The sequence below is a fragment of the Chlorocebus sabaeus genome, chromosome 22 (assembly GCF_047675955.1).
Source record: "Chlorocebus sabaeus isolate Y175 chromosome 22, mChlSab1.0.hap1, whole genome shotgun sequence".
In the NCBI taxonomy this organism is placed as follows: domain Eukaryota; kingdom Metazoa; phylum Chordata; class Mammalia; order Primates; family Cercopithecidae; genus Chlorocebus; species Chlorocebus sabaeus.
Genome location: NC_132925.1, coordinates 93,251,826 through 93,358,426, shown reverse-complemented (window position 1 = coordinate 93,358,426; position 106,601 = coordinate 93,251,826). Strand labels below are relative to the sequence as shown.

The 106,601-nt window shown below is 43.7% G+C and overlaps 3 protein-coding genes across 3 annotated transcripts; 2 read left to right on the top strand and 1 right to left on the bottom strand.

The window, feature by feature from the left end:
* Nucleotides 1–12,220: 12,220 nt before the first annotated feature.
* RTP3 (receptor transporter protein 3) lies at nucleotides 12,221–15,797 on the top strand. Its single transcript, XM_007983960.3, has 2 exons — nucleotides 12,221–12,728; nucleotides 15,204–15,797. The coding sequence occupies exons 1-2, from the start codon at nucleotides 12,574–12,576 to the stop codon at nucleotides 15,745–15,747; spliced, it is 699 nt and encodes a 232-aa protein (XP_007982151.1). The 5' UTR covers nucleotides 12,221–12,573; the 3' UTR covers nucleotides 15,748–15,797.
* Nucleotides 15,798–22,938: 7,141 nt separating this feature from the next.
* On the bottom strand, nucleotides 22,939–72,162 carry LRRC2 (leucine rich repeat containing 2). The gene is made up of 9 exons (XM_007983961.3): nucleotides 72,084–72,162; nucleotides 58,712–58,855; nucleotides 48,368–48,575; nucleotides 41,774–41,930; nucleotides 35,573–35,709; nucleotides 32,226–32,371; nucleotides 29,700–29,855; nucleotides 24,505–24,641; nucleotides 22,939–23,544 (listed from the first exon to the last, which is right to left on the bottom strand). The coding sequence occupies exons 2-9, from the start codon at nucleotides 58,834–58,836 to the stop codon at nucleotides 23,495–23,497; spliced, it is 1,116 nt and encodes a 371-aa protein (XP_007982152.1). The 5' UTR covers nucleotides 58,837–58,855; nucleotides 72,084–72,162; the 3' UTR covers nucleotides 22,939–23,494.
* A 10,904-nt stretch (nucleotides 72,163–83,066) lies between these two features.
* Nucleotides 83,067–87,721, top strand: CRIPTO (cripto, EGF-CFC family member). The gene is made up of 6 exons (XM_007983963.3): nucleotides 83,067–83,092; nucleotides 84,186–84,238; nucleotides 84,323–84,457; nucleotides 84,831–84,945; nucleotides 85,043–85,152; nucleotides 86,190–87,721. The coding sequence occupies exons 1-6, from the start codon at nucleotides 83,073–83,075 to the stop codon at nucleotides 86,303–86,305; spliced, it is 549 nt and encodes a 182-aa protein (XP_007982154.1). The 5' UTR covers nucleotides 83,067–83,072; the 3' UTR covers nucleotides 86,306–87,721.
* The last annotated feature ends 18,880 nt before the right edge of the window (nucleotides 87,722–106,601 follow it).

Sequence of the window (106,601 nt, the reverse complement as noted above, 5' to 3'; positions counted from 1 at the left end):
ACCAGTGCCCGTGAGGCCACAAGATAGGGGAGTGTTAACCTCGAGGAAGAGGGGTAGGAAAGTGATTAATGGGAGCAAGAGTGGGGCCTGGGGGTGGAAATGTTTATATTTCTTGATCTGGGTGGTAATTACACAAAAGTGTTCATTTTGTGATAACTCATCTAGCTACACAAATATTAACTGTACACGTTTCTATATGCATGTTGGGTGTCAATATAAAGTTTATTTTATTTTATTTAGTTAAAAAAAAAAACAGAGACAGGGGTCTTGCTATATTGGCCTGGGTAGCCTCAAACTCCTGGCCTCAAGCAATCTTCCTGCCTCTACCTCCCAAAGTGCTGGGATTATAGACGTAAGCCACTACACCCTGGCCAAAAGTTTATTTTTAAAAGCCCCCAGCAGTGGCTGGGCGCGGTGGCTCAAGCCTGTAATCCCAGCACTTTGGGAGGCCGAGACGGACGGATCACAAGGTCAGGAGATCGAGACCATCCTGGCGAACACAGTGAAACCCCATCTCTACTAAAAAATACAAAAAAAAAAAAAAAACTAGCTGGGCGAGGTGGCGGGCGCCTGTAGTCCCAGCTACTCGGGAGGCTGAGGCAGGAGAATGGCATAAACCCGGGAGGCGGAGCTTGCAGTGAGCTGAGATCTGGCCACTGCACTCCAGCCTGGGTGACAGAGCCAGACTCCATCTCAAAAAAAAAAAAAAAAAAAAGCCCCCAGCAGGAAGGCATACAAAGGACTTTGGCCTCATGAATAACCTTGGCACTCCCCAAAGGTGCTGTCCTTGTTTGGGATGTACCAGAGATGCCCTTGGGAGGCCCCCTGGAGGCTGCAGAGCAAAGGTTTCTTGAAATATGGCCTCCTGCCTCAAATGTCAACCCTGCTTGTCTGCCTCCCCGTTCCACCCCCTTCCCCCACTTTTGGTTGCCCTCACCCGAACCAAAGAAGTTCAGTCTAAGGTAAAAGTTTACTAGTCTGCAAAATAGCTTGCTTTGTCTGTTCTTATCAGCCTGCCCAGCTACCTAGGTCATAAGTCAAATACTTAAAGAGCCCCTAAGCTAACTAGCATTGCAATGCATTGTGGGTTGCAACAAAATGCAGCAAGACAACCCTAAAAACAAACAAACAAACAAATGGTTGAAGAGAGAAGGGAGGGGTCGGAGAAGGGAAGTGGATGGAAATTTGTAAATGGACAATAGTCATGATTACCCAAGTCATAGTGGCATTGGTGTTTGAGCTGGGGCCTGGGCTCTGGACAGTAAAGGGTAAAAACTAGGGAGAAAAGAAAGAACAAAGTTGCTTGACAGACTTTGGGGAACATCTTCTGAACACTTGCCCCCATAGGGTGCTGCTCTGAACACTGCTTGATCCTCAGCCACCTCCGTGAGGTAGGTCCCGTGACCATCATCCCCATCTCAGAGATCAGGAGACTGAGGCTCAGGGCAAGATGAAAATGGGGTTCCCTCCAGGCAGCCTCAGGCCTTAGGGGCTGTGCTCTCCTCACCACACCCCTACCCTCACTCCGCTAAAAAACTGCATGTCCCTGCTGGGAAGGCAGTGCCAAGAAGGGCCTGGAATGTTCTGCCAGTATCCACCTTCCTCCCACACTGGAACTGAGCCCTTATGATCTGGGGGCCACAGCGTATTGTTGTCGATCAAAATTAGCTAAACTTGATGAAGCAAGAACATTAAAAGTGCCCAGAGGAGGAATAAGGAAACAGATGAAAAATGAAGTCAAACATTCCCAGCAGGTGTGATACCTGAAGGTGTACAGTCTGTCTCACCCCATGCCCCTACCCGCCGCCTCGGGGCAGAGAGGTCAATTCTTTCACATCCTTGGGGGCTGCTGGGAAAGAAAGAAGGATGTACAGGCCTGGCCCTGGGGTGATGCCTCCTCCCTGGCCAGCCCCACTGCCTCCAGACCCTCTCTGGGACCCTGCTGCTCTCAGGACACAGCCAGATCCTCTGGCTCTGGGAGCACCTGCCAGGACTAGGGGGAATGAGCCTTCTTCCATTCCTTCTGCTCATTAAATTCTGGATCAAGTCAGACCACAGCCCAGGGGCCCAGCTGGAGTTCCAGGGATCCGGGAAGCCAGTAGCAGAAAGCCCAGGGTGCAGCCGGCCCAGCCTGAGGCAGGTGGCTGGCAGGTAATAAGGGCTGCTGATGGGCCCCCACACTTTGTTCCCCTCAGTGCCCGCTGTGCTCACTCAGGCCAGCTGTGAAGGCCATGACACTGTCCACTGGGAAGTGAGGCAGAGCTCCCTGCCGGAGAGCCAGAATAGGCGGGAATGCAGGTACTGCTGGCACTCCCAGGGGGAGGGAAGTTGGGGAGCTCTGCTGAGGGGAAGTTTTCCAGAACTTCCTGGCCCCTGAGAAGAGCTCCCCACCTTCCCTCCCTCTGGGAGTGCCAACAGCTCCTGCATGGGAAAGAGGAAGCCCTGTAGGTGAGTAGGGGCGTGGGGTGAGACAGACTGTACTCAAAGCTTTGGGGTCAGGGTTCACCGCCAAAGTGCAGCAGTTTGTGGTGCATTCATTGTTGCTGCCATTTTCTGGTTTTGGAGACCAAGGCCCAGACAAGTCTGAAGGAAATAATGCATACAGTGGTCCATTTCCAAGATAAAGTGCCTTGAATCGGCTTAGGTCAGCAAACTACAGAAGGAACAGGATGTACTAGGCTCCTGCTTGGATAGCCAACGCCTGCTTGTTGGCCTCCCCCTTCCTCTCCCTTCCCCCACCCTTAGTTGTCCTCACCCGAACCAAAGAAGTTTAGTTTAAGGTAAAAGTTTACTAGTCTGCAAAATAGCTTGCTTTTTCTGTTCTTATCAGCCTGCCCAGCTACTTAGGTCATAAGGCAAATACTTAAAGAGCCCCTAAGCTAACTAGGATTGCAATGCATTGTGGGTTGCAACAAAATGCAGCAAGACGACCATAAAAACAAACCAACCAACAAACAAAACACCTAAAGCCCCTAACTAACAATCAATAGGCAACATCCAGGAAGATTGTAGCCCCATAGTACTCAGTCTATTGGGAACCGGGGGACGGACCTGTGCACTAGGGGATAAGTTGCTTGTTGAAACTTTGCTGGGTGTGCCTGCATGCGACACACCCGATCTTGGAAGACCGTCATTAAAAGTCGCACTTTCACTATTCTCGGTGTCTCTGAGTCCATTCTTCGGGTTTGAATGGGCGAGTTTGTTTCTCAGAAGTCTCTTGTCCATCCATGAAGATGAGGTGGGCTCCAGGCTGCATTAGAGAACTCATATCTTCCCAGAGGAGGGAACAAAAGCGGTAGAATGAATTGCAGCTGGGAAGACTTTGGTAAGATAGACACCAGAACTACCACTCTCCACAGAGAGGGGTAAAGAAAGCTGTGGGGCCAAGAGAAGTCCAGCTCAGCCACGTAAGTAGACCAAGGTACCTTGTAAAGGTGCAAGCTTGGGCTCTGCACTATCCAGCCCCTGTACCTCAACACGCACCGTGCATCTGTTGACCACAAAGACATTTCTTCATCCTGGCCTGGCAGGACCTGGAGAAGACTATTTACCTCATTTTACAAGTAAGAAAACTGGGTCTCACAAAGGAGAACTTACCTGCCCAATACACCCATGTTTTAAAATAAACTTTTTATTTTGGTATAGTTTTATCGTAAAGTTGCAAAGATTGTTCAGAGATTTCCCATCCACCTCTCATCCAGTTTCCCCCATTGTTACCATCTTACATTACTATGGTACATTTGTCAAAACTAAGAAGCTGACATTGGTATGTTACTATTAACTAAATGCCAGACCTTATTTGGATTCCATCAACTTTTCTATTAATGTCCTCTTTTCTGTCCCAGGATCCCATCCAGGACACCTCATTGCATTTACTTGTCGTTTGTCCCAGCCGCCTCTGATCTGCTGTGACAGTTTTTGAGTTTCCCCTTAATTTTAAGGACCTCAACAGTTTTGAGTATTACTGGTCAGGAATCCTGTAGAATGTCCCCCAGTCTAAGTCTGTCTGATGTTTTTCTCATTATCAGACTGGGATTATAGGTTTGGGGGAAGCATACTAAGGAGGAGGAGCACCCTTCTTATCACATCCTATTAGAGGGTGCCTTACACCCACACTGGTGATGCTCACCTTCATCACTGGGTTAAAGGTGGTATCTACCAGGTTTCTCTACTAGTTACTCTTTTCCCCTTTCCATACTCAGTTCTTTGGAAGTGATTCTAGCCTGCCCAGAAAGAGGGTGGCAGAGGCTGAACTAAGCCTCATTCCCTGGAGGGAGGACTGTCTACCATGCTATTTGAAATTCTGTTTAAAAAAGATTTGTCTTTGTACTCATTTGTATATCATTTGATATAAATGATTTATCAAATCATTTATATTTATATTAAATCATTTATATTATATATTATATTATATATTAAATCATTTATATCAGAATAGCCTCACTTATATTTAATACTTTGAGTTATAGTACAATATAATACTATGTTAGTTATTTTGTTGTTCACATCGTTCCAGCATTGGCCATTGGGAGCTCCTTCAGGTTGGTTCCTGTGTCCCTCTGATGTGTTCCCATCCTTTTTGTTTTTGAGTACTTCCTTTCTTTCTGGTACTACAAGATGCTCCAGGCTCTTGTATTTTATCAGTCATTTCTCCAAGGATCCTTTGTTCCTTTTATTGCAGAATGATATTTAGAAACCAAGATGTGAGCACTGGGGTATCATTGCCTCTAGGCCCTCTCAGCAGACTGAGCCAGGTAATATATGCATACATACTAAATTATTATATATACACATATCCACATTGTTTCTGTACCTATCCATCTGTGTATATACTGAGCTTCGTACTGATGTCTCCAACTCTAATCCAGTCTCCAGGATTCATTCCAGCCTTCCTTTATTGTTAATCCGTAACTTTCCTCTCCCACAGTGTGAACAACCTGGCCCACCTTCTGTCATGCATTTACTTATTTGCTCATCCCCAGTACACCTGTGAAGCTGTTTCAGAATCCTTTACCTGGGTACCCTTATATAAAATAAATTTATCGGCCAGGCACAGTGTCTCACGCCTGTAATCCCAGCACTTTGGGAGGCCAAGGCGGGCAGATCATGAGGTCAGGAGATCGAGACCATCCTGGCCAACATGGTGAAACTCCATCTCCACTAAAAATATAAAAATTAGCTCGTCATGGTGGCATGTGCCTGTAATCCCAGCTACTTGAGAGACTGAGGCAGGAGAATCGCTTGAACCAGGAAGTCAGAGGTTGCAGTGAGCCGAGATCGCGCCATTGCACTCCAGCCTGGGAGACAGAGCAAGACTCTGTCTCAAAAATAAATAAATAAATAAATAAATCAAATCAATTAGAGTACATTGCTCATAGTGCCTTTCATCTTTAGCCTAATAATTTCCAGGCAAAACATTATCTTCCAAAGTTATTTAGGCCAGTCCTTCTCTTCCCAAGTCCCCATTGGTGCGGTTATATTATGAATTTGTAATAAAGTTTGTGTGCTTTGTATGCATTGTCTCCCAGCTCCGAATCATCCTTCAATATAGTACATGCGCTGACGTGGACTTCTCCAAGCATCTCTCTCCTTCAGTGAGCTCAACAAGCTTGCTCGTTAGAGGGCGCCGGAAGGACGTTGCAGGAGGAAGGGGCGCTCCTGCCGTTTCCAGTGAGGGCCGCGGGAGGGCGGTCCGGATGTGAGGACTGCGGTCCGCTGCCCCTGCAGCCTGAGTGTGGTGATGACCTTTTCTGCAACCCTCTCAACACAGACCTCGGAGTCTCCGAGCAGCCTGTGTATGCTGCAGGCCTGCTGTCCGTGCTGGCGCCCAGACTTCCTCTCCAAGCTCCCGCCTGCCCTGTGGCCCCGAGGGTCCCGTGCTGAGCTGCAGCACTTTCGGCACGCCTCCAGTGGCTCAGGCGCTCAGAAGGCCTCCTGTCCCCACCGTATGCCCATGCCATTGGTTCCCGATCCCCTGCTCCTTTGTCGGCTTACAGACAGTGGCCTGTTGCCTGCCCAGCAAATTCCTGGCCAGCGCCAGCCTTACCAAACCCGTGAGAGCCCTCTGCTAACAGGTGTGCTGACGGCAGCTCCAAACAGTCTGAACCCTTCCAAGCTTGTCCTTCCCGGGTTGCACTCCCTCAGCACGAGGATACAATGCAGAGTTTCTTCATTAACTCCTCTCCTGTCCTAGGAGCACTCCCTCTGGGAAAGAAGAACAGCCTTGGCCCCAGAGGAATGTGTCCTAATTTAAAGAGCAGCTCAATTGCTGCAGCACCTTGGGGACTAAGGCCAGTGGGATGAGAAATGGAGGTTCTGGTTGGTGCCCTGTGTCCCTGGGCTGGTGGCAGGAGCAGCGAGGCTGGTTAGCATCCCACTCTCAAACCCCAGCCTTGAACGTTCACCTGGAGCTTGGCCTGGGAGCCACTGACCATGGGTCACCTGGTCCAGGGACATGAGACATACTCTCTTCTGCCCCACAGGAAGGCCAGGCAGAGTTACTCAGGCAGGCTGGTCTCAGGAACAGGCTGGCCACAGCTTCAACAGTAAGAGAGCGGGGATCACAAGAAAACCAGGTTTAAAGGAACCCAAAGTTACAAATTCACTTTCTCTCCTTTGAGTCCAGTGTGTTCTCTGTTCCCTGTGCTGATCATGGCATCCTTTGCTCAGTGATACTCTTTGGAGCATTTAGAAGGGTAGGTAGCACTCGCTCTCTCAAGCCTGAACTGGAAATACTGCCATAGCCAGGGTGGCTCACAACCCCAGCACAGCCATAGGACCTCTCATCCACCCTCCTTTATGTTTATAAATTTCCTTATGTTCTTAACTACAAGTGCATGACTTCCTAAGCGATGGCGTTGTGGTTTTGTTCCTCATATAAAGGTATTTTGCTGTGTAGAAACTCCAGCAGCTTGAATTCTTTACTCAATGCCATGACTGTGAGATAAGCCCATGTTGATATATGTAGCTCTAGTTTAAGGAATGGCAAACCTCTTTCTGTAAAGAGCCAGATAATAAATATTTTAGGTTTTGTGGACCAAGAGGCAAATCAAAGATATTATGTAGGTACTCATCTAGGTATAAGAAGGAAGACAAATTTCTACAAAACTTTGTTGATGAAATTCAAAATGTAATGTTATAATATTATTACATATAATCATAATCAAATCAATTTTTTGTAATACAGACCTAGAATAATGAAGTTCTTTTGGGGAAAATAACATCAAAGTGACGATTTCTTATCTACTGCAAATATCCATCTTTATAAGTTATTCTTAGTTCTCGAGCCACACAGAAACTGGTGATGGGCCAGATTTGTTTGTGGGCCAAAATTCACCAAACCCTACTCTAGTTCATTCATTTTCACTGCTGCATAGAATTCCACTGGATGACTCTAACAAAAGTTTTTATCTGTTCACTGGGAGGAGAGAGGGGTGTTCCAGTTGTTTCAATTTTAAAATTGTATTTCTATAAGTATTCTAATACATATCAGTATATTATATGTGCAAGTGTTTATCTGGATAGTATACATACAAGTAGAATTGCTGAACAGGGCATGTGTATCTTTAATCCTAAACTCTTTCCCAAAGTGGCTGTACTAATTTCTAAGAGCGGCAGCTATATTTGTCCCTGTTGCCCCACATGCTTATAAACATTTGGTATTTCGTCAGCAGGCTCTTCTAATACCCCTTTGAAGGCGCTTCATGTTTCCTGCCACAGGGCTGGGAAGAGGCTGTGTAGACCAAAACTGTTTAATAAAAATAATAATCATTTATATGTATGCCTTTTTATGGCATTGACAATAGAATTATGAAAAAAAAAAACAAATTTAAAGCACACGAGTGACAAAAAAGTTCCAGAAGACAGAAGGACCAGGAGCAGCGAGGGCCACTGCCCACTTTGGAGGTTTTCCATTTATGTGGCAAGAGCAGGCCCCAGGAGCTCTGCGAGTCAGGAACCTCTGCAGCCTGGGAGCACACCTGGATATCTGGTCTAGGTTCAGTAGGTGCCACTGCCTGAGCTGCCCTGACTGCTGAGCAAGGAGGGATTTCCTATGGCCATCCACAGACTTCCAAAGTCACATGGTCTCATATTGATTCTGGATTGTTCATTTACGTAAGCCCTGGCGCAGGCTGTGAATTTTATCTCAGGGGAGTGGTGTATTTCAGCCAATGAACAGATCATCAGAAATGAGAACTTTTAGAATATGGAGGGTAAATCATCTCATTGGGTTGCAGTTAAAAATTCTCAGTTGAATCACAAAACCAGTCATTCAAAGGAAACATTTGAAAGTCCCAGCCCTGGAAAAATCTGTTCTTAGGAATCGCATCTCAGCTTCAAGGAAGAACTAAACTGGCTTATAAAACTTTTGATCTTGCATTCAGCACAGGGACAGTGTAAAAGGAAAGAAAAATGCGGAAAGCATTTTCATTAAACTTCACTGAGAGAGCAATTTCCTTGGAGAATAAGATCACAGAGGGTAGGCTGGCCACATTTGAAAGGGAAAAGAGGCTTACCTTGATCCAAAGGCTCCTACAGTTGGGAAACTAAAAGGGGATTATTTAAGTGTCATTAGGTCTGAGATGATGACACAGCAGAAAGCTCCAACAGAAAAAGAAGTAAGTTATCAGAGAGGAAATGGATGATTCCCCAGAGAATGCATAGATCCAGAAAACTGTAGTTGCCCTCATAAAAACTGTAATAAGAGCAATTGCAAGACCATCCCCATCCTCCCTCCTCCCACCCCTGGAACCCCAGACTGGGATAGTTCTATAGAGTTAACAGAATTTGGGACAGAATTCATTCAACATTCATTCAAATAATTACTGAATATCCAGGCACTGCTCAGATGAACAAAAATTCCCTGCTTTTCTATCTCAGGACTGGCAGTTTCCTAGAAAGCAAGGCTATGTCAGGAGATGGTTAAAAAATAAGCAAATGTGGAAAAATAGAATAGTGAGAAGGAAAGAGAGTGTGGGAGGAGAGGGAGAGGTTTGCCGCTTTATTGAGGGAATTTAAGGAAGGCCTCCCTAATAATTCAAGAGGAGGCCCAGAGGAACTGACAGAATGAGCCATGCGCCAGCTTATTCTGTGCAAGGAAGAGCAAGGAGGCCAGCTTGGCCAGGGGGTGGCATTTGAATTTTTAAAAGCTCTTTGGCAGCTCTGTAAAGGATGATTTTTGAAAGACAATACTCGGGGATATAAATACAAATTGTCCAGTCAGATAGTGAGGACCTGAACCCAAGGAAGTGGTGGCAGGTAGGAAAAGGAAGGCCCACACTAGTGCAAGTATGTGCTGAAGTTGCTTTCTATTCTTCTACCTGTTGTAGAGAGCAGGCAGGTGGCTCCAACCCTCAGGACAGCTGGGAAGTCAAGGGGGGTTAAACACCAGTGTATCATTTCTTAAGGCTTCCATGCATAATATCACAAATTGGACACCTTAAAAACAATACAAATGAATTTTCTCATAATTCTGGAGGCTAGAAGACCAAAATCAAAGCATGAGCAGGGCCATGCCTCCTATAAAGGCTGGTCTAGAGAGAATCCTTTCTTGCCTCTTCCAGCTTCTGTGGGCTTCAGGTGTTCTTGGCTTGTGCCAGCTTAACTCTGTTCTCTGCTCTGTCTCCATATGGTCTTCTCCTAGGTCTTTGTGTCTCAAATGCCACCCTGCCTTTCCCTTATAGAGATACCTGTCACTGGGTTTAGGGCCTACCCCAAATCCAGGACAGTCTTGTAATATAGCTTAGTTTTATTTCTTAATGATGTTTGAGGCCCTGGCTAAAGAGGAATCAGTCCACACTCCAACCACTTTTTTTATCTGGCCACTCCTGATCACTGTGCACCTGCCCTAATAATCCCAAGGCCAGGAACTGTTACCTAGTGTAATGCCTCTGTGACACAGCTGAATTTCTACCCCATTTTACCTCTGCTTATCTTTGAAAAAGAGGACACCTGTGATACAAATGTCCCTTTGTAACCAGTCCAGCTAAGACTGGTTAGAACGAAGATAGACAATCAAATGACTTCAGAAAGATCTCAGGCTTTATTATAATCTCATTTCCATGCTAAATTACCCTCCTACAAGCACCATGACGGTTGACAATCACCATGACCATGATCAAAAGAGGCCATAAAAGGACAAAAAGGAAAGCAGCACTCCAGTTCCAAGAAGTTCGCCACCCATCTCCAGAAAAGACATGACTATTCCTCCCCTCGTTTCTAATGGTCAACCCCTTCATTAGAGAAATCCTTCTTCCCTCACTAGTTGACAAGTTGATTTGTGAGCCAAGCTCCCACTTCTCAATTCCATGGCCATTGAATAAAACTTGTGCTGCTTAAGATTCACTTTTGATTTTGCATATTGGCTTTGCAGCACTAAACAGGAAAAGACCCCATTTAGGGGGAACCAATTTTGTCCGTAATAGTACTAGACAACTAGGGGCAATCCCTATGCCCTGGAGCGCTCAGAATTATTTAAATGAGCCAATCCACAGGGAGCCCATGAAACCTAGCTAGCCCCACGCAACTACCCAACTTCCCACCCACAAACTGCCCCTCACAGCTCCAGCTGGCTGTTACCCTGTCCCCAGGCACCCTGTGTGGGCCTGGCTGGCAGCCTTCCCTTGTCTGGAGTTATAACTAACAAAAAGTTCTGCCTTGTATCTATCTTCCTGTCATTGTGTTATGTCCTGCCATGAAAAGAAACTTTAAATTTCATGAAACTGACCTCATCTCTAGATCCTTCACTTAATTACATCTGCAGAAACCCTTTTTCCAAATATAGTCACATTCAAAGTTGAACATCTCTTTCGGGGTGTAGCAATGACTTAAGCGTTGTGTGCAGATGAAGTCAGCAAAAGGAATGCTGAAGTCAAGGGAGTCTGCTCTCTGTCATGTGATGTATACCACAGTCAGGTTGGAAAGTAGCCCCATTATGCCAGGTTAATAAAACTCCCTTTAATGAGATATTATGGTTTGTAGGGCATAACTTTTACCGTGCACGGCCTTAGGTCTTGTTTATAAAGTGGTTATCTTATTGCGACAAGCAGTCTATTTTGTCAGTCTTATGATCTCTGTTTTAACCTCAATGCTGGTCAGTTGTCCCTAAGCTCAAAGGGAGGGAGTATGATAAGGTGTTTCCAACCCCCCCTCCTATCTAGCTGGGAATTTAGTTTTTCAGGTTTCTCAGGGGTCCCCTTGGCCAAAAGCGAGTCCATTCAGTTGGTTTGGGGGCTTAGGATCTTATTTTTAGTTCGCAGTTTAAAATCAATACAGTATAACAGCTATTTACATAGCATTTACATTATATTAGGTATTATAAGCAATCTAGAGATCAATTAAAGGATACGGAAGGATGTACATAGATTATATGCAAATACTATGTAATTTTATATACGGGACCTGAGCATCCAAGGATTTTGGTATCTGTGGGGGGCCATGGAACCAATCCCCCTGGAACCGAGGGATGGCTTTAATGCTGAGAAACAAAACTGTCTTGGAAAGAGGGGAGGCCCAGGACTTGGACCTGCCAAGGAGCTGAATCCAAGGGCAAGAGCTGCGGGCAGCTGGGCTGGAGAGGAGGAAGGAGGTGGCTTTGTTTCCAAGTGCCCCAGAAGATCCCCTTGTCCCCCTGCATCCCCAGCCTCCTTTCCTTTTTCCTCCCTGGTCTGCTCCCTTCCTTCCTCTCCTCCTCTTGGGAGATGGCCAGGGACATAGGCCAGTGCCTGGCTCCGAGGAAGACACATGCAGTTTGTGGACAGGTCTTGGGATGCAGACACCAGAATCTTGTGCACCTTCCTGGGGTGTTGCCCACTCTGGTACCCACTCCCTAATCTCCCCTCTTCCTCCTCCTCATCCTCTCTTGCAGGAAGTGGAGGATGGGGAACCCCCTCAGGAAGGAGGGCAGTGACTCTGGGTTTGCCTAGGGCTAGTGGCCTCTCACCGACCTGCGCCCTTGTACCTGTCACCTGGGCAAACAGTGATTGCGTCAGCTTTGGTTTCTCATGGGTGGGCAGCCTTGGGTGTCTGCCGGAATGTAAAGAGCCTGGAGCAAGGACATGGGAATCCGAATCCCGTTGAGGTCCCAGGACCACTGCATCCTTCTTCCCTGTGCCTCTCCTCCCCAGCGTGAGCACAGCAGTCTGATGGAGAAGGATTTTCCAGTGTTAGAGCTGGAGAGAACACCTGCAGCCTCTCTCCACCGTGTACAGGGGTGCTGGAAGTGAAAAGATGTGTTCCTGGTCACAGGCAGGTAGACAGCAGAGCCAGACTGAAGTGAAGTGCACTCCTCCTGATTTGGAGTTTAGAGCTCTCCCTTGGCAACATTTTGATGAATAAAATCACAAGTTCTGTGCCTTTTGAAATTCCTTGTGGAGCCTAGTGCCATCCTCTGAACTTGGAGCCAACTGACCTTTGTCCCTGGGGCAGAGACATGGTCCATGGGCCCAATCCAGGTCCTCAAAGGGAGGGCAGGTCTGAGCCCTTGCCCTGTGAAGTGAGAAACCTCATCTCCCACTACAGACCTGCCAGGGCCCAGGAGAGCTCAACCCACCCCGGCACACCATAACAGCAGAGATGACTCGGGACACAGAAGTGTGGAAGCAAATGTTTCAGGAGTTAATGCAGGAGGTGAAGCCATGGCACAGATGGACCCTGAGACCAGACAAGGGCCTTCTTCCCAATGTCCTGGAGCCAGGCTGGATGCAATACCAGCAGTGGACCTTCGCCAGGTGAGGGGGAATGTGATGGTACGAATTCCAGAAAATCCTTGAGCATTTCTTACTAGGTATACCTGTTACTTTTCTTGTTCTATTCCATGCTTGCAAATTGAAGACTATGGGAAATAAGATGCCCATCATCCAAGAAGTTTTAACTTCATTAAAGATTGTTTTTTCGGCCAGGCATGGTGGCTCACGCCTGTAATCCCAGCACTTTGGGAGGCCGAGGTGGACAGATCACAAGGTCAGGAGATAGAGACCATCCTGGCTAACATGGTGAAACCCCGTCTCTACTAAAAATACAAAAAATTAGCCGGGCACGGTGGCGGGCGCCTGTAGTCCCAGCTACTTGGGAGGCTGAGGCAGGAGAATGGCGTGAACCCGGGAGGCGGAGCTTGCAGTGAGCAGAGATCGCGCCACTGCACTCCAGCCTGGGTGACAGAGTGAGACTCCGTCTCAAAAAAAAAAAAAAAAAAGATTGTTTTTTCACAATTACAATGAACCCCAAAACAAGAGCAGGCCTGAGCACTTTTGTGAGCTAATGCCTGAATACAGAGAAATCAGTCTGCGGGCGGGGGTGGGGACAGGGAGCAGCCAGGAAAGGGGAGGGGAGGAAGGACAGCTGTTGCACCCATGGGCGGTGCATGTACCCCCTGCCTAGGGAGACTGTTGGACCCACCATGGAGCCCCTAGGAGGAGAGACTCACGGCACTGAGGAGACCCCTCTGGGGGAGGCCGGAGGAGCAGGGGGCCTGGGCACCAGGCAGCAATCCTGCCCCTCTCTACTCTGAGCTGATAGAATCTTTTTAAAATAGGAGTCTTAGAAATCGTCCTAAGTCTCATCCTCTCTTTTCCAGGTGGAAATGGGGAGCCCCAAGGCTTGGGAGGGTGACGGGGATGACTGCCCACAGTGCACAGAGGGTGGAGGCTGGGGACTCTGTCCCACCTGCTGCCCCCTCCAGGGGAGAGTCTACATAGAGGGAGCAGAGCCCTCCCACTGGCCTATGGCTTTCCCAGGCCAGGAGCTGCCATAGGGATCATTGCACCAAAGTCTCAGTCCATTTATCTGTGGGAAGTTTGAACTCTGAACCAGCACAGGAACACAGCACTGAGACCCAGGGGATGGCAGTGGACGTCTGCTCAGAGCAGGGCCCAGGTCCCTCTGCACTGCTGACTCTGGGTGACTCCCAGCAAGGTCCTCTCACAGTGATCACAGCTTCTTGACCTCTCCCTCTCATTTCAACCTTGCATTCACTCTGTGGGTTGCAGCTAGAGTCAAGATATAGGAGCATGCCCTGGACTAACTCAGTCTTCCCAGCCCTCTCCAATTCACCACCCGCGGCCTAATTTCTCTGTATCTAGGCATCAAGCCAAGGCTAGGCTCAGTGACAGTGACAAATAAACCTGGAAATATCACTGATTTAACCTTATATGTGGCTTCCAAGGTCACCGAAGCAGAGGAAGAGAAAGCTGGAATGTCTTACCAGGGCTTCTGTGACCATATCTGGAAGGAACATATATCACTGCTGGCCTCATCTCATCGCCCAATGATCCCATGGCCCCAACCTCACGGCAAAGGGGCTGGGAAGTGGGAGGGAGTGCATGGATAATTTGGTGAGCATTAAATGTCTCCGCCACACTGCAGCTCTCTGCCTCTCCCATATCCTTTCCTGGGTACAGCCATATGCTTCCTGCCTTATTCTCTCTCTACCTCCTAACATGTATTTGTCCAGATACCTTAGCTCAGAAAATTGCCCTCCTCCCTGCTGAGACAAGGTGTCATTCTCTTGTACCCTGTCTGCAGCCAGTGGCGTTCAGAATATGAAGTTTTCCAGGCTACTTTGAGCAAAGGAACTGGGTTGGAGGGGGAACAAATGAAGAGAGAGCTGGACGCTGTGATCTCCCTGCAATACTGCCGACCGGGGACCCTCGGCAGCCAAGTGAAAGGCAAAGGCTTTCCTCTAGGAGAACCCTGGACTCTTCAGGCTCCTGCCGCCAACCCATGAGTCTATAACTTAATCAACACTCACCTGTATGCATTTGTGGATTTCAGGGTCCTGAACTGAACTGGCTGCTGCTGCAGTTGTAGCCTCTGACCCATTTGAATCTACATTTGAAGAAGCTTTGCTTTGGAATAGGGAGACCAGAGTCCCAGTCATGCCTTTTTATACCCACTGGGTCTCTGGACATGAGGAGTTTCCAGAGTGTCATCTCTAAAATGAACGTGTTGGACTTAGAAGATGCCCAAGGTCCCTCCCAGATCTAACAGCTTGCAATTCACTGTTTTCATAGCAGACAGTGTGTGGCATGCAGCGTGTCAGTGGCACAGTGGAGATGGGAACGAGGTCTTAGTAATTTCTTCCACCACTGAGCCACAGCCCCAGTCAAGTCGTGTCTCTCTGCGGTTGGTAGCTCCTTTCTCTCTCTGGCAGTGCCCTGTGATTTGGCCACATGGAGCCAGGCTGAGGCTCTCTTGTGTCTCCACAGGTTCCAGTGCTCCTCCTGCTCTCGTAATTGGGCCTCTGCCCAGGTTCTGGTCCTTTTCCACATGCACTGGAGTGAGGAGAAGTCCAGGGGCCAGGTGAAGATGAGGGTGTTTACCCAGAGATGTAAGAAGTGCCCCCAACCTCTGTTTGAGGACCCTGAGTTCACGCAAGAGAACATCTCAAGAATCCTGAAAAACCTGGTGTTCCGAATTATGGAGAAATGCTGTGGAGGAAGATTTCAGTTGACAGAGGAGGTTCCTATGATCCAGGACATCTCTCTTGAAGGACCACACAATAGTGACAACTGTGAGGCCTGTCTGGAGGGCTTCTGTGCTGGGTCCAAACAGGTTACAAGCCTCCCCCAATCTCAGACCCCAAGAGTATACTCCATTTACAAGGTGGAGGAGGGAGTTGAGCCCTGGGCCTCAAGAAAGAATGTCTGTTCCTACATATTGCAGAACCACATCTGTAGGAACGTAAGCATTTTCTGCTGTTGTGTCATCCTCATTGTTATTGTGGTGATTGTTACAAGAACTGCTGTATGAGCCTTGGAAACATGATGCTAAATCAGAAAAAAAATCAGATACAAAAAGTCGTATGTTATATGATTTCATTTATGTGAAAGGTCCAGAATACGTAAATCTATTAGATGAATTGCTAGCAGGGCCTGGGGGTAGTGGGAGATGGGAAGCAGCTGCTTAATCCTGATGGGGTTTCTTTTGCAGGGGAGAGAGGTGTGATGCAAATGTTTTGGACTGAGATAGAGGTGTGCTTGCACAACACTGTCAATGCACTAAATGTCATTGAACTGTTCACTTTCAATGGTTACATTTGTTCTGTGACTTTCACTTCAGTATTTTAAAAAAAGACCTTCACAATTGTGTTCACTCTCTAGAGAACTGAGTCTGAAGTGTCTATGATTCACAAACCATTTGGAAATCTTGTGAAGCCTGTGGGCCCCCTCACCAGGGAATTTTGCACAGACCCTCTGAGGTCAGACTGTGAAGGCATTTGCAGTCAAAAGCATCGGGATGAAAACCTGCATTCTCAAAGAGTTGTCTCCATGGAGGGAGGTGTGCATGCTGCTCAGGGGTGAGGGCGGGCAGGACGTGCCACAAGATCTTTCTTTTTAAAGATAATGTAATTAGTGTAAATTGTTGATTAACAGGGAACTCACAGCCCATAGCATCATAACCCAGGCCTCTCTAACACACATATACTCTCTCCATAAGGCACATCATAGCCTTCTCACTCTTAGGAACACCAGACAGTGCTCTGCACTATGCTTGAGAACCATTTAAAACAGGCAAAATCACCAACAGAAGCACAAAAATGTGGAACGCATGGCAAAATAGATCAGGAGAAGGACGCTTGTTTATTGTACAAAAGCTGGAACAAACAGGCAGGGAACACACAGGCCCTGCTCCGGCTCAGTTGGGAACACGGGTGCTGGTGACTCCAATTTCTCCTGCTCTGCACATGTCTGTGAATGACCACAAATGCACCGTGAGAGGATTTTTAAGGTAAAATTGACAAAGGTGAAGATGAGAAATTAGCCCTAAAGTATTCTCACTTGGCTCACTGGAGAGTTGAAACTTAACACAAGGTTTCAGAGAGCTTTGGTGCACACAGAATGTGCTTCTAACCCAGGCTTGACATCTGATTTCACAAAAGTAAGAAAACGCAATTTTTTTAAATTGTGCTAAAAAAAAAAAAAAAACACCTCAAAATCGTGAACCATATTTAAGTTCACAGTTCAGTCATGTAAGTAGACTCACATAGTTGTGAAACAGCTCCCCAGAACTTTTTAATCTTGCAGAACTAAAACTCCATACCCATTAACAAACAACTCCCTCTTTCCTCTCCTCCAAGCCCCTGGCAATCACCATTCTACTTCTCCGTTTCTACGAATTTCACTGCATTAGATACTGCAAATAAGTGAAATCACACAGCAGTTGTCTTTTTGTGACTGGCTTATTTCATTTAACTTAACATCCCCCAGGTTCATCCATGTTGTAGTATGTGTCAGAATTTCCCTCCTTCTTAAGGCTGAATAATACTCCACATGTTGTTTATCCATTCATCATTTGATCCATTGATAAACATTTGTGTTGCTTCCACTTCTTGGCTATTGTGAACTGTGCTGCTATGAACATGAGTGTGCAAATATCCCTCATTGGCGTCCTTCTTATTTTTTATTTTACTTTAAGTGAGACCCTTCTTTCAATCCTTTTGGGTATATACCCAGAAGTGAGATTTCTGGATCATATGGTAGTTCTATTTTTAATTTTTTTGAGGAACTATCATGGTTTTCCACAGTGATAACACCATTTTGCAATCCCACCAACAGTGTGCAAGGGTTTCAATTTCTCTACATCCTCACAAACACTTGTTATTTTCTGCTTTTGTTTTCTTTTACCATAGCCACACATATAGGTTTGAAGTGATATCTTATAGTCATTTTGATTTGCATTTCTAGAAAATGCTATTTTATGATGCATATTCACACTTTCAAGGCAATATCACAAACAATATTTATATATCATAGCACCGATTAAATAAGGAAAACAAACTAGGCAATAATTTTTTAAACTTGGATAATTAGGACAATAAAAGAAATGGAAGTTAGATTATTTGTGAGCTCACTGAAGACTAGAGCCAAGAACTTTAATCTCAAGAAAGAATTGGAAAGTCCTTCAGAATCCTAAGAAATGCTATTATGTGGTCTAAACTGACTTTGATATCAGGTATTGCCACTGACAAGTGGTGTGGGAGAAGCTGCAAGATGAGATACTAGAAAAAAATGTCCTCCTTATTAATCAGGAAAAATTAGAATCAAGTAAATATTTTAAAGAAAAGAGAAATGAGTAAGATCCGTGGGGATTTTTTTAAATATGTAATTTTTGAAAAAGAAAATTATATAGAATTACACATTTGTAAGATCAATAAAATATTGTTCCTGTAACTTTGGAAAATGGAGGAAGAAAATAAACACACCTGTAATACACTTGTTTTAGATGTCAATGGGATTCCCAAGTGAAGCTGCCCCAAAGAGGAGAAACCAGAAACAGGTGCCAATATTAAAGGTCAAAGCTGGAGTAAGAAATGGAAGTCATCTATGTATCAAAACCAAATCCTAGTTTTAAAAAGGATTAGTACCCTCAGTATAATGATAAAGCACTAAACCTTGGCTCAAATACAGAACGGTCTTTGGGTGAAAACATAATCCATTCTGAGCCAATTAGAATATACACCTCAGTAAGTAGTAGGATTGGATATCCACTTCCTCAACCTTTTTCTTTTAAAGTTTAAAAACTGACCATTTTGTGAATATCTGCTCTAATGACCCAGATAAACACCAGCCAAGCCTTCGGAAGGAGGCATCTCTAAGCCAGAAGGAGAGTTGAGAAGCTTGCTGGGTCTTTCTACAGAAAAGTGAGAAAGTGAGAAGGAACCATCTCCTACCACATCCAGTTACTAAAATTAAAATGAACTTCTGTCTCTTTCTGTACAAAAAAGACTATTGGATTCTTCCATAACTCAAATTGGGAGGAACATGGTAGTAAGGATTTAATTCACTACTTTATAGCTTACTAGCTCTGTGATCCATTACACCCCAAACAAGAAAACATGCGGGTGGGGAGGGTGGCTAGAACCATCAAGAAATTTAAAAGAGATTCTGGTGGAAATAAAATTAAAGCTACAGTCAAGAAACCAGATGTGAGTCCTGCTATTAATTACAATACACTACTCAAGGATTTCACCTAAGTGCCTTTGCCCCTTCATTTCTGATGGGCGTCATTACATTCTATCCCAGAATATGGTGCCTTGGCATCTGAGAAAACTGCAGAAGCAGGAAGGTATCTCTGAATTTCATCTCAGCCTTCACCCCTGAAGTAGGCCATAACAGAATTATCTGACCCTCCTCCCTGCAGTTGGTCATAAGACCCCCCTTCCAGAGGTACCCTGCCTGTATCTGAAGTATAGGAACATCCTTATCCTCAAAGACATGGGGACGCCAAGAAGAATCTGAACTGACAGGCCTTGGTAAATTTCCCCCAGCGTATTTCTATTAGATCACACCTTGTTGTCCTCCAATCATATTTTTCCACAACTATGCACTTCATCATCAAACTTAGTATCAAAAAATGCACTAGTTGTCCAGGCACAGTGGCTCACGCCTGTAATTCCAGCAATTTGGGAGGCCAAAGAGGGAGGATCACTTGAGGTCAGGAGTTCAAGACCAGCCTGGCCAATATGGCGAAACCCCATCTCTACCAAAAATACAAAACTTAGCCAGGCGTGGCGGCACACACCTGTAATCCCAGCTACTCGGGGAGGCAGAGGTGGAAGAATCTCTTCAGCCGAGAGGTGGAGGTTACAGTGAGCTGAGATTATACCACTGCACTCCAGTCTGGGTAACAGAGCGAGACTCTGTCCCAAAAAAAAAACACACACAAATTTACCTGTTTCTTTGAGTCTTCATTTCTGAAGGCTCCCATATCACATAAAACTTATGTTAAATATATTCATATGTTATTTTCACTTCTTAATCCATCTTTTGTTATAGGAGTCTCAGCCATGAACCTAGCAACAGATGAGGAAAAAAAATCTTTTCCCCCCTACACTTCCAACATATAAAAAATAGGTTTAATAAAAAGCTTTTAGAACCAGGACGTTTTTCTTTTAAGAATATTTTATTCTTTCACTCATATTACTTTAATATTCATACATGTATTCTGCCATGTAAATAATCTTTCCAAATTATGTATCAGTCTATTTGCATCATGTCAAATTTTCAAATCTCTATATTTCCACTAAGATACATATTCTCCTTTGGAATCTTTCTGCACGTTTATGTGAATAAATTAAATAGTATCTCTACAAACATATTCAAGTAATATATTTGTTTTGGGTTATTATGTAACATTAAATAATTATATCTCAATGCAGTATTTTTTTCATATGTGACAGTGAAACAAGGTTTTTACACAAAAACTGGTTTTATTAAAATAAAATTTACATAAATTATGAACAGTCTATTTGTGTGAAAGCCCTCTTCAGATATATTTTCCACTTGCCTATATGTAACACATACCTTAGCATGAAATAAAAATCATTCAAGTAGTACAGCTAATAAATTTGAATTGTATTTTTATTGTTAAAAAGAAAAAATGTAACTGTTTAAGATTCAATAAAGGTGATTTCTCATTTTCCTACTGTTTTCATCTCTCTTTTTTTTTTTTTTTTTTTGAAATGGAGTCTCACTCTGTTGCCCAGGCTAGAGTGCAATGGTAGGATCTTGGCTCACTGCAACCTCTACCTCCTGGGTTCAAGCGATTCTCCTGCCTCAGCCTCCCGAGTAGCTGGGATTACAGGCGCCTGTCAGCACACCCGGCTAATTTTTTGTATTTTTAATAGAGACAGTGTTTCACCATGTTGTTCAGACTGGTCTCGAACTCCTGACCTCGTGATTCGCCCATCTCGGCCTCCCAAAGTGCTAGGATTACAGGCGTGAGTCACCGTGCCTGACCCTGTTTTCATCTCTTAACCTACTTCTCAGAGTTTGTTTCTAAGTCGAAGCAGTCCTCCACCAAAGCACTACCATGCGGTTTTAGAACGCTCTGCCTGTTTTACACCTGTTGAGAATAAAATGTTTGGACTTATGAGTAAGCCCATCAAGACAAAATATGGGGATGTCAATAATAACCCTTTTAAAAACGGCTGGTTCTTCAGACAGAGAAAATAAAAATCACCCTACATTTCTACCCCAGATTAACTTCCAAAAAACAAAAAACTGGCTAGACCTGTTCTGGAGTATGGTAGCCACATGTGTGTGGGGTCCCCTCGTTTTCCCCATTTTTGTCTCTGTCCTGACCAAGAAACACACAGTGCCTTGACCCAGCCAGCTGATGTTTTCCTCTGCAGGTCTGAACCCCAGCCTGGGCCTTGAACATTCCTAGGCACTAATAAAGGTGTTTAGGTTGTTGCTGGAAACACTGAAAGATCAACCATGTTGCTAAACATGTGGAAGCCAGCCCAGCCCTCACCCAAATTCCTTACATCCTCATGTGAACTCCATCACCTGACCCCCTCACCGGGGACATGCCCAGGTAGAACATCCCTTGTCTCACTGCCCATCCCAAGGACGCTGCAACCCACGCTGTGTGTAAGCTCCCCTCATAAATGCTTTGGACTGATCACCCTGCGATTCTGTGCTTCTTCCTTTAGAATCGCAACTGGCCCCGCCTTGGAACGGTTTGGAGCATTCTATCATGGGAATTCCCCATCAGGTCAAACCCAAGGCTGGTGTGACTCCAGCCTTGGGTTTGACCTGATGGAACAATGTGGCTATTTAAATTGAATTGAATTGAAAGATGAGTTCTTCAATCACATCAGTCATTGTTCAAATGCTCAAGAATCACATGTGTCTGGTTTACCACCTTGGACAACGCAAATACAGAGCATTTCCGTCACTGCAGAAAGCTCCACTGGATGGTACTGGGCAGGACCACAGAGGAGACGATTCATATAAAAATATGCCACTATATACATATTTTCCTTCTTAGTCACAAAAGCTGCTTGGTTTTTTTAGTTATAACAATAATAACACTGTTATTGCTGTTTGATTTGCTTTTCAGACAGGGTCTCACTCTGTCACCCAGGCTGGAGGGCACTGACACAATCACAGCTCACTGCAGCCTCGACCTCCCAGGCTCAGGCGACTTTCCCACCTCAGCCTCCTGAGTAGCTGGGACCACAGGCACATGCCACCACACCTGGCTAATTTTTTTGTGGAAATGGGGTTTTGCCATGATGCCCAAGCTGTTCTCAAACTCCTGGGCTCAAACAACCTGCTTGCCTTGGCCTCCCATAGTGCTGGGATTACAGGTGTGAGCCACTGTGCCCGGTCAAAGTTACATGTTTAAGCTTATTTATCTTCAACACCGTCAGCCACAACCTGTTTATTTTAGCCCAAGACAGTGGTATAAAAATAAGAGATTGTGTAAATTTCTCCAAATCATGTGATGTGACATAAGAGCCCAAAGTCCTGTAATGAATCCCACCTCTCCGAAATTCAAAAAGCCCATGGGCTCCCTCTGGACTGAAGCATCTTTGCTATGGGCAGAGTTGTCCTGTGGTACCCACAAGGAAGCCTTGCTAGGAACTCCTTATCAGTGTGGACTGGTCATCACCGTTACTCTACATGGCCATCTTGGAGGAAGGGACCCCGAGGGCATTGCCTTTGCTCTTTACCAAGGTGTGTCCCAGGACCCCCAAGGTGGCCACTCAGGGCAGGATGGCCATCCATGAAGGCCACTGAAGACTTCCCATGAACAGCCAGGCCCACACTTCCTCAGCTAGAGCTACCCACGCACCACCTGAGCATCTCGTGCCCAATGCATGGGCAGATATTCCAGCCTTTCTTTCCTCCTTCAAGACCTTGATTGTACCTACAAGTCTCTCCTGGGAGCCTACACTTGCCAAAATATAACTTAAAACATATGGAAATAGCAGTTTATATAAACTTAAGGAAGATTATTCTCAGTAAAAGAAATAATGAAACTTTCAAAATAACAAAATACTCTCATTTGATTAGTCCAATATAAATGTTCTTTTCACAATCCCTTATCTTTTTTTTTTTTTTTTTTTTTTTGAGATGGAGTCTGGCTCTGTCACCCAGGCTGGAGTGCAGTGGCACAATCTCAGCTCACTGCAACCTCTGCCTCCCGGGTTCAAGTGATTCTCCTGCCTCAGCCTCCTGAGTAGCTAGGATTACAGGCACCTGCCACCACGCCCAGTTAATTTTTTGTATTTTTAGTAGAAATGGGGTTTTGCCATGTTGGCCAAACTAGTCTCAAACTCCTGACCTCAGGTGATCCACCCACTTCAGCCTCCCAAAGTGCTGGGATTACAGGTGTGAGCCACCATGCTCGGCCCCTTTATCTTTTGATTCCTGAAAACAATGCACTTAATTTCCGTATTTGGTCTTTTAGTTATAATCCTTAAAAATAAGACATTTTAAAACATATTAAATGTGCATTATTTGGAAACAAGTGTATGCAAATGAACCCGGAAATATCAATATATAAACCAATTTTTCAATTCACCAATCCATGGAGGGAGATATTCATATATTTGATATTTGAAAACCATTTTTCTTAGCAACTATGACAGTGGTTTCTAGGCTTTGTCCTTAAGCACAAGCCACTCTTCCTATATGACATGATCATAACAAAGATTTATATATAGCTCCAGAGAATAGTGAGATTTGCAGTCTTCTGATAGATATCAAAGTTGAAGGCTAAAAGACACTTTGGTGGTATAGCTGGGAACAGATTCTGTAACAGAAAGAAAAAAATATGCTCAGTCATTCATCATTTTATTATGAAATTTAACTACATGCTATGGCCTATGTTAATACACCCATTATTGTCACTTCATGTTTTAAGTATAAAGATACTCTATAGGTGATAAATAATGCATCTGTCACCATTAAGTCAGCCATCACAAATGTGCAGTCAAACTTTAGAAATGTTTAGATCTAAGAATCGTTAACTCTCATTCTTTTGCAATCTTTCCAGCCAACTTACAGCTACATCAAGATCTTGGAAGCTGTATGACCCTATAGTATTAATAGTTGACAAAATAGAAATAGATGGTCACGGACTTGGGACTGTGGCTAGTAGGTGGCAGAGGGTACCATTTATAAGAGAAGTTTGGGCTGTTCCTAAACCATACATGATCTTTCAAAGTAAGCCTTCTCTCAGCCTTGCTCTTCTCACTAGTTGCTGATCCCTCTTCTGTCTCCCTTCACAGCCAAATTTTGTCAAAGGATGGTCTATACCAATGGCTCTCAAAGTGTGCTTCTCAGACACAAGGCATCAACATCACCAAGGAGCTGGTCAGAAGTGTACTTTGTCAGGCCCTGCCCCAGGCCTGATGAGTAAAAATTCTCATTCCTATGTTCACTAAAGCTTGAGGACCAGTGAGGGCTTCACATCCTCATCCTTCTGGAATCGCACAAGGTTGTAGGCCCTTATGGGCAGATTAAATCTACTATTTTTTCACTCAGACATTGGTCTGATGGGGAAAGAAGGAAAACAGGGAAGACACCATGATAAAGAAAAGAAAACGAGCAAATTTTTTAAAATTCAGAGCATATGCCTGACCATATCTAGGTTGAACCATGAAAAATTGACAAATTGACTTTTTGTCAATTTGACTTCTATTAACAAATGTGTTACACAAGTGGAAGTCTGTACACTCATTTTAAGTAATTTTAAATATGAGTAACCCACCTCTTTCTTTAAGGTCTTCAATATAGGCTTTCATAACTTCTTTATCAAAATGTTGGCGATCCCGTTCACTTTCCATTATTTCATCGCCATCTTCACACTGGGCATTATCAATAGGATTGTCCATAAGGCTTACAAATCTATTCGAGAAAGCATGGAAAGTATCACATTGTCACCTGTGCATTTTAAACTGCAAAATTCCTCACACAAAATAACCTGTTATCCCAAGGTCCGGCTTATCTTTAAAAGTCACCACTGACCCCATGATATTAGCATCACCAGTGGAATTCCAGTGTGGAATAATCCAACAGTAATATAGAGCCAGTTTTAAAGTACAGACTGTTCAGAGGCCTGATGGGGAAATGAGAGCTCCCTAGTCACAGGCAGAGAGGACAGGAGGCCATGGAGTGGACACTAACACCTCCTCTCTCGGGCAGATCCTCACAGCTGCATGTCGTCCTGCAATGTTTGATGTTACTCCCAGTAAGGGACATCCATCTTTAAAATGATGTGTCCAAATTACAAAGGACTCAAGGAAAATCCCCACAAAATGGGTATTTAAAAGATAGGACATGACTCGGCACAGTGGCTCACTCCTATAATCCCAGCACTTTGGAAGGCTGAGGCGGGTGGATCACCTGAGGTCAAGAGTTCGAGACCAGCCTAAACAACATTGTGAAACCCCGTCTCTACTAAAAATACAAAGATTAGCTGGATGTGGTGGCATGTGCCTATAATCCCAGCTACTCAGGAGGCTGAGGCAGGAGAATCGCTTGAACCTGGGAGGCAGAGGTTGAAGTGAGCTGAAATCATGCCATGGCACTCTAGCCTGGGCAACAGAGAGAGACTCAATCTCAAAAATAAATAAATACATACATACATACATACATACATACATACATACATACATAAAAGACAGGACAGGAACAGAGACTCATGCCTATAATCCCGGCATTTTAGGAGGCCAAGGCAGGAGGACATGCTTGAGGTCAGGAGTTGGAGACCAGCCTGGGCAACACAGAGAGACTCCAACTCTACAAGAAATACAAAAGATTAGCTGAGTGTGGTGGCACATGCCTGTAATCCCAGCTACTCGGCAGGCTGAGGCAAGAGGATCGCTTGGTCCCAGGAAGTCAAGGCTCCAGTGAGCTATGACGACACTACTGCACTCTAGCCTGGGCAATGGAATAAGACCCCATCTCTGAAAAAATAAGAGTAAAAATAAATAAAACATGAAATGCTGCTAAAAAAATAAAAGGCACACACACACGCACAAGCTAAAGGGGTGAAACGCAAATGGCATTTGATCTTCTGTCTTCACAATTTTCAAAGATGTATTGATGTGAAAAATGTTATAATTATTTCAATTCAAAACAGTAAATCTCTTAAACAGTTTTTAGATGCAATTGCAGGCCCTGCTGTCTTGAGGTGTTAGTGTGTTCTCATTGGATTATAGACGAGGGCTGTATATATGGAAGATATGAGCCACGAGTGTTGTATTTTAGTATATATATACACACACTAAATATATATATGTATATATATATTTCCCACTTCATTTTCCTGTTAATTTTGTTTAATGTCTGAACATAGAGAGAGTTTAAAAGTTGTAATGTTTAATGTAGATAGAACCATTCAACTTTTCCTTTACAATTTTTTCATTGAGTTAATGTTAATCTTCCTTCCCTATTCAAAAATAAGAAATATAACTACATTTTATCATTCTTAAAATTTTTAATCAAAGTAATCACTGTACATATTTTTAAACCTGCAGAGTGTAATTGTGCTTCTTTGTGAAGCAACAGTCTCTCACCCTCCCCTTAATTACTCTTCAGATCCCAGAAGCAATATTTTTTCATTGGTCTATCACTGTTTTTCCTTAATCTATTTAAAATGCCTTTTACCTTAGGACAAATACTTTCATGTCATTCAATCAAGTGGTGGTATTTCTCCCCTTCTTTCCAGTTTCCCAACCTTCACACTTCTAAATTTTTACCATTTTACTTTTTAAACATTTTATTATGAAAATTCTTAAATGTTCACAAAAGTAGAAAAAAGTTTATAGTGAACACCCACGTACAATCCTCTAGATTCCATGTTTAACGTTTTACTATACTTGCTTTAACACATATCCGCCCATCTGTCCACACACTTATCCGTCCAACTATCCACCCATCTATCCACCCATCCATCCACCCATCTATCCACCCATCCGTCTACCCATCCATCCACCCATCCATCCACCCATCCATCTACCCATCCATCTACCCTTCTATCCACCCATCCATCCACCCATCCATCTGCCCATCCATCTACCCTTCTATTCACCCATCTATCCACCCATCCATCCAACCATTTATCCAACCATCCATCCAACCATCTGTCCACCCATCTATCCACCTATCCATCCACCCATCTATTCACACATCTATCCACACATCAGACATCTCATTTTTTTTATGCATCTCAAAGCACCATCACAGACACTGTGTACTTTTACTTTGTTAAGGTCAACACTATACACATTCTGATGTGTAATCACATCTCACTTTTCTTTTGGCTGCAGTTTGACTCTAAAATTGAAAATCAATAAATAATATTTACATTTTTGTGACAACTATCTGGTAAGGCTTGGTAATGCCTTCCTATCTGAGAATGAGACAGCAGAATTTGGCTTGGCCCCTGAGTATGTAGGCAGTGCTGGCCAAGGTACTGGCCCCACTGTGGGTGATCACTCGCTCAGGCATGGAGCTAGCAGGTTCCCAGGGCAATCGCCAAACACAAAACTCTGGGGTCTTTTCTCCAGGGGTACCTTAGAGAACGTCTCAGGCTTTTGGTCTGGGGCCTGGACTGCTGGTACAGAGTGGTCTGCCCATTGTAATTAAGGAGGCGGTTGGGGGGTGCCTGTTGATATAAAACTTTTTCCATTTTTCCTCTTGTTTTAAGCACCATACTTCTGTCTACACTTCCCCGTACCGATATTTCTGGCCACCAAGCATCTTCAGGACAGATTGGCTTGCTCCTCGGCTTGTTCTCCGGGATTTGGTTTGTTTCACCTTACTTTCATCAATGACTGCTATTCTGTCTACTCGATGTATCTCATAAAAATTTGAGATTTCTCATATTTTACATTTTTTCCTTTCATTTTAGTAGACTCTTTTAAGCGATAAGTGTATAAGTGTTCAAAGGGATCAAGCCATCATCATTAACATGGCATTTCTTATTCTTTTTATAACTTTCTTTTCTTATTTGACTTGTTTCTTGGTCTAGTTTTCTTTCCATATGCTATTTATACCATATATTTGTGATATTAACTATATATGGCATATATAGCTATGTACTCCAAGAATTCTTATGCTATAAAGTGAAGAACAGGCTTTATCACTAGCCAGTTTCTTCATACCATATGAAATCATTCATACTTTCCCCAGTTGCTTATGAAAATTCCTATATCATGTATTAGCAGTGATTTCAGGACTACCTATTCTCTTCCAATAACTCACCTACAAATCATTGCCCAGCATTGCATCATTTTGAGATCACCCCTTCTAAATATGCTGTAATTCTTTTTTTTTTTTTCAGATAGGGTCTTGCTCTGTCGTCCAGGCTGCAGTGCAGTGGTGCACAATCATGGCTTACTGCAGCCTCGATCTCCCAAGCTCAAGCGACCCTTGCACGTCAGCCTCTCGGGTAGCTGGGACTACAAGCACATGCCACCACGCCAGGCTGTTTTTTTGTTTGTTTGTTTGTTTGTTTGTTTGTTTGTTTTGGTGGAGTCTCACTCTGTCGCCAGGCTGAGTGCAGGAGCACAATCTCAGCTCATTGCAACGTCCACCTCCCGGTTTCAAGCGATTCTCCTGCTTCAGCCTCCTGAGTAGCTGGGATTACAGGTGTCCATCACTGTTGCCAGCTAATTTTTTGTATTTTTAGTAGAGACGGGGTTTCACCATGTTGGTCAGGCTGGTCTTGAACTTCTACAGGTTATTTCTAAGAAATCAGTAAGCGATTAAATTTTTCTGCAAACTTGTATCTATTCTTTTTATTGAAATTTCAATGATTCAAAGAGCTTCCATCTGATTCTCTTAGATTTCTGAGTCCTACAATTATATCATTTGAAATTACTTTAGTTAGGTGACAGGTTTACCCTGACTGCTATGAGACATGAAGCTGCCAAGCCTGCTTCCAGGGGCTGGATGTGGAAGGGGCTCTAGGGAGGAATCCTGCTACCCCTCTCACCGGTGGTCCTCTTCTTATTCAAACAGTATTCCACACACAGCCAAGCACAGTGGAAGACCTATTTTGGTGGAAGGGGCAGAGTAGGGCATGCATGAGATGTCTTACACCCTGTTTATCTTGTGCTTATACACATATGAAGTTGGTCTCTTTCTTTGCAGCAGTCAAACCTCTTTGTTTGCCATGCATTTATTGCAAGGACAGGAAGATAAGATTGAACTCTGCTGATAGTAAGCACTTGCCACTGAAGAACTAGGAGTCCTGGGGAAATATTCTGGCTAGTGGTTGTGTTAACAGCCACCTGGTGTTCAAGGCTAATGGGTCTCTGGACAGAGAGAAGGTGGCTCTTACTAAAGCAGCCTCATGTGAAGAATGTGGGGAGGGCCCAAACCGCTGGGAATGGACAAAAATGGTCTCAGGTAGAATTAGTGGGGCAACCCCAAAGCTCCAGATTCTGGGAGGATGTGCTGCCAGGGAGCCATCAGCTACCTTGGAGTCATTTCTGGGAAAGGTGGAGCTAGGACTTTTCAATTCCATTTCCATCTCACCCCAGTTGCATGGATGGTTTTTCTTAGTCATGGGTGGTTTATAGGTTCACTTAAGGAAACCTAAAGAAGGGTGAAGCAACCAGGGAGGGTCCTTTCAACATCTGCTGACCCCTCCAGGCCAGCAGCGATGTGAGCACTGAGCAAGAGACCATGGACCCTGGACATATGTCCTGCAACACCATCAACCAGCATGCAGATTTGTGCAGAAATCCTCTGAACCCTATGCCTCTTCCTCGTGTCATAGGCCACAAACTCCAGAATCCTGTAAAAAGTTACCAGAACTTCTGTGAGTTGGGAACAGGTTCTCAGAGTATGAGAGGCATCTAATCCGGGTCCTGAGACAGCTGCCCAGGCTCCAGTGCTGCTCACTCCTTACCTGTGTCTGAGTGTGTCTGCTGAGATTTCTGGGCTACTCACTTTAAAGGTGTGGACGAGTCACAAAGGGCAGTTGGGAGCTCCACCAAATGGTCCCCACTGACGACTAACAGAGTGAGCTTCTTCAGGTTCAGCATGGAGTAGGGAAGGTAGGTCAACTTGTTTTTATACAAGAGAAAGCTCTGCAGCTCTTCTAGCCTAAGAAGAGGTAAAAACAATCGTAACACTGAACTTGGCATCATAGCTAAGAAAACCAATGTGAATTACAAATAAATTCTAATAGGAAGTCCCTACTTTATTTTATCCATGTGACCTTTATGAGAACCAACTTATTCTAAGTTTTGTTCTTGTTGTGTTTTTTGTTTGTGTTTGTTTGTTTGTTTGTTTGAGACAGGGGCTTACTATGTTGCCCAGGTTGGAGTGCAGTGGCATAATCTCGGCTCACTGCAGCCTCAACCTCCTGGGCTCAAAAGATCCTCCCACCTCAGCCTCCTGACTACAAGCACATGCCACCATGCCCAGCTAATTATTTTTTGTATTTTTTGTAGAGACAGAGGGTCTTGCCATAGTGCCCAGGCTGGTCTTGAACTCCTGGGCTCAAGCAGTCTGCCTGCCTCGGCCTCGCAAAGTGTTAAGATTACAGGCATGAGCCACTATGCACTGCCTAAGTTTTAAATAACTAAAGTCATGCCAGGTGACATGATTTTTTGTAAGTTTTTACTGACTTAGTCACCAGTTGAAGACACAGCTATAGCAGTGGGATAAGCATACCGCACAATACACACTAAGCCATGATGGAGCCTCAAATATCTGTATGTCCCTTCTGAGAGTCGACTGCATTTACAAGGGTTAACAGGGCATGGGAAGGCAATCATACTGGAATGAAAATGAGAATAAACAGATTTTAGCAATGTACTTCCTTTTGTACATCTTTTATTTTTTTTTTTTTAATGAGAGAGACAGGGTCTCACTATATTGCCTAGGCTTGTCTTGAACTCCTGGCTTTAAGTAATCCTCTTTCCTTGGTCTCCCAAAGTGCAAGGATTCCAGGCAAGAGCCACTGTGCCCAGCCTCCTCTTGTATATCTTTAAAGCCCAGTTATTAGCCTTCTGTCATCACATTTTCCAACTTTAAAACAGGAAGGCAACTGCAGAGTGAAAAGTAAATGAGCAAAATATGTTTCAAACATGTCTCATTCTGTTTTCCATTTTATTCTAACTCAGTGGCCTCCCCCGGGAATTTTTCTTTCATTTATTTCCAAAACTTTGGCTTATCACACAAATATTTCATAAAGTTCCCATGTTGCAAACCAAAAGACCCCCTCTTAGTCTCAAAAGCCTGGAAAGCATCAATACATATCACATGTACCAGGAATAAAGAAAAGTCTTACAAGATGGCATTCAGGCCGAAGCCACTGCTGGCCTCTGTGTCACCATAGCTTGCTTGTGTTTCTTTAATAAAAAGATTGTAGGCCAGGCATGGTGGCTCATGCCTGTAATCCCAGCACTTTGGGAGGCTGAGGCAGGAGGATCACTCGAGTCCAGGAATTCAAGACCAGCCTGGGTAATATAGCAAGACCTTGTCTCCACAAAAAATTATTTTAAAAAATTAGCCAGGCGTGATTTAAAAAATTAGCCAGGCCACACATCTGTGGCTCCAGCTACTTGGGAGGCTGAGGTGACGGAACTGCATGAGCCCAAGCAGTCGAGGCTGCAGTGAGCCATGACTGCACTACTGCACTCCCGCCTGGGCAACTAGCAGGACTCTGTCTCAAAAAACAAAAAAAAATTGTAGATTCCAGGATGCCAGAGATTGTGTTTCATTTACCAATTTAAACCCATCCCATTCTCTAGGCTTACCATACAGGAGTCTGATAATATTATAAGTGAATGACTGCATCTTACATGATAACTCTTATTTTTAAAAACATGAAATAGCTGCAAGAATCTAATTTGGGCCAGGCACGGTGGCTCATGCCTGCAATCCCAGAACTTTGAGAGGCCAAGGCAGAAGGATTGCTTGCACCCAGGAGTTTGAGACCAGCCTGAGAAACAAAGCAAGACCCTGTCTCAACAAAAAATAAAATTTTTAAAATATGTATATTTTTAATTTGAAAGAATATAATTTGAAAACCTGGCTAAGCATATCAATTTTGTTTGAAAGTTTATGTATAAGGAATCAATAAATGAAACTAATAAAATTTGTCCTCATTGATATTCTAAACATAGAGTGATATGTTTCTATTCTATACTTAATAAATTAACTTTTCCACTTCTATAGAGTGAAGGAAAGTTAATGGTGCCATTCTATGGAAGACTAAAGCAAATTAAAGTTCATCAAGACAATGAAGAGGTGTTCAAATGCACGTAAACACATATATGTATGATGCAGACTGGAAATTGTCTGATTCTATAATTTCCTTGGAAACTGATTTCCTGGAAACAATAAACTCTGGAAAATTAGTTGATTCCAAAGAACATTCATGTACTATACATGTTTTAAATGTTAACAGTGTTTGAAGCATTAGTAACTAATACATACACCTCACCTTAGAATGCAAGTAGCTACCTGTCTATATCTTGAGGCAGGTCGATCAGGTTATTGTTGCTGATATCCAACCACTGCAAATTCGACATCCGCAGGACACAGATCGGGACACTGGAAAACTTGTTTGCTGAGATATCTACAAATGTAACTTGCTTCAAATTACTTAACTAGAAATGAATAACAAAATGTTCTAATTACTTTTATAAGAGTGGGAATAAAGTTCAACCAATAATTTTAAGATTGATATTTCTTTCCCAAAGGCATTTCTATGAATATACGCAAAGCAGACCAATACAGGATGTATTTTGGAGTACCTCGGATGTGTCATTCACTGTGTATGGGTAGGGAAGTTAAGATAAATAATACACTGCAACTGCCTTCCAGGATTTTATATTGCTAAAAATTATCAGTGCAAGCTGGGCTCGGTTTCTCATGCCTGTAATTCTAGCATTTTGGGAGGCTGAGGTGGACAGATTGCTTGAGCCCAGAAGTTCAAGACCAGCCTGGACACCATGGCAAAACCCCATCTCTACTGAAAATACAAAAATTAGCCAGATGTGGTGGTGCAAACTGTAATCCCAACTACTTGGGAGGCTGAGTCAGGAGAATCACTTGAACCCGGATAGTGGAGGTTCCAGTGAGCTGAGATTATGCCACTGCACACAAAAAAAGGAAAAAGAAAATATATATATATATAATATAAAATATTAAGCAATAGTTACAACACTGAATTTTTTATTTTTGATATATAGACGTAAATATGTGATAATAAAAATACAAAGGATGAATGTAATGGAGCTATATTGGGGCAAAAGTTTTTATATTTTACCAGAATTAAGTTATTACTATGCTGAAGTAGATTGTGTTAAATTAAGAAGAATATTGTAATCTCTAGAATAAGCACGCACAAAAATAAAAACAAAAAAATAGTTTTTAAAAATAAACAGAAGAAAAAAAATGGTATACTAATGAGTCAAAAGACACAGATTGTTAGTCGGGTTTTACCAAAAAATCCAACTATATGCTGGCTATAGGAAACACAACTTAGAATCAAAGATACAAATAAGTTAAAAGTAAAAAAGATGGAAATAGATATATATATATCATGTGTATTAGTTTATTCTCACACTGCTAATAAAGACATAAACAATACCAGGTAATTTATAAATAAAAGAGGTTTAATGGATTCATAGTTCCACATGGCTGGGGAGGCCTCACAATCGTGGTGGAAGACAAAGGAGAAGCGAAGGCATGTCTTACGTGGCAGCAGGCAAAAAGAGAGGTTATGCAGAGGAACTCCCATTTATAAAGCCACCAGATCTCATGAGACTTATTCTCATGAGAACAGCACAAGAAAGACCTGCTCCCGTGATTCAATTACCTCCCACCAGGTCCTTCCCATGACATGCGGGAATTATGGGAGCTGCAATTCAAGATGAGATTTGGGTGGGGACACAGCCAAACCATATCACCATATCATCATGTAAAACATAACTATAAGAGAGATAGAGTGACTATATTAATATCAGACAAATTATATTTAAGAAACAATATTGTTAGGAATAAAGAAGGACATTTCATAATAATAAAAGGGTCAATAGCAGGAGTTCCCCTGACATATGTCAGGAAGATGCAAGAATCATAAATGTATACGCAACTAACAAAATATATGAAGTAAAAACTGATGGAATTAAAAGGACAAAGAGACAATTCAACAATTATAGTTAGTTTTTTTTTTTTTTTTTTTTTTTTTTTTTTGAGATGGAGTTTCACTCTGTCATCCAGTCTGGAGTGCAGTGGAGAGCTCTCAGCTCACTGCAGCCTCTACCTCCCATGTTGCCTAGTCCTGGGAGTGGGAATGGGGATTCATATCAAAGGTGCAAGAGATAATTGGGGGTAGTGGGGAGGAGTGATGGAAATGGCCTAAATTTGAATCTGTACACTTGTAATGGGTGAGTTGTATGGTATGTAGATTACACTTCAATAAAGAAGGAAAAGGTAGAAGAAGGGACAGAGAAGCAAACAGGCAGGCTGTTGCCCCAGTCCAGATGACAGACAACACTGTCTTGACCAGGGTGGCAGTGGCAAGGTGATGAGAATGGTTACACAGAATATATTCTGGAGGGCATGCTCAACAGGATTTATTTATGGATTGGATAGGGCACATGGAAGAAGAGAGGTTAAGGACGACTTAATTTACTTCCAGCCTTAACATCTGTGTGGAGATTGAGCCATTGCCTGAACTGGAAAAGACTGGGGTATGAGTGGATCTGTGCAGGGAGCCATGACCCCTGGCTGTGCACCCTCACCAGGACACCTGCTGGGTATCTCCTAGGGTAGAATGGGTGCTAACAGCTTAGAAGCAGCCACTTCCTCCTATACCCTGAAGCATTCAGGAAAGGCAAATAATGCCCCTTCTAGGATGGCAATCGGTGTCCAGTGTCTTGTCACCAGCAATCACCATTTATAGCCCATTCATTACCAGTAGCATTGTGAGATCCTTCTCTCGCTCCAGCACGAGATGCTTATTGAGTTTAATTTAGCATTAAAAATTGTTCACTTTTATATGCTTCACTTTATCAGAAATGATTTAAAATTATTTTTCCATGAATACAGACCAAAAGAAACTAATGAATATTTTTAAATTAGTGGATTTCTTAAATCCTATCTGTAGGACTACTTTAGTCATCTACAAGTTTTGCTATGAGTATATAAAAAAATTTTACCCCTTTTCAATTTTACCATTTTGGATAAATAAATTAGGGTCTGCATTAGAGACAACAGGCATCATATATTACAAGCATCAACAAGCATTAAATAAAAATTTCTTATGTGAAATTTTCCCTGGTTTTCCTTTGATAGCATTTCTGAACTTAAATTCGGGTTCTGACCTAGTATAAAATGTTTTTAAAGAAGGACAGGTGCGGTGGCTCACGCCTATAATCCCAGCACTCTGGGAGGCCGAGGCAGGTGGATCACTTGAGGTCAGAAGTTAGAGACCAGCGTGGGCAACATAGCGAAACCCCATCTCTATTAAAAATACAAAAAGTAGCCAGATGTGGTGGTGTGCACCCGTAGTCCCAGATACTCAGGAGGCTGAGGCAGAAGAATTGCTTGAACCCAGGAGGCGAAACCTGCAGTGAGCCGAGATCGCACCACTGCACTCCAGCCTGGGTGACAGAGCAAGACTCCATCTCAAAAACAAAAAAAAAGTTTTTAAAGACCAGTATATGGTGATTGAAATGTCAGGAAAAGGTGATATAATAAAGATAGATTTCATATGTTAAAACTTCTTGCCATATTATAGACCATTCTATGTCATAAACCAAATAAAAGTAAATCGTAGTGCAGAAATGTTTATCTCTTACTTCAAAGGGCAGCTCCATTAATTCTAGATTTCCAGAACAATCCAGTCTGTCTAGATTTTCACAATCTCCCAATTCTGGAGGAATGCTCTTCAGATGGTTGAAACTCACATTGAGTTCTTTCAGGTTCTTCAAACAACCTGTCATCAGAAAAAGTTAACATTCATTGAATAGGTCCTTTAAGGTCTTTTAAGAACAAAAAACAAAACTAAGAAGTAAACAGCTCTGTAAATAATGATGGGGAAGGAACTAAACATAATTTAGCATTTGGGTTTGGGGGGGTGTATCTGATGAACATTATCTTGTAGCATCATGAACCTGAGGTTCTGAAATCACAGTTTTTCAGTGTGATAAGGGTCCAATATTACAGAATCTAAAACTAAACTTTTAAGGCTCATGCCTTCAGTGTGTCATATTTTTAAATAACTGATTTGTCTATTCTTTCTTAAAATGCCCAGCGATCTTTCCAACTGAAATGAAAGCTGCCTACCTACTCTCTGCTCTCCCAAGCCCTGAGACCTAATTTCCAGTAAGGGGAAGATATTGCAACTGGAGCACAGTGAATTGTATAGAGAGGCTCCTTGTTTCTAGAGCCCAAGGAGCAGCTTAAGGAATTACCATATCCTACAATATTTGAGTAAAAATGTTTAAATACAGATGCTCCCTAACTTACGATGGAGTTACACCTCAATAAGCCCATCATAAGTTGAAAATATCATAAGTCAAAAATGCATTTAATACACCTAACCTATCAAACATTGTAGCTTCACCTAGACTACCTTAAATGTGCTCAGAACACTTACATTAGCCTACAGTTGGGCAAAATCATCCAACATAAAGCCTGTTTTATAATAAAGTGTTGGATATCTCCTGTAATAAATTGAATGCTGCACTGAAAATGAAAAGCAGAATGTTTGTAGTTTGTATGGGTACTCACAGTTCCTTCCTTCCTTCCTTCCTTCCTTCCTTCCTTCCTTCCTGCTTCCCTCCTTCCCTCTCTCTTTTCTTTCTTTTCTCTTTCTTTTTCTTTCTTTCTTTCCTTCCTTCTTTTTTTCTCTTTCTTGCCCTTCCTTTCTTCCTTCCTTCTTTTCTTTTTTTTAAATTTTTTTTCTTTGTTTGTTTTACTTTAAGTTCTGGGATACATGTGCAGAATGTGCAGGTTTCTTACATAAGTATACATGTGCCATGGTGGTTGGCTGCACCTATCAACCCATCATCTAGGTTTTAAGCCCCACATGCATTAGGTATTTGTTCTAATGTTCTCCCTCCCCTTTCCCCCGCAGCCCCCAACAGGCCCGGTGTGTGACGTTCCCTCCCTGTGTCCATGTGTTCTCATTGTTCAACTCCCACTATGAGTGAGAATATGCAGTGTTTGGTTTTCTGTTCCGGTGTCAGTTTGCTGAGAATGATGGCTTCCAGCTTCATCCATGTCCCTGCAAAGGACACGAACTCCTTTTTTGTGGCTGCAGAGTATTCCATGGTGTATGTGTGCCACATTTGCTTTATGCAGTCTGTCATTGATGGGCATTTGGGTTGGTTCCAAGTCTTTACTATTGTAAATAGTGCTGCTCATTTTTTTTTGTTTTCTTTCTTTTCTTTTCTTTTCTCTTTCTTTCTTTCTTTCTTTCTTTCTTTCTTTCTTTCTTTCTAGCAGCCGCACCCTTCTAGGAACAAAGTGCAGTTTCTACTGAGTGCACAATGCTTTCACACCGTCAAATAGCTGAAAAACCTTACATCTAACCATTGTAAATTGCGGATCATCTGTAATTCCAATAATTAGTTATTTTAAATCCATATAATGATAATTTCTTGGGAGTTTCACAAAGAAGTTAAGAGTACCACTCATTGTCATTCTTAATTCCTTGATGTCAAATGTCAAAAATAATTGCTCTAATAATGAGAAAAAGAATACCCTGTCTCGTAATCACACCTCCCTAACTCCTCCCCTCCGTCAGCCCTCAATAGATCTATAAGACAACACGATAAGAGATCAAACCCCACCTCCTTTACAAAATTCAGCTGCTCAACATAAAAGAGCTAAAAATCCTTTGTTCATTCCCAAGTTCCTCACTATGCTTGAGCATCAGATCCTGCAGCTGAGTGTTTCTTCATTTATCCCTAGTTTGTTAGGAGCTATATCTGCTCCTCTAGGAGAGAAACATGCCCTGAATTAATATATTTTCATTTCTTTTCGTTTTGCCCCACATGTGAAAATTGATTTATTCTAGATGCCTTCAATACTTACCTTTGGTTTTAAAAAAAAAAAAAAAGGATTTTCTCAAAATACTCCATGTTAATGACATAAAGAGTATCAAGAAGCAAGTACTAGAAGAAAATTAGGGTGACAACCTTACCTAAATCATTCTAAGAACACCTTCCTCTTTATTATTGTGTTCTTTTCTTAAGAATTTCCTATATAATGATGAAAATTTGTGATATTCACATGTCATAAGAATTTCCAAACTGGAGATATGATATATGTCTCAACCATGTGAGAAGGGAGTGGTCTGTTTTTGCCTAAGTTATGGATGTATTTAGATAAATTATATTCCATTGACTTGAAATAGACTGAAAATTATACTTTGGATAAAATACATTTATGACTTAAATCTGGTATAGAAAGAGCGTTAAAGCCTCCGAGATTTATTGTCCCCCTCCCTCCCATAGGTTAACTCACAAAAAAATTCAACTAGAGAATTTTAGAGGTGGCAGATGTTTTAAAGATCATTCTGACCCTTATCCTACAAAAGAGGATACTAAGATTTAAAAAATTAAAATATGTGCTCAAGTTACTCAAAGTTAGATAACATCTGTGTCTTCAGAATCTTAGGTCAGTCTTCAATTCACTAAGTTTAATTTTAAAATATTTTGGGAACAAGTGAAATAAATCGTGTCATAATCATCACTCAGCTACTGGGGAGAATGGGAAAGGTTTAGATGTTCTGATACTGAAAGATAACATTAACATAAAGATGATGCTAATAATAGTAATAATAATAATAATGGTTAGTGAATGCCAGGGATTCACCTACTCTAAATGCTTTCTATGTATTATCCGTTTAATCCTCATAACAACCCTGTGAAGTAGGTACTATTGTTATCCCCATTTTACAGATGAGGAAACTGAAAACCAGTAAATGACTTGCTCAGGGTGACCTTCCAGTAAGTCAAACACCCAGGCAGCCTGATCCTGGATTCCACCTCCGCCTTCATGGTGTGGTCGGGGGAAACATGTGAGGCACAGACTGAAGAACACAGTGTAAGCCCATGTGTGTAAGTATATTTAACATGCATGGTTACGTGTCTGTTTATAAATAGACAGCTACAACACAGGTCTGTAGAACAGCATGAGTGCATGTACAATGTGAATACCCAGGAAACTTAGTGCTTACTGAGAGGCTTGATTTTACATTTTACACATTTCTAGAATGTTTGAATAGTTTTCCCTGCACATGAATGAGGTCTGTGGGGATGACATCATGTCTCCAATAGGACTCGAGTGTTTGGAATAATCACTTGAATAATCACTTGGAATAACAAGTATGTACCCAATATGTTGGTGTTTATTGCCTTATCTAATCTTCACAACAACTAAATGACAGCAACAACTATTATCCCCACTTTATAGATGAAGAAACTGAAGAGCAAAGAGATTAAGTATAGTGCCCCAATCCCACATTGGTCTCCCACGGATACCCCTCATCCACCAATCTCTTCTCCTCCCCCAAGTTTGCAAGGATCACATCCTCACTCCCTCACCAGTGGTCTCAACCATGGCTGCACATGGGAATCATGTAGGGAGTTTGTTAAACGCTGATTCCTGGCCCTGTATCCAGAGATTCCTATGGAATTGTTCTGTAGTGGGTCTTGGGCATTTAGATTTTTAAGGCTCTTTGGGGGATTCTAAAGTGTAGCCAAGGTGAAAACCACTGCTGAAATCAAACTGGCTCACAAGGAAAGAATGAATATTACATTGGTGTAGTGTGGGAAGTTAAAAAAGAACAGGTATTCATCTGGCTGGCAACAATTTCAAGGAAGACATTTCAAGAGATGAACAAAGATACATATTAAGTGGAGCACCTCTGATGACATGTCAGAAAACTGTGAGCATGACTCATCCCATGGTGATGCTCTGACGTCCCCCCTCTTTTGACGGCTCCATGCTTAATACCCCATCTATCTTGCTGCCAACCACTGGATTCCCAAGCCCAGCTGGCAGGATAACAAGGATCCTTGAGTCTAGGTCAACCACTGTGGCTTCTCAAATGTATAAGGACAGAACCTTTCTACTTGAAAAGGGTAGGGTTTTTTTTGTTTGTTTGTTTGTTTTGAGACAGGGTCTCACCCTGTCACCCAGGCTAGAGTGCAGCGGTGCCATCACCAGTCACTGAAGCCTAAACCTCTTGGGCTCAAGCGATCCTCCCACAGGCACGTGCCATCATGCCTGGCTAATTTTTTACTTTTTGTAGAGATGGGATTTCACCATGTTGCCCGGGCTGGTCTCAAACTCCTAGGCTCAATGATCTGCCCGCCTTTGCCTCCTGAAGTGCTGGGATTCCAGGCATGAGCCACTGCCTCCAGCCTAAAAAGAGTTTTTAAAAGTAACTCAGTCCTCAGAAACTCTATCCAGTTATTTGAGTATACTATGAGCTTGCCCAAAAATGACCTGCAAGTAGTGAAATCTGGCTTCTAGCCCAGGCTCTGAAGAAGTTCCTTAGTGTAATATGTAAATGATAATGATTCAGTCAGCTAACATCAGAGGGTCTCTCCAATTTGCAAAATAAAGGGGAAGGAGGTAAATGACCCCTTACATGTCAAAAATGGTACTTTTCATTCATAAAAATTCTAAGGTCCTTTCTACCTTTCCAGAAACTAGGCAAGGAAACAGAAGTACTTGTCCTTGTTGGGTCTAGAACTTGATTTTACCCTGCTTAGATGCTAATAAGTTTTGCCTATTCCTGCTTCATGGATACTGGCAGAAGACATGAGGCTCCTGTTCCAAGACAGCATACTGATGTCAGTTGCCCTTACAGCTAAGTCTACCAAGTGTGACGCAGATGGCCCAGTTAGATACATCACAGCTGAGAACCCCAAGCTTGGGGAACTCACTGCTTTTACAGCAAGTGGTTAGCAAGGCTGCTCTTTGCCTGGGAGCAGGTGTCACCTCATCCCTCAAGGTTATTATGTGCATAAACATCCCCAGGATTGGCCTGGGTAAGAGGGTGATCAGAGCCTTGTAGTCTTGACACAGCCAGCAAGATGTGTACGAACACCAGAGACCCCACAAGTCACCTGTCCCACAGGGTCTTGGCTTTTGGTACATTTTCACACAACTATGATTAACCACTGGTCCCAGGGCACATGTGTAAGAATGGAGCTCTGTGCAGCCCCAGACCTTCACTCCTTCCACCCCAGGAGAAAGAGAAGCAATAATGATCACTGTCATTTTCATTTTAAGATAACAGAATAATGACTGAGAATTGTAAAATTTTGATCCATCAAAAAGACATCAGGCTGGTTACGGTGGCTCACACCTGTAATCCCAACACTTTAGGAGGCCGAGGCAGGCAGATCACCTGAGGTCAGGATTTTAAGACCAGCCTGGCTAACATGGTGAAAGCCCTTCTCTACTAAAAAAAAATACAAAATCAGCTGGGCATGGTGGCACATGACTCTAATCGCAGCTGCTTGGGAGGCTGAGGCAGAAGAATTGCTTGAACCAGGGAGGCAGAGGTTGCAGTGAGCCAAGATTGTGCCATTGCACTGCAGCCTGGGCAACAAGAGCGAAACTCTGTCTCAAGAAAAAAAAAAAAAAGACACATCATAAGCTAAACTAGATTTATCAATGGAGTAATATACAGGAATAATACATTTATAATAAGCATATTGCATGTTTATAGGTTTAAAACTAAAAGAAAATAAACACAGAGTTCCTACACAAAGTATTGCTCACTCATGAAACTTCTGGTTTCTGAGCAATTGGCAAGTGTCCTATGTGCTGAGTTATACAGGCGAGATGCCGACCTCACCGCCCAAAGGGATGCTGCAAACAAGCAGCTCTGGGGAGCCTCGAAACAGCCCTGCCCAGCCACTTTCTGGGGCAGCTAGAGAGGAAACACGGTGTCTGCACAGTGTCTGTTACCTGCCCGACAGCTGCCTACTTAACACACCAGAGGCCGGAAGACTCCTGCTAAGTTGACATACCGATTTCTGCTGGAAGATGTGAGATTTGGTTTTTTGGCAGATCCAGAATTCTCATCGCTTGAAATAACTCAATATATGTAGGAATGATTTGAATCAGGGTATTGCTTATGTGCCATTCTTTCAGGTGTGTCTGCTCCTTCAATGAATCTGGGAGCTCCTAAAATAGAAAGAATGATATCAATAAGAACTAGCTCCTCCATGTGCACAAAGCCGTGTAAAACCAAGCATTTATTTTAAAACAGGGAAAGAGAAAGCAGACATGAGAGCATGAAGCGTAACCACCAGCACTCCGGCCATTTCAGAAAGAAACCAAAGATACCGCAGTTGCCGTCAACTTCACAACAGTATATTAGCCCTATTTCAAAACTGCCATGAATTCATGATGCTATTAAAATTAAATCCTAGTGAACACAAACAACCAGACTCACATTTGGAGCCACAATATGTATTATTTATTTGCAACATACCAATTTAACATCCCCTAAGTTCTGTCTATACATTCGATTTCAAAATTTGTGCTTCGTTTCCCTTTCTCTGTAGTTGCTTTTAGAAATACTTGATAAACCTCTAATATTTGCTGCACCACATTTCCAAATATTCTTAAGAGTCTATGAAAGGGAAAGAGCATGAGAAACAGTCAGCTGGGACACCTGAGTTTCGGCCCAGGCCCTGCCATTTTCCAGTCGCGACACCTCCCTGGGCCTCCACTGCTGAAATGACATTGATGAACTCAGTGTCCAAGGCCTCCCCTAGCTCAAGTGTTCTGGGATAAAACTGTAACGGTGTCAAGCAAGAAGTGTTTAAAGACGTTAGGGAGGCTATTTGTCCAGCTGAAGAAATCTAATTCACAGAGAGTTACCGAGCCCTCATTGCAGGCGAGGGGTGCTCAGCACTGAGGGGTGGGGCAAAGACGAGACACACAGGTCCCCTGACCTCAGAAGCTGGCCACAATGCACCATCAGCAAAGTGGCTGGAGCACAGGGTGGAGGTGGGATGAGGTGTAGAAAACTCCATGGCAGCTAAAGGGGAGGTGGAGGGAGTAATGGAGTCCATAGCCATCCTTCCTTTTTGTACTTGGTACTTGTAATGTGCTTTACAACCACTGCCATCCTGTGTGTGGGTTAAGCTGTTAACTTGCAAAAGTGCTTTCACTCTAGCACTGTCTCATGCAACAGTACCATAAGATAGGCAAAGTGGGCTGGGCATGGTGGCTCACGCCTGTAATCCCAGCACTTTGGGAGGCCGAGGCGGGTGAATCACCTGCAGTCAAGAGTTCGAGACCAGCCTGGCCAACATGGTGAAACCCTATCTCTACTAAAAATACAAAAATTAGCTGGGTGTGGTGGCATGCACTTGTAATCCCAGCTACTTGGGAGGTTGAGGCAGAAGAATCGCTTGAACCCAGGAGGAGAAGGTTGCAGTGAGCCAAAATAGCACCACTGCACTCCAGCCTGGGCAACACAGTGAGACTCCATCTTAAAAAAAAAAAAATTTGATAGGCAAAGTGAGCCCCTTTGGAAAAGGAAAGCTGAAACCCCAAAGACATTTAAGTGAATCACTTACAGTAAGGATCCACTACTGAATTTGCAGAGCCTAGTGCGGGCACCTTGTTAAAAATTAAGAAGTTCAAGATGGTGAGCACACAGCATTAAACCAAGCATAGGGCCCTGTGCCACTGCTTCTGCAGCCAACTACCTAGGTACCACCTGCCCCCTTCATGTGGCCCTGGCAAACTGTCCCGACACCACTTGATCTGAATGGAACCCACACTATGTCAGAGGGTTGCCTCCTGGAACTGAGACCAAATGAGCTGGGTCATCAGGGAGCTGACCACAGGCTCATAATCACAGTCTCTTCATTGAAACTTCAACGTGCTGACTCCCTCATAAATAACCTATCTCATTCCACTCTTTCAATTATGGCACACATGAAAGATTATTACATTTCTAAAATTATGTTCATGACTATTTTTAACAAGAAAGATATTAAGATAGGCCGGGCGCGGTGGCTCACGCCTGTAATCCCAGCACTTTGGGAGGCTGAGGCTAGTGGATCACGAGGTCAGGAGATCGAGACCATCCTGGCTAACACAGTGAAACTCCGTCTCTACTAAAAATACAAAAAATTAGCCGGGCATGCTGGCAGGCGCCTGTAGTCCCAGCTACTGCGGAGGCTGAGGCAGGAGAATGGCGTGAACCCAGGAGGCGGAGCTTGAAGTGAGCCGAGAAGACACCACTGCACTCCAGCCTGGGCGACAGAGTGAGACTCCATCTCAAATGAAAAAAAGAAAGAAAGAAAGAAAGAAAAATATTAGGATATCATGTTAAATAGAAATGAAAAGAATCGAGTAAAAATGACAGATTGAATGTATGCATATACTTTTGCTCTCCTCCAAAATTCCATTAAAGACAACAGTACAGGAACTTTTTAGGTACCATAAACCTTGTAGAAGGGCAAAGAGAAAAGGAAAGGAGACATCAGCTGTGAAATGTGGATAACCAGACAGCTAGAAGATGGTAACCTGGCTTCCCAGAGCTGCTCAATCTTAGACCAGCAGTAGAAACAACTGAGATACAACCGGGGCTTCTCACCAGAAGCCACCAGAGACTTGGTAGTAGAAGAGCCTGGTATCCCTGGAAGTGAGAGCTGAAGTCAGGGCCCAAAGAAAGAGATCAGGTTCAAAGTCTGAGGACCAGAACCCTGACTCCCATCCATGCCACCTGGCAATTACAGTGAGGCTTATTCACTGGAGGAGGTTCAACAAAGTCCCTGAACTGGGGTACCTCAGGCACAGCTGAGGCAGGGAAGGTGGCAATCAGATGATGAGTGACGAATGCTGAGATTCTGTCTGTCCCAGGAACTGAGAAGATCCTTCTCTGTATACTCTCATAGCTCCAGACAAATCACAAATGTGCATTCATGAACATTCATGAATAATCATGAATAGGAGAGCGGAGGCACCAGTGAGATGGGGACTTTACAGCAACGTCTTCAAAAGCGAAGCGTGCCCGACACACACTCAGAGTTTCTGGTCAGCTTGTTAGTGCTCTGGACAACCCAGTGTCTCCAGACCTCCAAGAACAGTCCCAACATGCAAGATAAAGACACACACCCTGGCCGGGCACAGTGGCTCAGGCTCGTAATCCCAGCACTTTGGGAAGCTGAAGTGGGCGGATCACGAGGTCAGGAGATTGAGACCGTCCTGGCTAACACGGTGAAACCCCATCTCTACTAAAAATACAAAAAATTAGCCAGGCGAGGTGGCGGGCGCCTGTAGTCCCAGGTACTTGGGAGGCTGAGGCAGGAGAATGGCGTGAACCCAGGAGGCAGAGCTTGCAGTGAGCCGAGATCGCGCCACTGCACTCCAGCCTGGGCGACAGAGTGAGACTCCATCTCAAAAAAAAAAAAGACACACACCCTAAAAGAAAAAGGAAACTCTGAAACAAGAAAACATCCCCACCCCCACAAAAAAACTATCCAGCACTTTGGGAGGCTAAGGCAAGACAATCACTTGAGCCCCGGAGTTTAAGACCAGCCTGGACAACAAAGTGAGACTCCATCTTTAAAATAAAAAATTTAAATTAGCTGAGTGTGGTGGCATGCACCTGTTGGTTCCAGCTACAGAGAAGGCTAAGGTGGAAGGATCGTTTGAGTTCAGGAGACAGAGGCTACAGTGAGCCATGCTCATGCCACTGCACTCCAGATGGAGTGACTAAGCAAGGCTCTGTCTCAAAAAACAAACAAAAAAAAAAAAAAAAAAGGAAAAGGAAAAAAAAAAAAAAAAAAGATTGATCCCAAGATAGCTAAGAAAAGCAGAAAAGCCATTACCCTGCAAAATAAAAACAGAACAACATTGTAAAAGCTAAGATTAAGAGATATCTGTAAAAGTGGAAAAATAAAGCCACTTCACAGAATTCATCCATTTGAAAAAACAAACAGCAAACAGCTCTGGGAAATTAAACATGTGGTAGTAAAAATGAAAAATTCTACTGAAGGGTTGGAAAATAAAATGGAGGATCTCCCCTAAAAGAGCAGGGTCCGGGGTCTGAGAGCTGCTGGCTCAAAACAGGAGCCCCAGCCCCCAGCCCAACCTGGCCACACAGCCTCAGCCAGCCCTAAGGGCCCTAGCAGATCTCTCTCTACCTAGTCCCTAAGGCCCCAGAAGCTCCACGGCCCATTCCTTCCCTCCTGACCTCTTGCAGGGGCCAGGCAGGCTGCCAGGTGTGACTTTAGAGGCCACGACTCCCTCACTGCCACAGAGCACTCTAAGAGGTTGCAAAATCCCTTAACACACACAGCCTTTCACTCCTTAGTCAGAGGTGAGGCCAAAGCACAAGCTCTCTGGGGGAGGAAACCGGTAACTGAAATTCACTCTAATGAATATGTGGGGCCCAGAGTCTTCCTGGACTCTCCTGTACTCAGTCACAACAGAGTACAGCTGCCGGGCGCGGTGGCTCAAGCCTGTAATCCCAGCACTTTGGGAGGCCAAGACGGGCGGATCACGAGGTCAGCAGATCGAGACCATCCTGGCTAACACAGTGAAACCCCGTCTCTACTAAAAATACAAAACATTAGCCGGGCGAGGTGGCGGGCGCCTGTAGTCCCAGCTACTCCGGAGGCTGAGGCAGGAGAATGGCGTAAACCCGGGAGGCGGAGCTTGCAGTGAGCTGAGATCCGGCCACTGCACTCCAGCCCGGGCTACAGAGCAAGACTCCGTCTCAAAAAAAACAAAAAAACAAAAAAAACAAACAAAAAAAAACAGAGTACAGCTTAGGGGATGGAGTATGGGGAGGATGCCATCCACCTGGTTCACAATGGGGGTCTCTCCAAGCCTGCTGAATCCTAACTATCTTCCCATTCCCCTTACCATACCGGGCACATTAAACACACTTTACAGGCCGGACGCAGTGGCTCATGCCTGTAATCCCAGCACTTTGGGAGGCCGAGGCGGGCGGATCACGAGGTCAGGAGAGTGAGACCATCCTGGTTCACACAGTGAAACTCCGTCCCTACTAAAAATACAAAAATTTAGCCAGATGTGGTGGCGGGTGCCTATGGTCCCAGCTACTTGGGAGGCTGAGGCAAGTGAATGGTGTGAACCCCGGGAGGCGGAGCTTGCCGTGAGCCAAGATCACGCCACTGCACTCCAGCCTGGGCGACAGAGAGAGACTCCATCTCGAAATAATAATAATAATTAATAAATAAATAAATAAATACACTTTACAATGATTTTCAAAAGATAGATTGTGAAACATGAGGGCTCATGGCAGGTTCTCCAGTGAACTGGACACCCTTACAGGGTAAGTGGCTTACTCAGGATCATGTTTACCGGCCAACAATATTTAATTAACAACCCAGACATGCCTCCCTTCGTGCCTCGGAGTAGGCAGCCCATTACCTACTGATCTCAATGACGGGGATGCAAGGGAAAGAACAGCAAAGAGGTTTACAGCAATAACCTCTTGCATTTTTGGAGAACTGTATACTTCACAGAATATTCATGCACTTCATCCTCTCAATAGCCCTCAGATAGGGTCAGGTCAAGCATTAGCAGCATTTTACTGAGAAGAATGATAAAAACCCATAAAAGTGATACGCATTTTTATCAAATGATAAAAACCACCTCGGATCACATGGCTAATAAAAGACAGCCCCAGGTCATGCCAAATATTTAGTCTCTCTACCGAGTCCTTTTAGTCCCAAAATGGCAGGGTAATAGGCTCAAGCTCAGGAATTCAAGACCAGCCTGGGCAACCTGGCAAAACCCCTCCTCTAGAAAAAAAATAACAAAGCCCAGGCAAAGTGACTCTTGCCTGTAATCCCAGCACTTTGGGAGGCCGAGGCAGGCAGATCACCTGAGGTCAGGAGTTCGAGACCAGCCTGGCCAACATGGTGAAATCCCGTCTCTACTAAAAATACAAAAATTAGCCAGGCGTGGTGGTGTGTACCTGTAGTCCCAGCTACTCGGGAAACTGAGATCTCGCCACTGTACTCCAGCCTGGGTGACAGAGCAAGACTCTTGAACAACAACAACAAAAAAAGACACAAAATGGCAGGATAGAAAGAGATGGAGGGAGGGTCCCAGGGAACCCTGTCCCAATGAAATGGGCAATAGCCCTAGTTATTATGGGGCCTGAGGAAAGAAAGATGGAATTGTCTTTGCCCTGGCCTCAGAATCTCAGGACAGGAAAACCAGAAAAAGGATCTGCAGAATTCTTTTGCTGCCCTACGGCACTTTGGCAAGTAAGTAATTGCCCACTGCCAGGGTGTTAGATGAATGAAAGGCGCCGTCACTTAAATTAATGTTTTTTAAAGGCAAAGAATTATGTTAAGAGACTGGGGCAGGGGACAGGAGACGAATGCATCCTGAAAGATTGTGCTGTCCAGGAGCGGGCACAGGCATCCCAGCTGCTCAGCCACAGAGGTATCCAAGTGGGTCCCATCACTGCTTCCAGGACTGCGCTGCGTTTCCCTGAGGAAGGGACAGAAGAACCGCCTCTAAAGGCAAAAGCATTCATTCATTCATCCTTGGGGTCAGGCAAGCAGCAGTCATCAACCACAGCACTGCATTGGGCGAGAACTGCCTCGACTCACCGTCCAGTGCTCCCCAGAAAGTTCGAACACAAACGCACTGCTCCGTTTGCCTCTGTCCTTAGGAAGTGAACTCTGCCTTGTGAGAGCATTCCTTTCAATCTTGTCCAGAAGCCGCACGCTGGTGTCTATGAAGCCATTCTTGCAGTACACAGCCTGGGGGATGCCCTTCCTCCTGCATTCGGCCACAAAGTTCCACTCCTCCTTTATCCTAAAACAGGTAGCAGGGGTCACGGTTACTCTCCTGGGGACTGGCCATCTCTGCCTAGAGAAGTGAGCCAGCCACCTGGGCATGGGTGCTCTCCTTGTCATTCACAGGCCTATGTAAGCACTCCCTTCCTCTTTCCTCCCTGCTGTGGGGGTGCAGGGGAAACCCTAAACCCTTTTGTGAATTATTAGTAACTTTAACTTAAAAAGTAGAGAAGATGGGTTAGATGGAATTTCTGGCTATGCGTTTAGTTATCATTTCCTTTGAAATTATATCACGCCAACCTAAGTTTTAAAAAAGTGCAGGGCCACAGGGATTCACCTATCTTTCAAGGGTATTTGAATAGAAATGCAGAGGAACTCCAGTGTATAAAACACTTGACTTTGGAATGTCACTATCAGTCACCTTGGGGAATTTCCTCCAGTAGATGGACCTGAGGTCCACTCAGACACTGGAGCTGGCTGAGGACTCAGCATCCACACCAAACCTCACCACCCATGTGTTGCTAATTTTCTGACCTATCTTTTAGAGCTTTCCACATCCATAACTTATCCCCCAGTTGGATGCTAAGCTCCATGATGACAGCTGGCATGTCTCACAGCCCTTCAGATGCCCACACAGCTGTCAGAACAGGGCTCTGCACCTGGTGGGCCTTTCTTCATTTAGGAATTTGTTTTCTGTTTGAGACCTTTAACATATTCTATGTGATGCAAAACAGTTTTGTGGTTTTCCTTCAAAACCATCAAACACAGATGTTGTCTGACTCAAAATAAGGTAGCCCACATTTGATAGGGGCTTAGATGCATTCCACACTCAGAAAAGCATTCCAGACCCTACTCAGCCCAACTGGGAACCTGGTGGCAGTCAGGATTCAGGTCTTCTGGGCGCTACTTTAGAAACAAGCTGCAGATGCAGACTTGGTCTCCACATGGCCCAAGGCAGTGTATACACTAAATAAGTGTGAGATAAGCCCCATGGTCAAGGAATAGTCCTAGTGTGAAAACTCTCTGCTGTTATCTGAAGGAAGGGTGGTTCAGAGTCTCAGTCAGGCTGTAGGGTGGCACTGTGGGGCACAGGCAAGCCTGCCATTGGAGTGGTTAGGAGGGGTCTGAAGGTTTACTGCCCCTGGGACAAGACCATCTTCCAGGACTGGGCATGCGGGAAGTCCCGGTCTGGACCACCAGGCACTGTCAAGTGTAAGGAGAAATTTCAGACTTTGAAAGAAGCAAAACACAGCTGGATAGCCTTTTCCTAGAATACTGGAGCCTCCAGGGGATTCTCCAATTCTATAGGAATGTACTTTTGACTTTGACTAAGCTATTTTATAACTCTGTAGAAAGTAAAGTTAACTTGTAGAAAATGAAAAGCCATACAAATAATTCTTATCCATAAACACACATAAATTTTACCCAGTGGAGGGACAACCCTCTCCCACCCCCAAAAACACCAATTTGTTCCCTTTTTTTTTTTTTTTTTTGAGACAGAGTTTTGCTCTGTCACCCAGGCTGGAGTGCAGTGGTACAGTCTCAGCTCACTGCAACCTCCGCCTCCCGGGTTCAAGCGATTTTCCTGCCTCAGCCTCCCAAGCAGCTGGGATTACAGGCGCTTGCCACCACACCCAGCTAATTTTTGCGTTTTTAGTAGAGACAGGGTTTCTCTACTTGGCCAGGCTTGTCTCGAACTCCTGACCTCAGGTGATCCGCCCACCTCGGCCTCCCGAAGTGCTGGGATTACAGGCGTGAGCCACTGTGCCCAGCTGCTTCATTTTCAAATGTATTCAATATTCCTAGTCTCTCAATGTCTGTCCTTTGGATTCTCCTTTGAGCTGGTTGTAACATTTTACAGTTTCCCTCTTATAAATAATGAGAAAAATAAAGTGTTTAATGGATGTTCCTTTTATATCTGCTACAGAATCATGATTTCACCTTTTTTGCAAATTATCCTTTAATACCAGTTAGGGTCAGAAGGCCAGCAGGGGCACTGAGACGTGGGGAGAGACAGCCCAACCTCTTTCCCTGGGCCCTTCTTGTCTTGGGATTTTCAGGGCTCAGTAAGTTGTGTCCACCTGTCATCTACGTAGTTCCATTTGATTTCAATACTGTCTGATTTTAGTTTCACCCACTGGGCACTCAGCATTAGTTCTTTGCTTCATATGATCACAATTTCCCACTCTTGACTAAATGTGATGTGCAAATACCAGGAGTAGAATGCATGAGGAGGGAAAGAGAGGATCAAAGCCACCAAGAAGGCAAGCAGAAGGCACAGAGCTAGAAGCTCCCAAAGACAGCCCTGAATCAGAGCTGGGAGGACCCTTAGAAAGGAAGTCAGCTGCCTGTAAAGATTCTCATTAGTGCTTCATCCACTGAGTCTTTCACCCAATCAAGTTAGGAGGGTCACAAAAGATTAGCGGCAGGGCTAGGGGGTGGTTAAATGTCAGTAATTAGGGGAGAGGAGCAGACTCATTCCTCGGGTGTGCTGTATGTGGTGGAAAGGGTAGCCATGAGGGGAGGGCGGTTTGGACACAGCTGGACCCTCCCAGTCATCAACCCTCTGTGTTCCAATGGCTTTTATAAAGGTACTGTTACTGGATGATCCACACATTCCACTCCTAGGTACTCACACAAGAGGAAAGAAAGCACATGTCCATACAAAGACCAATGTATGTGTTCACATCAGTTTTATAGCCCCAACTGAAAACAACCCAAATGCACATTCACAGGTGAATGAATGAAAAAAATGTAGTTTCTTACTACTCAGCAATAAAGAGAAATGAACCACAGATACATGCTACATGAGTGAATCTAAACATGAAAGAAACCAGAAAAAGAAGAATATATGGCTAGGCATTGTGGCTTATGCCTATAATCCCAGCAACTTTGGGAGGCCAAGGAAGGAGGACAGCTTGAGCCCAGGAATTCAAGACCAGCCTGAGCAACATAGAGAGACTCCGTCTCTAGGGAAAAAAAAAAAAAAAATGTTTAGTTAGCCAAGCATAGTGGCATGGATCTTCCATAACCAGCAGTCCCAGTTACTCGGGAGGCTGTGGTGGGAGGATAACTTGAGCCAGGGAGATTGAGGCTACAGTAAGCCAAGATCACATCACTGCACTCCAGTCAGGGTGACAGAGTGAAATCCCTTCTCAAAAACAAATATATATATGAAACTCCAATAAATGCAGAATATAGTGATAGAAAGTAGTGATTGCCTGGAGATGGAGTTGGGGAATGGGGCTGGGGGATGACAGGAAAGAATTACAAAGAGTGAAGAAACTTTGGAAAACAAGGGCTCACCTGATTTAAGCCCTCCAGACTTAACCTGCCTTGTTTGCATCTAATCACTTACTTCTGGTAGATCCTAAACTATATAGCTAAAAGTCACGTAGCCAAACAATATACTAAACTCTCACTAGCTTCCTTACAGATAACATCTCTGAGGCATGGATCACCATGGCAATGGTTACTCGAGTTGTTTTTCAGGGGCAGCCCCTGTCCAGTCCAAACCACTGACCCCTCGACTCAGCTTGCAAGGCTTGCAGGGGTGCCAAAAGATTGACCTTTGACATCAGAGGGCCAAAAACCCCAACCTCAGATCATGCTAACACTGCCATTCTCTGAACATATATCCTGTGAATAGTCATGTGGCCTGATTTTGCTTCTGTAAACCCTGATTACCTCACCCTTTCTACCCACCAATCACATTTCACCACACTTTAGACTACCCTACTTTCTATCCCATGAATATCCCCAAGTCCTACTTCTAGGGAGATGGATTTGAGATTTGTTCTCCTGTCTCCTCGCTTAGCAGACTTGTGAGGAAAATCTTTTCTCTTTTGCAAAACCTGTTGTCCCAGTTATTGGCTTACTGTGCACAGGCAGAACAAACCTGGTTTGGAATCACTTTTAAAGTGATGAATATGATCATTGACAGTTTTATGGGAGAATACATATGTCAAAATTTTTCAGATTGTACACTTTAAATGTGAATTGTTCATTGGATGTCAATTACCCTTCAATAAGCCTTTTATAAAAACATATTTCATGGCTCCCATTGTAATCACCTCCTGGCATCCATCCTTAACTCCCTTGCCCCTCTCTTGCCATCACTTGAACAAACCACAGTTTAGTCTGTATCCCATTATCTCCCTGCTCTACACTTGCCCCCACACAGTAAATGAGATGAAGGATAACTCACAACCTTGCACACTGGTCTGGCTTTGAATGGATAACCACTAACTCAGGGGCCCCTCACTGTTGCCCAGGAGTCATACCATACCTCCCAAGACTATTCCTCTTCCCAAGCCCCAGATGACTGTTTCACACTTTCTCCCTTTCAGTCAAAACTCCATTACCACCCACCCCATCCTCATTCTCAACTCATGATGTGAACTTCCTGGTTCCCAGAGAAAAGAGATGAAAGACAACAGAATTTCCACAAACTCCCTGGGCATCTACACCACCTATTTGCCTCTGCTCCCATAGCCTCTGCCTTCCTTTCTGTTCCCCTGGAAGAACACTCCAAGATCCTACCGACAGCCAAACCCTGCCCATGATCACAAAGGCCAGCCTCCCATTGATTCAAGGGCATTACCACAGAAGTTCTCCCTCATCAGTATTCCTGCTTGTGCATCCTTCTCTTCAGTGCACAAATATGCAGTTATTTCTCCCATCCTTAACCCCACCTCAACTCCATGTCTCCCATGGGCCTGTTTCTCTGCTCCACTTTATAGCAAAACTCCATGAAAGAGTTGTCCTTGCTCATAGCTACAATTCTCTTCTCCATCATTCTCTGTTGAATCCACTTCAGTCACCCTCACTTGTCTTTTGAAACAAGCCTCTCATCAAGGTCATCAATGACCACCACTTTGCTAACCCAGTGGGCAAATCGCAGTCCTCATCTTATCTGATCCATCTGTAGCATTTGACGCAGCCAATCACTTCCTCCTCCTCGAAGGCTTTTTGGCACTTGGCTTCCAGGATGCCTCACTCTGCTGGTTACCCTCCTACCTCTCTAGACACTGTGCTGCTTCCTCCTCATCTTCTCAGCCTCTGGATTTCCAAGTGCCCAACACCCAACCCTTGGGCCTCTTCCCTGTCTGCACTCATTCTTTAGATACCTTCCAGCTTGTGGCTTTAAATACATCTATATGCTGACCATGCTCACATGTATATCTCCAGCCAAGACTTTCTCATTGAATCCAGCCTCCTGTATCAAACTGCCTCTCCAACATCTCCACCTGGATGCCTAAAAGGCATCTCAAAGTTAACATGTGATCCCAGTGACAAACTTTTGATCAGCACAAACTCCTGATCTTCAACCCCAAAACTCAGTAAAAGGCTTCCAGCAGCTCTGGCCAAAAATCTCAGGGTCATCTTTGACTCCATGCTTTCCTTCATACCACATATCAAATCCATCAACAAATATGGCCAGTTTTATCAGAATCCATCCACTCCTCATCATCTTCACTGCTTCCACGCTGGTCCAAGCCACCATCTTCTGCTTACTGTCACCACCCCTGCCTCCCTGTGGTCCAAACTCACCCGGCAGCTTGAGTGAGCCTCTTACAAAGTCAATCACATCATGCCCCTGCCCACACACACCTCTTACTGGCTTCTCTTCTCACACAGCATTATCTACAAGGCCCTACAGACCTGTGTCCCTGTGTCCCTCCCCTTGTGGCTCTGACCTCATCCCCTCTGCCCTCACTTGATCTTCTGGCCCAGTCGCTGGCCCAGTCGCTGGTCTCCTTGCTCTTATTGAATATCCGGGAAAACGCTTGCCTCAGGGCATTGGCATTTGCTGTTCTGCCTGCCTGGAACCCTTGTTCTTAGATTTCTGCAGGGTTGGCTCCCCAGGTCTACATGCAAATGTCACCTTCTTAATCAGATGTTTTGCTTTTAAGAAACCATTTCAGATATTGCTGGAGTTTCATGCTTGCCATTCAGCTGAGGGAAGCTGGAACATTTGAAAAAAAGTATTTTGCTGACAGCACTGGCTGGCACAGCTCTATAGGTCTCAGTCCCAGTGAGCTGCGCCAGAGAAAAGTACCCAGCAATCAATGAGTCGGGGCTTCAGGATCTACATGTGAAGTCTATAAGTAATGTAACGAAAGTGATAGGTTTAAAAATATTGCCGGGTAAGGTGGCTCAGGTGGGAGGAACACTTGAGGCCAAAGTTTGAGACCAGCCTGGGAAACAAAGTGAGACCCCTGTCTCTACAAAAAATCACAAGAAAAAAAAAAAAGCGGGGCTGGTGGCACATGCCTCTAGTCCCAGCTACTCAGGAGGCTGAGCTAGGAGGACTGCTTAGGCCCTGGAGGTCAAGACTGCAGTGAGCTATGATCACACCATTGCACTCCAGCCTGGGCAACAGAAAGAGACTTGTCTCAAAAAAATTAAAGTGTGTGTGTGTGTGTGTGTGTGTGTGTGTGTGTGTGTGTGTCAGCACATGAAGGGATACGAATTTAAAAGCAGAAGAAAGTGCTGAAAGAGAAGTGGGCTCCTCTGGGAGATGTTGTAGGGGCTTGGAATTGTTGCTTTTCCTTATTAGCTTTTCCGTGGGATTTAGTTTTATAACTATATGATAAAAATGAATTTTAAATATCTACCTGTAGATTTAGATCTTACTGTAGCAGTCAGGACAAGGGGCAGACTCTAGGTCAAGGACATGCTGCTGGAACTTCTGTTAGAAGCAATCGCTCCAAAATTTTTAAAACCAACAGCACAGTCACTGCAAGTTCTTGTATTCAGTGGGCACTTTTCAGATTAATGTCTCTAACTTTTCTTTCCTCATTTCTTAGACTGAACCTAAGGGCAGATCCTAGCAATATAATGAGATGATACCAGTTCATCCCTATGTAATATAATATTCCTATAGCACATATTACAAATTGTTATAAATATTTCACATATTTTGGTACAGCCAATATAAAATGGAGAAAAAAGAAAATTAGATGTACCCCATTAAAAATAATTATATACCAAATCTATTTTTTATTTCTTTCTTAAGGATTTTTGTCTTATTTTATGTCTTATTTTCTTTCTTAAATATTTTATGTCTTATTCCCTTTGAAACCTAATGGTAGGAAAGTGAAGGAAATATAAACTATTTTTTTAATTCCATTCTCTTCCTTGAGAGTAATTAAAATGAATAAAATTCATTGTCTTTTCACTCTATCACCCGTATAATTGAATGTGAAATCTTCCTCTCAACTCAGTTTTAGTAGAATGCCAAATATTCCATAAACGTACCAAAAAAAATGCCATTAGAGTTCTACTAATTAAATCAATAAATGTGAAAATAAAATACCTTTTCCTTAAGCCCAGATGGCAAACAGCCTCAATGGAGAAGAAAATCTTCACTTAGAGCCTAACAATAACTCTTTAATTTCTCCCTCTAAATCAGCGGTCCTCAACTTTTTGGCACCAGGGACCAGTTTCATGGAAGACAATTTTTCCACGGATGAGGGGTTGGGGGGATGGTTTCGGGATAAAACTGTTCCACCTCAGATCATCAGGCATTAGATTCTCATAAGCAGTGGGCAACCTAGATCCCTCGTATGCACAATTCACAAAAGGGTTTGTGCTCCTATGAGAATCTAAGGCTGCCGCTGACCTGACAGGAAGCGGAGCTCCGGCGGTAATGCTCGATCGCGGCTGCACACCTCCTGCTGTGCGGCCCAGTTCCTAACAGGCCAGCCCAGGGCTCGGGAACCTCTGCTCTAAATGATCCAGTTTCATTCGGAGAGAGTGATATTTCATATTTTATCTCTACTTATAATTTTTAAGTGTCGGTATATACTTCATGGAACAACTACAGCATTACAGGATGAGATACTCTAAAGTGAGGTAACAGAACAAGCTGGAAGGTTTTATTTGTTTCAGTAAATTTAAATTAACCAAATAGTTGCCTTTTATAATCAGGCAGGCATTAATTTTTCAACATATTATTTCCTCCTTTGCACAGTAAACAGATCCTGAGAAACGAAAAGTTAACCCTCAAATAGTACTAATGATCACAGTATGAATTATATTATGGAAGCTCAAAAACACCTGTAAAGGTGGCAGATTTACTTACCCCCATTTCTGAGGAGCCTGAGAAACTAAGTTCCTCTCTTAAACATGCACATTCCTCCCCAGCCCTACCTCACATTCCTCCTTATCTGCCCAGCCAACTTGGTGACTGTTTTTCTTATCTTGGGCTAGAAAAGCCAAACAAATACCCAAGAAGTTTTCCGTCTTAGATTAAGATGAGATACTGCACAAGCTCAATGACACTGAGTCCAAGTCAAGCTCAATCCTATGTACATGAGATGCATGAAGCTGTTAACACCACAACAAAAGACAGGGATGAAGGGGCAGATCCCACTCCAAAGCGGACGAGAGAACACAGTTTGCAGACCCCAGATGTCTGCAGGTGGCTCCTCTTCCAAGAACCTCAGTAAGTTGCATCAGCTACAGGTGTTCCCTAACTCCCCTCCCCACTGCCAAGGGCGTGGGCCTCCATGCAGCGAGCTTGTTCTGTCTAGAGTAACCCCAGATGCTAGGTGTGTGGAGGAAATCGAAGCAGGGCTCAGGGCTATTTTGGGCTCTGGGACCTTGTATGATTTATGTGACTGTAGGTCTCTTGGATGCATTGCCATGTGGGCTTTCTGGTTTAAGGGTTCTAATTCTTTTTTGTTGTTTGTTTGTAAAGACAGAGTCTCACTAGGTTGCCCAGTCTAGTCTCAAACTCCTCAAGCAATCCTTTACTTCATATTGGACAATCTCAGATTAGTGGCAAGAGAAAAGATGTTCTAACTACCTGTGATTACAGCATTACATAGAGGCAAGGGCTTGGCCACATCTTCCGCTTACCATGTGTGTGAACTTGAGCAACTTACCTAAGTCCCAGTTTCCTCATCTGCAAATTAGGGATGGTGGTAACCACCTGAAACCACTGTGATGAATACAGTAGCAGCTTAATTATCAAGCATGATCAGAATAGGTATTTGTTTAATCCAAAAAGCTAATAAAAGTGGAGAACCAAGAATGTAGATAGATTCGCACCTTACAAATATTTTTTTTTTTTTTTGAGACAGAGTCCCGCTCTGTCACCCAGGCTGGAGTGCAGTGGCTTGATCTCAGCTCACTGCAAGCTCTGCCTCCCAGGTTCATGCTATTCTTCTGCCTTCCTGCCTCAGCCTCCCAAGTAGCTGGGACTACAGGCACCCGCCACCATGCCTGGCTAATTTTTTGTATTTTTAGTAGAGACGGGGTATCACCATGTTAGCCAGGATGGTCTCGATCTCCTGACCTCGTGATCCACCCGCCTCGGCCTCCCAAAGTGCTGGGATTACAGGCATGAGCCACCGCACCCGGCCCCTACACATCTTGTTTTTAACTTAAAGTGTGCAAATATACCATCATTGGCCAACTTGACGTAGGGTTGGGACTTTCTTTGAGAATGGGTCTGCCAATCAGAATCCCATTGTGTCTATTTTATATAAACAGCACCCCTAATGCATCATCCATGAGTTCCAGTTCTGGTTTCTCCACAGGGAATAAAAATTGCAGACATATGCAAAGCCACCTGCAATCTTTCTACTTTGTAAATTTTCCAAAGCACTCGACTTGGTGTTCATATACATAACTCTCTTTTACTCACATTTCATGACCGTATATGATAGGCAAATGACACCATTTCATCCAAGTAAAAATGACACCAACACAATGAATCTTACCTAGAATTCGGCTCAATGGGGGAGGGCTGAAGTGCACAATAGAGTAGCCCCAAGCTGCCCCAGACGGCAGTCAGATGGTCTCCAGAGCGCCAGACAGCCTGGTGAGTTAGCTCAGTGAACTCTAGCTAGGCAGCCTGCTACAGCATTTACTGTAGGGGGATTTATCACGTCATCTCTGTCTTCCTTGTGCCTAGCACGGTGCCTGGGTGGTAGGTAGGTCCTTATAACCATGGGTGTTGCTATCATAGGAACTGCATATTTGTACTGAGCAACAGTGTAAGGCTCTAAAGTTTAATGAGGAAAATGTTAGCAACAGTGAGAAATCCCAGAAGAAAAGCATCCTCCTTCATAATGCAACTGTTGCCTGTCCAAATCCTTATTCACCAAACAAGCTACAAGACTAGGTTAAGAAAACACATACTTCTCCAAGGCACTCTTCTCAAGCCTTTCCGCCTCCTTCTTCTGCCAAGCTCTGTGCTTCTTCACACGAGTTTCCCACAAGGCTCTGACAACAGAAATGTCGAAGACAACCACTTTATGTCCCATTTTGGGAGCATGAAATTACCTATTTAAAAAAAAAAAAAAGATATGTCAGCTTGATACACAAACAGAAAACAGTTTTAACATAAACTTTAAAATGAAATATGAATGAATCACCTGGCTTAAGAAATGATGATATGCCTTACTACTTCAAGGATGACAGTTTGCTTTGTTCTTTTGTTTGTTTGTTTGGTTGGTTGGTTGGTTGGTTTTGGCTTGTTTGGCTGGTTGGGTTTTGTTTTGTTTTGTTTTGTTTTTATTGAGACAGAGTCTCACTCTGTTGCCCAGGCTGGAATGCAGTGGCACGATCATAGCTCCAACTGCAGCCTCAACCTCCTGGGCTCAAGCAATCTTCCTGCCTCAGCCTCCCAAGCAGCTAGGACTACAGGCTCACACCATCACACCCAACTAATTTTTAAATTTTTTGTAGAGACAGGGTCTTGCTCTGTTCCCCAGGTTGGGAGGATGACAGTTTGCTAATGTTCTTAAGGTTTAACAGTACCTTGTGTAAGCAAGTCATAGTTCAACACTCACCCTAGGGTCACCTCTAGATGGTCACACTTGTCTCCCTAACCCTCAGATAGACTCTGGGCTCCCAAAGACCCCTGGGGATTCCTGAAACTTCATGGTTCCACATCCTACTGAATTCACTAGTATATGTACCTAATATTCTCAGTAGGTTGTTACATAATCAAGGATAAGTTAGATGAATTAATCACAAGGCACAGGCGCGTGCACACACACACGCACGCAGGCATGCACACACATCCTCTCTCCTCTCTCAAGTAGAATGGAATATAACTTCTTAGTTGTATTTAAATTAAAAACAAAAAACAAATCTCACATAGGCAGTGTTACAATTGCTTTTCTAAAAGTCCCCTTTTGTTGGCAGAAATTTATTCTAAATATATTTGAGTGTTCTTTCCTTCCTATAAGTGTAGGACATGAGGCATGTAACAGCGACTTCCTTCTGTAACCCATCACCTCAGTTCTTCCCTTCTGGGACTGCCTTTTCCATCCTCCTCCTGCCTTCTTTCCTCAGTCCAGCTGACCTAACTCATGTCTCTTCTCCAGGGTAGTCTCAGTGACCACCAGTCTCTGCCTCTCCTCCCCAATATCCCCAGCCCTCATCATCTGAGGCCACAGGCCAGCCACCATTAAGTTAAAAAAAAAATGGCACTGAGCCCCACTGAGCACTCTGCCACCTAAGACTGACCACACAGCCTGGAGACATGTCCTCTGAGATTTCCCTGCAGATTGAACCTTCACAAACTGTTGATCTCTGTTTACCTGGTTTTCCAAGAGCAAGGGAAGTCAGACTTGGGTACATTTTGGCCATCACATCTCAGTGGGAATTTAGAGATGATTTAGTCTCTACTTTCAGTTTCACCAAATGAAACATGAAAGGCCCTGCAAAATTTATATCTATATCCCTGGCACCTAGTGTAGAGCCTTGCACATGGTAGACCCTCCATAAATAATTGTGGAATGCATGAGTAAGTGAATGAATGAATGAGTAAATAAAAGATACTGCTTCGCTCCCAGGACACTAAATGAGCTCTCTTCTTTTTTATTTTCCTACTTTATATTTACTTTTTGTTTTAAGTAATTTGATCATTGCAAAAAAAATTATCAGCTCAGAAAAGTACCTTTCAGTGTCCATTCCACTAAGTTATACTTATGTCCCTTATCTAAGTAAAGTAACTTTCTAGATATTGTTTTGAAATTCCCTAACTGCAGCAGCAAAATCTTGCTAAATCCATGTCCTGATTTGCACAAACACAGATTGTCAGTTGCTAAATAGTAGGGTTGGTGACTACATTCTCCTCTAATTTCAGATACTTCTAAATAGCAGTCACGGATATGAAGTCAAATGTTTAATCTTCTTTTCCTTTTTCTTTTTCTTTTTTTCTTTTTTCGGACAGGGTATTACCTGTTCCCTAGGCTGGAGGGCAGTGATCCAGGTGCAATCACTGCTCATTGCAGCCTCAACCTTGTGGGCTCAGGTGAGCCTCCCATCTTAGCCTCCCAAGTAGCTGGAACCACAGTCGTGTGTCACCACACTTGGCTAATTTTTTAATTTTTTATAGAAGCGGGGCCTCACTACGTTACCCAGGCTGGTCTTGAACTCCTGGGCTCAAGTGATCCTCCTGCCTCAGCCTCCCAAAGTGTTGGGATCACAGGCACGAGCCACCATGCCTGGCCAAAATATTTAATCTTCTGACTCAAGAGTGTGCTCTCTATAAATGGCTTGCCAATAGGAGTGGGAGAACTGGCTTATGTTCTTATGCCAATAGGAGTGGGAGAACTGGCTTATATGTGCAGCTGAACATATGAACGTGTATAATTTTACTCTAAAGAGCTGACAATGCAGACCTAATTTATTCCCTTCTTTCCTTTGATTTCTGATGTCTGAGACTGCCTTTGTTGTTGTTTGGTTGTTTGTTTGTTTGTTTGTTTCGTTTTTTCTGAGACAGGGTTTCACTCTGTTACCCAGGCTAGAATGCAGTGACACCATCACGGTTCCCTGCAGCCTCAACCCCCCAGGCTCAAGCATTCCTCTTACCTCCACCTCCCAAGTAGCTGGGACTACAGACATGTGCCACTATGCCCAGATAATTTCTGCATTTTTATAGAGATGGTGGTCCCACTATGTTGCCCAGACTGGTCTTAAACTCCTGGGCTTAAGCAATCCACCCACCCAGGCCTCCCAAACTGCTGGGATTACAGGCATGAGACACTCTGCCCAGCCTGAGACTGCCTTTGTCTCCTTTAGAATTGTTTTACCTAAAGGAGGTCAGGCACGGTGGTTCACACCTGTAATCCCAGTACTTTGGGAGACAGAGGTGGGTGGATCATGAGGTCAGGAGTTCAAGACCACCCTGGCCAATATGGTGAAACCCCATCTCTACTAAAAATTACAAAAATTAGCTGGGTGTGGTGGTGCGCACCTATAGTCCCAGCTACTCGGAAGGCTGAGGCAGAAGAATCGCTTGAACCTGGGAGGCGGAGGTTGCAGTGAGCCGACATCGTGCCAGTGTACTCCAGCCTGGGAGACAGAGTGAGACTCCATCTATTTAAAAAAAAAAAAAAAATTGTTTTACCTAAAGGAGATTTTTGACAAAAGTTAAAATGATGCACAAGTTTTTGTGTGTATATTTGTTGTCTTATCTTGGGTAAATATAAAGGAGAATTGTTAGGTTACATGATAACTCTATAGTTAACCTTTCTGTGAGCTGTCAGACTGTTTTCCAAAGCAGCTACATCATTTTACATTCCCACCAGCAGAGTATGAAGATTCCTCTCTCTCCACATCCTCACCAACACTTATTATTATCTGTCTTTTTTAATTATAGCCATCCTAGTAGTTGTGAAGAGGTATCTTGTTGCTTTGATTTGCATTTTCCTGATGACTAATGATGTTGAGCATATTTTCATATGCTTATTAGGCATTTACGTATCTTCTTTGGAAAAATGTCTATTCAGATCCTTTCCCCTTTTTTAATTGGGTTAATTGGTCTTTTTATTTATTGTTAAGTTGCAGTAGTACTTTATATATTCCAGATACAGGTCCCTTACCAGGTATATAATTTGCAAAAAATTTCTTCCATTTTGTGAGTTGCTTTTCACTTTCTTAATTCCATCATTTTGTATTAACCTAACTATATGCTTATAGTTGATGTGAGATTTTATAGACAGACTATTGCTGGATCATTTATTTAACCAATTCTTACTATCTCTGTCTTTTAATTGATGTATGTATGCCATTTATATTTAATATAATTACTTGTATGTCTGGATTTAAGTCTGTCATTTTATTACTTTTTTTCTATTTGATCCCTCTTTTGTTTTCCTCTTTTACACTTTCCTGCCTTCTTTTCTCTGAACATTTTTTAGTATTCCATTTTATTTTCTCTATTATATATTTTACTATGTCTCCTTGGGTAGTTTTTTCTCTTGTTTTATGGTTGCCCTAAGAATTATTATACATACCTACTTTTTCATAGTCCACTTAGAAACAGTATTTTACCACTTCAAGTGAGATGTAAAAATCTTACCACCATATAGGTCCTCCAACATTCTCACCTTTATGTTGCAGTTGTCTTACGTATTATGTCAATCAGTGTTATATTTTTGGCTGCCAATCATCAAATTTAAAGAACTCGTGAGGAAAAAACTAGTCCATTATATTTATCTTGGTATTTATATGTTGATGTTCCTTCCTTCCTGCTGTTCAAGTTTACCTCTGTTATCATTTCCCTTCTATCTAAAAACTTGCCTTAACAATTATTTTAGAGAAAATATGCTGACATATTTTGTTTTCCTTCAACTGAGGATGTCTTTTTCTTACCTCCATTCATAAATATTATTTTTGCTGGATATAGAATTTGAAAGCAATCTTTTCTTTTCTATTAATCAGCACCTTTAGAATGTTGTGCCACTTTCTTCTGGCATCCATAGTTTCTGATTAGAAATCTGAAATAATTTGAATCACACTTTCCTATAGGGGATGCATCATTTTTCTCTTGCTACTTTCTTTTTTTTTTTTTCTCTTTCCCCCTCCAGAGACAAGATCTCACCCTGTCACCCAGGCTGGAGTGCAGTGATGCCATCACAACTCACTGCAGCCTCAACCTCCTAGGCTCAAACAATCCTCCCTTCTCAGCCTCTCAGGTAGCTAGAAACACAGGGATGCACCACCATGTGCGGCTAACTTAGAAAAAAAATTTTTTTGCAGCAATGAGGTCTCACTATGTCGCCCAGGCTGGTCTCAAACTCCTGGGCACAAGTTATTCTCCCACCTCAACCTCCCAAAATGCTGGGATGACAGGCATGAGCCACTGTGCCTGGCAAAATTTTTTCATCTTTGAGTTTCTTCAGGTTAATTATTATATCTGGGCATGGATTTTTGGGGGGATTATCCTGATTTGGATTTGTTTGGCTTTTTTAATCACTTGATTTATATCTTTTGCCAAATTTGGGGATTTTCAGCCATTATTTCTTGGAATTTTTTTTCTGCATTACACTCTTTCTCCTCTCCTTCTGGAATTCTGATGACACAAATATTAGACTTTTCAGTATTGTTCCATAGATTCTTGAGGGCTTGTTCATTTTAGATAAATATTTTCTTCTCTTTTATTTTCAGATTGGTAATACTCAGTAATCTACCTTCAAGTTTCCTGGCTCTTCCCTATGCCATCTCCATTATGTTTGTGAGCCTATCCAGTATTTTATTTCAATTATTGTCTATTTTATTTCTAAAATTTCCAATGAGTTATTTATATCTTCTGTTTCTGTGTTGACATTTTTCTGTCTTTCCATTCATACCCCAGGGCTGAGGGAGTGTATCCAAGGAAGGGCCAACTTGGAAGGGGTTCAGCCCATCAGATAGCAGGTAAGTGCTCCGGTTTGGGCAGGCTAGTCTGGAATTGCTGGGCAACTAATAGACGACCCCCTCAAGTGCAGGTAGAAACAGCTAATCAGCAACTGGTGGCATGGGCATGCGATGGAAGTCCAGGTGTTAGAAGGGACAGATGGCCTTCAGAGTGTGTGGACCACACAGCCACTTGCAGAAGGCGTGGCAGGTTGGCATGTGACCCTCAGGGCCACAGGCAGCTGCGTGCAGGTAATATGGAGGCTTACGAAGAAAGTCGAAATACAAGCGCAGGCAGGGGGTCTTCGGAGCAGGTGGGCTGCACAAGGGCTCTGTTTTCTGGCTCAAGAGAGCTGTAGAAAGGTGACTGCAAGGCCAAGGATACAAAGTCGCAAAGGGACTGTTCTGCGCCCAGGCTTGGGGCAGGTTCCGATGGATATTCTCACATGCACACTGCTGATCCCCAGCCCACGCTAAAAAAGGGCAGGAAGTCTTGTCCCTCCAGTGCCTTCTACTGAGAAAGCATAGCACTGCGCTCACTTTAAAGGACCAATATTTAAAGGAATGCCATTGTAAAACACAGGGTATATTTATTGAGTGGCGCATTCAAAGCTGAGAGGCCGTAAGTTGATAACTGACACCGTAGGTAACCAATTTGGTTGAGTTCAGACCTCAAACTCCAACCTGCCTTCTGTGGGTTGTGATCCCCATGTCAGGTCCGTTTTCAGTCTTCGTGGTGCTGTTCAGCTATGTTCCGTGTGCGCCACCCAGTGGCCAGTCTCGGCGTGGCTGAAGGTCTATCCCCGTGTTCAGGTCTAACATCTCTGGCGTGCTTGGGGTCAGATCCACGCATGCGCAACTCGGGGAGGCGCCCAGGAACAAACTTACGGAGCTGTTTTCTCCAAATTCCTCCCTGTCTGTGAGCTCCCTAGTCCTTTCCAGATCGCTGGGTTCCTTTTGCGGTCCTCTGGCCAAAAACTTGGTGTTGTAGTTACCCTGCTCTGCCGTGCACTTCCTACAACTGCACCCACAGTCGCGGCCAAGCAGCGCAGATTTAAGAGAGTAAGAAAGCATGACGGTTTGTTCCACTCTTGGGCTACAGCTCCTCTAGTCAGAAAAGGAAGGTTCCCTGTATGTCTCACTTTATATGAAACCTAAAAAAGTTGAACTCGTAGAAGTAGAGTGTAGAAAGAGGTTGGGGCCGGGGAGGAAGGGAATGGGGAGTTACTAGTCAAAAGGTACAGTTTCAGATAGGTAGGAGAAATGTTTTGAAATCTATTGCATAGCTGAGCGACTATAGTCAATAATAATGTATTGCATATTTCAAAATCACTAAAAGGCTAAATTTCAAATGTCTACCATAAAAACGATAGGTAAAAGAAGTGCATTTAATTTTTCTTTTACCACTTTTCTTACTCTGTTATCTTCAGCTCAGGAGTATCTAACCTGCAAAGATCTTAATTAAGGCTTCAACTTTCGACTTAAAAGTTTCCATAAAGGAACACTACACATCAGCCTGAAAATAAAAAGATCAAAGTCCACAGCCAGTAGTGAAGAAACACTAAAAAGAATCAATCAGCCTAGCTTTTTGGAGGAAATCTCTGTGCAGAACCCAAGTCTCCACGTAAACCAAAAAAGCCAAAGTAAAGTTAACTGCATTTGAGCAGCATGGGCAGCCCTGCCAGCCAGAGTAACTGAAGCTGGAAGAATTACTCCCTATACACAGGGCTCGTGTTCTCCAGATCAACCAGACACATCACAGACTCTGTTGTTGAGGTTCTTTCATTTCCTTAGGCCAGTTAGCTCTTGGCAAGTAGCCAGAGCTGTACATTAACTGCTCCTACATCTTAAAAATCATTGCTTATTAATTTCTATGCATTAACTTAGATAAATGTAATTCTAGTTCCCATCTTAGAGGAATGGTCTCTTCTTGATGCCTTTGTGTTCTAAATATTTTATCATGTCAACAAAAAATGGCTTAATCATCTTTGATAAATTCCTGGAATTCTGAAATTTAATTACCAAAGGCCCTGACATATTTTTAAGTAGTTATAAGTCATTACTACACTGAGTATTTTGGTGAGAAAGAGTATATCCTGTCTGTCATCTAACCATGTTCACCGTTTTCCCTGTGTTTTAAAAAGCAGGAAAAGAGGTTCTCTTATACAATTAAGGGGGCTTTTAATGTGCCAGGTTTTAAATCTGCATCTTACCTATAAGATGAAGTTTTGTTTGCAAACATGTATAATGCAAACTGGAGACTCTAAGAACAGTAGGTGATGACCACATTTGCTAGAGATTTACATGTGATGTCCAGAGGTGCTGGGAAGCTATGAAATACAAGGTTCTAAGTGCCAGGTCCAGCCCAGCCCCTGGCATCCCATATAAGATAGGGCTGAGTCCAGACCTCTCTAGACAACTGGACAAATTTTACCTTAACCTAGAAGGTAGTAGCTCATGGGTGGGTGCGGAGACTGGGAAAGTAGTTTCAAGTGAGAGTCTGTGTGTCAGTCCAGGGTAAGTAGGAGATGCTCCATCCAGGGGAGAAGCCACATTGGGGAGCCCACAGGATGCAGTTGTCAGGGACAGACACAGGTGCCAGTCCCTCAGCAGCTCAGGGGCGAGATCTCCTAGCAAATTTACAAAGTTAATGTCTTCTTTGTAGAATAAACCCTAGTCAACACAGTCTTTTAAGCATTAATTTTCTCTAGGACTATAGAAATGTCATTATCATATACTACACCAACACAGAAAAGGGAAAAATTAACCTCTATGGGATCCAGTCAGCAGACCCGCAATACAAACAAAGCAAATAGGAAACTTTACAACCAAGTGGATTCTACAAAGCCGCTTAAGTGTCAAGCTTCAGCCTGGACCCTCATTGAATTTGGCGACAAAGTGTCATCGTTCCAAGACAGCATCTGATTCCGGTTGGCTAGAGGGCTAGCCCAAGAGGGAAAGGCCTAGCAGACATGGTGAAAGAGGGGCAGGGGGGCTGGGGGTGGCGGCTCACACCTGTAATCACAGCACTTTGGGAGGCTGAGGCAGGTGGATTGCTTAAGCTTAGGAGTTTGAGCAGCCTGGGCAACATGGCAAAACCCTGTCTCTACCAAAAATAGAAAATAAAATAAATAAATAAAATAGCTGGGCGGTGGCATGCATCTGTGGTCCCAGCTACTAAGGAGGCTGACATGAGAGGATCACTTGAGCCTATGAGGCAGGGGTTGCAGTGAGCTGAGATTGCACCAGTGCACTCCAGCCTGGGTCTCAAAAAAACAAAAAGAGAAAGGAGAGGTTGGCAGGGGAAGGGGCCGGAGAGTGAGCCTGCTACAGTCCATTTCTCTCTCTGCCCCAGTATCACCCAGACAGGTGCCTGTGTGTCCTTCTCTCCTCCAGTCATCACAAGTTGGACAGCTGGCTGGAGGCAAGGTGACCTACTAAGTCACCAGCTCCTGAACTGAGATTCCATTGCTTGGAGCCTGGCAGTTGCTAACAATAGAGTCTCCAATGTGTAGATGGCAACCAGGGTTGGCCCTGGCCTGCAGCAAGGTACAGCTGGCCAGGTGGACAGACGCTGAGAGCAGTGGGGGAATAGAGACAGAAGAAAATACTCCAGCTTGGTCCCCAGATGCTGCAGCAGTACCCACATCCCATATACAAACAGGTGCCAGGCCTGCAGGTTTTAGTTTACTGATCTTAGCTTTAGTGGACAATAAAATGTAAAATATTTTGTTTTGGTGGATGTGATGGTTTTAAACTATACCCACAAAGTCTTTCACATTCTTCCCTTTAAAAAGGTAGAACTTAATTCCTCCCCTCTTGAGCATAGGCTAGACTTAGTGACTCACTTCTAATGACTAGAATGTGGTAAAAGTAATGGTGTGGCTTCTGGGTCTAGGTCTTCACTCTCTTTCAGATCACTCACTCTAGGAAGTCAGCTGCCATGTCATCATGATGCTCAAGCAGCCTTGTGGAAAAGCTTCATGAGGAAAGGAACTGAGGCCTCCTGTCAACAGCCATGAGAGGGGGCCATCTTTAAAGCAGATCTTCCAGCTCCGGTCAATCCTTCAGATGATGGCAGCCCCTGTGGACATCTTGACCACAACTTCACGAGACCCTAAGCCAGAAATACTCAGCTAAAATGCCCCGGATTTCTGACTCTCAGAAACTGTGAGGTAATAAATGTTTGTTATTCTAAACTGTTACGCCTGGGCGTAACTCGTTATGCAGCAATAAATAACCAAGACAGTGGATTTTTATAAGGCACTTATAAAAATCAGTCTTAACTTCTGGTGCCATCTGGTGTCCATGTTTAGCTGCCTCCTTGAATATGCCCTTGGATATCTCACACATATCTAAAAGAAACATGATGTTCTCCAAACTTGCTCCTTTAGAGTCTGTCCATCCTGGGCCTCCCTTAATTCCACACCTCAGGAATGACTCCATCATAATCTAGAAGATCTAGAAGTTAATTTTTTTTTTTTTTTTTTTTTTGAGATGAAGTCTCACTCTGTCACCCAGGCTGGAGTTCAGTGGCACAATCTCGGCTCCTGCAAACTTCACTTCCTGGGTTCAAGCAATTCTCCTTCCTCAGCCTCCTGAATAGCTGGGATTACAGGCACAAGCCACCATATCTGGCTACTTTTTTATTTTTAGTAGAGATGGGGTTTCACCATGTTGACCAGGCTGGTGTTGAACTCCTGACCTCAGGTGATCCGCCCGCCTCGGCATCGAAAAGTGCTGGGATTACAGGTATGAGCCACCATGCTCAGCCAGAAGTCACTTCGTTTGCTTCGTTTCCTCACTCTGCCCACCCACTATGCAGACAGCATGCACACACATGCACGCGTACACACACACACGTTCATCCACACATCCAGTTATCACCTACGTCTTAAAGGGCATGCATTTCTCACCACCACCAAGTGTCACACCTTGCCTCAGTTGGGGAAAGGCCTCCTAACTGGTCTCCTGGCTTCCCAATCAACTCCATCCAAACCATCTTCTAGTCAATAGTGAGAGTCACTTTCCAATGAGAACTAGATCATGCCACCACCTGGCACAAATCCCCCCGAGGCCTGCCTTTGAAATGACAATGAGATCCCAGCTTTCCACAGAGGCAGTGAGCCCCTGGCATGGTCTGCCCTCGACCAGCCCATCCCGCCTCACACTCCTGCTCCCCTCCTCAGTGCTTGTCCACCCCTTGCCTCTTCCCCCTCAGAGCTCAGCACACACTGCTCCCTCAGCCTAGAACATTCCTCCCCCAGTCACGGGGCTTCCTCCCCACACCCCTGGAACCCACCTTAAATGTTTCTCCTGTCCGGCCTTCCCAGCCTCCTCATCTAAAGTAAACCCGCCTGTTACTTTATTTCTCAGTCTACTGTTTGTTTACATCACAACACTTAATGAAGTTAAAGTATTTGATCCATTATATTTTATCTGTCCATGGACCAAGCCATAGACGAGCCACAGTTTACTGACAGGAGCAGCCACCTGGGAGTCCCCAGACTTGGGTTTACAGCCTGGTCCCCATGAGTTCAGCTGAGCAGGTCATTTGTAGCATATGATGGGAACTGGAGGGGCCTCTCCATCATCTTGTCCAAGTCCCTGCAGAGAGAGGTGTGCTATGGCCATCAAATGAGGGGTTTTGAGTAGTCCAAGGGCTACAGATGCCAGTCTCCTGCTTCTGAACCTCAACACAGAAACTGTGTACTGAGCCAGCGTACTTAGTATGTATTTCTGTTTTTCAATGCCTAGGAACCCTAAGTGACATTTATGGGTGCTCATAAAATGCAGACAGACAGAAGCTTTGTCCATGCCTCCAAGTTCCCAATCTAGAGGGGAGAGCATCAAAGGATATCTTTCAGCGCAGCACGTTCATTAGACAACAGAGGCTGAACCAACCCCTGTAGGAGCCAAAAGAGAAAGGGTAGGGGAAGGGGTTGGGAGAGTCCCGCCCGGACCTTGAGGAACGGGAAAGGGCTAACAGTGCAGGTTTGACTGAATAACTTTCCACACCCCACTCCCCAACCCAGTTATATCAGAACCACTTTACGGAGCCATCCACTTGACAGAGTCATCCACTCTACAGAGCCATCCGCTTCCAGAGCCAGAGGGCATGACTGGAAAAACATGTCCCCTGGCACCAGGGCAGTAGTCTCCACTCAGAAGTCATATGCTAGGGAGAGGGGGGGCTTTCCAGTCATCTAGTCCTCTCCCTTCTTGTCAAATGACACTGGGTTGCTGGGTAGGAGGTGTAGAGTGGGTGCAGGGTTAACCCCTCAGAGCATCCTAAGAAGGATCTGGGGGAGTCTGGGAGGAGAGTCACCTCATCATGCAGGTGCCAAGCCATTCTTGGTGCTCCCTCTGTGAGGCTGGGAGGGGGACAGGAGCAAGAGATGGAGCAGGACAGGAGGACAAAGCTAATGCCAGAGGTCACCTGAACCAGCCATGCAGAGAGAGGCTCTCTTCTCCACACCTGCCTCTCAGAACTCCCCTCCACGGCACCCTTCCAGGTGTGTCATCAATGTGAGGAAAACCTCTATATCAGCCTTGCTGCATCCAAGAGAACAACTGTAACCCATGGGAATTTCTGGGGGCACCAAGATACAATGGGCAATAATATGACAACCAAGGATCTTTGGTGACTCACAAATTCCATTCTATCCTCACATAAGGCCACTGCCTGGACACCAGGGTTGGGATGAACGAATGAGTTTTCTGATAGAAATGAAGGTAAATAGGAGCTAAATAGTCAAGTAAGGTCAGAATAGTCAGCCAAATCCTGAATTAAATGACATTTATGCCACATGATCACAGTTTCCCTGGGGACATCTGATTAATTTTATTGTAATTTGTTAAGCTAGAAAATTCAGCCAGGGGAGGCAGAGGGTCCAAACTGGATTAAGAGGGCAGTTCCAGGTCCAAGTTGCCTGGGCTGGAGCCCTGTCTACCTACTCTCTGGCCACACGTCCCTGAGAACACGGCCTAACCTCTCTGAGCTTATGTTCTCCTGTGGACGTGATGGAGCAAACAGCACTGAGCTCACAAGTTGGCGAGAACATCGTGTAGGATCATTGTGTCAAGGGCTTAAGACAGTACCTGGCACCTAGTAAGGTCAAAAAAAGGCTCAATCACTTAAAAAGAAAGGAAACTAAGAATCGCTGTCACCAATTAAGTGACAAAAGACAAAAACAAGAGGTATGTGAGCATCCGAGGATTTTTCTCCACCTGGTATGATTAGCAGAGGTTCTTTGGGTGAATAATGGGTGAACTCCCCAGTCCCTGAGTTCTGGGAGAGGGTTTGGTCCAGCAGAAGAGCTAGCAACAGGGCAGAGCGGCTAACAAGCCAGACAATTTCTCCTCCTTTGGGTCTCCAGTCACTTTCCGCCCTTGCCTCACGCCTGTCCCAACCCCAAACCAGGGGGCGTGAGACGCTGGGAGAAAAGACTTCCCCGCCAGGGCCATGTGTCAGTCATACCATTCAGGGCACAAACAAAGTTGATTTATCTCCCCTGGACAGCTCTTTGGACCAGAAAGCTTTGGGCTCAGCCTTGGGCACCCGGGCAGTGCCCGCAGGGGAACTGCTAACCCGGAGCAAGATTCACTCGCGGGGATACCCGCCTCCCCACGCTCTCTCCTTTCTCGCCATCCCACCATAGTCCTGGACCTCAGATACCGGTCGATGCCTAAGCCCCAGCCGCTGTCCGGTTAGGGACGTTTACCCCTGTTGCTCCCGCCGACTGCAGGTCACCAAGGCACGGAGGAAGGCGTAAACAACTGAGCGCCCAGGGCACCGGCCGTCTGCCCGCGTCCTCCCACGGGGAGCGCAAGCCCCCTGCTCCCGCCCCGCCGGCCACCTCAGACGCCTAGCGCTTACCTGCCCCGAGGGGCGGGCACTGACAGTCGTGGCCTGCCCGCCGCGGCTGTTTACACCACAGACGCTGTTTACACCCGCTGAGCAGCACGGCCCAGCCGGAAGAAGCCTCCCGTGCCTGTGCGCTAACAGGCTATATTTGTAGGCGGATAATATGATCTGGAGGACATGTGCTAATCAACTATCTATCTATTCTATGTGACTCAGCCCAGCCTGAGACAAAACAGACTTCGTAGGGGAGGGCTTGGCACCCTGCGCGCTGCAGCCGGCCAGCGAGAGACCGGGCCCGGGGACTATCTGCAGCCTCCTACCCGGGGCCAGACCTTTTCACATTGGAGATCCCGGAGGGTGTGGAATGGAAGGGAGCGGGTTCCGAGGGCTCAGCACACTAAACTGGGAACCAAGCCAGACGCAGGCTTTGAAAGCCATATGACCAAGGGAATGTAAAAGCGTTTTGGATGTTGGAAGCAGCAGACATCCAAGGTCTCAATTTCACCGTTATATTTTATATTTTTAATTTCCTAAAATGTATGTGAGCTTAGATTCTCTTTAGATAGTTTACTAATTGGGCAAATATGTTTTGCTGATAGCCGACATCGTGAAAATATGACAAATTAATAATCAGTAATCAAGTCCCTTGCTGCTCCCAAGAGCCCATGTGACCCCTTCCTGACCCTTAATGGCAATGGCTCCTCATCTCCCTTAGCCTAAAACTGAAAAATACCTTTTGTGTGATATATATGTCATACTTCTAAAATTCATTTCCTTAAAAAAGCGTAATTTTCTTTTTCTTTCTTTCTTTGTTTTATTTATTTATTTATTTATTTATTTTTTGAGAGGAGTCTCCCTCTGTGGCCCAGGCTGGAGTGCAGTGGTGCGATCTCAGCTCACTGCAACCTCTGCCTCCCGGATTCAAGCGGTTCTCCTGCTTCAGCCTCCCCAGTAGCTGGGATTACAGGCGCCTGACACCAGGCCCGGCTAATTTTTGCAGATACGGGGTTTCACCATGTTGGCCAGGCTGGTCTAAAATTCCTGGTCTCAGGTGATCCCGCCCGCGGGCCTCCCGAAGTGCTGGGATTACAGGCATGAGCCACGGTGCCCAGCCTTTTGAAAATAATGCTTTTTGGCCAGGCACGGTGGCTCACACCTGTAATCACAACACTTTGGGAGGCCAAGACAGGCGGATCACCTGAGGTCGGGAGTTTGAGACCAGCCCGGCCAACATGGAGAAACCCCGTCTCTACTAAAAATACAAAATTAGCCGGGCGTAGTGGCAGGCTCCTGTAATCCCAGCTACTGGGGAGGCTGAGGCAGGAGAATCACTTCAACCGGGAGGCGGAGGTTGCAGTGAGCCGAGATCACGCCATTGCACTCCAGCCTGAGCAACAAGTGTGAAATTCTGTCTGAAAAAAGAAAAAAAAAGGACTTTTACCTGAGAAATGCAAGTTTTTTTCCCATTATCAGGCCCAAGGAGACATTAAAATGAAACTGCACTCATGCCTACTCACCTCTTTGAGCTATGTCTTCATCTCTTGAAATTGCTTGCTATCGTCACACGTAGCTGTAAATTAACCTAAGAGCAACACGCCAGACACTATAACCCACAGCCTATAGCTAAAGGATGTATAGCTAATCACTAATCAATGTTATTTCTGTAAACCAATGAAAATTCCTAACAAATAACTTTATATTAATCCTTCTCTGTCTCCTTCTTTTACTTTTAAAAATCCACTCATTGAGCAACTGTATGCCAATAAATTGGAAAGTCTAGAAGAAATGAACAAACTTCTAGGTACATACAACCTACAAAGATTGAATCAGGAAGAAATTCAAAACCTGAACAGACCAATAACAAGTAACAAGATCAAGGTTGTAATAAAAAGTCTCCCAGTAAAGAAATGCCCAGAACCTGATGGCTTCACTGCTGAATTCTACCAAACATTTAAAGAAGAACTAATACCAATCCTACCCAAACTATTCCAGAAAATAGAGGAGGAAGGAATATTTGCAAACTCATTCTATAGGCCAGTATTACCCTGATACCAAAACCAGAGAAAGACACATCAAAAAAAAAAAAAAAAAAAGAAAAGAAAACTACAGGTCAAAATTCATCTCTGATGAATATTGATGCAAAAATCTTCAACAACAATAATAGCAAGCCGAACTCAGCAATACATTAGAAAGATCATTCATCATAACCAAGTGGAATTTATCCCTGGGATACAAGGGTAGTTCCAACATACACAAATCAATTGACACGATACATCAGATCAACAGAATGAAGGATAAAAATCATATGATCATTTTAATTGATGCTGAAAAAGCATTGGATAAAATTCAACATTCCCTTATGATAAAAAGCCTCAAAAAAAAAAAACTGGGTATTGAAGGAACATACCTCAACATAATAAAAGCCATATATGACAGATCCACAACTGGTATCTTACTGAATGTGGAAAAAATTAAGCCTTTTTTCTAACAGCTGGAACACAGCAAGGATGCCCACTGTCACCACTGTTATTCAATATAGAACTGGAAGTCCTAGCTAGAAGAATCAGACAAGAGAAAGATATAAAGGGCATCCAAATTGGAAAGGAAGAAGTTAAATTATCTGTTTGCTAACGATATGGTCTTATATTTGTGAAAACCTAAAGACTCCACAAGAAAACTATTAGAACTGATAAACAAATTCAGTAAAGTTGCAAGAGACAAAATCAACATACAAAACCCAGCAGCAGGCTGGGCACAGTGGCTCACACCTGTAATCCCAGCACTTTGGGAGCCCAGGGCAAATGGATTGCTTGAGCCCAGGAGTTTGAGACCAGCCTGGGCAACATGGCAAAACCCCATCTCTACAAAAAAATATAAAAATTAACCAGGCATGGTGGTGTACACTTGTAGTCCCAGCTGCTTGGGAGGCTGAGGTAGGAGGATAATCTGAGCCCAGGAGTCAGAAGTTGCAGTGAACCGAGATTGTGCCATTGCACTCCAGCCTAGGAAACAGAAACCCTGCCTCAAACAAAAAAAGTCAGTAGCATTTCTATATGCTAACAGTGAACAATATGAAAATGAAATTTAAAAAGTAATCCCATGTACAATAACCACACTTAAATTAAATACCTAGGAATTAACTTAACCAAAGAAGTGAAATATCTCTATAATGAAAACTGTAAGACACTGATGAAGGAAATTGAAGAAAATACCAAAAAAATGGAAAAACATTCCGTGTTCCTGTGTTGGAAGAATCAATATTGCTAAAAATGTCCACACCACCCTAAGCCATCTACAGATTCAATGCAATCCCTATCAAAATACTGGACATTTTTCACAGAAATAGAAAAAAGAAACTCTAAAATTTATATGAAACCACGAAAGACCCAGAATAGCCAAAGCTACCCTAAGCAAAAAGAACAAAACTGGAAGAATCACATTATCTGACTTCAAATTATACCACAGAGCCATAGTAACCAAAACAGCATGGTACTGGCATAAAAACAGACACATAGACCAATGGAACAGAATAGAGAATCCAGAAACAAATCCACACACCTACAGAGAACTCTTTTTTGACAAAAGTACCAAGAACATACATTAGGGAAAAGAACAGTCTCTTCAATAAAAGCTGCTGGGAAAACAGAATATCCATATGCAAAAGAATTAAACTAGACCCCTATCTCTCACCACATACAAAAATCAAATCAAAATGGATTAAAGACTTAAATCTAAGACTTCAAACTATGAAACTACTACAAGAAAACATTGGGCAAAATCCCCAAGACCTTGGTCTGGGCAACACCACAACCACAGGCCACAACCACACAAATACCCCACAAACGCAGGCAACCAAAGCAAAAATGGACAAATGGGATTACATCAAGTTAAAAAGCTTCTGCACAGCAAAGCATAAAATCAACAAAGTGAAGAGACAACCCACAGAATGGGAGAAAATATTTGCAAACTACCCATCTGACAAGAGATTAATAATAAGAATATATAAGGAGCTCAAACAACTCTATAGGAAAAAAGTCTAACAATCTGATCAAAAAAGCTGGGCAAAAGATTTAAATAGACATTTCTCAAAACAAGACATACAAATGTCACACAGGCATATGAAAGGATGCTAAACATCACTGATCATCAGAGAAATGCAAATCAAAACTACAATAAGATATCATCTCAACTCAGTTAAAATGGCTTATATCTAAAAGACAGGCCATAACAAATGCTGGCAAGGATGTGGAAAAAGGGAACCCTTGCACACTGTTAGTGAGAATGCAAATTAGTACAACCACTATGGAGAACAATTTGGAAACTCCTCAAAAAACTAAAAATTGAGCTACCATATGAACCAGTAATTCCACTGCTGGGTATATATGCAAAAGAAAGGAAATCAGTATATCAGAGAGATATCTGCATTCCTGTTTGTTGCAGCGCTGTTTACAATAACTAAGATTTGAAAGCAACTTAAGTGTCCATCAGCAGATGAATGGATAAAGAAAATGTGGTACATATACACAATGGAATACTATTCAGCCATAAAAAAGAATGAGATCCAGTCATTTGCAATGACATGGATGAAACTGGAGATGATTATGTTAAGTGAAATAAGCCAGGCACTGAAAGACAAACATCCCATGTTCTCACTTATTTGTGGGATCTAAAAATCAAAGTAGGACTGCGCATGGTGGCTCACGCCTATAATCCCAGCACTTTGGGAGGCCAAGTCAGGTGGATCACCTGAGGTCAGGAGTTCGAGACCAGCCTGGCCAACATAGTGAAACCCTGTCTCCACCGAAAATACAAAAAATTAGCTGGGCATGGTGGCAGGCACCTGTAATCCCAGCTACTCAGGAGGCTGAGGCAGGAGAATCCTTTGAACCCAGGAGGTGAAGGTTGCAGTGAGCTGAGATTGTGTCATAGCACTCCAGCCTGGGAGACAAGAGCGAGACTCCATCTCAAAAGAAAAAAAAGAAAGAAAAGGAAAAAATTAGCCAGGCGTGGTGGCGCATGCCTGTAGTCCCAGCTACTCGGGAGACTGAGGCTTGAAAATCACTTGAACCCAGCAGCAGATAGAGGCTGCAGTGAGCAAGACTCCATCTCAAAAAAATAAAATAGTCATTAAGAGTTGTATGTGATCAAATACAAGATCCGCTGTGTAAGAAGCACTTTTTTTTTTTTTTCTTTGAGATGGAGTTTCACTCTTGTTGCCCAGGCTGGAGTGCAATGGCGTGACCTCATCTCACCACAACCTCTGCCTCCCGGATTCAAGCAATTCTCCTGCCTCAGACTCCTGAGTAGCTGGGATTACAGGTGCCCGCCACCACGCCTGGCTAATTTTATGTTTTTAGCAGAGACAGGGTTTCTGAATGTTGGTCAGGCTGGTCTCAAACTCCTGACCTCAGATGATCTGTCTGCCTCGGCCTCCCAAAGTGCTGGGATTACAGGCATGAACTACTGCACCAGCTTAAGAAGCACTTTTAAATGAGATTGTCCAGGTCATGAAAACCAAGTGAGACCCCAGCTTGCCTCCCAAGTCTAACTCCTGGGTCTGTCTGTCCATCTATCTGTCTGCTGGGGCCAAATGGCCTTGATTTGGTTGGTAGGAAACTAGGAAGTGACTGCCTCCTCCCCATCAGCAGCTTATTGATCACACTAAAATGGCACTTAGTTTAGATTACTGGGCTTGTCTTATCTCAGGGCAGGGGAGATGGGAGCAGGAGCCCTACCTGGGAAATCTCTATCTACCTCATCGTGCTAAGCACAGATAGCTGATCAGTAAATATTTGTTGAATTTAATCGAAAAAATTAAGATTTTGGTGTAAAAGAATTCTAAATTATAGCTATGTCTAAAAGTCTAAATCAGGGCTGGGCGCGGTGGCTTATGCCTATAATCCCAGCACTTTGGGAGGCCAAGGCAGGCAGACTGCCTGAGGTCAGGAGTTTGAGATCAGCCTGGCCAACATGGTGAAATGCCGTCTCTACTAAAAATACAAAATTAGCTGGGCATGGTGGCGCACACCTGTAATCCCAGCTACCTGGGAAGCTGAGGCAGGAGAATTGCTTAACCTGGGAAGCAGAGGTTGCAGTGAGCCGAGATTGCGCCATTGCACTCCAGCCTGAGCATCAAGAGCGAAACCAGTAAACACATCAAAATTATCTTGTCTTACATGTGGTAAATACTCTTAATAAGTTGCCCAGAATTCAGCCCAGAATATCAGTGGTGGTTTGGGTTACATATTTCAGATTTGTCTTTTTTTCCTTCTTTGCTGGGGGAAGAGGGTATTCTTTGTTTTATTTCTAGGATCAGGATTGGGGAAACAAGTTGTTTTCCTGTGGCGTTTCTCAAGGTTTCTCAAGGACCTTGCCCTCGCCCCACCCCCATTTTAGAAAATAGAACTGAGATTTAATATCTCTCTGTCACAGACGTGGCTATTGGAGAAAGACTAAGCCAAAAGAAAACCAGCACAGGTAAACACTTCACTAGAGGTTGGAGAAGCTGAAGTTTCTGGAAGACCGGATTTCTGGACCTCTTACTCCAAGGGAATAAAGGATAGGGGGAAGAGTTGGTGAAAGACAAAAAAAAAAAAAAAAAAAAAACACAAGCAATTTGCAATACACCTTACACGGGCAAGGTGGCTCACCCCTGTAATCCCAGCACTTTGGGAGGCCGAGGTGGGCAGATTGCCTGAGGTTGGGAGTTTGAAACCAGCCTGGCCAACATGGTAAAATCTCGTCTCTACTAAAAATACAAAATTAGCCGGGCATGGTGGTGCATGCCTGTAATCCCAGCTACTTGGCAGGAGAATCGCTTGAACCAGGGAGGCGGAGGTTGGGGTGAGCCGAGATCATGCCATTGCACTCCAGTCTGGGCAACAAGAGCGAAACTCCGTCTAAAAAAAAAAAATACAGTGATGACAAGATAAACTCCGGGGTCAGTGGGTGCCAGGACAGGGCTCTCAGAACAGCTGGAAGCTGTAGTAGGGAAGATGGTCTCAGCAAGGACTTCCCAGAGCAAATGACATTTGGGCTGAGTCTCAAAGAAGCCAATTCAAGTGCTCTGTAAGAAGAACCAGCCAGGTCATAGAAAATGAAATACAAACACCCAATAACCACAGGACACAATGTAAATCCAAGCAACAATGAAATACTACTTTTCACATACTGTATTAGCAAAACTTAAGATGCTTGCTGCAGCCAGAGTTGGTAAGTACTTGGGAGATGAGCTTTCAATACCAACTCAAGGGAGAGGGAGGAGGGGCAGGCTTCTTGGAAAATAATTTGGAAGCATCCACCCTTTAACCAAGCAATTCCAGTGCTAGAAATTTACAAGAGGAATATGCTTTCAAGCGTTCGGCAAGATATACGTACAAGGAAGTTCACCACAAAACGTGGAAACATGTCATGTCTATTCATTGATAAAATCATGTATAGTATGTCTACATAGGAAGAAATATGATACAGCCCCCATGGCTCACAGAAAAAAATGAAGTCCTCTCTTAAGCCCTTCTCCCTTCCTCTTATGCCATTTGTGTAACAATATGGCTGTAAAATGACTCGCTTGAGCACATCTTCCCCACTGAAATTGCAGATTTTTGAATGCAGGAATCTGTCCTTTTATGTCCCACACAGAGACCTGTGGCAAATACAGAATAGGTTTCCAGTTGGAATTTGTAAGTTTGCCAGTGAAAACAGAAAGTCATTAACTTGTTAATGAAGTGTGGCCAGGACACACTGGGTGGATAATGCTTCCGCAGGAGTGTAGCTCAGGTGTTAACAGAAGTTGTTGGGCGCTAAGCTTGACGAAATTAGAGGCCCTGACATTCCTCAGCTGGAGGGTACATATATATACAGAACTCCCCCAGCCCCTCTGCTCTCTCCCATCTTCTGGCCTGCCTGGATGTTCAAGGAAACAATGACAGAGGTAAGACCTAAGAGCCCTATGATAAAAGGAGGCTTTTAACCTTGAAATACTGTCATTGTACTGCAGAAATGGCGTTCTTCTGTTAACTCTTTGGTTGGAATTTAGTTCTATGTGTTCTCAACCATTTAAACAAGGTCGAATTGGCTTTTGATAGCTAAAATTGATCCCATTCTCCAAGTTTATTTTCTTCCTTGAATTTTAGGCAGACACAGGAAGTCTGTCCTTTGATTATGATGTATTTCATTCCACCATTCTTGTTTGGATGGTTTTAAGTCAAAGGCTTATTTGTGTGATTTTTAAACACAATCTGCCCCAGTTTTTAATACACAGTGTCTCAAGGGCAGTACCAAGAAATGGTCAATACCAAGAGCATGGTTTTTTACTTTCTGTTCTCAGTGCCTTTAGTAAGGGATGAGATGGGCTGACTGCGATTGGGGAACCCCCATTGCACAGCACTTCCCAATCCTAGGCCTGGCCTTTTGACACAAAGCACTCATTGGCCTGGAGGCTGGCCAGCAGCCCAGTTCCAACAGTGACCAAGCAGAGGTGACCAGTGGCCATCCTAGGGTAGTCATTCAATTTCCCCACCTGGAGGCAGCAACAACTTTTTGCAGTTAGTACAATTAGAATCAACAATTACTGTTCTTCCTCTCCAGCCTCACAGTGGGGTCACTTCTCACAGCTGTTTCTCCAGAGCCAAGCTCCAGTCTACAGGCAGCCCAGCAGTAGACATCAAATACCTGTTAAATAGCCCTTACATCTCCAGCCCAACAGCAAATATCTAACCTCTCTTAACCACCACAGCCCTTCCCTTCCCCTTCTCCCCATCCCCCATCCCAAAACCTGGCCCAGGCTCTGACTACCCTGGATCCACTTGGCTTCCTCTGCAGTCAGTACCTACGGGGAATGGGGATCTCTTCAGGGGGTTCTGGTCCTTAGAGAAGGGATTTTGTGTGGCTGAAAAGCTGGCGTCCTGGGATTCTGGTCCCATCAATGCCAACATCACCAGACTGGAGACCTCAGTTACTTCCTCCGAAAATGCAGTGATTTCCAGGGGTCCTATTTAAGCTCTAAAAATTCCACAAGAGCTTTAGATAAGGAAATAGCAACGCAGGGGTGTGTTCTGTTGCCAGTTCTGCCACAGGCCTGCCCAGTCTCTGAAGACAAGACATTCAAATCCCCAAATAGAACTCGTTGTCTTGTCCACAAAGTGAGACTAATATTGTGGGCGCTACTTATCTACTTAGCACCTTGGACTGGTGAGGACTGTGGTGCACAAGCTACCTTACAAATGTACCACACTGAGTAACACCTTTACACCTCCTTGCAGCTCCAGGGTTAGCCTTCTCCTTTGCAGAGCCCTCCCCCACCTCCGGCCTCCTAGAGCTTCAGGCCATGTTCCCATGTCCCCTATGAATCTCAGCATGGTACTTGAAGCGTTTCACCTGAAAAGACCACACAGGGAGGAGGTGAAGCACAGCAGGAATGAAATAGTCAACTGCTGTGGAGTTGGAAATGTTACTGCATCCCACCCTTGACTGGATGGGGCCTCACTCCCCCAGTACAAATTATTTTACGTTTGCTTCTCCCAAGATTATGTGTAGAAGTAAACAGCACCTCTTCCCAGCACCTGTGGATCCATGGCATCCACACAGGTAGGCACTGACGCTGAAATGGGTTCGGATGCCACCAATTCTTTCTGCCGAGGCCTAAATCCAATAAACAGAGGTGGATGGAAACAACTATCTAATAAAAGCTTCACATTTGTGTGCCTGGCAATATTAAGTAACCGTCAGGTTTTCCTTCAGAAATTGGAATTAAATGCGATTTAGAAACTACTAACGACTTTGGGCGTATTTAGTAACATATTACCCGGAGGACTGAAATGTTAGGGGAGGCGACTCCGGCTCATAGACGTGCCTCTCCATCTGGGGCGTCTGGAGCTTCGTGGAGCCACTCAATAAACACGTTTACCCCTGCAAGCGGCACATTAGAGCCCGGGGGTAACTCCCGGTGTCGTGGGGCCAGGACGGCGAGGGGCTGCAAGAGGTCGCACCGTGGGCGCTGAAGGCTGAGATAAATTCCCGTGATTGGGGACTGAAACGGCCTCTCATGCCGGACTGCCGTGGTTCTAGAACTTTTTCCTGGAACAGGCACTCCCACTCAGAGCCCCAGCGGCTGCGCCCCTGGCCGCCCCTCCCCTCTCCCGGGCACCTGGCGCCGGCTCCCGCGTCCTCCCAGGAATTCAGGTCCGCCTGGAATTTGCACTTCAAGTCTGGAGTCCCCAAGGAACCCCTCCTGACCCTGAACTTCTATCTCAGTTTCAAGCTTCCTAGTCTTCCCCTGACACACACCTAGCTCCTCGGGCGGAGAGCACCCCTTTCTTGGCCACCCGGGTATCCCCCAGCGGTAGTACGGGGCTCAAAACTCCCGGAAAAGCAAAGGTGGAAGCAAATTTCAGGAAAAAAAACTTCCTGAAATAAAATAAAGTATCAGACGCCTTGAGACCCATACATTTTCAGGTTTTCCTAATTAAAGCAATTACTTTCCACCACCCCTCCAACCTGGAATCACCAACTCGATTCGAGAAACTGATTTTTCTTTCTTTCTTTCTTTCTTCCCCCCGCCCCCCGCCCCAAAAGAGTACATCTGATCATTTTAGCCTGCAACTAATGAGAGAGATATTAGGACTAGTTAACCACAGTTTTACAAGACTCCTCTCCCTGCATGTGGGCCATTGTCATGCTGGTGGGCGTCCCGCCCACCTGAAGGGTCTCCCCGCCCCGACTGGGGTTTGTTGTTGAAGAAGGAGAATCCCCGGAAAGGCTGAGTCTCCAGCTCAAGGTCTAAACTTTCAAGGCCGAAAGCCCTCCAGTTTCCCCTGGACATCTTGTTCCTGCTTCTGCTACGACCTTCTGGGGAACGCATATTTCTCATTTTCTTCTTAAATTGCCATTTTCGCTTTAGGAGATGAATGTTTTCCTTTGGCTGTTTTGGCAATGACTCTGAATTAAAGCGATGCTAACGCCTTCTTTCCCCGCTAATTGCTAAAAGCTACGGACTGCAGGAAGATGGCCCGCTTCTCTTACAGGTATGAGCTAATCTTGAATGTGAGCTTTTTTTGATTGCTAGAGATTGCCAGTTTAGGAAATAAATGTTCTACACCCGTCATTTGATTTTTCTCTTGCTTAAGCCTTAAAGTGCTGCCAACAGCATTGCTCTTTTTCCTGAAAGACCTGGAATTTCACACTGTTACTTCTACCTTTGCCGTTGGCTTTTAACATTTTCCTGTTAATGTTAATTTTCATTTTACGTTAATGACTCTGTCTATGAAATAGTGTTTCTTTATTCTTGTGTAAACAAAGGTCAATACTACAACCAAATTTAAAATCTTCTGAAAAGATTAAAGGCATGAGCAGATACGATACTTGCAAAACCATTAAGATAATAGCAAAAAAAAAAAAAAAAAAAAAAAAAAAACACCACATTTTTTACCTAAAAACCTTTTAAATGATTGGTTAAAATAGTTTGGCCGGGCACGGTGGCTCAAGCCTGTAATCCCAACACTTTGGGAGGCCAAGGCGGGTGGATCACCTGAGGTCAGGAGTTTGAGACCAGCCTGGCCAACAAGGTGAAACCCCGTCTCTACTAAAAATACAAAAATTAGGATTGCAGGTGTCAGACACCTGTAATCCCAGCTACTCCAGAGGCTGAGGCAGGAGAATCGCTTGAGACAGAGGTTGCAGTGAGCTGAGATCGCACCATTGCACTCCAGCCTGGGTGAAAAAGCAAAACTCCATCTCAAAAAATAAAGTAGTTTGTAAAATGTGATTCATCAGTAACATGGGACGCAGCCATTTTTAAATCCTTGTATGAAAACTGTATGCAGGAGAAAAAATATGTGAAATAAAAGATAAAAGACATAAACCTACTTAAAATTAGGTACTTATGTGAGGACAGGGCCTAAGAAATAACAAAATATATTAAAAAGACTTGGATATTGGTGACTTTTTCAACATTTTTCTTTGTTACATGAATTGGCCATTAAACAAAGAAAGGTGGCGCTCTACAATTTCTCTTGAGTGATCTGTGGTCCTGTCCTTGCGATGGGAGGACCCAGGTGTTAACTTGTAAGGCTTTATTTCCTTTGTTTTGCTAACTCATGTCTGACTTCCTCTTCCTAGTGTGATTTGGATCATGGCCATTTCTAAAGCCTTTGAACTGGGATTAGTTGCCGGTGAGAGACCTTTTGTTATTTTGATCACTCACAATTTTTATGTGGCCTGAAATACAGACTCCATGAACTGATTTTGTCATTAAGGGCTGAGCCATCGGGAATTTGCACGTCCATCTTGGGGAGACCTGGCCTTCAGAGATGACAGCATTCGGCCCCAGGAGGAGCCTGCGATTCGGCCTCGGTCTTCCCAACGTGTGTCGCCCATGGGGATACAGAACAGTAAGAACTGCCTGGCTTCGATGCTTCTGCCCTGGCCCTTCATGTGTCTCCTGAGTATCTTTCCAACGCTCTTTCACCTAAAAGGGCACCTGGTTCTGGAACTGGGCAGGTGCTGGACTGCTTTTGGTTTTGGAAGTGAGACAGGGATTGTGTATTTTACTTCCCTAGAGCGCAGTTTTCCTCACCTGAGTCCACTTCACGCTGGGGAACCCCAGAACCACCACTGGCCTATGCATGAAAATGACTTCTGCTCAAAGGCACAGAGTCTTATTCTGTGGGACAACACATTAGTGTTGCATTAACCTTCGCTTACAGGAATTGCCCTTGCACTTTTCCATCCCTACACCCTCAGTCATCTGTTCTTACCTTTCAGGTAAGGAGCTAAACAGAACCTGCTGCCTGAATGGGGGAACCTGCATGCTGGGGTCCTTTTGTGCCTGCCCCCCCTCCTTCTATGGACGAAACTGTGAGCATGATGTGCGCAAAGAGTAAGCCATTCAGAGGGGTGGGGAGCCGTGGAGAGGAGAGGGAAAGGGAAGTAGAAATTTCAGACCCATGGCTATTGCCTTACCTGTTCATTCTCAGGAACTGTGGGTCTGTGCCCCATGACACCTGGCTGCCCAAGAAGTGTTCCCTGTGTAAATGCTGGCACGGCCAGCTCCGCTGCTTTCCTCAGGCATTTCTACCTGGCTGTGGTAAGCTGAGGTTCTCCTCTTTCTTTTGCCCTTTGAAGTTGCCTTGGGGGGTGCTTAGTTAGTAGGCTCTCCTTGTACCTCTTGGCTTGCTAGAGCCTAGCAACTAAAGTTCTGCTTATAAAAGTGTCACAGACTCTTGATGAGATAGTTGCCTTGGCTTCTTTGATATTTATTTCCTCGGAAACCTGGCTAGTCCTGCTGCCTTTCAGATGGAGATGTATTTCAAGTCTGTTTGACATTTTATGGTCTGAACTTCTATTGAGGAAAATAAACAAGTCTTGGTCTCTTGTTTAACCAAGAGATGTTCTCTGGTGTTCCTTTCCTTTGGGCAGGAGGACCCAAACCAGGATGGGCAGCTCATTTGGAGTCCATCCCAACAGCAAATTCTATCAGAGGCTTGGCCCCTTGCTAGTCCTTTAGGAACTTCCAGGGTCCTAAAAGTCCCTGGTAACCCTCTCCCCATACCTTACCATGACTGGTCACAGAACCCTTTCACCTTATTGATTTTTACTAATTTGAGGAAAACAATGAAAAGAAGGGCAGCACCTGGAGAGAAAAAGAGGCGATGGTCCTCTCTCTACCCCAGCCTGAGCCAGGTTTCTAGGGCCCCCCAAGTTCAGAGACCTATAATAGTTTTGGGCTTGGAGATGTTAGAAATGGAAAATATTCAAGTCCAGGAAATAAATGAAAGCAAACATTTCACTGAGAACAGGAAGGAATTCCCCAATCCAGACAGGGATTGTGTCTTTGCCATTTGTATCTTGGGTGTCAGACTCAGGATAGGTGTTTCATAAGTGTAGGTTGAATGATTGGATATGTAGGGGCCATGTTCTCTTCCCGGAACATGGGACCCATCAGAACCTAATCAGGTTCTGCTCATCCCTGCAAGTGAAGGCATCACCACTGGGCTAGGTTCCAATGTGAGTGTCCTGAGAAGAGCAGGTTCACAGTAGGCATGTAGATATGCCACGTTTGTGGGCAGCAGGATGAACTGCCAGAGAGGTTTCCTTTAATGATCAAGCATCCCTACCTTCCAGATGGCCTTGTGATGGATGAGCACCTCGTGGCTTCCAGGACTCCAGAACTACCACCGTCTGCACGTACCGCTTTTATGCTAGCTGGCATCTGCCTTTCTATACAAAGTTACTATTAATCGACATTGACCTATTTCCAGAAATATAATTTTAGATATCATGCAAATTTCATGACCAGTAAAGGCGGCTGCTACAATGTCCTAACTGAAAGATGATCATTTGTTAGTTGCCTTAAAATAATGAATACATTTCCAAAATGGTCTCTAACGTTTCCTTACAGAACTGACTACTTCTTACCTCTTTGCCCTGCCCTCTCCCAAAAAACTACTTCTTTTTTCAAAAGAAAGTCAGCCATATCGGCCGGGCGCGGTGGCTCACGCCTGTAATCCCAGCACTTTGGGAGGCCGAGGTGGGCAGATCACGAGATCAGGAGATCGAAACCGTCCTGACTGACACTGTGAAACCCCGACTCTACTAAAAATACAAAAAATTAGCCGGGCGTGTTGGCGGGCACCTATAGTCCCAGGTACTCGGGAGACTGAGGCAGGAGAATGGTGTGAACCTGGGAGGCGGAGCTTGCAGTGAACCGAGATCACGCCACTGCACTCCAGCCTGGGCGACAGAGCGAGACTCTGTCTCAAAAAAAAAGGAAAAAAAGAAAGTCAGCAATATCTCCATTGTGCCAAGTCCAGTGGTTCTTTTTTTTGAGATGGAGTCTCACTCTGTCACCCAGGCTGGAGTGCAATGGCGCAATCTCAGTTCACTGCAACCTCTGCATCCCGGGTTCAAGCAATTCTCCTGCCTCAACCTCCCAAGTAGCTGGGATTACAGGCATGTGCCACCATGCCCGGCTAATTTTTTTGTATTTTTAATAGAGACGGGGTTTCAACATATTGGCCAGGCTGGTCTCAAACTTCTGACCTTGTGATCCACCTGCCTAAGCCTCTCAAAGTGCTGGGATTACACACGTGAGCAACCACGCAAGGCCTGGTGTTTCTTGATACATGTAATTCTACCAAGGTCTTCTTAATATGTTCTTTTAAATGATTGAATTATATCTTCAGATTATTAAAGACTAATTCTAATGTGGACCTTAGGATACAGTTTTGAGTAGAGTTGATCAAAATCAATTAAAATAGTCTCTCTAGAAGGAAAGAAAGCCTCTTTAAGTGGAGGAACCAGAGTGCTGAAGGAATGGAAGTCTGTCTGCGTGTGTGCAGGGACACTGGGTAGGAAAGAGGAAGCAAAGAGAAGAGAGAGGTTGGAAAACATAAGTTGGGTTACTTGATTGGTGATTAGGTGGGTGTAGAGAAGCAAGTAAAAAGGCTAAATGAAAGGGCAAGTTTCCATCATCTACAGAAAGCTATGTAAGACAAGGACTCCCCTTTTTTTCCCCAAAGGCATTGTAAAAAGAATGAAGTCTCCTTAGAAAAAAATTATACCTCAATGTCCCCAAAAAGATTGCTTAATAAATTATGTTTCCTCCAAACTATGCAATTCTTTTAACTGTTGTAGAAGAGAAAATGTTCACAGTATATTTAGTTGTAAACCAAGTGATCAAACTACAAATTGTAAAACCCATTTTTAAAATACATTGTATATATGTGTATGCGCAGTAAAAATGGAAACTATATTGACCTAAATGTGAACTGGTTCTTTCTAGGTGATGAGGTGCTTTATGGTGGTAGGTTTTTGCTCTCTGTGCCCTTCTGCATTTTCCAAAGTACCATGGTGAGGATGTGTTATATCTGTTTTCCAGGGTCCTAAAAGTCCCTGGCAACCCCCTCCCCGTACCCCACCATGACTGGTCACAGAACCCTTTCACCTTATTGATTTTTACTGATTTTTTTACTGATTTCATATGGAATATGGCAACTATATCTGGCTCAAAACTGAGGAAACCAGAAGAGCCAAGTCCCAGGTGAGTGCTCAGTTCTGTTTCTGGCTTTGACCAGTGTGTTCTGTGAAGGACAAGATTTGCTTCTATTATTTAGGTACCACTTGGTCCATAATTTGTGTTTTTCCTAATTAATTCGCTGCAGATGCAAACTTCCAAATAGGTGAAATTTTTTACAGTGTCCAGTGGAAAGAAAGTGAAATGGGATAAGCAGGAAGCAGTGAGGTGTGCCAGAAAGCACAAAATCAGGAGGTGGACAGGCTGGGTTTGGAAGGTGGTCTGGCCACTTACTGACAGTTGGACCCAGCTTCTTAATCTGAATCTGGATTAGTACCTACATCACAGTATTAGAACTAAGTGACATAAAATAGTTAAATAGTTAAAACAATTATACAAAATAGGTTCTCAATAAATGTCATATTTTCTTCTCTTTTTCCTACATATTTACCACAGAGGATTTTAAAACATTTCTGGGGCCAGAAATATAATTTATTTTTTTTTTCTGAGACAGGGTTTCATGCTGTCCCCCAGGCTGGACTGCAGTGGTGCATTCACAGCAGCTCACTGCAGCCTTGACCGCCTGAGCTCAAGCGCTCCTGCCACCTCAGTCTCACAAGTAGCTGGGACCACAGGAGCACACCACCACAACCAGCTAATTTTGCTTATTTTTTATAGAGATGGGTTCTTGATTTAAGCCACATCATCTGCTAATTTTTTTTCTTTATATCAACTTATTTTTATTGTGGTAAAATATACATTAACATTTACCATTTTAATCATTTGTAAGTTCAGTAGCATTTAAGTACATTTGTATTGTTGTGCAACTGTCACCACCATCTATTTCCAAAACTTTTTCATCATCCTAAGCTGAAATTCTACCTATTAAACATTAACTACCCCTTTGCCCTTCCTCAGGCCCCTGGTAACCACTCTTTGTCTCTGAATTTAACTGTTCTGGATACTTCCAGCAGGGGGAGTTGTACGCTATTTGTCCTTTTGTGGCTGGCTTATTTCACTCAGCATCATGTCTTCAAGGCTGCAGCATGTGCCAAACTTTTTTTTTTTTTTTTGGTGCTGAATATATTTCACTGTATGTGTGTACCACATTCATCCATTGATGGACATTTGAGCTGTTTCCACCTTTGATTACTGTGAATCATGCTACTGTGAACACTGGTGTACAAATACCTGTTTTGAGTCCCTGCTTTCTTTTGTGTACATACTCAGAAGTGGAATTGCTGGATAATATGGTAATACCAAGTCTCAATTTTGTGACATTTTGCATTCCCACCAGCAATGCACAAGGGTTCTAGTTTCTCTACATCCTTGCCTGGCACCTGCTTTGTTTTGTTTTGTTTTGCTTTCATATTAGTTATCCTGATGAGTGTGAAGTGGTATCTCATGGTTTGGATTTGCATCTCCCTAATTATTAGAGATGAGGATTTTTTTTTTCATGTACTTAGTGGCTATCAACTCATTTTTAAAAATGCTTTCTACTTGGCCAAAGGAATAGCATTTGTGAAGTCCCAGATAATTTACACAAGTCTTGAAATTAAAAAATAGTAATGTTCACCTGCAAGTCATCTAAAATTATGAAGCAGAGGTACATGTTGGGAAATGGTTCTCTGGGGGGATACACGAGACTCTAGATTCTACCTTCAGATGGCCTACAGAGTCCTCAAAGTACTGGTCCCCTTGTGGGACCCATAGACATGCGTGGGTCCACGTTCTGGAGTTGGAGGGCATTCCCTGTGGGTGGACTCCCCCTGGTTCATTCAAAACACTGGTGCTGGTTTTTTAGTTTTTGTTGGTTTTTTTGTTTTTGTTTTTGTTTTTTTTGACAGCGTCTCACTCTGTTGCACAGGCTGGAGTGCAGTGGTGCGATCTTGGCTCACTGCAAGCTCCGCCTCCTGGGTTCACGCCATTCTCCTGCCTCAGTCTCCCAAGTAGCTGGGACTACAGGCACCTGCCACCACACCTGGCTAATATTTGTATTTTTAGTAGAGATGGCGTTTCACCATATTGGCCAGGCTGGTCTCAAACTCCTGACCTCAAGTGATCCGCCCGCCTCAGCCTCCCAAAGTGCTGTGATTACAGCCATGAGCCACCATGCCCAGCCAATGGTGCTGTTTTAAAGGCCTGACATCAGAGAATGGTTTACTTATAAGAGCTCAGCCTCCACCATGGAATATTATATCACCTTTAAAAAATCATCTTCAGAAAGGATTTTTAATGCTCTGGAGAAATACTGAAGATGCTATGTCAGGTGTTAAAGGGAGAATACAGTATGGTCTCAACTAGAATTCTTAAAAGGTAGGAAACATAAAAATATTAAAGCAGTCAGTTCTGAATAGGATAATTATGGGTAATTTTAAATTTTATTTTTTTAAACTACAATAGCATGTAATTAATTTCATAATTGGGGAGTTAAGTTTTTGTAAATAAAGGCAAAACTTAGTATGAATTTGTGAGGTTACAAATAATCCAAGTAAAGTTCATGGGTGCTTTCATGGGCAAAGGAGGAGTCATCCTGGGACAACTATGAAATAAGGGGAAAAAACCTTCGAGATGAATGGCTAGATGCAGAATACATGTTTCTATTTCAATGAAAATTATGACAGGGTTGTACTTTGGTGACATCAGTAAATAGAAAATTAGAGGCCAAGCATGGTGGCTCATGCCTGTAATCCCAGCACTTTGGGAAAAGGCTGAGGTGGATGGATCACTTGAGGTCAGGAGTGTTGAGACCAGCCTGGCCAACATAGTGAAACCCCATCTCCACTAAAAAAAAGTACAAAAATTAGCTGAGTATGGTGATGTGCGCCTGTAATCCCAGCTACTTGGGAGGCTGAGGCAGGAGAATCGCTTGAACCTGGGAGGCAGAGGTTGCAGTGAGCCGAGATCCCACCCCTGCACTCCAACCTGGGCCACAGAGCGAGACTTCATCTCAAAAAAAAAAAAAGAAAAAGAAAATTAGAGGAAACACAACGCTGGTAGAAGCAGTTGCTTTGGAATGTGTCTGAGATGACACATATTTTGTATGCCATGTGTATTATATGTTGTATTCTTAAAGTAAACTACAGAAAAGAGTATTAAGAGAATCATAAGAAAGAGAAAATATATTTACTATCCATACAGTGGAAGTGGGTCATCCTAAAGGTCTTCATCCTCATTGTCTTCCCGAAGAGACTCGTGTCCCAGAGGAGTTTCTTGAGCGCCCTGGGCACAGCCCTTGCCAGCCAGGGAGAGGTGACACTGATGCTGCAGTCAGCAGACACCTCACCTGCATTGCTGGGTGCGATGGGGAGCTCTGGAGCCATGGGGAGTTCTGGAGCTGGGGTGGCCCTTCAGAGTTGTCCCCAGCTGAAGCAAGAAGCCAGGTCTTTCTACCCCCGGCATCAATCGGTCATGGAGCACAAGCTGCCCCCGGGAGGGTGCGTGGCCTTGGGTAAGTGGACTCCTTTGAGATGAGGATAGTTCACACCCAACACCCCCAGCCTCTGGGGGGAGGTGGATCTCATCACAGTCCACCGCTCATGCTGCTGGTTCCATTTCCTTCGGGATTCTGAATGGTCGGCTTTCCTGGGTGAACTTTAACAGAAGATTGGTGGGCAGACTACAGTCCCCTCTCCTGCAGCTGATCTCACAGCACAACAGAGAACTGAGGTTCCTCTCCCTCCTGTACCCATTCTGCCTCCCCTTGCCCTGAGCTAGTGCCTCTGCTGTTGTATACGGGTTGCCTGGTGGGGGTGACCAAACCTTCATCCCTAGAGGATCTAAACTCCTGATCCCCACGCCCTTCTGAAGCTCCAGTTGGGCAGGGGTACCAAAATATGCCCCTGTGGATCACCTGAGCTGAAACTTTGTACCCCTATACAGCATTAGAATCTTCCCTGGGAGGAAGCTCCTCCTTGGCCTCAGCAGTTCCTGTCAGTCAAGGGTGAGTCCCAGAGAGAGACACTCTAAGCCAGGAGCAGCCAACATGCTCTAATCCACCCCCAGGGAGTGCCCCCACGGCCTTCTCACACATACACTGCCTGGCCCATGCTGCTTCAATAACAGTGAATATTCAGCTTCTCTGATCACAACTTCTGCGCTCCACAATTATCCTTCTACCTCACAGCTGACTCCTGAGCAAGACAGGGATTAGGGGCACTGACCCCTCACTTAGTTGAAAGTCCATGTATAACTTTGGATTCCCCCAAAACTTAACTCCTACTGTTGACCAGAAGCCTTACCAATAACATAGTCAATTAACACATATTTTGTATGCCATGTGTATTATATATTATATTCTTGAAATAAAGTAAACTACAGAAAAGATTGTTAAGAAAATCATAAGGAAGAGAAAACATATTTACTATTGATACAGTGGAAGTGGGTCATCATAAAGGTCTTCATCCTCATCGTCTTCATGTTGAGTAGGCCAAGGAGGAGAAGGAAGAGGAGAGGTTGGCCTTGCTTTCTCAGGGGTGCTGGAGATGAAAGAAAATTCGTATATAAGTGGATTCATGCCGTTCAAACATATGTTGTTCAAGGGTCAACTGTGAATTATTTTATGAAACTATATGTGCCATTTCCCAGGTCACCTCAGGACTTAGCTGTTGCAATAATCATGCAACAGTTAATGTTTAACCACTTGTTTCTTAGCTTAGACCCTAATCAAGGGCCATGCATTACTCCCATTTGTCAACATTCTCTGGTAGGGCTCCTCTCTGGCCTCAGCAAAGTCTTAAAACAACCAAAAAGCAAAACAAGAAAAACAGGTTGCGTGGGGAGAACCCAGGGAGTCTGACTATTCACACTTTTCTGCAAGAACATCTCCCATCTGTAGTGCCCCCAGAGCATGGGTGACAGTCCATGACTGTCCCCTCTATAAATGGGGGAGCAGGGACACGATCACTCCAAATTCTACCAGCCAGTAGGGAGTTTCCAGGTGCCTTGTATGAGCAAACAGGAAGAATGCAGTTACCTGTGAGCTCACTGTTTTGTAAAAGCTTCACTTTTAAACATTTCTACAGCTGACAAAACCAGTTGGCTCTACACTGATTCTACCAACATTAGAGAGTAGTCAACTGTGCAGATTTTGTCAACTATGCATGTGCACTCCTTGATTAAAAAGAATAAAAAGAGACTACCAAATTTCATTAAAGGGGCCGGCAGGAGGAATGGAGGGGAGGCCCTGGGGAAGGCAGCACTAGAGCCAAGGGCAGGGCTCAGCACCTCAGGGATGAACCCTCTATGACTCTTTGCTAAGGAAAGGAAAGAGCTGAGGGTCAGCCCTGATGAGCACCTAAGGACCAGACCAGACAGAGGAAGGAGGAACAACCAGTGAGAAGACTTGAAGATAGAGGAAGCTTTACCGACCTGGCGAGTGTGGCTGAGAAGTCAGGAGCTAACGGATTTGAACCCCCATTTAATCAGAGGCAGCCCACAACACACAGTGGGAAAGCATCCTGGGCTGCCACTGGCACCCCAGGGCTGACAACCTCACAGGCTGTTCAAGGAGCACAGCAAAGGCAGCCCACATTTTAAAAACTGGCATGGATGTCAATAGGCCTTACAAAGTAGTTATGAGCCTTAAAATGTAGTGCTGAGATTGCATCTCCAACTCAGATGGACAGAGCAGCATGCAGAGGCTCACATTGTGAATTTTAGCTCCAGAATGAGTGCAAAAACAAACTGGCAATCCCGAGAGGACCCACAGACCCTCTCAAGGAAGTGAACTGCTCCTGCAGGACCTGGGAGACACCCCAAATACTGTGCTGGTATCCATGGCTGAGAGACCCATAGAGAGTTCACATCACAGGACTCTGTGCAGACAACCCCCAGTATCAGCCGGAGCCTGGTAGACTTGCTGGGTTGCTAGACCCAGAAGAGAGATAATCACTGCAGCTTGGCTCTCAGAAAGCCACATCCATAGGAAAAGGGGGAGAGTAGTACATCAAGGAAACACCCCATGGAACAAAAGGATCTGAACAACAGGCTTCAGCCCTAGACCTTCCCTCTGACAGAGCCTATCCAAATGAGAAGGAACCAGAAAACCAACTCTGGTAATACGACAAAACAGGCTCTTTAGCAACCCTAAAAAATCACACTAGCTCACCAGCAATGGATCCAAATCAAAAAGAAATCCCTGATTTACCTGAAAAAGAATTCATGATGTTTGTTATTAAGCTAATCAGGGAGGCACCAGAAAAAGGTGAAGCCCAATGCAAGAAAATCCAAAAAGGATACAAGAAGTAAAGGGAGAAATATTCAAGGAAATAGATAGCATAAAGAAAAAACAATCAAAACTTCAGGAAACATTAGATGTAGAAATGCAAATGCTCTGGAAAGTCTCAGCAATAGAATTGAACAAATAGAAGAAAGAAATGCAGAGCTCAAAGACAAGGTCTTCAAATTAACCCAATCCAACACCGACAAAAACAAACAAACAAACAAGAAAAAAACCCAGGAAAATATGAACAAAGCCTCCAAGAAGTCTGAGATTATGTTAAATGACCAAACCTAAGAATAATCGGTGTCCCGAGGAAGAAGAGAAATCTAAAAGTTTGAAAAACATATTTGGGGGGAATAATTGAGGAAAACTTCCCGGCCTTACTAGAGACTTGCACATCCAAATACAAGAAGCACAAAGAACACCTGGGAAATTCATCACAAAAAGCTCCTCGCCTAGGCACATTGTCATTAGGTTATCCAAAGTTAAGACAAAGGAAAGAATCTTAAGAGCTGTCAGACAGAAGCACCAGGTAACCTATAAAGGAAAACCTATCAGATTAACAGCAGATTTCTCAGGAGAAATCCTGGAAGCTAGAAAAGATTGGGGCCCTTTCTTCAGCCTCTTCAAACAAAACAATTATCAGCCAAGCATTTTGTATCCAGCAAAACTAAGCACATATATGAAGGAAAGATACAGTCTTTTTCAGACAAACAAATGCTGAGATAATTTGCCACTACCAAGTCACTACTACAAGAACTGTTAAAAATGAGCTCTAAATCTTGAAACAAATCCTGGAAACACATCAAAACAAAACCTCTATAAAGCATAAATCACACAGGACCTATAAAACAAATATACAATTTATAAAGCAAAAACAAAAAACAAAAAAACCAAGGCACACAGGCAACAAATAGCACAATGAACAGAATGGTACCTCACATCTCAATACTAACATTGAATGTAAATGGCCTAAATGCTCCTCTTAAAAGATACAGAACTGGAGAATGGATTAAAAAAAAATTACCCACCAACTATCTGCTGCTTTCAGGAACTCACCTAGCACATAAGGACTCACATAAACTTAAAGGGATGGAAAAAGGCATTTCGTGCAAATGGACGCCAAAAGCAAGCAAGGGTAGCTATTCTTCTATCAGACAAAACAAACTTTAAAGCAACAGCAGTTAAAACAAAGAGAGTCATTATATAATGGTAAAAGGCCTTGTCCAACAGGAAAATATCACAATCCTAAACATATATGCACCTAACACTGGAGAACCCCAATTTATAAAACAATTACTAAAAGACCTAGGAAATGAGATAGACAGCAACACAATAATAGCAGGGGACTTCAGTACTCCACTGACAGCACTAGACAGGTCATCAGGACAGAAACTCAACAAAGAAACAATGGATTTCAACTATACTTTGGAACAAATGGACTTAGCAGATATATACAGAACATTTCATCCAACAACTGTAGAATACACATTCTATTCAACAGCATATGGAACTTTCTCTAAGATAGACCATATGATAGGACACAAAATGAGTCTCAATAAATTTAAGAAAATTGAAATTATATCAAGCACTCTCTCAGACCACAGTAGAATAAAACTGGAAATAACTCCAAAAGGAAACTTCAAAACCATGGAAATACATGGAAATTAAGTAACCTGCTCCTGAATGATCATTGGGTCAAAAAGGAAAGCAAGATGGAAATTTAAAATTTATTTGAACTGAACAACAATAATGACACAACCTACCAAAACCTCTGGGATACAGTAAAGGCCGTGCTAAGAGGAAATTTCATAGCCCTAAATGCCTGTATCAAAAAGACTGAAAGACCACAAACTGACATCTAAGGTCACACCTCAAGGAACTAGAGAAATAAGAGCAAACCAAACTCAAACCCAGCAGAAGAAACGAAATAACCAAGATCAGAGCAGAACTAAATGAAATTGAAACAACAACCAAAAAAACCCACAAAAGATAAATGAAACAAAAAGCTGGTTTTTTGAAAAGATAAAATTGATAGACCATTAGCAAGATTAACCAAAAAAAGAAGAGAGAAATTTCAAATAACCCCATTAAGAAATGAAAAGGGAGATATTACAACCGGCACCACTGAAATACAAAAGATCACTCAAGGCTACTATGAACACCTTTACATACATAAATTAGAAAACCTAGAAGAGATGGATAAATTCCTGGAAAAATGCAACTTTGCTGGCTTACATCATGAAGAATTAGATACCCTGAACAGACCAATAACAAGCAGTGAGATTGAAATGGTAATTTAAAAATTACCAACAATAAAAAGTCCAGGACCAGATGGATTCACAGCAGAATTCTACCACACATTTAAAGAAGAATTGGTACTAATCTTACTAATCTTTTTGATACTATTCCACAAGATAAAGAAAGAAGGAGCCCTCCCTAATTTATTCTATGAAGCCATTATCACCCTAATACCAAAACCAGAAAAGGACATAACCAAAAAAGAAAACTATAGACCGATATCCCTGATGAACATAGATGCTAACATCCTTAACAAAATACTAGCTAACCAAATCCAACAACATATCAAAAAGGTAATCCACCATGATCAAGAGGGTTTCATACCAGGGATGCAGGGGTGGTTTAACATATGCAAGTCAATAAATGTGATACACAACATAAACAGAATTTTTAAAAAATCAGTAATCACCTCCATATATGAAGAAAAAGCATTAGACAAAACCCAGCCTCTCTTTATGATTAAAACTCTCAGCCGGGCACAATGGTTCACGCCTGTAATCCCAGCACTTTGGGAGGTTGAGGAGGGTGGATCACCTGAGGTCAGGAGTTCAAGACCAGCCTCAACATGGAGAAACCTCGTCTCTACTAAAAATACAAAATTAGCCGGGCATGATGGTGCATGCCTGTAATCCCAGCTACTCGGAAGGCTGAAGCAGGAGAATTGCTTGAACCTGGGAGGCAGAGGTTGTGGTGAGCCGAGATCGCACCATTACGCTCCAGCCTGGGCAACAAGAGTGAAACTCCGTCTCAAAAAAAAAAAAAAAACTCTCAGCAAAATTGGCCTACAAGGGACATACCTCAATGTAATAAAAGCCGTCTATGACAAACCCACAGCCAACGTAATACTGAAAAGGGAAAAGTTGAAAGCATTCCTTCTGAGAACTGGAACATGACAAGGATGCCCACTCTTACTACTCCTCTTCAACGTAGTACTGGAAACCTAGCCAGAGCAATATGACAAGTGAAAGAAATAAAGGGCATCCAAATTGGTAAAGAAGAAGTCAGACTGTCACTGTTTGCTGACAATATGATCATTTACCTCAAAAACCCTAAAGACTCCTCTGGAAAGCTCCTAGAACTGATAAAAGAATTCAGCAAAGTTTCTGGATACAAGACTAATGTCTACGAATCAGTGGCTCTTCTATACAACAACAGTGAACAAGCAGAGAAACAAATCAGGAACTCAACTCCTTTTACAATAGCTGCAAAAAAATATACAATACCTAGGAATATACCTAACAAAGGAATCGAAAGATCTCTACAAGGAAAACTACAAAACACTGCTGAAAGAAATCGTAGATGACACAAACAAATGGAAACACATCCCATGCTCAGGGATGGGTAGAATCAATATTGTAAAAATGACCACACTGCCAAAAGCAATCTACAAATTCAACGCAATCCCCTTCAAAATACCACCATCATTCTTCACAGAATTAGAAAAAGCAATTCTAACATTCATATGGAACCATAAAAGAGCCCCCATAGCCAAAGCAAGACTAAGCAAAAAGAACAAATATGGAGGCATCACACTACCTGATTTCAAACTATACTATAAGGCCGTACTCACCAAAACAGCATGGTACTGCTATAAAAATAGGCACACAGACCAATGGACTAGAATAAAGAACCCAGAAATAAACCCAAATACTTACAGCCAACTGATCTTTGACAAAGCAAACAAAAACATGAAGTGGGGAAAGGACACCCTATTCAACAAATGGCACTGGGATAATTGGCAAGCCACGTGTAAGAGAATGAAACTGGATCCTTGTCTCTCACCTTATACAAAAATGAACTAAAGATGGATCAAAAATTTAAATCTAACACCTGAAACTGTAAAAATTCTAAAAGATAACATTGGAAAAACCCTTCTAGACATTGGCTTAGGCAAGGATTTCATGACCAAGAACCCAAAAGCAAATGCAATAAAAACAAAGATAAATAGCAGGGACTTAATTAAACTAAAGAGCTTTTGCACAACAAAAGGAACAGTCAGCAGAATAAATAGACAACTCACAGAGTGGGAGAAAATCTTCACAATCTATACATCTGACAAAGGACTAATATCCAGAATCTACAATGAATTCAAACAAATCAGTAAGAAAAAAAACAAACAGTCCCATCAAAAAGTGAGCTAAGGACATGAAGAGACAATTCTCAAAAGAAGATATACAAATGACCAACAAACATGTGAAAAAAAATACTGAACATCACTAATGATCAGGAAAATGCAAGTCAAAACCACAATGTGATACCACCCTACTCCTGCAAGAATGGCCATAATCAAAAAATTAAAAAACAGTAGATGTTGGCATGGATGCAGTGATCATTTCCCATTTGCCTTTGATTCCTAGCATTGGCGTCTGCCATGGAGGGCTCACTATATGAAACTGGGGCAAATCTGACAATTACGGGTTTACACCACACAATCAGCATCAGAAACACCTGTGCAGGTCAGCAGTGCTGTATCACCAAGGAGAAGAATGTGAGCTCCCTCTTCTGTTTTCATTTCGCTCTCTCCCTTCCACACTGCTGATGGGAATGTAAACTAGCACAGCCACTATGGAAAACAGTGTGGAGATTCCTTAAAGAACTAAAAGTAGAACTACCATTTGATTCAGCAATCCCACTACTGGGTATCTACCCAGAGGAAAAGAAATCATTATACAAAAAAGATACTTGCACACGCATGTTTATACTAGCACAATTTGCAATTGCAAAATTGTGGAACCAATCCAAATGCCCATCAATTGATGACTGGATAAAGAAACAATGGAATACTACTCGGACATAAAAAGGAATGAATTAACAGCATTTGCAGCGACCTGGATGAGATTGGAGACTATTTTAAGTGAAGTAACTCAGGAATGGAAAAACAAACATCTTATGTTCTCACTGATAAGTGGGAGCTGAGCTATGAGAACACAAAGGCATAAGAATGATACAACGGACTTTGGGGACTTGGGGAGAAGGGTGGGAGGGGGGTGAGGGATAAAAGACTATGAGTAGGGTGCAACATATACTGCTCAGGTGATGGGTGCACCATAGTCTCACAAATCACCACTAAATAACTTACTCATGTAACCAAATACCACCTGAACCCCAATAACCTATGGAAATTTTTTTTTAAATGTAATGCCCACCTTGGCACAGGTATAGTACCAGCGTCCTCATCTGGGAGGGAGAAACACAGTCTGGGGCTCCCACATGCCCCTCCTACTTTTCCTACCTCCCGGACCCCTGCCCCTGCCATAGGGGAATATCCACTCTGTGAGCCCCCGCTGAATCCCCTCATGTACCTTTAGTCTCTTGTAGGTTCCGTTATGCTCCATCACCCTGATACGTTTTCATGTCTCTCAGCCTGACTGGTCTGTACGCATCCTCGGCACCTGTGTGCTGGCTGCGGGAATCCTAGGGCCATTTCATAGAAGCTTGATAAGTGGAGGAAGGAAAGATAAAAGGAAGAGAGGGAGAGAGGGAAGGAAGAAGAGAGGAGATGGGCCAGCAGAGGGTCTTTCTCATTAACAGTGATAAGACCCTCTTACATAATAATTAGCACTTCTTAGATTGCCTCCTACATCCCCCAACACAGGGAAGATGGTAAAGAAAGAACAAGGCAGTGCAGAGACAGAGCTCCTTCAGAGGAGAAGCAGACCCTGTCAGGTCTGGTCACCCGCTAGGAGTCTGCGCTTCCCTGCAGACCTGGCCAGCCGCATCCCCCTGGTCAACACTGGTCTAAAAGGAAAAAGGGAGAGAGCGAAATGAAAACAGAAGAGGGAGCTCACATTCTTCTCCTTGGTGATACAGCACTGCTGACCTGCACAGGTACTTCTGATGCTGATTGTGTGGTGTAAACCCGTAATTCTCAGATTTGCCCCAGTTTCATATAGTGAGCCCTCCATGGCAGACGCCAATGGTAGGAATCAAAGGCAAATGGGAAATTATAAAGTCCCCATTCAGATTTATTTTCAATTGGAACCAAAAAAGTAAGGACTAAGGGTTCGATAAATCATTACATCATATTAATCAGAACAATTGACATTGCTATTGTAGCATTTCATCTTCAAAAAAGCCGAAACTGGCTTTTGGTTGAAAGCATTCCTTCCCCCTGAGAGCTGGAACAAGACAAGGATGTCCACTCTTACTATTTCTATTCAGCATAGCACTCAAGGTCCTAGCCAGAGCAATTAGACAAAAGAAAGAAATAAAGGGCATCCAAACTAGTAACGAGGAAGTCAAACTGCCTCCAGAATAAACACATCAAAACATAAAGCTAAGAGAGGCTGTCAGGCTTGACTATAATGAAGTAATTGTCCCATGTTGGGTGTTTACAGAAAAACATTTTATGAGTAATGAGTAATCTTTTATGTCTCCCTTTTTTTATTTGCTTATTTTTGTTATAGATGCATGCTTGGGTAACAGCAGACTACGGGCTAATATATTTTTACTACAGAAAAATGAATCTGCTAATGCAAGACCTGGGAATATCTTTAACCATCTTTGTGAAGAATACAATAGACTGGTTTTCATAGGACATTAATTGAAAATTACAGGAATCTGTAAAAATAGTGATTGTCTGAGATCAGTCACCCACTGTGAAAAAAGAATTGTGTGAAAGTCATGCATATATACTGCTTTTCATGTACCAATTTTCCCATAGCTCTTAATAAAGTTTCATTATTAATGATTTAAATAATTATTGATTTATTGCAATTGATGCATTACAATTAACTTATTACCAATGACTTTAATCAGTATTGATGGTTTAATTATTAGTGATGAAGTCAGCACTGGTGATTTAAATCGGAAGAGGAATTTAACCTTAAAACACCTTGTTAGTCTTTATAGCATCTCCTCAGGTGAAAAGAGAAGGTTTTTATCAGACACAAGAAAAAAAAAAATGGAAAGACCATTGCTCACCCACAGGTAGTAGAGTGGACAAAAGCTTGGGGAACAGAGCCCCAATGCCCACTGTGTGACCTCGGGCAAATCACTTTCCCTCTCTGTGCCCCTGAGGGCTGAGGTGAGGACTGGATGTGAGTTCATTCATTTGAAGAATGAGAATGGTACCTCCCTAGAATGCTCTGCCAGCATCATTGTCACCGAGCCCTGTGCAGATATGAGCATACAGAGATGAGCACGTGTGGGCTCAGAGGGTTCATGGGTGCCTTGAAACCATCCACGGTCCATGGACCTCGGCTTAGGAACCCTCCCAGAAATCACTGTGTGTTAAATGTGTGGGGATGACCTGAAATCCCCTCATTTCACAGATGAATCTACAATGATAGGAGTGTTGAGAATGATAAGCGTTTCCAAGGCCACAACTCCACCAAAGCTTGTCTTTACTCAGCCCCTGGACTCTCCCCATCCCCTAGGCTGTCCCCTGATGACACTTTGTTCATCAGGAGATAACGTAAAATGCCTTAACTGACAGGAAAGTCATTAGACCCTGGTAGGGCAGCTGGGAGGAGCCTGGAAAGAACCGATCCTGCATGAATGGTGGAGGTCCTCAAAGCCCTCAAATCCAACTGCTGGCACCCCCCGTTGTCCAGCAGCTGCCCTGGCTGGTGCCGTGGTCACTCACAGATCACAGGCTGCACTCCAGACCCAGGATGTCAGCCCGTGCCATGACCTGAACACGTTTGTTCACCCACCCCTGGGCTGCAGAGTGGAGGGGGTTCCATTCTGTGGTCACTGCAGCCTGATCCCTTCTCCCTGAAGCCCACCTTGGGGCTGACCAGAGAGCTGCTCTGTGATCCACCTCCGCCCTCTCCAAGCCTTTTACCTTGAAACCTAAGGACGTGCCCAGGCAGACGTGACTGGACTCAGCAACCTCATTCTGAGTGTCTGGAAAGACCCCAAAGAGTCTCTTGCTCAAAATAATCTACCCAACAGTACTGCTGGAGAATCTTCCCCTGATCTCATGTTTTCTTCAGAGAATGACGTGGAACACTCCAGTGAAAATGCTAGTGTAATCCAGGGTGGCTTACTAACTAGTATCCACCTCGACAGCCAAGCAGGAACTGCTTATCTGAAAGTAATGGAATACGGATCTGATTTATAAAGGGGTTGGAAAATGTCAGGCCAAGTGAGACACAAGCCCAGGCCACGTCAATTTCGCAATCATATCCATTGCCATGCATAATTTTAAATGAGGTCTTTGAAGATAAATCACCAGTGGCACAGACTTCCAATTACTCACAGATTTCTGCATCACAAAGTGGTACAGTCTTCCCAGAACACTCAAAGGCACTTAAAGCTTGGGAGGGAGGCTTCTGTCAGAGTTGCAGAGGATGTTTCTCAGAGGAGCTCCAGTTCCTGGCACTGTATCAGTTGGGGTCTGTGGCGGGCAGGGGGAGTAGGGTATATGGGTCGGCAACTCTGCCCAATCCCTCTGTCAAGTCCAGTGCCCTGCCCAGATGGCCCAGTATGCATGGGCCTACTCCCCTGCAGGCCTCCTCCTCCTCTCTGATCACGCCCTCTGCAACAAGAGCAGCATCATTTCTGGGCCTTCCCGTGCCTGTCTGTGTCTTTTGTTATATATGCTGCGTTTCTTAACACTTTTTTAAAATCCTCATTGATAACTGATTAAATTAGATAATGTCATTGAAAGCATTTTGTAAACTAAAAAGTATTCTACAAAGTCTGTATTAAATTTTTATTGTTGCAGACTCACAATCATGACTCAGGACTCTTAACCTGTCCATTAGGAGCCCAGCCTGGTAAGGGGCTTGCTGAGGGATGGAGGGAGACAACAGATGTTCAGCTGCTTCCTATTTAACAGTCCCCCATGGTCTTGGTGAAGGAGGCCCAGGTTGGTCCAAGGTGAAAGCCACCCAGATGTGGCAGAGTAAGGGACACAGCCCCTTGATCAGTCACTGATGTTATTTCCTGACTTCCCTTGGATCTAGCCTAGCCATCCAGAGACTTGTTTTTGAAATGGAGTCTCACTGTGTTCCCCAGGCTGGAGTACAATGGCATGATCTCAGCTCACTGCAGCCTCCGCCTCCTGGGTTCAAACGATTCTCTTGTCTCAGTCTCCCAGGTAGCTGGGATTACAGACACCTGCCACCACACCCAGATAATTTTTTTTTTTTTTTTTTTGAGACGGAATCTCACTCTGTCACCCAGATTGGAGAACAGTGGCACGATCTCAGCTCACTGCAAACTCTGCCTCCTGGGTTCAAGCGATTCTTCTGCCTCAGCCTTCCAAGTAGCTAAGACTATAGATGTGCACCACCACGTCTGGCTAATTTTTGTATTTTTAGTAGAGACAGGGTTTCACCATTTTGGTCAGGCTGGTCTCGAACTCCTGACCTCATGATCCGCCCACTCGACCTCCCAAAGTGCTGGTATTACAGGCATGACCCACTGCACCAGGCTAATTTATATATTTTTAGTAGAGACTGGGTTTCACCATGTTGGCCAGACTGATCTTGAATACCCGACCTCAGGTGATCCGCCCACCTCGGCCTCCCAAAGTGCTGGGATTACAGGCATGAACCACCTCACACAGCCTAGCTTGGAAGCTAGGACCCCTCCACGGCACAGACACACCCAGTACCGTGTGTTGTTTATAAATTCCTCTCTCCTCTAAAAGATGCCAGAGCTCCTTGAAGAAATGACTGATTCCAGGGCTGAGACAGGGAAAATACAAGATGACACTGAAGCATTTTGTGCCAAAAAGTAAAGATGTGCACAAAGAATGATGGAACACCTCAAGGGACACAGAAACCAGCTTGAGGTGACTCCCACTGGCCAAATGTGAGACAACTTGAGCATCAAAATTAAAAGTGATATAGCTGAGAGCAGAGGCTCACTCCTGTAATCCCAGCACTTTGGAAGGCCGACATGGGAGGATCACTTGAGTCCAGGAGTTCAAGACCAGCCTAGACAACATGGCAAAAACCCATCTCTACAAAAAATACAAAAACTAGCCATACTTGGTGGCGTGCACCTATAGTCCCAGCTACCCAGGAGGCTGAGATGGGACGATAGCTTGAGCCCAGAAGACGGAGGTTTCAGTGAGCCGAGATCACACCACTGCACTCCAACCTGGGTGACAGAGTGAGCTGTCTCAAAAAAAAAAAAAAGTGATAATGACTTATAAACTATCAAATAAAATAATAATTTATAAGTTCATACTGATAGTAAATTGATATCTAGGTCAATAGATCAATAGGCTGATGGTTGAGAAGAGGAAACTTCTCTACTGTAGGATGTCAACTAATAAATGCAGAGGGAAAGATGGAGTTAAAAAATTACATGTGTGGACAGGCACAGTGGCTCATACCTATAATCCTAGCACTTTGGCAGGCTGAGGCAGGAGGACCACTTGAGGCAAGGAGTTTGAGCTCATTCTGGGCAACATAGCAAGATCTCATCTCTACAAGAAAAAAAAAAAATACAAAAATTAGCGGGGTGTGGTGGTGCACACGTGTAGTCCCAACTACTCCAAAGACTGAGGCAGGAGGATCCCTTGAGCCCAGGAGTTCAAGGCTGCAGTGAGCTATGATAGCACCACTGCACTCCAGCCTAGGTGACAGAGTGAGATCTCATCTCTAAAAAATAGTAAGTTAAAAATAAAGGAAAGTTACATTTGTAACCATCATAATAAAAATTGTTGGTGGCAAATATCATCAGTGGATGCTAAAACTAGAGTCTGAAAGTTTGACGGACAACAAGGTGTTTGCTCAGTCTCACAGCATCTCCCCACAAGATGCTTATTCATTGTGAAGGGAGAAATAGTCACTTTACAGGGAGAAAACTGGTAGATTTCACCTTGATCAAGTGATCAGTGTTGACACCAATATAGGAACAAATGGCTATCTTCTGCCTCCGGTGAGGACGCCCCAATGGGAAACATCGTCTCTTCAGTGGCACTCACACCCAAAATCCACAGGCTGAGTCTAGTAATGATGAAACATCAACCAAAACCAAATTGAGAGGCATCCTACAAAGTGCTGGCCTGTGATCTTTAAAAACATCAGTGTCACAGAAGAAAAAAAGGGTGCTGAGGAAGTGTGCTAATCTAAAAGTGGCTGAAAAGACATGATAAGTGAATGCCATGTGTTTCCTGGGATTGAATCGCAAGAAAAAGAATTGCTATAAGTTGCATCAAATCTGAAAAGTGTTTGTATATTAGAAAATATTTGTTAAAATTCCTAATTTTGATCACTGTATGGTAGTTATATAAGATAATGTTCTTAAGAAATACACAATGAAGAATTTTGTGGTAAAAAGGCATGTTGTTTGCAACTTACCTTCAAACGACTCAAAAACAGAACTAGATGGATAGACAGGTGGTGGGTATAGCAAAGGACAGAGAAAGAGTCAGGAAATGCTACAGCAAAGGTGGCAAAATGATATTTGGTTAATCTTGGTGAAGGATATTCTATGTACTATTCTTGAAACTTTGCTATTAAATGTGAAATTATTTTAAAGTAGCAAGTTTATTAAAAAGCAAAACATGACAAGTGAAAAGAAAGATATTAAGCAGGATATATGCAGGATGGGAATATAAAATGGTACAGACACTCTGGAAAATAGTTTGGCAGTTTCCTAAAACACTAAACATGTGCTTACCATATGACCCAGTAATTGAGCTCTTGGGTGTTTATCCCAAAAAAGGAAAACTTACGTCCACTAAAAACCTGTACATGAATGTTCCCAGCAGCTTTATTGGCAATACTCGAAAACTTGAAACCCCCAAAACATCCTTCCACAGGTGACTGGTTAAACAAACTGGTGTAGTCGCACCATGGAATACTACTTAGCAATAAAAAGGAACAAGCTATTCATATATGCAACAGTTTGGATGAATCTCAAGGAAATTATGCTGAGTGCAAAAAGCCAAACTCAAAAAAAAGTCACACACAGTAGGATTTTATTTATATAGCATTCTTAAAATGTTACAGAGCACAGATTTGTAGTTTTGTGCCCTGAAACTACTACTAGAGGATGTGGAGAAAGGGAGGGAGGGAAGAGGCTATGA

What these genes read in the sequence shown, in the direction of transcription:
- CRIPTO (XM_007983963.3), top strand. Translation starts at nt 83,073, where the DNA reads ATGGCCCGCTTCTCTTACAG. An exon ending in ATGGCCCGCTTCTCTTACAG is followed by an intron (nt 83,093 to 84,185) that starts GTATGAGCTAAT and finishes TCCTCTTCCTAG; the next exon opens with TGTGATTTGGATCATGGCCA. An exon ending in GAGCATGATGTGCGCAAAGA is followed by an intron (nt 84,946 to 85,042) that starts GTAAGCCATTCA and finishes GTTCATTCTCAG; the next exon opens with GAACTGTGGGTCTGTGCCCC.
- RTP3 (XM_007983960.3), top strand. Translation starts at nt 12,574, where the DNA reads ATGACTCGGGACACAGAAGTGTGGAAGCAAATGTTTCAGGAGTTAATG. An exon ending in CAGCAGTGGACCTTCGCCAG is followed by an intron (nt 12,729 to 15,203) that starts GTGAGGGGGAAT and finishes GTGTCTCCACAG; the next exon opens with GTTCCAGTGCTCCTCCTGCT.
- LRRC2 (XM_007983961.3), bottom strand. Translation starts at nt 58,836, where the DNA reads ATGGGACATAAAGTGGTTGTCTTCGACATTTCTGTTGTCAGAGCCTTG. An exon ending in GAGAAGAGTGCCTTGGAGAA is followed by an intron (nt 48,576 to 58,711) that starts GTATGTGTTTTC and finishes TACCTGTTTTAG; the next exon opens with GATAAAGGAGGAGTGGAACT. An exon ending in TGAAGACCTTAAAGAAAGAG is followed by an intron (nt 23,545 to 24,504) that starts GTGGGTTACTCA and finishes TTTCTGTTACAG; the next exon opens with AATCTGTTCCCAGCTATACC.